At 41.1% G+C, this 144,179-nt stretch overlaps 5 protein-coding genes across 8 annotated transcripts; 3 read left to right on the top strand and 2 right to left on the bottom strand.

Moving 5' to 3' along the window:
• Nucleotides 1–13,413: 13,413 nt before the first annotated feature.
• On the bottom strand, nt 13,414–16,229 carry CGA (glycoprotein hormones, alpha polypeptide; the record flags this gene model as incomplete). Its single annotated transcript, XM_082305693.1, has 3 exons — nt 13,414–13,491; nt 14,972–15,156; nt 16,130–16,229. 3 exons carry the CDS (start codon nt 16,227–16,229, stop codon nt 13,414–13,416), a joined length of 363 nt encoding a protein of 120 aa, XP_082161819.1.
• A 24,934-nt stretch (nt 16,230–41,163) lies between these two features.
• ZNF292 (zinc finger protein 292) lies at nt 41,164–98,959 on the top strand. 3 transcript variants are annotated; one of them, XM_082306817.1, is made up of 8 exons: nt 41,164–41,349; nt 71,727–71,881; nt 72,418–72,496; nt 73,864–73,999; nt 82,961–83,163; nt 86,021–86,157; nt 87,410–87,551; nt 89,280–98,959. In XM_082306817.1, the coding sequence occupies exons 1-8, from the start codon at nt 41,188–41,190 to the stop codon at nt 96,465–96,467; spliced, it is 8,202 nt and encodes a 2,733-aa protein (XP_082162943.1). In that variant the 5' UTR covers nt 41,164–41,187; the 3' UTR covers nt 96,468–98,959. The 3 variants fall into 3 exon arrangements, with proteins under 3 accessions (XP_082162943.1, XP_082162944.1, XP_082162945.1); XM_082306818.1 differs by lacking the exons at nt 41,164–41,349; nt 71,727–71,881; nt 72,418–72,496; nt 73,864–73,999 and adding an exon at nt 79,326–79,406; XM_082306819.1 differs by lacking the exons at nt 41,164–41,349; nt 71,727–71,881; nt 72,418–72,496; ... (1 more) ...; nt 82,961–83,163; nt 87,410–87,551 and having other exon boundaries at nt 86,027–86,157.
• Nucleotides 98,960–103,213: 4,254 nt separating this feature from the next.
• GJB7 (gap junction protein beta 7) lies at nt 103,214–142,475 on the bottom strand (the record flags this gene model as incomplete). The annotated part of the gene is made up of 2 exons (XM_082305241.1): nt 103,214–104,027; nt 142,267–142,475. 2 exons carry the CDS (start codon nt 142,473–142,475, stop codon nt 103,214–103,216), a joined length of 1,023 nt encoding a protein of 340 aa, XP_082161367.1.
• Nucleotides 118,521–120,988, top strand: SMIM8 (small integral membrane protein 8). Of its 2 annotated transcripts, none has more exons than XM_082305250.1 (3): nt 118,521–118,554; nt 119,625–119,766; nt 120,718–120,988. In XM_082305250.1, exons 2-3 carry the CDS (start codon nt 119,647–119,649, stop codon nt 120,874–120,876), a joined length of 279 nt encoding a protein of 92 aa, XP_082161376.1. In that variant the 5' UTR covers nt 118,521–118,554; nt 119,625–119,646; the 3' UTR covers nt 120,877–120,988. The 2 variants fall into 2 exon arrangements, with proteins under 2 accessions (XP_082161376.1, XP_082161375.1); XM_082305249.1 differs by lacking the exon at nt 118,521–118,554 and adding an exon at nt 118,624–119,082.
• LOC309587680 (uncharacterized protein C6orf163 homolog) lies at nt 124,232–131,774 on the top strand (the record flags this gene model as incomplete). Its single annotated transcript, XM_082306006.1, has 5 exons — nt 124,232–124,379; nt 126,497–126,591; nt 127,436–127,543; nt 129,781–129,983; nt 131,321–131,774. The coding sequence occupies 5 exons, from the start codon at nt 124,232–124,234 to the stop codon at nt 131,772–131,774; spliced, it is 1,008 nt and encodes a 335-aa protein (XP_082162132.1).
• Nucleotides 142,476–144,179: the final 1,704 nt, after the last annotated feature.

Here is a 144,179-nt window from a genome sequence, read left to right as displayed (position 1 = left end):
AGACAGTGGAAGGACCAGGCACCCTGGACCACAGGCAGCCCTGCCTGCCTCTGCCTGTCTCCCTCCATGTGGGTGCCTTCCTCCAAGATGTGGGGGTACAAGAAAGGCAGGGAAGCTTGAAAATATGGTACCGCTAAAGGCTGTAAAACTAGCAGGCAAAAAAACTTACAATCTATTGCTGCTAATATTTTCATTACTCTTACGCTGGGCTCTTAATTTTTGAGGCTTGATCTATGCTTATTTTTCAGCACTTGGAGAACTGGTACGAATCCCAGTTGAGAACTGCTATGACTCCTAGTTGAGAACTGCTATGAATCCTCGTTTCTAAGAGCACTTTGTTCCTTGAGAGATGCGGCAGATAAAAGAGAGATGTGATTTGCTTCATCAAGAGAAGCGTATGCAGGATCTTCATGAAAAAGGCATTGGGAATATGCCTGTCAAAGCAAAAGGTAAGGAAAAGTAACACCAACAGAACTGCGTGATACGTCTTTCCGGGGATTAGTGTTCAGAGACAGGCAGACTTGGAGTGTTAATCCCACAATGTATGCCACTGTTGTTGCAATAGCTTCCCTGAAAATTATACCTAGGGAAGTCAGTGGCATTGCTGATCCCATAGTCCCCATCCCATAGCAGTCCTCCCAAGCATGCAAATCATTTAAACACTCAGGATGAAATGAAAACAAGCGCAGGTACCATTTTGTGCCTCACCACAACAGCTAAGGACTGAGTAGCCATTAATGCCAATGCCAAACATAACGATAAACACTGTCTGGTATTCAGGATTTATTTGAGTACTATATTCTGCCTGGGACTTGTACACAAAAGGTACAGACACTCAGCCATCTAACAGTACAAGTCCTTGCTCCCCGCTCCTGAGGCCAGCTGGCATGGTCTGTCCTCCAAACTTGTCCTCCAAAACTGGGGCCATACTGGAATAATCCCGAATGCTCACTCTTGAACCAGGTCTGGGATTTGTGCTAGATGGCACGGAGCATGCTAACAGGTCACCAGTATGAACGGCCAGGTCTGATAGTAGCCAGGGAGAAGGGAACTCTTAGGTGAAGACAGCATGAATATCTGTTCATCTCTGCGCTACAAATCCTTGCAAGGTGAGGAAGGGTCTACGTAGGAGCCTGAAGCTTCAGGACAAGGGCTGACCCTCGTTATCAAATTGGTGGTCGAGCACTGGGCAGCGTAAGTGGTTGCAGCTCAGGGTGTAAGTGGGGAATCTTGCTGGAGGACAAGAAATCATAGTTTGACATGTATCTCACTGAAAAGCAGAGGTGACTGGGCAGAAAGTATTTTAAATAGGAAGATTTGCCCCAAATGACATGAGTTTTAAAAGACTGAAAATCAAAGGTTTGCAGAGATATAAAAAAGAAGATGTTCTTCTTTGTAAGAAGAAATAATAAAATAAGAAAATGTTCTTTTCTTTTTTTAATTATTTCTTTCTGTTTTCTGGCCATTTACCTCTTTGCTCATTCTATATTGCCATCATTAAGTGGCAGGGATGGGGAAAAGCAGAAACTGGGTGAGGAGAAAAAACAGTGAAAACCTGACTTTTTAAATTGTGGTTTAAGAATTGAGCAATGATAACTATTTGAAGAACTGTGCTTATTCTGTACATTTATTGTTTGGAGGTTTTTTATCAAAACCAAACATTTCAAAAAAAAAACCAGTATATATTTTTAACTTCCAAACAAACCTGCTGTTTATTGGGCAGGCTGAACTGATAGACTTTGTTGTTACCTGCAGTCTGTGGTTTTGTAATTGCACAGAATCAAATCCTTACTGAATCCACACCATAGGAAAGTCAGAAAGTACTTTTACTTAAGTAACAATGTATTCTCAACAAGGCATATTTTGCAATCTCTGTCTGTCAAGTTTCTGAAATACCCAGTTATTCCAAAGTCTTGCATGGAAATGGTTAATGAATCAGTCTCCCTCCAAGTGAGCTCACATTTTAGGTCTCCTGATCCAGCAAATCCCAAGAGAAAATTCTGCTTAAAAAAATAGCGAAGATGAAAAAGTCAGCCCTTGCAGTTGTCTAAAGCTTAAAGTTGTTTAAACCTTGAGCTTTAAAGCTAGACAAATTCAAATTATAAATAGGGTATATTTCTGTCTCACATTTTAAAGAACTGTGAAACACCAGATGGCTTTTCTGTTGCTGTGACCTACCATATAAAATACATTTTTATGATTTCTGATTTCACTACAAATAGGGCACAAGCATGATATGCTGTTAACGTAAAAATAATTTTACGTGTGAACTTGCCATGGCTGGAGGCAGTTTATCAGCAGGCTGGGAGATGCCTTGCCTTTCCACCACTGGATGGCATTCAAGGGCCATAAATACTCACACTGCGAACTGCAGCAAAAGAAAATGCCTTTGAGAAAATTAAAACACGAAGCGTCCAAAGCCTTTGGATTCTCGGTAATGCTTCTGTAATATATTCATGTTTTCGAAGTTCGAAGGAAATAAATCCAGAAAATGAAAAACAATTTCTGAGGAGAAAAGAGCTTTCCTCTGAGATGCAACTGAATATGCATGTAGGACACGGGACAGGAGATCTGAAAGCAGTATTTCAATTAGGAGAATTCAACAGTCATACCCAGTCATCTCAGTCTACGTCAGGACTAATACGGGTTGGCAGGGGACAATTGGATGGGACTTTTGTTTTTCCTTCCAGATATGGACCCAACAGGGAGAGAAAAGGTGAGATGTATTAACTTGACCTTGGGTCTACACAGACATGACACCCTGGTTGCGTGACACCTGCACACACAAAAAGCTCTTTAAAGCATTTCTGCCTTTGTCTTCCTTCTTTAAAGCTCAGACCTGTCCTACTGCCAGGCAGCATCATTAAAAGCCACCTGATCTCACAGCTGAGCTGGCTGTGAGCAGGAGGTCAGGCTGGAGACCTCCTGGGGTCCCTTCCTACCTGAACTGCCCTGTGTTTCCATGGCCTCATTAAGAATAAAGACAGATTGACTTTTTTATATAGCTAAGAAGAGCAACCCGCAGTGGTAACAGAATTTGTGGGGGTGTAGCCGTAAGGGTCTGGGAGTGCAAGTAGGGTCAGGTTTGCAGAGAGGCAACTGCTTTTACGCACCAGCTGATATACCTGGGAAAGGGGAGGTGAGCTCTGGAACAGAGAAGCATCTCCTCAAGTCTGAAAGAGCACAGCAAGCTTCAGCTGCAGGCTGGCAATATTTGCTGAGTTTTGCCAATTAGAGGACTTTAAAGAAAAGGATAGTTTGCACCTCTGTGGTACAAAGAAAGGTTTGGAAGAGGAGAGATGACAGAGCCACAGCCTCTACGGTGTAAAGATGGGGTAGAAGCAGCGAAAGACTCACCAGGAAAAGCTGCAGTATTCTAGGAAACCAGTGTCCTGCCATGTCTCTCATTTTTGCCATGAAGCCTAGCTATGAATTTTAGTTCCCTCTTTAATTTTTATAAGTCTGCCTTGGGAAACCACTGTTCCTGCCACTTGCTGAGAGTGTGACTGGTGGTGGTGGTCTGGTCTCACTCGCACAAAGGTGTTTGGTGAGCTGTGTTTCTCAGGCTGTACTGCCTGAGGTACTTCTCACAGTGTTTCTAGCAATGGGCTCAGGACTCAGTTTAGTTCCATTTGGGGTATGATGGCCACAGGATATGTTTGCTTCTGGAGAGGATTTTGCCATGGCTCAGGGGATAGATGCCTGCGGGTAAAAGGGGAGATCTGGGAACACCTAAGTTACAATGTGGTCTCCTTCAGTTACTATATAGGGCACTTTGCAACAAAGAGAAGTGCACAGTTGATGGGGCTTCATCTTCCTATTGTAGTAAATGTGTATGTGGTGTTCAGGTAGTTCATTATATGTATATATTCATGTCCCTGGAGATGTGTCCTTTGTTCAGAGTAGATCCTCAGCAGCGTGCAAGGTGGTCCTCTCACAACAGCCTGGTGATATCTTAAAACCCAGTTACACACAGCTTTTAGGGGTGGTTGGTTGCTGGTTTTCTGGACAGGATCATGTTGGTCTCTGCATCTTTGATATATGATAACTTCTAATTATCTCTCTGATATAGATTATGAGGCCTAGAAAGAAGATCACGGAGTTTAAACAGTCCTGCACGTACAACCTTGTTCTCCCAGCCTGTGCGCTATCCATGTCAGGGCTTCAGGGCGGGGAGAGGCTCTCAGGGAGCAATCTTCTGGTCTTCTTTTACACCAGCTGCTCAGAGGACTCCTTATCAGATACAGACCTTGTCCAAACCCTCTTCCCTGTAAGGCCCATTTTACGTTAGCTGAAGAGGTGGAAGTCGGTGCTATGGTTTCCAGTCTTAAACTACTATCTACGCACAAGATTTTCTGCCCAGCCCATTGAAATGAGGTTTTAAAATAACAAAAGGAGAAAAACACTTTTTTTTTTTTTCCCTGGAAGAAAACAGTAACAATTTTACTTCACACTTTATACTACAGTGTAATATAATATAAAACAGAAGAAATAGGAAACATCAAGGGCAGAGTTTTAACTGTAAGTATCAAAACAGTGACTGCAAACTGGGTTTTAGAAACTACAAAGCACAGTTCAAATATATGATCGTTTCTCAACAAAGATTATGTCTACAACAAAGGCATTATGTTTTAACACATTCCTCATTTCCGATTCCCAGCATTATCTTGGCTCCTTAGCCACTCTCTAATCAAATGCTCGAAAGGAAAATAAACTTTGTCATTACCTGCACTACGTTCATGGCCACATAGACACCCAGAATCCCATCAGCTAATAAGAAATGTTGTTCCACAGTCATCAGCTTCTGCCTGTAGAGCCCTAACATCCAGTTCAACAGTTGAGAACTACAGCTCCTTCCTGAGCTGGTCCACAGTGCAACCACCAGACTGATCCAGAGCATAACCACCGGACTGATCTGTCACATCACCACCCTTTCTCTTCTCAAGCATTTCACAGAAATCTATTGCATCCATGGCACCAACAAAAAGCCAGCGGGCTGCTGCTGCCCAAGGAGGGGGAAACTGCAGAGTGGAGAAATGGTAGTTGTTATAGTAAAGAGCTTTACACGGTCTCCATGGGCTGCTTTGTTATCGTGAGCACTCTGCTGTTTTTGAGTCTCCCCACTGCCTGACAACACATCCAGAGCAAGATCATGTTTTCTCTTCTGCTTGGGACAGAAAATATTCAGTAATACTAAGAAACTAAGAAGGATCCTTATTAGGAATGCTGTCTCACTAGGAAACCCTGTATCATCCACCCCAGCAATGGTTAATGCCTCACACCCAAGGAAAAGTAAAAAAAAAAAAAAAGAAAACCTATCAAACAAGTATTTGATCTGACCAAAACACAATGAAGAAAAACATTGTTCCTAATCCCTACAGGGCCAATTTACTTCTTGAAGTGCTGTATTTGTTTATGCTTGCCATTATCTTTGCATTCATAGCTGCAAATGTTACTAACGGCCATGCAATTATGCATCTCTTTTAACATTAAATTAGAGCTGTTTCAGACTCTTACCTCCAGCCCTGCACTTGGAGGCCCCATCAGCTGGAGCTCCTTCCCCGGGGCTCCCAGGCAACTGCACATCCCTTATGTCTTTTCAAGAATACACGGCTCAATGTTTTGCACTTTAATTTATTTGGTGACTTTTCAGAATTGCTTTGTTGTTGTATCCTCCTCTGGGAGTATATTTGCATGAAAGGAACATTATGAACCGCTTAGTATAAAGGCATAAAACAAGTGAAATGACAAACACATGTAAAAACATAGCTATTCCAAATCAAACTAACTCAAAATCTTGCAGGGGAAAAAAGATAATTTTCCCTTCATGCCCTCATCTGCCCTTACCTTACTTGGCAAATTAATGAGTGTAGACTCATGTTAAGGAGTGAGAACAAGGAAGAACATCCTCTATCCCTGTCTACTGAAGATGAGAGCTGATGGGTCTCTGCACTCACTTGAGTATCACTATGGAGAAGATGGGCAGAGAAGGATGAAGACGAAGAAAATGGAAAGAAAAAAAAAAAAGAGATAAAAAGAGCACGTTGGCTCTTTCTCTTTAAACAGTGGTTAGCTTAGCTGTGACCGTGTGGTGGAAGTTATTGTGTTGATATAGGCTAGCAGTAACTTACTGTAATCATGTCTGGAAAGAGGAGAAACAGGGATAGGAACTGTGGCTGGAGTGGTGGTTTTATTTTTGGACTGATTCTTCTCAGGGCTGTCTCTATGCGGAGGTGTAGGAAGTGGCGACGCAGCCAGGAAACTCAAGCCTTGCTTTCTCTGAGCCTAACTATAGCTAGGCTTGCTCCAAAAGAAAATATCCTTGCAAAATTTTCAAGAAAGGAAAAGCGACTCAGCTGTGAGGAGACCTGACTCCAAACCCAGCGGCAGGGTAAAGGCAGTCTTAGCAGCCACCAGGCTGTTGTTCAATCTCTATCAAGCAGCAGCTCGAGACAGCTTGAGCTGGATACTAAGATTTGGGGTGTTTGACTATTATAACACCGCAGAAAATGGAGACATGCCAAAATAATGCTGAGAGAGTGTTTTTAAAGGAACTTAAGTGGCCACAGGGCTGGAGGAAAGATTCCTCTTATGAAGTAAAAGCTGGCTGAAAGTTAGGGAACAAAGAGTAAGGCTTAATGGGGCTTTTTACTTTCAAGGAAAAATGCTGGAATCAGTTTTATTCAACATATTCATCAGAGATCTAGTGAAGGAAATCCACAGTGAAATTTCCAAATTCACAGATTGTACTAAACTCTTTCAGACAGCCAAATCTTATGCTGATGGTGAAGGACCCCAGAAAGACCACACAAAACTAAACAGGCAAATGGGTGTCAGATAAGCTTCGGAGTAGATAAATCTAAGTTAATGCATCTAGCAAAAAATAAGCCAAACCACACCTACATGATGCTGAATACAGAACTGACAGTGACATGACAGAAAAAAAGATCTTAAAAGTCACCATTGACAATTCTCTGGTTATCAATAAAAGCCAAAACAATATCATGAAAAAGGGTACCGAGAACAAGACAGATGGTGTCATTTTGCTGCTACATGTAACTTCAGTGTAACCACACCTGAGTACAGTTCACGGTCTGCTCTCTGCATCTCAGGAAGGATGCAGTAGAGTTAAAGCAGGTACAGAGAAAAACAATCAAAATGATCAAGCAGCTGCCTAACAAGGGAGAACCTAAAAATGCTGGGCTCTTTGTGATGGAGAGCAAAAGACTAAGAGGAACAGTTGAGCATTACAAAATAATGAAGGCAATATCTAGGAGATTAGTTTAAAACAGATTAAATAAGTAGTTTTTATACTTCTCTAACTTATTGTGACAGGAGGTTATGGAGGCAGGTTATATCAGCAGGTTCAAACTAGATTGGATAAATTCATAGAAAAGAAGTGCATGGGTAGATAGAAAAAGGACAAGGCAGAGAAGTACACTCTAATACCCCCCAATAAGCAAATGTGGATACTGGGGGTGGTACAAGGGGAACTGACTGCAGGATGTGGCCAGACTCACGTGCTCCCCTAAACAGCATCTGATATTGCCAGTGTCAGAAACAGAGTACTTGGGCTAGAAGGATGATTGCTTTGACCAAAAAGGCATCTCTTATGCTTTTAAAACAACCAAATCATGGAGAGAGACAGATGCTTTTAAAAACAAATGGTCAAATAAATAAAAAACAAATTCCCAAGAAATTACGCTGAGCTGAAATCCTCTCCCAAAGCAAATTTACTGGCTTTTTTGTTTCCCTCAACCAAAAGAATACTGGTTTATCTCACACCACAAAACCTAGAATCATTTGGCAGGACAGTAACTGTTAGATTTACTGCTTACAGGTGTGCATATAATGAGATGGCATCTTACTGCAAGCTGACCGCGAGTCAAGTGCTGGGTTAACATATGCCAGAGACATGGGAAACTGCAGAGAAACAGGGAAACCCCTTAAATGGGGAAATCCTCCAGACAGTAATGAAGTGATTAACTGTTAGTTTTATTCCATCACCAAATGTGTTTACATCTTTCCTGATGTCATCTTCAAATCTCTTTTTTCATTGACACAGCCAAATGGTCTTCCCTCCACTGCAAGAGGCTCCTGCTATATATGAATATACTTAGGTGACTTCCACGTTAGTAAGGAGCTTTCACCCAGCTGTAAAGGGGAGACATATAGCTCGCACTTAGCCTGCACAAGTCCTGGGATAACCTCCTCTTTCCCCCTCACCACTATTTAAAATCATTGGTTAGGCAGGGTGACAGGGAGAGAAAAGAAAGGCTACTGCTCACTTGGAGCTTCTCAGGCTTGCTAAGGGTAAGAAGTCTGGTCTGAAATTTCAGTTCATTAAAATCCCTACAGCTCGAGAGCTTTATCTTTCTGCCGAGAAGACATCCGTCCTGCACTCACCAGCTGTGGACTGGAAATCGCAATACCTCTGAATCATCGGAAGGATTTTTAGCCTGGCATCTTGCAGCAGTGAGGCACTCACACTGTTTGTCTCTCCACACATCTGTCTGACACCTGCTTCTCAGCAACCGTTTAACCCTTTGGTTGGTTTTGAGCATTTTTGGGTGATGGGTAATGACCTCAGACCTTGGAAGGTCTTGCCAGTTTGGGGAAAATCAACACCTGCTAATTGCAAAATATAAAAATTGGGGTCTGATTGAAAAGAGGCCAGTAGTAGCCTATTCCCAGCTCTAAGAAAACACACTGGATGGCCAAACGGCGGCATGGCCCTGGCGCTGGTTGACAGCTCTGCACCAGCTCAGCAGAGCACCCGATGGGGCTGCCCCAGGAGGAGGGAGAGGGGTTTGCTGAGGACAAGGTAAAATGGGGCTTTGGTGAGGCAGGGCACAGAGCGTCAGGAAATCAAGCTTCATTAGTCCCTCTGCTCACAGAATGAATTTGTTATTAGGACTATGGTGATGTAGGTTTATATAGGTCACTGTGACAGTAAAAACGTATCATTTTTATCTTCAGCTTGCTTGATCTGCAGCATTTTTAATCCGCAGTATCAGCCTGACTGATTTATTACTACTTATAAACCACACTGACAAGGACTTCGTTTTATCTCTATGCACAAATACCCTGTTCCTAAAATACAGAAGATGCGTGTTGGCTGTCACTGTAAACAAGAGATTAGTCTCTCTTCTGATTTTGTGACATTGTCTCTCCATGCCCTCTCGAATATGTATTACTGATCTAGCCTCTTTCTCAGCCATTTTCTAATGTAAGGAAACTATATTGTACTTTTCTGTTTTCCATTTCTGCTGGAAATTTGGTATTTAATCCCTAAAGATATAAACCTAGATTGTCTTCCAGCATATATTCCCATTCATATCCCATTTATTCTCTATTATGGTCAACTGTATTAGCTTCCTAACAACATGTAGCATTGTTTTTCCCAGCCCTGACTGTGTATGGGCTCACTGACCTATCACCGCCACTCTTCTGACTACGATCTTGGTTTTTACACTCATCTTCAAACATATACAATTAAATTCTGACCTGATTCTAACAGCTACAATGTCAAAAAATGTATTTGGATAATATATGTTAAGGATGTAAAGGTTGGCTGCTGAATCCCACTGACTCCAGGACCCAGGGATCCCTCCTTGCTGACTGCTGCAGCCCAGCCAGGGGCACGCAGGGACTCAGGACGTCTCTCCATCCCTGTCTGATGGACACGGCTCCTGTCCCTGTGTGCACATTTGGCCAGCGGCGAAGCTGAGCATCTGTCCCAGACAAGCACACACACACACACACACATACACACAGAGGGCACCAAGGCAGCCCGACACACAGACTACCTGACAGACCACTGCCTTTAGCCACAGTCACATAAAACCCAACAACCCTCACTTAAATGTAAGCAAGCCCAGTCCTGTTCCTCCTCTCTGGCTGATCAGGATTGAAGTCCTTTATGAAAACGTATGTGCCCTCACTTTCTAGATTCACAAGCACACTCACATTCACAGATCCTTGAATATCAGCCCAGCCTGTAAAGCCCTCTAATACCCATGCCTGGGCTCCCTTACCCCTTCTTCTACTTGCCAGCCAGTCCAACTTGAAGTTTGCTAGTAAGCAAAGGCATGTACGACATGCTCATCTCACAAGCACCCCCACAACCACATATCACTTGAATACTAACACAGCTTCTCAGTCTACCTGTGCCCAGACACTGGCTCCCCTTACCCAGCACAGGCTCTGACCTCGAGTCCTTCCAGATGCAGGCTTCCTCCTGCTCACCAACTAGTCCAGCTTGAAGTTTGCTAGCAAATTATACATACACGTGCACACAGGATTAAATTCACTGCGGGAAAAATAAACACGCTTTGGTATTTACAGGTGCTGCTATTTAGACCTCTCCCACATAAACATACACCCTGGTCCCTCCAGTTGCTGACATCTAGACCTCTCTGGCCCACGGTCCCTCCAGTTGCTACCACCCACACCTCTCTGGCATATCGGTCTCTCTAGTTGCTGGCACCAAGACCTATGGGGCCCTTCTCCAGTTGTTAGCACTTAGACCTTGCAGCACTTACACATAGGATAGAAAGTGAGATTACACAGTAAAAAAAAAAAAAGAAAAACAGTTAAGTAAAGGATTTAATAAGAAGACGGGACAGACTGCAGCAATCAAGCAGAGGGCTCAGTCAGACAAGCACATTGACTGGCAGCTTGCGCACAAGACTGGCCCCCTTAGTACCCCTCTCCTCTGTCTTCCCACACTTGCTCCTCCCCAATCCACCACCACCTTTCTCCACCTCCGGCCCTTCCTCTAAACATCCCATAACGAGCTGTGCACAGCCCCCCCCCCCGTGCCCCCCAAACACCCCAGCGCACCGAGGGCAGCCTCGCTCCCCCTTCCCACCGCTTGGCGAGCGCAGCCTGCCCGAAGGCCACTGATTGATGGGCCATTAGCCCTGAGGGCTGAGGAGGTCTGGTCTTTCTTATTGTCTCCCTTATCGCCTGCCGTTAGGTTTGTGTATCTGCGTGTTTATTTTATCACTTTCCTTGTTAGTTCTTCTAAACTGAAGACTTTGAGCCAGATAACTTAATGAGGTGGACGCTCCCCCATTCCACATACCCGCACAATACACACCTTGAGAGCTCCGAGGTCGCCTCAGGGAGGAGAGGGATCCATGAGTTGAGAAGTTCATGACTAAATGGCTTTGTACAAGCAAGAGGGAAAATCCGCTGAGAAGGAAAAAGAGACCAGGCATCCTAGAATGACACAGGGCTACAGCATCCCACGTCTTCTTTAAAGCATGGGTTTCACTCTAATTGGACCTGGCTCTCCTGCAAAACTACCCGCATCAATCACGTTTAATAAAATTGTACAAGAGCTTGGAATTGTGAGTCACCTATAGCGGCTGCCTGATGTGTATTCCCGTAACGTCTTGAGTGATGCTCCAGAATGAGAAATTAGACTTCTCATTGTGAAAACCTGTGCTGCTGATGTTATTAAACTCATCCTAAAGACCACTCTGCTGGACTACCTCCCCTTTGACCAGAAGTAATGTCGAAGCAAATGAGACGTAGAAAAAACATTAGGGAAAAACTTTCCAGAAGACTGAAATTTTCCAGCACAGTAAGAATAGTGAAGTGACAAGATCAGTCTCCTTGGAACATTCTGGAACAACCGCTGGAGGTTTTTTTCAAGAGCAAGTCAAGCAAAAGATCTCCCAGGAGTGGCACAATGCAGCTGACTCTGCACTAGTACATGGGACTGGACAAGACCAGTGGTTCCCAGGGGGGAGAGACTGAATCAGGGGGTTAAGGCATGGAGATCAGGCTAATAAGGTTTACTGGACATATGCTGAATAATACTTCTCTAAGAACCTCATCTTCCCTATCTATGAGAAGTCTTTTCTTCTCCACAAAGCCCCATGACTGTATTCTTAGAAAATAGCACTGAATTTGCACTCCAATAGACAGAAGGGTGGATGGATAGTGGATTTAAAGCATCATTAGATCCTGCTGGTCTCGGGCTGCTCAAGTGCCCCATCACAGCTTAGCCCTGGAGGCCTGTCTAAACTGCTCGTCATTTGAGACTGGTGCAGACATCAGCCATGGTCATGCCCCAGGACAGACCAGACACCCTCACAGCCTGACCTGGGGGCAACCTTCCCTGTCCCCATTAGACGCTCTTACTGCTACCTTCACAGCACCTGCTGCAGGGAAATCCCCCACAAATATACATGAGGCTTTTTGAGACAGCACATTTAAACCCTTGCAGCCAGCGACCATAGCAAGGCTGATGTTCTCACCCCAGATATTAGGGTGAAGAGCAGGGGAATTCCTTCACTTCGGTTCCCATGAGCGGGTTCCAGACCTGCAAGCAGTTCCTCCAGAGACCCCGATCCGACCCACTACAATTGAACAAGTGCTATCTCTAAAATCCCAGTTTATGATATTAAGGTCATGTATTCTGAATACATACTCTGTGGTCCACTTCTCATCTAACATAGAATCACAGAATCATTTAGGTTGGAAAAGACCCTTAAGATCATCCAGCCCAACCATTAACCTAGCACTGCCAAGTCCACCACTAAACCATGTCCCTAAGCACCATATCTACAAGTCTTTTAAATACCTCCAGGGATGGGGACTCAACCACTTCCCTGGGCAGCCTGGTCCCCAGGAACATATTCCTTACCTTTCCCATTTGTATATTTGGGAATTACTAAAGCCCTATACCATGCTGCTCAACCACACCTTAAATAGCTAATATTGTTGTAGCACTCCTCTATTCTACCATTGCTACACCAAACTGCACAATTTTTCATAAGGTCTGATTCTGCATCCATTTATGTATCTATATGAGAGGAGATTAAGTTCAAAGAAAAATAAAAGATGGCACAGAAGGACAGAGCACTGTGCATAGATGATACAGTTAAACTTTCTGCCTACAAGGTAAAGAAAAAACGGAAGAGAAACAGGAGAAACAAAATGTTGAGTCTTCAAAAAAATCTAATCACTAAATGAATAAGGGGAAATGATTGCTTCTTTTTCTATCCACTTTCCCATCCCTCCCTTCCTCCTTCCCTCCCTCTCCCACAAAAAAAAGAAATCTAGAAATTAACTGCAGCAGAATCTTTTTCTGTTTTAAGCTATTAAATAATCATTTTTCCTCAAGAAACATTGATGATTTAACTGACAGTTTATTTTAAAAATAGATCAAGCCTTCGGTTGTCATGCAAGTGCTGTATTTTATCCCTAATGGAAATAATTAAACTTACTTAAATGCATGAAGAAGCAAAGAGGAAATAAAACAGCCATCCATCTTATTCAAAGGTCTACCCAGTGTCTTGACCAGAAAACATAAGATTTTACACAGCAATGCTATAAAAGCTGAAAAACAAATATTCCATTCACCGTTGTCCTTGATCATTAACAAAGGGATAGGCTTTAGGATTTATGATAGTAGCAGGTACTGCAGTGACAATCTGTATGGTTCTCTATCTTCACATTGTCCTTAAGGGTAATCTTAAAGAAAGAAAACACACACACATAAGAAATAATTAGGATTAGCTAGACAGTAAAAACAGCATTCTCGAGTAAAAGATGTCTGAAGCCTTTTTCTTAACCATAAGGTACACAGGCTCTGTGGGGTACGTGTACCAGAAAAGCCTCTGAACGCCAACCTGTGAGGCTGCATCATCAGTGGCTTTCAGAGCCATAAAGAGAAAGTTTTCAATAGTGACATTCTGGTGTCCTTAATTTGGCACTTCTTAAAGTGTCTAATATTCAAAAAGTGTCAAGTAACCAATCTGTGAAAAATCAGGAAGTGTCCTTAGAGTTTTTCACACGGTGATTATAAAAACAGAGACCACAAACACGATGAGTCATTTTTATTTTTAATCTCAACCAAATTCTAGTTGCTGCCTCAGGGCAAGTATAATGTCAGTGGTCTAGAAAAAGAATCTATGCTCTACTCAGATGAAGAGCCAGGATTCAGCCAGGTTCAGCTGTAGGTGTCTATAGGTAAGTCAGGTACCTGGGCTCTCATCACAGCCAGTGGAGACCCAGCACTTTGTTCAGCTGCGCACACAGAGCTGTCAACTGCCATTTGAGATATCAGAGGGGATCCCACCAAGCCTCCAGCTACCACTCCAGAAGGTCTTTTATGGGTCCTGTGTTTGCCAGCCAAACACAGATGTCTTGAGTACCCCAGGGTATTTCATATAGCACCAAATCTGTGAGTGGGTAACTGACCTGAGCCTCTAGTCAACACATTTAATGAGCCTGATTCTGATCACCACAGAATAGACACCTAAGCTTGTTTCAACTAGCTCACTGTCTAGTCAATGAAATTTAAGGTTTGTTCACCTGGAGCTGAATCACTCCCAAAATAGTCAGCTTTAGCAGAATCTCTCTTTAAGAGAACCTTCCAGATGAGAGCGTTAAATGCTCAAATAGTTGCACACATTTACAGTTCCCTCTTGGTTATACTATTAAAAGTAAACACAACCTCAATTAATCTAATGAGCACAGATGGTTTTGGTCCCTCATTCCCATATATGTAATTGATAGTATTGACCAGCCACCTTCCCCGAGAACTTCTGCCTATGCAGGAAAGACACAAGGAAAATGACTAATTAAAATCAAATTCACACTGCATAGCATTTAAAGGGAGGGTGCACATCCAGTAGAGCTAAAAACAAGGGGACAGCAAGTCCATCACCAGAACTTCAGGTGTCATGAGTCAAAGTAGTTTCACTGAAGTCAGTGACAGTGCATCAATTTCCACATCCCAACTGAATATCAGACTCAGTACTGGTTGACATTTTAATTTCCTCTTTAGAAAAAAGAAAGAACCCAAGAGCAAAGGATATAAATGCCAAGGATGTTTCCCTCAAATAGTTCTCCAATGTCCTCCAGCAAAAACATATTCTTTTCTGTTCACTAGTTCAGCTAAACATTGCATCCTAAAACAAGCTTAAACGGGTCTCATTCACAGCCTCACCTTGGTAAAAGCCTTTGCTACGCAGCACGTTGCTTCTGATGTAATGTTCTTTGGAACGAGCATGGTCTTCTTGGACCTCATCGGAGTGGGATAGGCCCGGGAGAAACAGCACCCAGTGCACTGGTAAATGGGCGCTCCTGGCTTGGAAAAGAATCTGTTCTCCCCTAGCTTGCACTCTGGACAACCTGTCATAAAAATATAAGGAAGAGCCTTTTACTTGGTCTTCAGCTGTATTTTCATTTTCATAAAGAAAGGGAAAGTGCGGGCAGTAAGAGGAAGCACTGGCCGCATTTTGCTGCTTGATGCCTGCAGAACAGAAAAGCACAGACAGCAAAGCTCTCCTCTTCGGGGTCCTTCAACTCTGCAACATGCACTATCTGTAAAACTAGAGGGTGGGTTTCTAGGTAAGGCACGAGCATCATTGTATCTTTTCTGGTTTTCTAACTTAATTTTGTTGACAGTTGTGGAGGCTTTTTTTGTATGTCTACTACACTAGCTGTCCCTAGAAAACTTCCTACTAGCTACAGATGGTTAAATAGCACCAGCAGGATTTGTAGTGTTTCTTAAACATTGTCTGTATTCAGGCAAGACTCTGTTATCAATTTTTAAAAATGCCCAGTGATCCCGAGATTTTTGTAGCTCACATTTTTCTACATTCAGTTCGAGGCTGAATTAAAAAAAAAACAAAACAAACCACAAGCTCCAAAACACCCCTAAAATCTTCCTAATAAGCTTCTTTTGTAGAATGCTACACCACCAACATCCCATATTCTGGGATCTACAGAGGAAAAATATTCTGCATATTATGAGGAGAAGCTATGGTTCTGCTGGTCCTGATGTTATGTTGCCATTGAGATCTCAGGAGTACAAGAAACCAAAATGTTTCTATTTGATAATGTTTCAAGGATTAAGGTTACCCATGTCAGCGTGAGGACACAGTCATCTGTGAGGCTCTCGACCTGGAGAAATCAAGTTTAGAGAAGAAATAGGAAGTATATTTATAGCAAAATTACCTTGATTTATTATACCTTCATATCTCAGTGTCAATAAATGCAACTGAATGATAAGATTTATGACCGCATTTATAAAACATGTGAAAGTTTAATTAATACTCTTTACGAACAATTGCCCTATTTCTGAATGCTGAAAGCAGCTTACCCTGCATGAGAAACTCTCCATCTGGGAAAGCATGAAGAAGATGCAGAAATACAGACAAAATGGTCAAAGTGACAGCTGCATACTTCCCGTAGCAACCCATGATCTTTCTGGAAATACAAATAAATACATTTTTAAGGGACTGTTTTGCATTGGGTACAGTACTAGCATCCAGGCTACACACTGATAGAGCATTCAGCACAAGTAACAGAGACAATTTAGAACCAGGATTGGAAAATGAAAATGTAGTGTACTGATGTGCATTTTATAGGCTCAGAAAATTGACTTCAGCACCATAAAAAAATTGTGCCTTTCTTTCTGGCCTTAACAGTTTTTTCTGAATATTAACATAAACCACAGCACATAAACTTCAAACGTCGTAACTGCCTGATATTTATGGTAGACTGGATAAAGCCAGCAAATGCTTATGGGAGGATGAAAGAATCTGCAGAATCTGAGCCATGAAAAGACTAATTTAAGGGGAAATAATTTCACATCAGGACATAATTTCCTGAACCAAGAGTCAGATTATTTGTTCACACACTGACGTCTTTAGTGTCAAAGTCCCCATAAACAGATTTTCACAGTCCTGTCCCTCAGTGGGAGAAAGCGCCTCTGACCCTTGTAATTAGACAGGCACTATATGCTGTTCTCCAGAGCACCCGAGGGGACACGGTGCTGAGAGAGAGCTCAGGAGGGCTTGAAACAGCCCTGGGGCCACCTGCATCGCATGGAGGCCTCATCAGGGCAGCTCAGGGTCAGGGTGGTCCCGGGGAGTTCAGCATCTCTGCAGCCTTCTGGACCAAGATTTCTTTCAGGCTTCATTTTCCTGATGCAGCAAATTGACTTTTGGGTTCTGGTATAAACACACCCCCAGTCAGTTCAAACTTTTACAAATTTTTTCAGTAGATTAATTTTGTGAAAGAAGACTACATGCAGCACTGCACATCCATCCTTCTACTGCTAGCTCACAAGATGAAGTGGCCATAAATAGCATATTGGATGTTCTCTGGGTAATTCAACAGAAATGCAGTTGTGTGGCTATATTTGATCCAGATCAAAGGGTAATGTGTATCTCTGATATGAATAACTGGGGGAACCACAACATTAAAGATGCAGAATACGTAAGTTGCAACTGTACGAATATCGTCGCAAATTCTTTGCCTGATTTTTTTAAAAAATGAATTCACTTTTTTTCATTATTATTCACAATAAGATTGGACACACACACACAAATCCTCAGTTGTCTCCATATCCAAATATCAGATGTACTAAGTAAGGGATACATGCAGATCAGCAGGATGCTTTTTGATAATTACCACAGGACCTTTAAAATTATTCTGAAGCATTCTGTACCAGCCTGGTCAGAGACAAAAAATGATCATAAATTGGTCATAAACTGGTGTTTCTTTTGAGCTAGAGAACTCCTATGTGCCTGTGGCATGGCCTTGGAGGACTTCCCTTACTGAAGTCAGGCAGGATCTGAGGCTAAAGATGCCACACGCGTTTCTGCAACTTTATATTATAAACATCTGGCCAAGTAATGCTTCTTTTAAAAATCTTGGATTCATCTGAGCTATGGACACATAAAACAAAATACTGAACCTCACTTCTGCTCTCATCAGTATTAAAATGTAGTATTTTAGGCATGAAGTTTGTAACCTTCCTTCTCAAGCACTAAGCCTCCGCATTGTATTGACAATTTCATTGTGCTTAGTCAAAGACTGTTTTGGCCCAGTCTCTCACTCAGAAAACAGAATTTCCCCCTTAAAAAATTATTTTATTCCAAAGCATAGACCTGAGCCCTTACTTCAGAACTGAACAGGAATTACTTATATCCCACGGTAAAGTAATTGGGTCCATGGAGAAAAGAGCCCTATAAAGGATGATGAAGTATTAAATTCCCAAACAGGGGCAGCCTGTGCAGGTGACAGAGAGAGCAGCACTCCTTCACCCAACCTGGCTGGCCAGGGACAGTCTTGCCTCAGGGGACTGAGTTTCAGGGTCTTTTTATTGCTGAGACACAGAGCACATTTCAACAGGGGGACTTTCCCTGCCCTTGCAGATTACCCTGTGAGGGATTCTGGGCTGAGCACTGCTCACCTTCACCTTGAAGAGATGGTCCTTGGCTGTGGCTGTGCAGCAGTGCCTGGTTCACCAGCCCCAGTTTTTCCTGACTGGCTTCAGACAAGCATCCCAGGCAGCATCCCAAGCCCGCAGCTCCTCATCACCATACTCTTTACCTGCCTTCTCAGGAACGTTATCTGATCGTGCAGATCTCTCCACCTCTGCAGTTACCCCCCCAGGCCGTGCCAGCAGCTAACAGAGGGCTTGTCTGGGCTGTGTTTGAACTGCAGTGCTGACGGCATCTCCAGACTCTTGCAACTGGATCTTTTGAACAGTTTCTTCTATGCCTACATAGACCACCTGATCCCTTGACTTTAAAAGACTGAAACTGTCACACAAGAGCATGATGTGCTAATGACTGATGTGCAGGATAAGGCCCCGAGCTGACAACACTGAAATACACATTTTAGATACTGAAAGCTACTGTGCTTTGCAAGCAAAAAAAAAAAAAAAAAAAGACAAACAACCCCAAACATTCAATCCTTAACTACTTAAGAGCTTCTCTTCTTCCAAATACACCAGTCAATGCTGCTACTCCATGATAAATATTCTCTAGGGACAGAACAAATTGTGGCACCAAATATTTCTAAAAATGAGGTGGCAATGAGAGGGACAATAATGCCAGCAACAAAGAAATTGATCTTGAGATTTGGTGTACAGGTTATTTAAGCACGCTACAGTGATTAGGGAAGGCACTGACAACCCTAGCCGGGAAAGATGGTAGAAAATTGAGAGGGGAAAGTATAATTAAACAAAGATAGTTTTCGCATAATGGAAACATCTTTCTTTTCAGATTTTGCACCTACACAGCAGAATCCCTGCAACAACTGCCACAACGATGCAAATTTTCAAATAATGCCTACTTATATCTGCAGGGACAGGCAAACTTGAGGTGGTCCAAGGAATGAAACTACTTGCCTGGTATGATTATCTGAGAGTGAACATGGAGTACTGGGATGTGTGCAAAGAGAGTATTGATTAGCAGAGGGACACTCCCTCACTGCACAAATTCCCAGAGATATATGGGGACATGAGGCTGCTACGCACCGGTCAGCAGGTCTTGGTTCATTGATCAAACAGACGTACAACGCAGTCATCAAAGGTAGCAGTTCAGATTGCAGCAGAGCACAGGCCCTACAAGGTAGCTTTGAAACCAGGACAATGATGGAAACAAAATCAAAGAGAGCTCCATCTTTGTAGCAATCAGAAAAAGATCATGTCCAGGCAGATGAGGCTGAGACCAAAGGCAGGATGACAAGAACACGGCCCTTGCCTGACTGGGGTTAGCAAAGTGGAAAGAAACAAAGTTTATGAGCAAGACTGATGCACAATGCTCTCCACTGCAATGAATGAAGGCACAAAAGTGGAAACAAGCCTCCTTCTAATTAAGACAGCAAAAACTAGAGGTGAGAGACTGATTTGAAGCCCAGCTAAACTGAATGGCTAAGAGGCCAATGAGGTTGCAATTAATGGGTGGCAAGGGTTGGGTGCTGGGTACAAGTAACTTTGCCTCTACCCTCCCACCTGTCCAGTGAGTCAGTCCATGCTGGCAGAAAACAGAGGATAAAGGAGTTAAAAGCAGACGATAATGAACAGGAAGAAAAATCATTGGCAGCAATTGTGGAAGCACTGGAAAGAAGCATTTGGAAGAGGTATCAAAAAGCCAGTTCAATGTATGTATGTATGCATGCAGGCTGAGTGCAACCTGTAGTTACTCATCTCTGCTTGGGCTTTTACCAAAAACTCACCTGAGTACAAGAAATAGTATTCTGATATTAGTCAAGAGGTGGCAAAGGAAATGGGGGATGCTGTTAACACGGTAGTCCCATGGAAGCGTTGAACGTGGCTCTCAGGTTTCTGAGAAGTGGCTGCCAGCTCTCTGTACCCTGTTCCCTTGACAAGAGTAACCTGTGTCCGCAGGAGAAAGGGGGTCCTTCACACCGTTTAGATCCACAGTCTCCTATGGTCCTGCCAAACGTTTTGGGAACTGAACTGAGCTCAGCCACATCTATGGAGTCACACTGAATAAATTGGCTGGATCCCTCCCTCCAGCAAATAAGGCTTTTTTTAAGGTTATTTTCTGTATATGCTCTTTCCAGCCCCATAGAGGCAGTGTGACTGCTGGCAGACTGTGGGACACAATCCCACAGTTTTATGTCAAGCCCTGCTTCATCCAAGGAGACATTGCCCAGAGTGCGAGGAGCCGGCTGGAGGGGCTCATGCACCAGCAGAAGACAGTCAGCCATTTCTAAACAACCTGTTTCCACATCATCCTGAGCAATTTGATAGCCTGGATGCTCCAATGGCTCCGATAAGATGCCAGCCACAGGAATAACACAACCCATGTCTGATTATCCTGTGATTTCATGCTCTTTGCTGAAGGCACAGTGGCATTCTCCATCCTAATTTTTCTAAGAACACATAATGCTATGATTCGGTACATTATAAGGGTTTGAGGCAATCCCAGAGGGAAGTTGTTTAAATTACATTAACCAAAAGGGGAATTGAAATTGCAGTTTTGCACTTCCTCTATTGAGTCAGACTGCCAGGCTCATACCAAAAACACCAAAGATACCTGTCAATAAAACCCAGATGTGATCTTCTCTACTTTTCCAATGTGACAGGCATTTTGCCTGATGGTCTTACTTGGTTTTCTGACTGTGCCCACACCGCTAACCCAGTTAGTGTCTGCACCACTGATTTCATCTCACCATCAAATCAAAGGAAACTTTTACTTTGCTCTATTAAATATTATCTTTCTTAAGCTATTGGAGCATTATATAATGCATAAATTTCATCAGCTCTTTGGAAAGATGGTAATTTTAAGTCTTCTCCAGCAGTTAAAGTCTCACCTCATTTACAATATCTTGCCTTTTTCTATAAATAAGTTATCATATTATCAGTTACCATCATAAAGACAGGCAATCATAAATACAAATCATCTATATTTGCAAACAGGTCTTCTGTTGAGGTACAAGTGGGACTCTGTGGATGCCTTTACATTCATGTTAAGCTCCACTGGATCAGAATCCTTCGTCTAACTCTGCGGTCCATGTCCTGGCACAGACATGTTAGCGAGCTCTGTTCAATGGGCATCCTTTGTACTGATTGTACAAAATAACCTAACGTTTTCAGCATAAACTTGGGACGTCTCTCTATACTTTTCCATGGGGTGACAGTGGTGCTGTCATACCCAACAGCAGTTAACCACTTTGCACATTGTGTTCGTATCTTTCTGGGATGCTTGGCCATGAGGTATGGCTGTGTCACAGCAATGACAAGCTACAAGTGCCAGCGCTTCACTTGCAGCCCAGTGTCATGTACACAGTAACCTGTCAGCAAACCCAGTGCCGTGTACACAGTAACCTGTTAGCAAAGTGCTGAAGAAACAAATCTTCACTAACTTTTTTTTTCCTTCCCTTAAGATATTTAATCATGACTGGCAATTTAAAGACTTTAAAAGATGTGTTAGTACCACAGGTTGTGTAACCTTTGACATTTGACAGCAACACCATTGACCAGGAGAAAAACACAAAGTTACTGATGAAGAATTACCAGACCTGATCAGAAATCACAAAATATCAACATTTACCTGCAATACAATTCTAGAACCTCATTTTCTCTTACTTAGAAAGCTAGTTTAACCCCAAGCACTGATGGTTTAATCTCAAAGCAACCTTTAAGTTAATTTTCAAAATAAAAACTTTGACAGAATGGAAGGAGAAGAAAACTTTTGGAGAGAAGGCAAAGAGAATGTAAAAAAATATGTAATTGTTCCTCTTTAACAGTAACAAAAATTTAAAAATATATTACCTCCCTTGTTCAACAAGAATAAATCAGACAGCTGAGAAACTGCAGGATGGTGTTTGAAGGTGAGCTGTCCTTGACGCTTGGATGTATGTTCCCAAAACTGATGTTTGAAAAAGTTGCATCTTTCTTTTATACCAGTAAAGCTAGATCATATTCCTTGCCCACATCTAAGCCATAGGATCAACTGTACATTTTATCTAATGACTGAACATTACTTTATGTAATTACCAGCCCACCATGCTGATCTTATCTTCAACTCGACTTTCACAAAGATTATTTTTTTTCTTATGTAATGAAAGAAAGGTCAGCTTGCAAGCACAAACTCAGTGCTGTATGAGTTTCCTGGGGAACTCAAATATCGAGCATCCAGTCATTTGCTGCAGTTTTCAGTGAACAGAATCTCATTTTACAAAAGGAAGAGTTACTAAGGTTTCCTAACACTTCTTATTAAACTGGAGAATAATATTTTTAAAAAAAAAACAAACATAAAACACTTCTACAGCAATGGCATTGTTTTAGCAAAGAATAACAAAATAAAGAGCAGCAGAGATCTATACAAACGTTTAAAAGAATAATCTCCATTTGAATTTAATGCCCAGAGAACGAACACATGGATAAATATAGGATTACCTTTATAAAGATATTTCTGGCAAGATTTCATCTTGTTTTTAGAGTAAAGCTAATGCAATGGAGGGATTTCTGAAAACTGCACCAGGGTGCAGATTTTTAAGGCTTAGGAACTTGTAAGTCCTCAATTTCAAATGACAGTCTGTGCCAATGCTGGCTAAATAAGACAGGTCCCACTCTGCCTTCTGGCACGGAGGCCGAGTGGCACAGCAGGGTTTGCATCCACTCAACTCTTCCCTTCCCCTTCCCAAAGGGGAGGTGCACATCCAAACACCTACTGGGAACAGCCCCTGGCAATGCAGACAGTCCTGGGTCGGTGCTCAAGGCCATTCCTGCAACCCTGTTGTGTTTTCAAGTCCTGGAGACTTGAGGGAGATTCACTTCAGATGTCAGAAGTTCACTTCAGAAGTTAACTGCCTAAACCTCAGTTACTCGCTCTAGACTGCCTTTATAGTCACTGAAGAGAAATAGCCCTAAACATCTATTTCGACACAAGATTAAGTCACTTTTCCAGTGCACCTATTTTCACTCTTGAGAGCCCAGGGTAACTAGCCTGGACTGCTCACTGTTCTACCCTTAGAGCGTAACAAATATTTTATAGCTTTAAGAAACTCCTAAACATCCAAAGGGTTAAAATGACTTTTTACGCACTTACTTTTTGTCACTCACTGTTGGAGGTGTGATATTGAAAGAGACCCCTATAGCTTCTTGTGTTCCTATGAAAATGAGACTTTGATTCGCGATTCAATCAGTCTCTTGTAAAATGTTTATTGTGTAGTTGGATTTAGTGAATTGCACCTGTCCAGATTTCTGTCGTTCAGTTTTCTTATTCCTTGCCTCGACTCTCTTTTTAATAACAGCAGCACCCCCGGACTCTGTTAGCTATTTCAGATACATTTATCGCAACCTTATCACCTCTGCCTTCACTAACACCCTCATCTGCTTCAAGGTGTCAGACACCTCTTTTTCTCTTCTATTTGTTCAACTGATCACTATAACAAAGTTAAACTCAAAACAATTGTCCCCAGCCTACACTTGGCTTGAAATTGGCTTCTGTTTCAAAATTGAAGATGGATTTCTGCACCTGGAAGCTTCTCTGGTTTTTATCCAACAATATGAGCTGATCTAATAAAAGATAAATAAAAAAAAAGTCTCTCTCCCTATGATCTTGCTTCATTTAATAACAAAAGCATAAGGTTGAAATTTGAAAGCTATTGGTAAACATAGTTCACTGAGAAATATTCCCCTGGAAGACAGAAGCTTAATATTTTTTGTCATTCAAAGCAAAATTGATGAAAATTGCTGAAGTTTATAGAGTGCCTCTGACTTGTCTGTCCTGCCCATTTCATACTCACCCCAGCTTGCAGTCCTATGGGAAACCCAGGATGACTTGTGATGCTCCACAAAAAAACGGAAAACTATCCATCATCTCCATCATCAAGAAAACAAGCAATGATTACATTGTATATTCATACGTGATACTTATTTACCTACGTATTGTAGCATGCCATCAACTAGTAAAAAGCAAATGCTATACAAAATAGTTCTTTCATTAGAAGGACCCAAGTACAGTGACAATGCCAGCCCCACGGCATAAAAGAAAAATAAGTGTCCACAACCTGGTACTCTTTTCCTATCAGAATGTGTTAGGAATAAATCTTGTGAAGTCAATGGAATTACACTGGTATAAAAGATAGTTTAAAAAAAGCTCCTATTTTTATTAAGAGGATTTCTTAGTTTAGCCGCTCCAAATCTCCAACTAAAAATACTTGGTCAAATCTGTCTTAATGTGTGACTGGATGAGAAACGAGAGAACGTGGCTGACTGCTTTAGAGGGGAAAAAAAACCTCTAGTTTATTAAACAGGGTATTCATAAATCACTTAGCAATACTCTTACAGTTTTTTGCTACACTGTGATACTATGATTTTATGGTCTATATAAGTATATGGATGAAAAGATAAGTAAATGTATATGCCAAACTGGACCATCAAATATGCTTTGCCAAGATCAGTATTTTGTTTTCTATTTGTAGGAGCAGAAAAAGTCATTCTCAGGTGGAAAAAAGCAATAAACTGCTAAAACTTTCAATTTTCTTTGAGGCCACTGTGTTCCTAAATTGGACTGGGACTCTTATTAAGGACCATAAGTGAAACTAAATATTGCATTTGCTAAGACTGAAATCAGTCTGAACTCAGCAGCACCTAAGCATTATCGAGTTTCAGAACTTTTGGCTCTCTTCTAGGAGCTGGGTCCTTACAGCTCCTTCTCTGGCTTTCTCTGGAAAGGAGGGTTCATGTCTCTTCCCTTGCTCTGCCAGATGCTGTCTCAGGGTATCTGTCCTACTTCCCTACTTAGTGATATCTGCTTATCTACAGGCTGCTTCCTGATGCTGCCTCTTCTCGCTAGAGGAAAGCTTTTCTATTTTGCCACTCAGCGGAGTTGCAGGGCATCCCCCAGCACTGTCAGTAAAAGAATTGGAAAGGGCTCCCTTGCTTCAGACAACAAACTCTTTTATTCAAAAATAACAACTCCACTTTATCAATAAACAGACACACCCCCCAAATGTGGTCACAGATTAGCACTATTAAACACAATTTACCTACTTTGAATAAGGGTAATACAAGGTTTGCTATACTATAGACTAGCAGAAAGGACAATACAGAGCATACCTACATTTTTTTTATTATTATTCATTTTTTGTATTCTTCAGAACTATTCCTGCCTTCTTTCTTGATTTTCCTATTCTTTGTAGATAAGCAAATGAGAAGAAAGAACCCTTAAAATGAAGTTCAGATAGCATGATTGGCTTGGATGGACAAGCAGGTTGAGTTCTGGAGGATTTTTTTTTTAATAATAACTAAATCACATTTCAGAACTTCCTGCAAATGCAGCCAAAATCCACCCTTCATCATTTGTGCAAACTCAGAAAACAGCCCCCCCCCCCCCCCCCCTTCTGAGAATGGAAGCTATCACGTACACTCACTGAATGCCAGAAACTCCTCTTTCCTTTGCCCCTGCGATCTTTGAATATCTCCTTGGCTTTTTTCTCCAGCCCTGCCCTACAAGCTGACACAGTACCCACAAGTCCAAGCCTGCACCAGAAGGCATCCCGAAGCATTGGTACTATCATCTCTTGCATTTTGGGTGTCACTTCCTTAATTTCTTGTGTTATCTTCCAAGCGTCCCAGGAGGAGAGGCTCCCACATACCACAAGCTGCTCTGCACTGACGCAGGCAAATTATCAGAGTTGCTGAAGAGAGATAACAATGAAAGGTCCCACCAGAATGACTGAGAGTAAGATTTGCTGGGGATTCAAGGAAAAAAAGAAGCAACTTGAGTGTTAAACAAAAAGATAGCAGGTATTTCAATATTTTACTGAGTCTCCCAACTCCTTCCCAGTTTGCTTGTAACTTTTCCAGTTGCCATGTGTCTATATTCTCAGAGACAGTAACACCAGCTCAGTAGATATACACTTAAACAGGGCTCCCCAGGACAACGGCAAATACAGATAAACACCATTCTGAAATAAAGAGCTCCTGTCTGTCAAAATACTTCATACCATATTATGCATAGAGTGAAAGTCAAGTTTTCTGTTCTTTTACAGATGTTTTCAACTGATTATCTAAAATTACCTCTCAAAGCAATACTTTTTGGCCTCATCCTCCTCCGCTTAAAATCAATAGGAGTTCTGCCATTATTTCAAATGACACTGGATCAGGACTTTTAAGATTAGCTATTAGTGTTCTCAAGCTTCAGCCAAACATTGATTATTCTGAGATAATAAGGCTTTCAGTACTTACTGCACATAAATAATTGACTGCAAAGCCTCTCCTATTCTAAAACCATAGTGTAAAGAGGCTTCACTAATACATACCTTTTTTTTTGTTTTTAAAGGAATTAATATTACAGATGGTGGCACTTCAGAAATATGTGCAATAATCATTATTTCACTAAAGCTAAGTAAAATTTGTGCCTCTCAAGAAAAATAGTAAGATTATAAGGAATACATATACTTTTTTCCCCTTTTTTACTGTAACTTGTCAAGGTCAAAATGTTTTATCATGCCATGTTATTAGGCAACTTATGGTACTGACAGAATGACGGCTTCTGTTTAGCTCTGTTTTCATGCTTCTTTTTGGAATAAGTTTTTTTGAAATCCAATTCCTTTGAGCAAAATTAGAATATATAATATTACAAGTGTCACAGCATTGTGGAACAGCAAACAAAATGTCATTAACACGTAGGTTTGACCTCAAGGGCTTTAGAGATTGTATTTCAATATTCTTTTTCTCTACTTTTAATTAATAAAAGTAACTACACCTCATATAACGACTAAACCAGCTCACAAGGTCAGGAAGGACTATTCCTGTTGCGTATAATGTTGCTCAGTTGAAGTAACCAGGTTTGTTAGACTCCTGAAACATTAAGTGCTTATTCTCAGACAGAGGTAAAACACTAGACTAGATAGACTACTGATCAAACTGATTATGTCAGTGAATATGTTCCTGCAGGATAAGGGCAGACCATGAGAGACAGATAATGCAGCCTTACTTTAAACATATTTCAGTATTTAGCTTTTTTCGTTAAAAAAAAAAAAAAAAATTACCATATGAATGGATCGTTGCATGTCAGGTTTAGATCTGATAAATAGCCATGTAAAAGTGAAATGTATACTTTGAGTGCAGCTAAAACAAAGAAGCCTGATCAATAATGCAGGATGTCTCATTTATACAACTAGGAATTTCAGCAACTCTCATTATCTAATACAGAAATAATTGTTCAGACAATTAGCTATTATCTTTCTCTAGCCTCAAATATGAACACTTTCATATGCTCACTGTATCACCTCTTCTGTTAGTAGAGATTTCTATTAACAATTGCTTTCACATTTCATAGAACTTTATTGCTTGCTTTTTACAAATGAAAGTAGAAAAAATGCTTAAGTTCATCAAATTCTGATCAAATCATGGCAAGGAAGAAGTAGCCTAGAGTGCTGATAATAAAAAAATGCACTGACATAGAAACGTACCTGGAAAAGGCATTCTGCAAACAACAACTTAATTCTATCACATTACCGAGAGGTTGGTTACCAGGTTGCTGTTACCCTCTCTACTGTCACTGCAGAGAGAAATCTGGCTGTCCAGTCATATAAATTCATATAAATTCACCGTACTTATGTTCTGTATTGTGGCAGCACCTAAGAAACCCACAACAAGACCAAGCAGGGATGGTCCCCTGCCCTGGACAACTCACTATCTTGTACCAGATTTGGAGAAGTCATTCCCCCAAACTCCTCCTGTTCCACCCACCTGGGCATTTTTCTGAAGACCTCAGATCTCAAACCAATGTTCTGGGCTTCATCAAAATTTCCAGATGAGGTTCTAGGTCTACATAGTGCAGCAGGTCAGTTCCCACACTCACAGCAGTCTCTTCTGATCACGCATCTAAGCAATCCCTTCACACAGTCACCTGCCCCTCTGAAGGAACTGTGTGTAGCATACGTTTCATATTTGTGAGAGACTTTCAGAGCAATGAATGAAGGGAATTATACATTGTATTTGGTTATCAGTGTGACTCAGTGCATGGAGAATGGGCTAGTGTGGTATAATTAGTGCCACACAGAAAAGTAAAGCGTGCCAATATTGCCCACCTCCATACAGTTATCTTTCAGAAATAAAAAGGGCTTACATTTACATAATAACACTTCAACATAGATCTTATGGTACTTTGAAGGCTGGATATTGAGAGTTGATTTCCCACGTCGTTGAAATGTGGCCACTCTCAAGAGGCAGAACCGTAGCCATTTGCTGCCAGCAACATTACACAGCTGTCCTCAGAGGGCCAGCAATGAATCATAGTAATGTCTCAAATTTAAGCTAAATGTCTATCTAAGTAGACTGTAAAGGCCTAAGCTGTAAATCTGGGGAGAGGGAGAGGGCAGGGAAGGCGGTCCAAAATCCAGTAAAAATTTAGAAGATGCTATTTTATATAATTTTGTGGTCCAGGCTATTTCTTAAACTAAGCTTAGACTGTAAAAGGAAAAAGCTGAGAACGGGCTAAATAAAATCTCTTAGTTCAAATGGCCTAGATGGTGCATATGTCCTCTTTCCAGATAAGAGAAACACAGTGGGAAATGCACAAGTGCACAGAAGGAGAAAAGACACCACAGTGGGAATCAATTCCCCCCAACTTTAGACATCTGCAGCACAGATGGCCAATGTCCAAGCTGGTTGCTCTGGCTACCTCTACAGTCAATGGGAAGACACAGGAATTTTCAGGGTGCAGTTCCTCTAATCTATCTTAGCACTCTCCTTAGAATAAAATGGGAGATGTCCTACAATTGCTTGTTTCTCTCCACTGGTTATAGACAGGCCAAGAAAACTGGCTTAGATAGTCATATCCATTTTTTAAGATATTCGCACTTGACCAGATGAATCCAGCCCAAAGTATCTTTCATGTTATGGCTAATATGCCAGGAATAGATACAATCATGCTCTTTTTTTTTACATTTAGACAATCTGAGGTCCATGCTGTTTCCCAAGTTCTCTGTAACTTCCTACAGCTCATCCAGGAGGTTAGGAAGGGGAGGAAGGTGAGAATTGATCTTATGTGTTAAATGCTTCCTAGATTCTTTCCCTTTGTCTGTGCTCATTTGTCATCTCTTGTCTTACTTGGTATTTAGCTTGAAAATTCTCTGAAGCCAAGGCTATCCTTTTATTCAAACTATTTTTATCCATGATGAGGGCTCCTAGACAGTATAACTTACAGACCAACACTCTGCTTGCTTGATACTAAGAAGGGAATGCACCGCATCCTTTTAAAGTATGGTGCTGCAAGCGCGGCTGCTGTGATGACAGTGAGGGGACCTGCAGAAACATAATAACCTTCCCAGAGCTATTCCCAGGTAGGGATAACTTCACAGAGACCTAGAGCCAGATAGGCATAGGGAAGTCCACAGACTAACAGCAATGCATTTAACAGTACTTGTTTTGATTTCACAGAAATACCTATTGAGGTCCTTCAGCTTTTCGAGTCTTTGATACAGGCAGATAGTCACAGACCAGTGAAAAACTATGCTGGTAAGTGCCACACAAGATCCTGCACGCAAACCCTCAGCTCCAACTTCGGGATGTTGATATCTTTTTCAGGAGTGCACTACACACTACTCCAAGAAGGCAGCCTGAGCTTTTGGCTAGCAAGCTAATAAAAACATTTCAATGCCACCATTCATTAACTGACTGTATTTTTTCCTGGGAATATCCTTTAGAGTTGTTCTGGTATTTTTTAAACATTTAAAATGCCATATCTAAATGTTAGATGGGAAATTCAGATAGCACAACTTTGCTACTTCTATCAGCTAGTACCAAATACTACCAAGTGAAGTATGACTAGGTAACAAATGTCAATGTTTGATATGCCTTATCAAGCTGAAACATGCATTTTTTATTTTAAACAGAGCTTCACTGCAGTACTGAAGCAGGCGGAGCACACTGGCCAGTGAAACCAGATTTGCTGCTGTTTGATATGCTGCAGAACGTGGCAATACAACTGATTCATTACAGCAAATAAGGTCACGAGTTTGCCATTGATTTATTGGTTTAAAGGGTCGCGTGTGTGAAATCAGCTCAGTCTGACAGGGAAAAGTAAAGCTCAGTGCCAATGTCCTTGTGTTTTAACAGTTTACTGGCTGTCTGCTTTAGCTCTTTCATCAATGTTGCTTTAATATGCAGGAAGCAATGACCTTGGGAACTTTTTCAGCCCTGATACCCATAGTAGTGTGCTTTAAAAAGCTATATTAAGCAAATAATGAATTAGGACTCATAGACATATGATCAGTAGTCCTCAGAGCACAACTTACAGAATTGCTCCATGCAAACAGGCAGGACAGGGAATGTAGTGAGCAATGGGTTCAGTTTCCTGGGGTGTACAAAAGAGTCCTCTGAGCCTACCTTCAATTTACATTAGGGTTACTCATCCTGCTGTCTGTGAACCACTGCTGGGTCACGAGACATCTTGGTGGTGGTCTAGCAAATGTTTGCAAGAAGTTTAAATCCCATGCACATCCTTCCCCTCCCACTCAACCAAATCCTACATAGAAAACTGCAATCAGTACCATCTACAAATGAGGAATGAGCAAGCACTAACCACAGAGAAAGTGATTCATCAGTCTAGCAAATTAAAGTCTAACAAAATAAAATTGAATGCAGATGAAAGAGTGGGGAAGAGAAATGAGAAAAAAAGCAGGCATGGATATGAACTGATACTTTCATTATTTACCATATTTGGTGTGTATCCATCTTTGAGGGTATGGCTACACATATTCTGCAAAATTTACTTGAATAAGCCTGAGATTTGTCTGATCGAACACAGGCAACTGCAATGCCATATAGACACCTGAGCTGGCTGTCTAGATTCCCTCAGAATCAAAAGAGAAAAAAGGCATTTTTAGACCTATTTTTGCCAACTATCTCAGGACAAGACAAACTGACCACTCTCCTTGGTTATAAGGGGAACCTAGGCAACTAGCTCAGATGTAGGCATCTACAGCTGCACTTCAGATTCTTACATTTGGCCAGAAAAAGCTCACAGCAAGCCCCAAAAGACCAAAACCTCACTTTTTAGCAGCCTGCCTAAATTTACTCTATCTATTCCCTATTTCAACCACTACACTTTCTCTCAGAGCATCACTACAGATACTGAGGTTCTGAAAGTAGGTTAAAAAAGGCCAAGGAGGGTACCAACGTAGGATCTAGAAGTGTTCTGCAGGCACTGAATGGTGCCAGGATATCCACCGGTGTGGTATGGCCCCGTACAAACACACGAGCTCAGTCCCGAAAGAAGCAGAGACACAACAGCGTGCTGCCACATCTGAATTCCTACGTTCAGCTGAGAAGCAAGGCTTGTCACCAGAGTCACAGAGATATCCCGGTGTGACTGTATTGCTCCTGTACAACACAGCTTAGGTGTCTCTGCATGTGCTTCCCTGCTCGGCGCGGAACTCACCCGATCAATCTGCCTGAGGCCAAAGACACGACTCGCTGCTTAGAATCATAGAATTGTCTGGGTTGGAAAAGACCTTTAAGATCATCGAGTCCAACCGTTAACCTATCACTGCCAAGTCCACCACTAAACCATGTCTCTAAGTGCCACATCTACCCGTCTTTTAAATACTTTCAGGGATGGGGACTCAACCACCTCCCTGGGCAGCTAGGCTGGCACACACCCTAGTTTAACACCTCAGCACGCAACGTGTTCACACCCAACAGCGACTACACTCTCCTCTGCTCTTCTTCCCCACCAACACGCTCTCTCCTTCTATTCCAGTATGCAGAGAGAGAGATAATTTCCAACAGCAAGTAGACATTCAAATACAATTTAGGGCAGGGGATCACACCAGGTCCCCGACTGAGCAGTCTGGCATTGTTTGCAGAGCAGCCACTGGTGTGAAGTCTCATTAACTTTGGTAAGGTAGCAAGTCTCAGTGATTTCAGAAGCATTTAATCATGTACTTATACATTGGCTGAGCAGGGGTTGTCAAGCAGTGGAATAGGCTGCCAATGGAAGTGGTGGAGTCTCCATCCCTGGAGGTATTTAAAAGAAGGGTAGACGTGGTGCTCGAGGACATGGTTTAGTGGTGGACTTGGCAGTGCTAGGTTAACGGTGGGACTCGATGGTCTTAAAGGTCTTTTCCAACATAAATGATTCGATGATTCTATGACCCTATAAGTACACGTGCTTTCCTGATTACAACAATTTTTTGACACTAAGCACACACTCTGCAGAATGGTATCAGGATTGTCAAGGACAAGCTTAGTGAGCCCAGCCCTTGATCCCATGATACTTAGGGAAAAAAAAAAAAAGAAAGTTAGAGGTGTTTAAGTTAGTGGGCTGTGACAAAATTCACGAGGAATGTTCAGAGAACTACATGAAGTAATGTTTGAATCATTGGTGATCATTTTCAAGAGATAACAGCAAGCAAGGAATGTTCAAACCCTAGAAAAGTATAAATGTAATACTTATTTTTAAAAGAGAGGATAGAGGACTTAGAGCATTTTATACCTGTCAACCTAACTTTTATCCCTTGAAACGGAACAAATTATTAAATAAAGAATTTGTAAATACCTGGAAGATGATGATAATTACTAAAAAACAGTCAAAATGGGTTTGTCATGAAAAGAATCATATCAATTGATGTTAATCTCCTTCTCTGACAGGATAATTGCTCCAGCAAATAAGTGCAAATAGCAGATATGATGCATCTTGACAATGACAAGCTTTTGACACTGTCCCACACAGCATAAGTAAGTCAAGACAGTGCATTCCAGAGGTAATTAGCAACCCAGGAGGTGCACAACATTTGAAAAATTGTTCTCAAAGTGCAGTAATTCATGGTTTGCTGTCAATCTGGGAAGAGTTCTCCAGAGGAGAGCCACAGGACTTTGCCCTGGGGCCAGTTTTATTCCCCACATCCATTAACAGCCCAGGCAACGGTACATGGGTGCGCTGCCACAGTTTGGTGGTGACACCAAATTAGAGAAAGTGGCAAAGTGCTTTGAAGGATGGAAATGGCACTAAAAACAGGCCTCAAAAATTGAAGAAGCAGCCTAAAATCAACCAGACAAAATACAAACCAGACAATGCTTTGGAAAGAGAAATCTAATGAGGGCAGAAAGTTAAATATAGAATAGGAAATGACTGTGTAGGCAGAAAACAACGTGGGAGATCACAAACTAAAGAGTCAACAATGTAACAGATGACACAAAGAGTAATTATTCCACTTAACTGAGCTCTGGCAAAGTCCCAGCAAGTGTAGTACTGGGTTCGGCATTGGTCACCGTGCTCCAAGAAAGATAATGGCAATCCACCGGGCGGGTAGTACGACAGCAAGGAAAGTTTAGGAAATACCAGCTGCGAGGAAAGCTAGAGGAACGGGGTTTACGTGGCTTAGAAATAGAGCAGCAAATTGAGAAATGAAGAGATCAAGGTGGAACACTATAGCAGCACTCCAAAATGTAGGAAGCTGCCATAAAAGATTTGGTGGCCATTGTTCCACTGTGACAACTAGAGGAAGGACAAAGATCAGACGAATTTGCAGCAGAGATTTAAGTCAGGTATTATGAATCCTTTCAAACAGTTAGGATTGCGAAGCATTGAAACAGGCTATTTCAGAGGCTGTGAAATCTTCCCTCCAGAAGTCCTGATCCTACTTCTTTTGAAACAGCAAATAGCAACTTTGTTTGTATGATTAATAAAAATACTAAAGGTGTACGTGGTCATCAGTGAGGTTGAAAGGTCTGTTTGGTCTCTGTAAGCCAAAAGTTACTCAACTCCTAATAACTCTGCGTCATTGCAACTTCACATCGCAATGATTCAATGTTTCTGTAAGCATGGGCTTGAATGGCAAGAGGATCAGACCCACATTTTTCCTTACACAATGGTGCCTAAGTAATGGAATGCGTCTCAGATCTTTTAATGTAACATAATTTAATGCAGTTTTTGTATTTGAATAGCATGCATAAATCACTGCAAAAGAACTGCTATCTCACTGTAAGAAGAGAGCTACTAAACTGTGTGTCCTAGACAAAGGAAATATTTTTCAAGTGGTTTGCCTGCGGGGGGATTTAACAGAGGAAGTTAATGCATTCCAGCAAGAATCTCCATCACTATAATACCAGTGGATTAATTGTAAGTAAAGCTAAAGCTGTGAGTGAGGAAAATTTGCAGCATAAAGAATGTGGATGAAAAGTGTGGGATGGCTGTTGAAGATAAATACATAATTTGAAATGAATTTTATTTAAAAATGGTTATATTTTTTCAGCATTTTGTTATTCCCATGACTAACTCTCAGCTATAAGAATGAGTTTTTCATTTTATTCCAAGAAATCATTTTTGAATCAAGAATTCATTACATTTCCATCTTTTCATTTTCACTGCAGTGGTTTCTTTCTCTGTGCAATGATTTTATCATCTGATTGCAATCAATATTGCTGTAACGGGCAGTACATGTAGTTCATCATCAGTCAGAGAATGGTAAGGGATTACCGAGCATTTTTACTACCCATGCTTAAAATCCAACCCTCTGCCACCTCTTCCTGCCCTTTGCAGGCTGTACCTTTTTTTCCTTCTGTTGACACTGGGATCTGTATTACATCAGAGGTTTTCAGTATTAATTTGCTGAAAAATTAAATGAAATATTTGTTTTTAAAATAAATATGTTGCTGTAAAACATACTCTCGAGAAGCATTTTTATGCTTTATCATAGCAAAGAGCTGTGTGCCACTACTAAGCAATAAACTGATTATAAAATAGCTAAATCACAAAGAGTCAGGAATGCAGAATGCAAATCAACAGGAAAAACAAAATCTTCTTTTAACTGACCTCACACCTACCAGGAAATTCTTCCTTTACCTCTTAGCAGTATAGTCACAGTTGTTATTTTAAATAAACTCTCTCCCCACCCTCCCCGAGTTGTTCACAAGAACTGCCCTATCCTGATGCCCAATCCCTTTTTTCTGTGCTCATGAAAAAGATCCAGTTCTTAGACACAAAATTAAAAACAAAAGAAGAAGTCTTTCTGTGGAATCCTCCTAATTTAAATGCCTATCTTGTCAAATGGGAAAGGAATGAAGAAAAGAGTGCAATGATGGGAAAACATATCTATCTCCAGAACACCCTTTCTTTCTTTTAATAATTTTTTAAAGTACAGCTAGAACTCTGTTAGCTTCTCTCAATGAGAATAAAACTATTGAGGATTCAGGCAGTGTGCACTGGGAAGTGAACAAAGGAAAATGATAAACAGAAAAGATTATTGGAAAGGTAGAAGGTAGAAAGGCACCATTAATTACAGGCAATAGTATTGTGGTTTGTATTAAATTATGTAAAATGAGAACATAACCACTCCCTTGCTTTTCAGATAGCTCTGAAACTATTTTGTAAGATTCGCTTTTGAGCAAACAGCTCAATCCATGACCTAGGCTGTATTTTCAAATGTGCTGTCCTCCCTCATCATTAATTTGCTCCCTCTGGAATAGAAAGATTCTCCATGCAATCTGAAAATGGATGTTGCAAAAACTTTCTCCTTTCCTCCTCCCAGCTCATGCAGAAGACAACCTACAGACCACACTCTGCACAGTTGGTTTTTTTCTTGCTGACAGACATTTAGACCATTTTCATTACTGAGTAATATACAGACATACATCAGTGATTTTGAATACAGGTGAAAATGGCCCCAGCCTTGACAGAAGCCAGCAGTATCATTAAGAAAGATGTGACTACATGAGATTAATCTTCTTCCCCCTTTTGGAGTTTGTGTTTCATTTGCAATCAATTTTCATGATCAGATCCCCTTGCACAAATCTACCGTTTTACTGTTTTCATGAAGTTTCTTTTGTAATGTTGTGGAGGAACACATAAGTCATTTGGAAATAGCACTATTTATTGTCTAACGTGATAGCTATGTCTGTTTCGACATTCAGCAATCAGTTAACACCAGTTTTTCTTCACACAATACCATCCTTTAGCTTGAAAAGCTTTTGTCCTAACTGATGCTTACTTTTAGTGTTTCTAGAGTGAAATTATACTTCTTTTCACCTTTTGTTTCACTAAGCTAAATGAACCATTTTGTATTCTCCTCTCATAAAACAGATTCTCCATTTTACTGATCATCCTTTGAGTCCTTCTCTGTACCTCCTGCTGTGCGATCTCATCTTTTCTGAATAATAGTGACCAGAATCGCACAAATTGTTTCAGAGGAGATGAGACCAATGTTTTTATCTGCAGTATCTAATGGAAATAGCTGACCTGGCATGTCGTGTGATTTTTAGTAACTTTTTTTTGCGGCTGGATCATATCTATGACTTGGTCATCGTCAACTAATACAATGAGCACTTTGTACCCACTGTCACTTCCAACTAATGAGGTTCCCCTCCTAGCAGAAAGTACTGCTATCGGTCTCCTTGCATGTTGTGTTATTAAAATGAATCCATTCTGTTATTTAGGTTTTCAAGGTCATCTAGTCTTGATCCTTCTCATATTGAAAGTGTCTCACTATTTTGTGTCATCAGCACATTTCATTAGTACAGCTCATATTTTTGTACCTACACCATTAATGGAAATTTCTGGCTGAATAAAGATCTTCTGATGTTTCAGATGGTATGTGATAGGTTTTTTGCTTTCATCTCAAATGTGGAAACATTCATTTTCATATCTTCTTTCTCATTAGCCCCTACTTTAATTTCCCTTGTAAGGAAACTCAGCTGGGTTTCTGACAATTCTCACTTTATTCCTACCCTTCTTAATATTTTTTAAGCAATCCTTTTGTTCCATTCCTTTCAAGCTTTTGATTGTTCCCAATAACCCTTTTGAAGTGGCTATTTATCCAGCTGAGACTGACTGTCCCTCTTGTTTGAGATATGAATTCCAGACACTTTTTTGCAGAGAGACTTAACAGATGCCAAGCCTTCTCCACATGCAAGTCCTCGACCACCTAGACGCAGCTGTCATCACCAATTCATTCCCTTAATTTCTCAAAGTTTGACCTTTGAAATTAAGAACCTTAGTTATCAACTTACTTTTGCTCTAAGTAGTATTTTTCCTAATAATCTTACAAAAACTATTTCTCTCCAGACTTGAACCCAAACATCTCTAACATGTCTTCAGGCTAACAGAAGCTCCTTGCCACATTTCCCCAACACTGAATCAAAGAAGTTCTACTTTATCTTTCCTGTCACTGTTTATTTCTTTAATATCTACCACACTGCAAATTCTAATCCTGCATCAATCCCCTTTGCCTCCCAAACACCATGAGCATTTTAATACTTGTGTGTTCCTGTCCTGGTTTCTATTCTGTCATATCTTCTCTTATCCCGAAAAGATCTAGTTTTGTTGCCAGGGCTCCAATGATACACAAACATCACCATTGTTTCTTGCTAACACGACATTCTCCCTGGAAGAGTTCATAGTCCTCCTCCCAACTATCAGCTACATACAGTCTAAGCAACACTCTCATCACTATTCCAACCCTTTCTCCTTGTTGTCCATTGTCCTAACCTCTGGTACGCTTGCTATTCACTCGATTTTCCTCTTCCAGCATCTTAAAACCAGTAGTGGGACATCACACAAATTGTTTCTTTTTTTTAAAGCTATTTCAAACAACTGATAGGTAAATAACCCACATACAGGTGACCTTAGACCATGAAGACTCCTTTTTCTTTCATGCCTTTCTAGCCAGGCCCAGCATCCCAAAACATACAACCAGAGTATCTGAAGAGCCATAGCATACGCCTGCTCTTAATGACAGGTTTACTTGAGACATGAGAATCAAAGCGTGGAGCTAAGAAAAGACCACACTGTGGAAATACTGAATCAGTCAAGGAAGTGGCAAGAGAGCAAGGAAGAGTGTATCTCAATCCCAAAGGAATTTTTGATGATGAGGAATCTTTACTGCCACAAACCTTTATCTTAAATCTTTATTTCTAGCACACCCTAGTAATATGCCTATCAATTCCTCTTAACAAGAAATTCCACCTTTGTACTGGTGTAAAACTCAGGTCCTTCCCCTTATAGTCTTCCATCCTTTTTCTGTTATTTCTCACAATCTCCATTCTCTTTTTATTCCTTGGACTGTTCTGGTTGGTTTTGGGTTTTTTGACCCCCCTCATGGGATTCGTTGTCCTTCCCCATACACAAATCTTCCCCAGCTGCTTCTTTCCTCTCTGTATTTTCCAGTACAGCAAATGCCTTCCTTGACGGTATTTCCCCTGCAATAGTAAGCCTTCTCTCTCCTATATTCACATTATTTCACTGTTGCATATTCTGCCCCACAAGTCCTTGGAGAAAACAGGTATCTGAAAAGACTGTCTTCTCTGCTCAATCTCTTTCTCTCCTGTCACTGCCAGGCACCAGCTCTTCTCTTCCATGAGCTCTATGTACCACAGTGTAGTTTCTGTCAGGATTCAAAGACAGGACAGACACCACAGCTTTGTATCTGGTTGTGCCCAGCATTTTTTTCCTCTTCCTCTGGCCACTGCCACGCTTGCCTCAGTAGCTGTCATCATATTCTCATTGTTGCTGAACAAGAGAAAAAAGAACTCCTCCCTTTTTCACTGCTGTTTGTGGTCATTCCTTCTACTATTAATTCCTTCCTTGGTCTCTTAGGTGTAAGCTTAGCAATTAACTGCCTGTGAACCACGATAAAAGACAAGAATCCTACCTTGCACAAGGCCTCTGGAGGCCTAAGTGCAAGTCCTCTTCTGGGTAGGACAGCTTGACCCTGATGAGAACAAAACAACCAACCCTTACTCTACCATCTCCAAGTGCTAACCCTTTGCATGAGCAAGAAACTCATGCTCCACCTTTCTCCTTCCTTCTTGGCCTGTGCTCAGTTCAGAAAACCCTCTGGGCGAGGAGGAAACAAGACAGCAAGCTAAAACAAGGACAGACTATGAATATGAATTTGGCTATTGTGGTTTACCCTTAAGTGAAAATAATTACAAATAGCGCAATATAGGACTGAAAGAGTTATCCAGAGAAGTTAATTTAGCTCCTGCAGATAAATTAAGTGATTGAAAAGAATAAATAGGTCTTTGTGCAGTTGTTTCTAGTATTTGCATCACTCATTAGTACTGGTGTCATAGGCAGTTTGGTGGTGAGGAATACATGCAAACGAGTCAGATTTTTCTGGTACTACATTCAGCCTTAAATGGGAAACCTGAAAGTTTTCTCTTCTTCTGCTTGGAACAGAATGCGTTTCACGTACAGTAAAAAACAGAAACATAAAAGGTTTCAGGCTTACAATGGCAAATAAGATATTTACTTGATTACTTGTATGGGAAACCAGAAACATACCACTTTGGGCTTACTGCTATGACCCGAAATGCGGTCATTTTTGGAGCAGACCCGCAGACCTGTCTCCAAAATTTTGCACATTTAATACTATCACTGTGAACGTCTACACTTGCAAACTAATGTTTCTGCAATCTCAGAAGAACCTCTTTTCTTTCCAGCTCCAATTTAGCGTTCATTCCATCATACACCTCAGCTTTCAACTGTATGCAAGAAGTAGGTAGCACCACTTTTCCTATGTGACAAAAAAAAAGAGGACATAATCATCAAATCAATCCAATGGTCATACAAGATAAGTTAGTGGGTGTAGGACATTGTATTAAGCCTGGGTCCGAGTTAGCCTGACTGACATACTGAGCAGCCTGCAGCTGCAGTCTCTTCCAGCCAAAAAAGCGTTACACTTGATTTAAGTTAGTGCAAAATACCAGGGTGTTCCTCATTTTCCAGATGATGTGAAACGCCCATCTTAACACAGCGCACCTTCTCTCACTGCTGGCTGACTAAGAGAAATGATCCAGTCCCGACAGACAGTGCTCTCGCTGCAGTAACACATTTCCTCCTCACTTCCTCGATGAAGACTGGCAACGCAAAGAGTGTGAAGCCGTCAACCTATACAGCCTAGAAGACTGCAAAAGATGTATCCATGCCAATTCAGTGCCCATCAGGTCCATGTTTTCTTCCTCATCAGACTCAACACCTCAGGCCAATCTCAAGTATTTCCAATACTTGTGACAGGTTAAAGAGTCTCCTCAGCTTCTCAGGCAGATGCAGGGGAGGCCAATGCCCATCACTGGAGCTTTTCACTGTTCTGAGGGCATCACCAGTGTGTGAGAGGGAGCTCAGCTCAGCGCCAGGACTGTGTGGGCAACAAAGCCCTCCACAACCTCCAGATCTTACTTGCTTCATTTGAAGAGCAAAGCCATACTTCTCACATCCAATTATAATAAAAGCAGGACGATCCAGGCATGAAGAAGACAACTCAGTGGCATCCTGCAGGCTAACGCACCCCATTACTTCCTGCAGGGGAAGAAAGAGGAGGGAACAAGGTGCAACAAAACTCCAGCGGTGTTGACCATGGCTGACCCAGCAGCACTTGGTGCCACACAGTGCTCTCAAGGAGGAGCGGGGAGGAAATAACCCATTCAGGCCCCTGGGGAGAGCCACAGCCTCATTCCATGCAACGACAGCTGGCGAGGGGGATGCAGCTCTGGTACAACCAGGCCGCACGTAAACTGTCGCTGCCGCCAGAGCTCGAGGGACAGCGGCGAGGGCCGCCCCGGGAGGCAGGGCCGCCCCTGCAAGCCCCGGCCGCCGCCATTTGCTGCCGTTTGCCGCCAAAACCCGTCGGCGGGAGGGCGGGGAGGGCCGTCACGTGGCCGCGCGGCCGCCGGGCGCGTGGCGTCGCGTCACGTGATGCGTAAGGCCACGCCCCCTTCCCGCTCTCGCCCCTCCCCGGCCCAGTCCTGCGCCGCGGGGGACGGAGAGAGCGCGCGCGCGCGCGCGCGCGCTCCCCCCGTCTTCTCCGGCACGTGACCCCTCCCCGGAACGTGGCATTGTGTAATCACGTGACCTGGAAACGGAGCGGGGGGGGCCGGGAGGCCGAGGCAGGCAGGGAGGGGGGGGGGCTGCGTACGCGACGGAGCGGGGTGCGAAGATGGCGGACGAGGAGGCCGAGCAGGAGAGCGGTAGCCTAGGTGGCGACCTCCTGGAGCTGCGGCGCCTGCGGGAGCGGCTGGTGGAGCTAGAGACGGGGCTGCGGGAGAGCCCCGAGCCGGCGGTGCAAGCGGCTACCGAGTACTGCAAGCAGCTCTGCCAGGTCAGGCCGCCTCTTCCCTTCCCTTCCTTCCCTTCCCTGCCCCCGCCCGCGCTCTCCCCTCCCCCGCGGGGTGTGTGTGCGCCTCTGCCCGGCCGAGAGGGAGCGCGGGGGGCGGGCGGGAGCAGCGCCGCCCCCGCCGGGACGGCGGGGGGGAGCCGCAGCCAACGGCCCGGTGCGGCGGTTGGCCCGGGCGGGGGGAGGGGACGCCGGGACTTAGCGCGCCGGGCCGGGCCGGGCCGGGCCGGGCCGGGCCGGGCGCCGCGGGGCGATTGACGCCGCCGCTGCTGCCGCTCATTGTGGGCTGAGATGAGGCGGCCCGCCCCCCTGCGCCCGGAGCCGCTCCGGCCGGGCCTGTAATCCCCTTCCCCCGCCTCTCCTCCCCCCCCTCCCCGGCGGCCGCCCCGGTTCTCGCGGTCTCTAGGCCCCTTTGTTGTGCTCTGCGGCTCGGCTTATTGAAGGGCCCTTTGTTCCTGGCGGTGGCGGACCGAGGGCCCCCCCCTCCCCTCTCCCCGTCCCCTCCGGCACCCCTCCTCCCCAGGAGGTGAAGCGGCGGGCCGAAGGGAGGGAGGTGGCGGGCCGGGAGACGGGGGCTCCGCTTCCCCGCCGGGGGGCCGGGGAGGAGCTGAAAGTCCGTCCCGGGTCCCCTCGGCACGGGGCTCCTGCTCTGTGCCCCAGTCACCCCCTCCTCCCCCCGCCCCTTCTCCTCTCCCTTCCCTATCTCCTGCCCTAGAGGGATAGCGGAGTTTTTGCTATCCTGGGAAAGAGAAGGCGGTGAAGTGGTGGCGGACTAAACTAAGTCGCCGGTGATGGTGGCAGGTCTGTAGGTCTGCGATGCTGCTCCAGCGTTTCCTCGCCCTGTCAAGGGAGCGCAATCCCACCTCGGGAGAGGGCTCCCGAGCTGACACTGTTGGAAGCACCATTGTGTGTAATTATTCTGGCTGTGACTGCCGTCGGGAAAAGGCCTGCTTCCCGAGGGCTTGGGCTGGTCCTGAAGCAGGGATGTTTGCAGGTGTTTCTTCTGAACCGGTGACCCTGCTGGGTATCCTTTCTGAACAAACTTTGTGGTGCTAGCTCTACAGTTAAAACAAACTGCTCCATTTTAGACACGTATGTGTCTATACGTTGCCCTGATTTCTCTTAGATGCCCTTTCTCAGCTAGCATTAGGTATGACACAATATATAAAACAATTTCTTAAATATTTTAGGCCACAGAAATTCACAGGAACTGCTACTTCCGTAGCTTTACTATGGGTTTAATAGTCTAGCTGATAAAAGTAATAATGTTTGTTTACACGTTACTGTCACCCATTCATGGAACGTAGGCACATTGTTAAAAGGTGGAACGGATAAGAGTGAATTCATGTGGTCGGTTTGAACTGTGATTTATTTGTGATTTTGTATCTGTTTTCTTAAAGGCTCGGTTCTTGATGGTAGCCATTGTAGCATGCAAATTTACATGTCTGTCACTTCTGGATTAAATTGGGCTCTACTTTTTACTAACCAGGGAGATTTGCTACTAAATATTTTAAATATATTCCTTTCTTGTATTTTATTTCATATATACAGGAGTCATCTTTCAGGTTCTTTTTCTCCAGTCAAAATTTATCATATTGTATTTGAGTAGAATGTCTGTGTAGACGCACAGAAACAAGATTGGTTTATGCTGGTGCAGATCGCTGCGTTCTCAGTCTATTTAATCTTTGTGCCTACTTTCTGAAATTCATATGCTGAGAGGTGGAAATCTGGCTTTCCTGGGTCCGGCTTGACTTCTAACTTGTGAATGAGCTGTTCATTGAACTGAAGTAGTTGGGTAGGTGGGAATGAAGACACCATCCTTGACATGTACAGAGTGGATTACTGGTGTCTAAAGCAGATTTATCACTGAAATTATGGTTGCATGTGCTTAGTGAGTGGCTTCAGTAGTTGATTGATTGATTTTAAAGTTTAACAAAAATTAATACTCTTATTATTTTAATGGCTGTTGCAAAAGTTCATTGTAAGGCCTAAGTTTACCAATTTTCTTAAACATACACCTTTTAAAAACAAGTCTCACTGAGGAAAACAATTGTGTAGAAACTGACTTAGATAAAAATCCATGCTGTTTTGAAACGAGTTACTGTCCCTTCTATAGCAAGATATATAGGAAGGCTGTATCTGGTTTTGCAGGCTGAAGACTGATGTGTAACACTGAGAGCTGAGACATGCCATTCAATATTGAAAGATCCTGCTTTTCAAATTTTAAACCAAGGTCTAAACAGATGCTTAATGTATTAAATAGTGTTGTTGTGCGGATATTTTTTATACTCGTTCCACAGAGATTTTTTTAAAATCTGTTCACCTGTGCTGGTGGTGCCAAAATACTTATTCAACCTCTTCTACAGTATTAATTCTTTATTGGGGCTAACACAAAATAGTATTCATGATTCAGATAGTGGGCTTAGCTACTTAGCTTGCACTGCATGACAGGTTATAGAAAATTCATGTAATAGTAAAAGCAATCTCAGAAATCTCTTTCAAGTAACAGTTTAAAGGCATCTGCCATGATTTCTAGAATACAGTCTTTGAATATATATACATGAAAGAATAATTTGACTGGCCATATATACAAAACTTAGAGTCTTATTTATATCTTAGGTTTGGAAGTGCGGTGCTGAAATTTTTTAGCATTTATCTCAGTATTATTTCACCTGCTTTTTTTTTTTTATTCATGCTTAGTTTCTAGGCATGAAATAACTACACAGAACTTGGGAAGTCTTGTGTCCTTATTTTATTTTGCTCGGTAGTGACTCTAGAGCCCAGCAGGCACATAGCTTGTTGCCATAAATCAACTTTTTAATTTTTTTTTTTAAATTAAGTGGGTAGCGTAATGTTTGAGAAATAAGCGTATTTTCATACTGAAAGAAGGTAAAGAATGTGCAGTACTGCATTGAAAGATCCTTAGGTTCAAAGGTGAATAAGGGATTTAAGTATTCTACTCTCATTAAATGAAGTGGGAGTTGTACGGCCAAATCCCTTACCTGGTTTTGAAAAAAATCTCAATTTGAACTATTTCAACCCAACAGTGTAGTGCAACTGTTACAAACACAGAAAAACAAGACCCCTTGTACCTTGATGGAAAATAATATTACAGAACTGTTTTCTTCTCTTACAAGAATAAAGTTTACTTTGATGTTTTTTATATGCAGCATTTCATTAGCTATAAATATTGTGCTTTGCTGCTGATTGCACTGTGAAATGATGCAATTATTCTTAAATTTTAAGGGGATTATAGACTGGACCTTAATTCTGTGCCATATCTGTGTGAATGTAGTCGTGTTCACCATTGTCAGCATGCCATACAGAGCATTATTTTTAATTGTTATGAAGTGAAATTCACATCCGTAAGGATATATGTAAAATGACTTTTTAATTGTGATTCATGCTCTTCTGTTGCGATTTGGTAATTAGCAAATCGGTGACAAACGGTTATGTTGTCACAAACAATATGTGTGCAGACTGGGGCAGACAAAACAAGTATCTTCAGCTGTGGTGACTAAAAATTGAAAGTGTGAATTTTGCAAGAATTCAGAATGGTCCAAAGAAAGATTGCCATTCTTGTCACCATGTGGTGGCTGATTAGATTCTTTTCAAACTTTGCTCTTAAAGGTGATCTGAGAGCTAGGTGAGCATGATGCTGATGGATATATCAGAGCTCTTCACTGTGGACTATGTTCCCTTCCAGTTGGTCATTACCCACTGTAACCTTTTTTTTCTTAAATACGGAATTGCAGGCTGGTAACAAATTTTCTTTTGTAGCTAGTCAGTTGTGAAATCTTTGTGGTACCTCTGCTTATCCTGACTGTTTTTCTGCAGTTGACATGTTTCATCTTTGAGCTTATTAGTCTTCCCTCCATTGTTATTTTTGACTTTTCATCTCTTTTCTGAATCTGCTTCTGAGATTTTTTTTCTTCTTTTTTCTCTTGCTGTACTTTGTGATACAAATTCTCCAAAACTGTAAGGCGGTTAGGTTTGTTGCACTAATGTACAAGTTGTCAACATATAGTAAGCTCCAAACAAGTTGTCAACATATAGTGAGTCCAAAATATTTGGACTGTTGTACCACCCTTCCTCAACAACTTTGCCTGTACTTTTTGTCTCATCTGTTGGTTATCTTGTCATGTCTGCCTTTTATGAAAAAAATCTTGTGTTAAAATATGTTAACAAGTGTTCTTAACACCAGCAGCAAAAGTGTAATGCTGATGGAAAAAAGGGAGGCGAAGGTTTTTAGCTACTTAAAAAAACCAACCAAAACTTCTTTTAAAAAAGCTTGTTTTTAACTGATGTGACTGCATAGAGGTTATTCCTACTGTTTTAAACTGATATTTATTGTGTGTTGAGGTACTAGTGAAGTGTTACTTGGGGAACACGTGCGTAGCGGTCCTACCTTAATACCTTAAGGTCCTACCCTATGTTTTTTTCTTGTGTGCTGACACACTAAGAATAGATCTTGGTAATGTTGGGGAATATATACTGTACTAATCCGAATATAAGATGTCCCTCCTAAAAGCAAACAAACGTAGCTCTACATTAAAAGTTTTTTTTTTTTATTACATACCTGTAATCAATATGCAATAAAGTTATAAAGTTTTCAGTAATGATTTGTTTCTCTTGGCAGTTAGTCTTATTTTCTTCTCCTATACCTTACTACAGTCGGCTTTCAGATTTTACACCTCATAGACTTCACAACTTTCTGGTACTGTCACCCTCTTCACTGTTGTCATCTTCTTCCCTTTTAGTCTGTATTCTCAGCTTCCTCTTCAGACTCAAGATGACAGAAGTAATCTTCAATTCTGTCCATAGAATTTCAAATAAAGCCTTTCTTAAATGTTTTAGCTACAACTTCTGGATTTATTCAAACCCAGTCTGTCCCAATCCAATGACAAAGAAGTGTTTCAGTAGGCTTCTTCATTTTTTCCTGTAGAAGTTAGAGTATGATCCCTTGCAAGAGTCTTTCCGTGTACAAAGACCTCAACAGTCTTTGAGGGGCTTAGTTGCTATTTTATCAAGCACCTGCAGTTGTGATGTCCTTCCTCCTGATGTGACTGTAAGATTGGTATTCACTGACAGTGAAAAATACCATCAGCAAAATGTCAGGTGCCCTTTTAACACAAGTAGAAGACATTTCCTCTTTTTCTTAATATCATACCTGGTCTCTTACTCCAGACAACATTCATCGAACTCTTCATTGAGTGGGTAGGTAGCCTTGATTTTGTTTGACTCAACAGCTAATAGTGATCTTTATGTAATATAGTCACAAACTGCTGGAATGTGAATGTTGGTAAGGTTGCTATTTTTTGAGCTTTCAGATTAATGATTTCCTGTGTAACCAGGTCTCTGTCTCTTCTTTTGAGTATGCAAAAATTCTACAACTTCTACTTCTTTAAGTAAAAAGCATTTTCTTTTGAGTCCAGTGAGTGATTTCTGCACTGAGCTAACCCTTAAAAGCTTCTGTTTTGATGTTTCCATCTTTGCACATTTGCCTCCACCACACTGTGTTTCTTCCTAGTCTCACAGTTGCTAGTTTTTTCTATATACATTACCATGAGTGTAAGATTTCCATCATATCTTCTTAATACTTTTCCATTTTGCTTTTGTACCTGTGACTTCCAGATGATCTGCTATTCGGGAGAGATGTACAGCTGCCAGAAATTGCAAGGAGTCCGCTAAACTATAGTACACCACACAGATTCCCAAGTGCATGAAGAAAAACAACCGTCATCACTACGTCATCTCATGCAAACTTTGAGCTGTCGCAGGCCTTTTTGTGCTCCTTCATTGCTATAAGACCTGCCAGGTCAAACAGTCATATTGCCTTATTGACAGGGGGAGGGGGGTGGGTGGAAATGACCCCCCCGATTTTTTAAGTTAAACTACAGGGAGTCAGGGAAATTGTTTTGCTTTCAATTAAATGTGTTGTGTGTGCGTATCTGGATATAATGTGTATCTGTTTACAAAAAAACCCACCCTCACTGTTTAGGGTAAGTCTAACCAATGAACATAATTGTTATAGTCCTTGTCCTCAGTAATGGCATCAAGCCTTGGTATCATGCCAGATTGGAGCTGGTCTTCATTAGAACTTCTGAGCTCTGTGCTATAAGTTTTTATTAATACAAATTTGCCTGTGTCAAAGTAAGTGGATGTGACTGAGATAGTTAATTCTTTCTATTTGTGTATCTCTCTGAAAATCAGAATCTCATTGATTTGCTTTTGTAATCGTGCTAATGTCTAAGCTTTCTGCCATGCTGTCAGTCCTTCTTTTTGGTCATGATAATTTTAGTCAAATATGTTTGAGCATGAAAAGTACCAAGATGTGATACACATGGATTTTTTTTTTTTTTGAGAGAGAGATAGCTAGCATGTCCAGGCAGCAAGTTTAGTTCAGTCTGTGCTTAGCTCGTGTCTTACCAAGTGTAATGATCTCGTAAAATGTAGCTTTTTGTAGTTTATTTGAATTGTTTCCCAGTTACATATTAGGTTACTTGGACAAGCAGAACTGGTGCAGTTAGTGTTAGGTGTGCGTTTTCTTTACAATCTGCTTATGAAAAAAGCCAAATCTTTAGTAACAGCCTTTTAATGGTATTGTTAGACAGATGGGGGGAATCTTAAACTCATTTTGGTGGCAGTTTTGAGTTAAAGATCTGCTGTAATACAAATCAAGTATTTTCATTTTTGTAAATTGCCATCAATGTAAAAGGAATCATTTGTATTCTTGATTTTTGAAAAAATTGTTTCTTCTGTATTAAAAACTCCTTAAATATGGGTAGATGGTTAGGAAAGAACAGTCATAACAACATTGTGTTTTAGTTTTGAAAACTTCCCTTTTGAGCTAGCTGGGTTTGGCAGTATTTTCCCCATATGGAATAAGTATCTGGAAGAGATCTCACTCAGCTAGACCATGATTCCAAAGCAGGATTAATTATTGGTAAGCCATAGCTACAAATGCTTGTTTAACCTGTTCTCAAAAATTTCCAGTAAGGAACATTCCAAGAAAATTCCCTGGATAGTATATTTTAGTTAGTTATCTTTGCCTTCAAACCTTCCCCCCCCCCCCCCCCCCCCCCCTTATAGTCTAACTTGATCTCTAATGTCTTGTTGCAATTTAAGGCTACTGTGATTTATCCTATCCCATGTAGACATGGAAAGTAGCATACTCCTTTTCTGTTGGAAGCACCTCTTAGATTTTCAAGGCTGTTCTCAGTCTTTCTCCAGTTTTCAGTTTTGTGAACAGAGTTTTTGCAGTCCTTGATTTTAATTTTTTCCTTTTTTTTTCCCTTTCCTTTTTGCTTTGTTACTGTATCCTTGGAATCTGTGTGGTTTTGAAGTATTTTCCTGCAGGGAAGGTAACAATCTAATAAGAATACGGTAAGAAGGTGACAACCCATGTAAGAGTTGGGATTTAAGTACTTTTCCTGTAAAACATACTATTTATCCTTCCAAATACAAATAGTCCAGAGAAGAGCAATAGTTCTCAAAAGCATAACAAATTAAGGTAGTTAAGAAGATGACAAAAGGGATTAAAATTAATAAAACTTCAGAATCTTTACAGAAGCTCACCTTTCTATGTAAGGTGCTGGGTATGATACTAAAATCAAGCATTACACTTAGTTACTGTGTGAAAGAAAAAAGCTTTCAGTTTGGCAAATAGATACTTAGTTTCATAGTTACCCTGATGCACAACTTCTGCTGGGTTAAAGTTACTTGATGCTTTTACTAAAGTTACTAAGAAAACACCTATTATCAGCAAACTACCATTTCTCTAAGAAATACTTTTAGCCAAAAAAGCCAAATCCTTGATTCTTATTGCCCATTCAAAGACTGTGAGGCATTCTGCTTTACACAGTCCTTCAGCCATTTAAAAAAAGTCTGAAGACCTTACTGTAGACTTCAGTTCACCCATAGTAGCTGGCTGTAAACAGTAGCTGCGCATCTGTGCTAGCATAACTAAAGGTGTTAGGTACTTCCTGTACTGGCACATAGATTCTTGCATTTACGCAAATCCAAACTTTTTCCCCGCTTTTGAATACCGTATATCATAGTGTCTAGATTGCTTTCTAAAACTATGGTTATTGAAGATTCACTGTTTAAAAAACATGAAATACTGACTATAGAAAACATCTTCCTTATTGTGCAGGACTATACAAGGAATATATATATATTTGTTAATGTTTGGTAAGGCATCTCATTTTATTGAAATATCCACATTATGTCTCTCAGTTTTTTGATAAGGAAGTTATATGTCTGTTTGAATGTTCAGTCCATTTTCTATCTCTCTCAATATTTTTTAATTATTATTTTGTTAGAGAATGAATACCTCGTAAACCATAGATCTTGAGGGAAGGCAGTGAAAAAAAAAAAGTGCACTTCTAGGGAATCATTGCTTCCATTGTGACTAAGAATCAGGGAATTTCATCTGGCCTTTTTCATTTACTCTGCCATTTAAATAACATAATATTTTTTTACTCTAGGCTTTATGCAGACATACTATGTATTGTAGGTGGTTTCTGCCTAAGACTTCCCTAAATTAGGGGTCAAGCTGGAACCGTGAAGACATCAACATATTGTTTCTTCAGTGTGATGGACTACCTAAACTGACACAGAAGCCAAAGAAACTATTTCAAATTCATGTATGTATGGAGCATATCTTCAAGAAATAGTGCTCCAGGCATTGATTTATATCTATCAAAAATTTTTGTTAGCATTGTTTTTAAAGGCCTCCATATAAATCCTCGAGCAGTTACAGTACAGTGTGTATAATTTTTAGTTTTCATGAGGGAAACTAGCATGACATTCTGATGCCATCAGCTTCTCAAAAATGATGATGTACAACAACTTGCAAATTTAAGTTTAAATAACAAGTAAACAATATGACTTGAAACTATCTTTTGAAATAGTATTCCCCATTTTATTATGTCTGTGCTTTTGCATATGTTAAGAACTTAATGTCCCATGTTTTAAGAAGTGTGCGGGGGTTTTTTTGAGGTGTGGAATATTTTTTTTTTTTATTTGTCTTTCCAAATATGCATTAAAGAGAGCTCCATGGTATTATTTCTGGGATCTTTCATCTCTAAGGATGAACTGCACTGCTTTCATTTGGGAAGAGTTAATCTAATAACACCTAGTATGTGGCAGAACAAAGCCTTTCAGAAAGAAGGTATATGTAACATCAAAAAGGCAATGGAGCTTTATGAAATTATTCTCTGAAAATAGGCCTCATCCAGTAGGAAATTGGACTAAACTTGCAAAAGTGTGTGCCTATAGTTTTTGGAAAGAATAGTTTGATCAGATTTCTTCTCCATCCTTTCTTCTGTAACTGTTGTACAGTCTTTTGGTATGTAATGTTTCTGGCTTCGTGATTCCCTGTATGAAGCTAAAGTAAATTAATCTTTCATCGGGGAATCAGGAAAATCCTGTGCTAACTAATGTAGTTGTCACTTGATTATTTTGTTAATTATTCTGAGCCAGTCACACAATTCTTTGTCCTTATAGGGACTCATGTAACATGGACAACTTCTGCCAAAGCTCCATCCAGCTTCAGATACTGACTCCTAGTGTTCATTCTGTCCTAACTGCTGGACTGATGCATTTGTTGCTTTGAGAAACTTAACTCCCTGGAGTAAAATTCTTTAGCCTGGAGTAAAATTCTTTAGGATTTCTTTAGGGTAAAGACCAGTCTTTATTTTGTAACTCTCTGTTGTCTTTTGGGTTGAATATAGCAGTTATCTTAAGAGTTTTCATTTGAGCTTATAGCAAATATGGTGTTGCTTTCTCAGTCTCCTGTATATCATAAAGAACAGAATTTGGTAGGACTCCTTTTGTCTTCTGTTATTCAAAATGATGGAGATAATTGATTCTGGTGAATGGATAAATCCTGTTTGATATTTATGTATCTAATACACTGAATACTGTTTTGATGAGTTCAGTGATAACGCATTAAATCAAATTATGAGTAAGGAGTTCCTCAGTCTTGTGATTCCTACTTGTCTCGGAAGCTTGTGATAATACACTATTTTATAACAGAATGAGCACAAGGACAAGGACAAGAAGAGATTAAATGTTCGGAATCACAAAAGACATAATCTGAACTAAATTTTTTACTTTAATTATTGCAGGGTGACTCTTATGAAGAGAATAGCTGGGATAAAAAGTAACTTCTGATTACAAATCCGTAATAGTGAAGATGGTAAAACTTAAATATCCCAATCCTACAGACCTGGAACTTGCATAATGTTCTAGTTGAAACTGGCATGGCAATTGAACCCTGCTTTTGGATACCCAGCCAGACTTCATGAACCACATCAGTGTGATGGCAGGAGGTCCGAGTTCTGTTCAGGGTCGCTAACATAGTCAGGAGAAAGCATAATCTTGGCTCCTCTCCTTCCTCACACATGGATGCAGTGGCAGTACCTTGACACTGGTATAAGGACACAGTTGGTTATGAGGCTCTGTGTGGATCAGGTAGACGTTGCCTTGTTCTTTCACAGGAAATGTGGATCAGATGGAAGCATCCTTTGGGATGCCAATTTGACTGTGCTCAATAGACAAGCTTAAAATGGCAATTAAGTAACCTTTCTACTGAGGAAGAAGATTATCAATTAAGTTCTCATCAGAATTGAAAAGGTTTGAAGTAGCAGTGGGAGAAGTTGCATTCAGCTGATAAAGACACCTAATAAAAAAATGTAACGCGGATGAACTACAGAAATATTTGTAATGTCTCATTTCACTTGACGGAGAGAGCAGGTTCAAGTCACCTATATTGCAGGAAATGCACGTATTTTCAGATTAGACAGAGTTATTTCTGGCTGTCTTCCTATTTTTAATCTGCCCATATGCCAGTCTGATAATTAAAAGAATAGGTAATTTAGATTTCCTGGCAGTGGATAAAAGTTTACTGTAATGAACATCCCACCACATTCCTGAAATGCCTGTTTAATAGCCAACTGCTGAATATTGTTTTTAACTAAACAGACTAAAATATGAAGGTTGGGGTGACAAGTTCACTTCTTATGTAAGGATGCAAGAGAGAAATCGGATACTACTGACAAGAACAGAAAGAGCATATCGAATGCAAAATGTTGAAAGATTAAAGGCAAGCCTGAAGAAGGATAATTTCTACTACTGTATATGACAAACCATGAGGCTTAATGTTAAGTTACTTCCTGGTATTTTAAATAATTTACTTGTTTTAAAACAGTTCATGTACGTAAGCAGAGACTGTCCATTCATTTCCGAGGTTTTTCTAGTTCTTTTTCTAAAACTAGCTGGGTTTTGAATCTTAAGCAAAATAGTGACTAAAGAATAATGGGAGGAATAGCACAAAGGTAATTTGTCTTTTGTTTTGCCTCTTTCAATTTAATAATTAGCCATATGAGCTCATAAAGTATGTTCAGCATGCCCTGATGAAAAACATACAAATCGCTTGCACCTTTTGACTTGCATTTGGGGAGAGAAATGTCTCTCTATCAGTTAACAGAATGGTCTATGTTTGGTAATTAACTTTCCAGAGTCAGTTGTCTCTTTTCCTTGCTGTGTTTTTTGTGATATTTACTTGGTGACGGTAGATGACACAGTTACTACTCTGAGAGTTGTAGCAGAGCCCCACAAGCTTTTCTTCTGTTTCTCCTTCCATATCTGCTGAGGTGATTTTTTTCAAACCTTCCTCCAATGTAGACTCTGCTTTAGAAATGGAAAGGTATTTTTCGACAGCATATTTACATCTGTCTTGGTTTTGTAGCTGTAAATTGGGGTAGTGGTACTTCCCTGCTATTCAATGTTACATACATTGGAAGACAAACTTGGATTTTTTTGTTGTTGTTGTTACTTTATCTGCCTAGAGAAGTAGAAGTAGTTGGATAAGAGGCATGGTTAACTTTTTGTGTGCTGAAGACTCGGGGCACAAATTGAATTGTAACAATAACTTTTTGAAGATTTTTATTTTTTTTTTTAACTAATCTTAAGGGTGATTTTATTTATGTTGTCAGTCATCATTACATGGATTCTTCCTGCAATTAGTCTTAACTCTTTACCAGAGATGTGTGACCATAAGAGTGTGAGTTACAGTTAAGTAGTTGTAAAGAACCATCAAGGTCATTAACACCTTAGGTGGTGTAAATAAATGTAGGGGGAAGTTCAAGTAATCAATGCATGCTTGCATTTTCAGAAGCATTGAAATCTGTTTAGTTATTACATATTCATGGTAACTAGAGCTGTGGTGAGATTTATTAAAAAAAAAAAAAATTCCATGAAGGAGACCTAAGTAGATGTGGTTATTTGGGGAGAATCTTTTTAGGCAAGAGTCAAAAAGTAGTTAATGGTAATTCTTACTAACTTTCTATCTTTTCTCAACTTCTGTGTTTTGTAATTTTTGTGGAATGATACTCAAGAAACTTATTTTGCATAATAATCTACTACATATAGTGTATATATACACTATTATAAACTACTGTGTAGATGTGTGAATGTGTAGTGATTGAACAAACTGAGAATATGAATCATTCATTGCAGGGTAGTTGGTTACTTTTACTGGATCTTAAATGTATTCTAATTCTTTCTATTAAATCAAAATTAATTAGAAGTTAGTATCAGTTCTTTAACAATTACCTTTTCCATCTGTGTGTATTTCTCTGAACTTATTTACTATTGTCTCTAAAAATCTCCAGGAGGATAGCTTTCCTTCAATATGAATATGCACATGAGTTACTGCAAGATAAATGTGTAAGACTTGTTTTCTTGGTGTTTCTGTGCGTCTCTCTTTCCCTTTCTGGTGAGACTTGAGCATAAAACTTAGATCTATATCTTTATATTGTTGCAGTTTGCCGCAAGAAAATTGTGCAGTTACAATTCAGTTTATTCTTTGTGTTCTGGTTTGATAGACAGCACTTTGGATTTACATGGTTGTTCTGAAAACTCAGATTAAATAAAAAAATGAAGAGGATGGTGAGAGGAGAATGTTTATTTAAAAAAAAAAAGAGGCTTGTAGATGGGTAGAATTTTGCAACACTTTTTTTCAGATTACCTTTAGAACTTCAGGAAACTAGTACTTGAAAGTATTTGAGGTACCCTTTTTCTGTTTAGATAACACCTAAACACATTAGTTCTTAATAATCGATGGTTATCTGTACTAGAGAGTGCATACCTATGTATCTGGGTACTGAAGATACCGATAATAAAAATTAGTGCCATCGTGTAGGTGGTACTTCACTCTGAGTACAGAACAGAGCGTGGGGTTTTTTTTTCCATGGAAGGAGAAACACTGTAATAGAGACTAGAGTATAAAAACATACATGCTCATATACTATAACAAAACTACTTTTATTGTTCTGAATATCTCTCTTCAATAGATGAATGAGAAAGTGAGTGGTTGAAAGAACAGTTTTCAGATAATTTAACATCCCTATAGAAGATATATATGAACCAAAATAGTGGGTGCCTATATAGTAACACTCTGGGTCAGACAAGAAGTTCACTTTGAAAGTGATCTTCCGATCATCTCTGCTTACGACACTTTGCTTTACATTGTGGAGTGCCTTTGCAGTGTGGAAATTGAATGTATTTTGGGTAAAACTAAACCACAAGCTGTGCTTCAGAAGCGATTGCAGGCAGTCTGCTTCAGCCACTAATAGGTATCCAGGTGATGGAACCAGCTGAAAGCTAGTCCAAAATAAGATCTCCTGCGGTGGATACGCTGGGGACTTGGCTTCTCGGCACCAGTTTTTCTGCTGTATGGACCCGCTCTCCTTATGCAGTGCATTGCACTGAAATGCTACAGTCATTGTGAGCTTTTTGCAGACCATCACTTAATTGCAAACTCAAATTTTCGTTTTGAACTTCATCTCTGAATGAGTTTCTCTTGACTTTGTGAGTATTTCCTGGACTCAATAATTCAGTACTCGCTAATCTTGACTTTCCTTTGCTTTCAACTGCAGGATAGAGAAACCGATGGTGTTAGGATGGGGGTGTGAAGTGTAAAAGCAGCTGGAGTTTTCTGTTCGAAGGAAAAGGAAAAAACAGTTAAGAAGATTGGAACTGCAGCCTATCAGTGGAGAAGAGGAGTAGTAATGGGAAAAAAAAATTGGATAGCTCTGCACCATGCGTGCAGAAATTGAGAATGAAAACAATTGCTTAAATACAATCTTGTAGTAAGTGATGGAATTAAGAGTCTGGCTTCAGTCCTCTCTTCTGGGCACAAGTCAATATCTCCATTAGAATGAAAGCGACATCAGCTGACTCTTCAGCCAAAGGCATCTTGGCTTTCTAGAGCTACACTTTGCTTAACAACTTCATTGTGAAACAATTCAGAAGGCACATTCAAAGTAAAAATAGCACATCAACAACTTAAAATCTTGAAGGGTTTTAAAAACTAAAATTGAGTAAAAATTGGGATTGATGTTCTTTGGTCATAACTTTAATTTAAACAGTACTTGTACACTAGAAAAGATGATCATATTTGATTATGTCATCCTTAGTTTTGTAAATGCAATCTCATGTTCTGCACCTGCTGAAGTTTTGCTCTTCGGTTCTGGATTGTGTTGTATTATAATAACAAACATGTAAGAGCTCATACTCGCGCAGCACTTGTCTAGCTACAATATCAAGGTAACAGGGCTAAGTCTCGGTAAACAAATACTGAACCGGTTAACTAGTACCAGTTTTAATTTGCCTAATTAAACTGCTTTGGAAATGAATTAGAAGTACTGTGCTGTGTTGACTTGTTGTAAAATGACCTCTCCCTGCACAGATCTAAATAAATAGAAACTGATTTTGTTGACTATTTTGATATGACCTGGTTCTTTATTTTGGCATATCTGTGAGGGCAGCAGCATTTCAGATGGTGCTGTTCTGTCTGATGCTTGTAGTGGACAGATTTGAAATATCTGTGATTTTCTATGTAAGTTTTGTTCTAGTCTAAAAATCAGTTTGCCTGTAGAGCATCCCAACTAAACCAAAATGGAAAAAGGTTCTTTGTGTTTAAGGTTCTATGTTGGAGGCAAAGGTGAAAGGGAAATAAAGATGGGTTATGATTATGGTGATAGGGAGAAATGCCTTGATCAGAAGGTTGTCATACCACAAAGGAATCTTCTTACTCATCTCCCCTCCCCCCCGCCCCCGTGCTTTTTAAAAAGGGCAGGAGGTATGATGGGGTTCATACTGTACGTAAACATTTAGTTTACTCTTTTAAATGCTTTAAAAATCGTCTGTCATAGTATTTGTTTCTAATGCCTTAAATAGTGAAGTCTCGTGGGAAATCTGAGCTAGACTTGGTTTAAATTAGACATTGTATTAGTAAGGTTTTTTTAACATGCAGAACTAGTTCAAGAACTATTCAAGTTTTTACTTGAATATTCTATTCAATTGACATCTTAGTTGAGTAGTCTGTCCCGTACTATGTGGACATAAATGCTGGTTGCATCCCAGCTGCTCCTTAGCTGCCTCTAGCCTCCTCCAATTAAAGTGCCTTTCATGGGAACCTTAACCTAACAACTTTCTTAAAAAGTTGCAGCAGTTATCAAAAGACTCCTGCTTTTTATGTGATGAAAGGCTTGTTCTCCATCTTCTGATAAAATGCTGAACAAAGAGGAGAGAAAGCAGATTGAAAAAAAAAAAAAAGTGATCTTCAGCTCTGGGAGCTGTAGATCATTGAGGCTAAGAATAATGATATTTCAACACCTGTAAAGATTGTTTTGGTGTCCCTTTAGGATGTAACTTTGCTGTGGGACTTCACAAAGAGATCATCTGGTACTGATGCATTGGTACCAAAGCCTCTTGACTCCAGAGATGTCTAAACTGGGATATCTAATATATTTGTAGTATCCCAACTCCTTCATTAAAAAGAAAACATGCTATAAGGCTATTCTCAACCAGTCAGTCCATTTTCCTCATGGTACAGAAGAGAGGCATCACAGCCAATGTTGCTGCATTCACTTAATCAAGTTCTGATGGTCTGGAAATGCTTCTTGAACCAACTGCTTTTTAGATGCTGTGGGGCTTTGAGGACATGACTGCCCAGTGCATCTTCTTTTGCTCATCAGCTGTGCCTGCTATCATCCTAGTCATCTTCTAATTTACAGTGGGCTCTTGGGGCAGGGATGATTTCAGCATTGCAAACCAGGACTAACGCTCCACTTTGAAAGGAGAAATCTGTTTACTTACAGGTTTGGTTTTATTTTACCAGTTCAGTTCCGTGCCTGACTTTTCATTTGATTCTGTAATGATACTGGCACAGGGCTGGAGTTGCACAGAAGAGTTGAGGCCAGAAGTCCAGCTTAGTTTGCAAATTATCATAAATTGCACCTTAAAAGTAGACTGTTATCAGCTTTCCAGGAATTTGAACAATGCTATTTTCATTACGTGCTCAGTTCTTTAATGGTTGTAGCAGCCAGTGAGATTATGCTTCAGGCTCACAGAGTTTTGCTCTCAAACACAGCCCTCAAAAATGAACTTCATTTGGATGAGATGGATGTCGAGCTCCAGCCCAAGAATCAGCATACTAGCTGTGTTTCCCAGAAAAAAAACCAACCTTTTTTCCCCCCTATTGTTAAGTCAGAAGACATCATCATGACAGTATACCTAGCTGCTTGATTGAGAATACAGGTCAAGTCGTCATGTTCCTTGTGTTTCATCTCTTAGGATTCAGGGGCTTTGCCATGAACTAAGCTGTCTTGCAATTTGTATCGCTTGATTACTCTCCGGGACCCATGCTCTGTTGCTGTTTAGGGGCTTGTCATCTCTTCATGCAAGCTGAGAAATTCCTTCTTGCCTATCCTAAAAAGAAAGAGAGCATTTCATCATGTTATCTTTATTCCTGGAAAGCAGTGTCTTATACAGTGGACATTCAACGTTTTATGACTCCTTTGATGAAGGTGTTTTATTTCTCACCATATTGTTCTGTCCCTGATCTGAGGAGTGGGTTTATGTATAATAGCTTTATTTTCATACCGCATTTTGAAATAGTCTAACCCACTGATCTGTGAAATACTTTTTGTTTATGTGTATCTCCTGTAGATATTTCACTAGTGAATCTATCAGTATTAAAAAGCACCAATGTATTAATTTTTTTAAAGAAATGTGTTCATCTCTGATATCTCAAAGCAACTGTATAAAGCTGTATACTCATGAGATGGTTTTTGAAACTTCTATATCTGATGGCCTAGCTGCCAAAATTATACTGAGAGCTCAAAATATTCTGGTGTCCCTAGTATCAGGATGTGTGCACACCCTTAGTGTGAATGTGTCTGGAACTGTGCTTGTGCACGGTGGCCTTGCATGCTTCCGTGTTGGAGTGCTGCACATCTGAGATGCCTCAATATTTGTCCTTTAAGATACTGGTCCCAAATGCAAGAGCTTTCAATGAGCATATTTACTGTGTAGGTGTAACTGGTGGAGACTTTTCAAGTTTGAGCATAGAGTTGTGTCTGTATGGGGGTTCCAGTACTGATGAACAGTACCTCTTGCAGAACCATGGATACTGCAAGAACTTTACTGGTTTAACAAATATTTCATGGTGCTCTTAACTCCCCTAGGAAAGGAAAGTTAACAGCAATTTCAAGTGTTGTTCTGTTTTCTTTTGAGTAATAGTTAAATGTAAGCGATTAGTTGCAACTCATGACTACCATACCCGAAAGGTCAACAAAGTGAAGCATATGCATGGAAAATACTGTTTCAGGGAGAAGCAGACAGGTTTTAGTTTTGGAAGTGAAAACTGACTTAAGATTACAGACCCTTGGAGTTAGTATTGGAGGGGGTCTTTAATCTTACTAATTGGGCTATTTTTGTAACTGAATAGTAGACAGCTCCTTTGTTGGAGGAGGAATCATACAGCAGAGAGAAACGATCTAGGCCTACTAGTCAGACTTTTAAATCCTTATGTTCATTTAGTGATTATCTGCAAGGTATAAAGATAAATGAAAAAGGGAACAAAATGAAATACAGATTCATGAAGGGGGAAAAGTATTTTTTACAAGAGGTATAGTAACTCTTACTTGTCTGAGCTTCAGTAAAATTACTTTTGAAGTGTCAAAAGCAGAAAGATGGCAGTTCAAGAATGAGAAAATGCCGTAGGGTACTGGATAGCAGGATACAGTGGCTGACATTTCCATTTTAATTTCAGTTGAAGTTTTGGTAGGAGTCTTAGAGCTTACTTTCAGGACTACATTTCAATTTTGTGATATAAAACAGAGGACTGTGCTGGCAGTACAAAGTTGGGAGGCGTCATCTGTTCTTTTCTGTTTTCTTCACAGGTCAGTATGGCTGCGTTGTCAGTGTTCCTCACATTCAACACCAGTCGGTTAGCATAGGAAGACTCTCTCAATAGGCATGATAAGCATTTTCGTATCCTTACAGCTGCTGTGTCTGGCTTTGCCAGGTTCACTTGGCTCATCATTGCATGCTTTAGTAACTTGGACATTAACAAGGGGGAAGTATCTTAGCTTATTATTGTGCATTACATTCTTAAAATACAGTTGTTTATATTTGAAAGGTAGTTCTTGCTCATCTGGAGTAGTACACAAGAAATTTGAGGAAGTGAGAGCTGAAATAATTGTAAGCAGATAGTAACACGGAGCTTTTAAAGATCAGAGTACTAAAGTTATCACTCTTTTTGCACCATTCATTAGCTGACCACAGGCAATATATTTCATGACCTGAAGGAAATAAATATATACAGCCTTGTGTTTCCTCAGTTTGCATAGAAAAAGAAAACTACACAGGTGATTAGTAGCACTTGAGCGGTACTTGTGTGGAGCAAACTGTTCATGGTACTACAAATTCTACTCCCTTTCACTTTTGGTGTATGTTTTTAAAAGGCAATGTCTGGCAATGGATCTGAGTTTATAACAAGATAATAATGGAAGACAGCTGTTTCCAAAAAGCACCTATTTAAATCATATCAATTTGTATGTCTGACTCTCCTTATTTTATTGTCAGATAATAGTATCACCACAGTAAGGTGATTTCTTCCTTCAAATAAAAAAAAAAAATAATAAAAAAAAAACCTCTTTCAGGGTACTGACTGACCTTTTACTTATTTCTGTGCGATGTGTGTATCTCTGGCATTCCAAGCTAAATTAAGAGAATTGTCCGTTTTTCCCAGTGTCTGAAAAGTTACATAGGATTTTGACAAGAAACATCTTTTCATGTACTTTTTAGAAGAGGGAAAATAAAGATTTTGGCAGTTAATGTTTTTGAACTAACCCTTTGGCAAGAATAATTATTTGAGATTTTTCTCACAGCAGTCTAGTAGACTTGGTCTTAAACAGACGAACTTTAGACATTTAAATACAGAAAGAAATCATGGCTATATCTCTTCCTATGCTTCTTGATTTCTTTTCCCTAGGTTATAATCTTCTAGGGAGGAAAAAATTACCACGGATCAATTTTAGGTATTGTCTCACTAAATGGAGAATAATGAAAATTTATCAGAACCATTTGAATGTAACGGTATTTGTACAAGATTGATTTGAAAATTGAGAAATAAAGCAGGTACAGACTGTACAAAACCAGAGAAGGCGCCTGCCTAGTGCAAGGAGAGAATTCTTTGGGGCTTGTATCTAGTCTTGTTGCTTTGCACATGATGCCTGAGTGAGTTGCTCCGGATAGGATGCAGTTTCTGCAGTAGAACAAGCAACTGTCAGTTGTCTTCTAGCTGAGCTGGTTACTGACATACTGAGGTTGCAGAAGAATACTGAAGTGAATTAGAAAATTAACTCGGAAAACTCTTAAGAAAGCAAAGGGGAGAATTTTAGCGCTATGACTGGTGAAATTCTTGGTAGTTTAATTACTAGGCATATTCAGTTCATAAATTATGAAACATCTGTGGACAGTTCCTAATTTTCATATTGTTTTAGAGGAAATTCCAGTTGCTCATTTCAAAAAGTGCATTAAACAAAGTGGATCCGAGTTGCATGTTTTACAAGTATTATCATATAGAAGATAAAATTAGGGAACATAGAAGCAGTGCACGTGTTCTGCAAGGCAATTATTGTGAAAGTTACTGCTTGTTAGTTACTATTAGTGTTGTTCAAAGAAGAAATTGGATAAATCTGCTCATGTTGTCCTACTGATTTCATGCAGTAGTTTAAGAGTCTTAAGACAACATTTTCCTGAAAAGAAATAATTCTGCTTTCTTTGCTTTGTGCTGGCACAAGCACTGGAGTCTACACACTGAACATGTTTTGGGAGCTGATAGGAATTAAAACTTGTTTCTTGCTGATTAAGGATTAGCTCTGGTCATGGATTTTCTCAAGGTCCTAATAGCACTTACTCCATAAATGTTAGTTAAAAGGTGATAAAGAACAAACACTAGGGAAATGGCTGTGCAGAGTTCAAATGAAGCTACTAGTAAGCACAGAATCACAACTTCTTTAAACTGTCAGTAGTGTCAGTAATGCTGAAGAAAGAAAAGAAAATACTACGCTCTTTATGGGAGTTTGATTTAGACTTTTTTATCAACAAAGGTGTAATTCAGTATCTTGGACTACTGCGGCCTATAGGAGTGGTAAGAGCCATTTTCCTTACTGGAAACACTGGTTAAAATTCTTTTCACTTTACTTTCAGTCCTTGTTCTTTAAAGCACATTAAAAACTTGCACTGCAGAGAAAAATTGAAAAAGCTGTTCCTGCTTGGTTTGTGTAAATCTGTGCAAAGGCTGTTCTTTCCACCATGGAGTTGCATGTGGAACAACAAAAGAATGAAGATGTTGCCATACCCTTAAATTGGAGGAGATAGAAAGACAGGGCAGTGCATTGGGGTCATCTCTACTCTGTGTATTTTGCTCTGTTGTAGGAGCTGGCAATGGTCTTGTTTTTTTTCCCCAGAGTGTTGGAAAGTGTAAGCCATAAAGACTGGGATGTTTCCCTATGCAAGAAACTAGAATTACTGATTTAAATGATCTATATACTGTGCTGCTTCTTCCAGCTACTTTGCAGGTTTTCTGTTTTGAAATCATGGTGACACCTCATAACAAGAGAGGGGCAATGAAGTCATTGAATTCACAGTACTGCCTCAAGGATCTTGATCAGAACTGGTGTTTTGTGGGGAAGGGCAGGTTGTATGCCATTTGAAGGGGTGAATATCTATCATTATATCAGTTAACATCAGAAAAAAAAAATCCAAGAGCTAGAAATAGTTTTCTTTTAAATGAAAGCCAAGACTTCTGTGGGCTGTAGGCCCACGGATCAGGCTCCAGGGTCAATTTTCTGGCCTGGATCGTGTATTGGGACCTGGTTTTGCATATGTTTTTGTACACATGCATGTACAGGAGGATGTTGATGTTGTCTTCAGCACAAAATTAGCTCTGTTTTACTAGCTGATACCAGTGTCTTGATAAATAACTCTTTCTGAGGTATTCTGTGTTTTACATAATCATAAGCCTCTATATCATGTCTAGATCTTCAAGAAAATACAAGCAGTGACAAAACAAATATTTTCACAAGCTGCTAATTCTTAAATCAAAGCATGTTCTATAATAAAATATAAGTGCTGTGATAATAGATTTTACATGAAGTTGGAAATTTGTCAGGATACCAAAAGTCTGGATGGCTCTTGATTTAGACAATCAACCAATATTTTTTGTTCAAGTGCGAAGTGTTATGACATAACAAATTAAATACTAAATAGTCACATTTTAAACTAATGTCTACCTTACGTTCTTGCAGTTGTCGGCAGTGTGATGTAAATAATCAAAACTCCTTTAACTTCTGTGATGCTAGTACTTATTAAACTTGGAAGAGCTATTCCTGTACTGAACTACTTGTTTGTTACATTGACAGGTGGAAAAATGTCAGTGTTTTTTGTTTAAAAATTACAGATGACTTGTGATTCCAGGCAGTTTGAAGTGAAAGGCTGTGAGCTTGGCTTAGGTGCCTCACTGATACACTCAGTATTTAACTGTGTTTGGACAGCAATAAAGACAATGTCAAAACTTAAAAAAAAAGTGTCATTGACCACCCTAGGTTGTCACATGCTCCTTGATAACTATTTTTATAATTATGTAATATTATTTAGCTTAGCTGTTTAGAAAATATGTGGATTTGATGGGTTTGTGTTGTTCAAGAGTATAGGTGTTAACCATCATATTCTGTGGTTGGTGTCTATGGGTTTACACACATAATAAATGTGAAGTCTTGCCTCTTTTTTTTTTGTTGGGTTTTAAATTACCTTACTTTCTGCTGCACTGAGGGGAAACACAACGGTTCTATCTGAGAAAGGAGGAGCATTGGCATACCTACTCTAATATGAGGCATGATGTTTTGTTTGCATTCACGTAACAGTTTGGCAATAATTCCCATGCATACTGAGTAGCATGACTGCAGAATATACCAAATTTGATAGGAGTTCATGAGAGAAGTTATAACTTGTAAATTCCCTCATGCTGTTGTAAATGCTTTATTCTTATTATCCCCACCATCAACAAATATCTCGAATCACCTCCTCCGTCCACCAAAAAAGTATACACTTTTTCAAATTATATAAATTGTTCCCTGTTTGGTTTGGCTTATTCCAGTACTGCTGAACTTAAACTTCTTATACACCATAGAGTATACATTTTGCTATATAAAATTTTTGGATGCCACGTAACTGAGTTTTGAACTTCACTCACATGGTACGCTAGCCAAGAATGTTCACCATGTATGTTAGCCAGTGTGGTTGTCTTTGGATTTTCAGAGTAACTGATAATGTGGAATTTAGAAAAGGAGTAGTTTTCTTATAGAGGAAGCACAAGACTCAAGTTTAAGTCTTTTTTAGTAGTTACAGAAATACTTTACAGATAACACACCTTAAGGCTGTCATCTCTGAAACTATATTAATTTCTTAAATTTACTTATGCCCCGTTTGGTTTTGTAGCTTATTTGTCCAATTTGTTTTTTCAGATAACAAAAAAAATTGTTTGGTTTGAGAACAACAAAATTGTCCCAGTCCCAAAGCAAGAAAAATGTACCTGAAGGGAGGTTTGTCTTAATATGATAGCCTGTGTATGTATTTGCACATATGTGAATTACATATATATTTATTTAAGACAGAGAAACTTCTTTATTCTTGGAAGTGTTGCTAGAGGCTATGCCCCTGCCCCATCCAGTTCAGTATTTGGGTATGTGAAGGAGACTTCACCTAGTCTTGCTTTTTCTAGGAGATTTGTCAAGATGAAGTGTTCCAGAGTCATTGCTGCAACACCTTAGTTCCTTTGCTCAGACTGCTACATCCTCCATCGTCACTACTGGCAATCTTTGTTGTCATTCAGTTCTTGTCATTTTCCCCTAACAAGCCTCATGTAGATGGGCTTTCTACCCAGGGGTGGAATCTAATGGACCTTGACCACACATGGTTGCAGGATGCTGCCTGGTGACATTGTGCATAAGCTGTTCTTGAGTACCTGTTCGATGTGGGTGCTCTTTGTGTATGAGTCTCGTGGCTGACTGCCTTCAGTTTGCAGGTAGTCTCCTGTTCAAAATGTTTCTTGTTCTGAGTGATCCCTCACTGTCTCCATACAGACCCATTATGGCTACGCATTGTTCCTGACATAGCATATTAATCCACATTGCTGCGATAGATCTAATCTACCATGCTGCAGTCTGTACTGTGGGGTCGTTGACATTCCAAGGCATTTAGCAGAGTTTAGTAACCAACGTCAGCTTCTTTTCTCCTGATCTTGTCTTTAGGATGTCTTTGTTCTGGATCAAGTTATGGTATATGTCTTCTTCCCTTCAGTCCCGTCAATCCTAAGCATCCAACTCTAAACCAGTCCAGAGAAGTCGGTGGAACCTGATTTGACTGAAGTAGTTGCGGTGTCAGGCTCATCAGGGTGTACAGCATCTCTCTGCATCTTCCTCTATATGATGATAGCAAACTCAGGATCCCCAGTTCATTTTCATTTGTTCATGATCCATCTAATGATACAAGCTGTGAATGGCTCCGGTCATTAGAGCAACCCTGCCACCTTCACAAGGGAGAATCTTAAGCCAAGAAGTTGTTTCTTAAATCATGTGCATGGTTGATATGGGAGACCTGCTTCACTGCTGTTCTTATGTTATCCTCTTTCTTGACTGTAGCCTTCACTTTCTTTTGAAATTTCTGTTGGTGCTAACAGAATTGTAGCCATCCTTCACCACCCTTGAATAAAGCCTGCCCTGTTTTCTTGAATCAGACCCTTTGGTCGTTCCTGTGAAAACAGCTGCTCTGCTGGGTCAGTTGGTTATTGAGAGGTACTGGAGGAGCAGGTAGCGGGGTTGTGCCAACCCAGGGGGAGCCCTGCCTTTGTGGGAATGTGCTCCACGTGAACATGAAGTGGCAGAGTGATCTCACTGAGAAGTGCTGTCGCTCCTGAACCTGGATATTCGCGTGGAGCTCAGTCATCACTTAGCTACCTCTGTGCCGCTGGGGAAGCTGACTTCATGGAGGGCATTCTTGCAGCCACTCTTTGTGTGCAGCTCCTAAAGGCTCATCTCCAGATAACTTGATTGTTTCGTGCTTGTTGCTTGGACTCTTCTCCTGTGTGGATATGCTTGAGGAAAGTCACCAAAATAAAGGTTTTGCTAGTTACTGGAGTGGTTTGAGAGGTGCAGCTTACCTGTGTGACCACGGTCAGTCACTTCCCCTGCCTCTTAGTCCCGTGGGCTTAGCAGGGAATGGAAATGGCAGTCCCAGGCACGTTCTAATGTATTCAAGTAAGCTTGCCCTTATCAGGATAAGGGCAGGGGTGAGAATCTGATCTTAAGAGCTGAAGAAACATGTAGGTGTGGACTGTACGTGTGAAACTCTGGTTAATAGTAAATAATGCCTTCTTTTAGTATGAAACATATTTTTAACACAGCTTTGGTATTGCAGGGCTAGTTGTAGCAAAGAAGGTTGCTCAGTATAATTTTTGAAAGTAGAAAAGCATCCTCCGGTGGGTGCATTGCTACTGCAACATTCACGTAAGCATTTTGATAAAGATTGAAAAAGATAAAATGTATTGTTTGAATATTACCCATGGCTAAATATTTTCCACAGTTTAAATCACAGGTATAATACTTATTGATTTTTATTGTACAAATTGAAATGATTCCACTTTTTTTGAGCATTCTTGACTGTGTAAGCTGCTGCTGAAATAAAATGCCCGTTTCGGTCTCACAGAGGAACAAAACTTTGCTGCTGTGCTCTGAATACAGTACTTGGCTTGATTAACAAGCATGTCCTGACTAGGGAGATAAATAACTTAATGAGGCCCAGGGCTGGGGGTAAAATTCTTTCTTTTTATGGTTGTAAGCAGAGCACAACAATGATTCATTAAGCAAAGCAGAATGAATTTGATTTTCTTTGTACAGTGGCAGTGCTGTATAGTCTGGGGACATCCAGACAAGGAAATCTGTCATACTGATGAATACTTTTGAAGGGCGTGGTGGGCGTAAGTGCTTAATATAGTTCATGTAAAGGCTTGGAAGTGACTGATCTATATATACGAGATAAAAATAGCACTATTTAATGCTGAATTTAGTGCCACTATGTTATAGTGCAAACTTCTCTGCTTGCTTTATGCAGTGTGTTTGCATCTGTACGCGCCACTTTCAAAGGACAATATTGGTAGTAACAGCTCACCAAAGTACCAAATGTTTTTTGTTAGGTGGTGGATTTGGGGAATTTTCCCATGTGTTGATTATATATACTTTTATTTTGCTTTTGGTTAACTACTACTAAACTTCATATTTTCAAAATTAAATTTTATTTGCTTCAATTTATCCTTATTAATCTGGACGTGGATTGGAGTAGTGTTGGTTGGGCCTTCATAGGTTCTGCAAGTGCTTTTGTAGTTCTTCCCCAATCCAATTTTCTGATGTTAATGACTCCATGATATTTCTCTAAAATTCCTAATTATCTGGGAGATTTCCAGCTGGGCTGTGTCACGATGGGCCTGTGATCTTCAGTATCCTCCCTTGTGCAGATCAGGTGGTGATACTGCCTAGCTGGAGGCTTTTTAGGATGCTGACTACCTGTAAGGTCTCTCTTTCCTGCCCCGTGAAACTTGTGATCTTCTGATCTGCTTGTTACAGGTCTCCATGGTCACTTGTCATGGCTTGCTTTATGGATTGGTCTCTCTCTATGGGGGCAGTTGGTTTCTTCTTTAGGTTCTAGGTGTTGCTGTCAGTCTTTGCAATGCCTGGTGCGTATCCTCTGGATAATTTTTCAGTCACACTTCTCAGATGACCAATTGCTTAGTTACATCCCCCTGCTTCCTTCTCCTGCTCAACTCAACACTTTGAGACTTTCAGGGTACGTTGTCCTGGCTTGGTAGCCAACTTTAAAATGTCCTTCACTTGCCTAAGCTTGCATTAATCCTGTTGCAGACTTCTGAAGAGGACACTAGTAAAGGTAGATGGGCCACACGTTCAAAATGAGATTTGCATCAAGTCTTTAACAGGTTAACCTAGTGTTTCTGATATTAAACAGGATTAATGACTTCATATATCAACTTCCTAAATATAAATTTATCTTACTGGCAGAAGCTGTTTGGCAAATTTATGATGGCCAGGCCAGCTCTAGCAAGTTTGGACAATCAGCTGGATAAAACCAAATGGCAGTTTGTGCAACCTGTTACTGCCTTGGTCTGATACGTTAACTACCACTTGTTTGGTTTGTGGGGTTTTTTTTTAAATATTTAATCTAAAAGAAGAAATATGTTGTTTCAAATTAGTCAGGAAAGAAAAGTAATTCATGGTGACAACATTAGCTTTAACTCCGATTACGAAGCTGACTCCCTGTTTGAGCTAGGTAGCATTCCAAGCTCACACAAAGAATTTTCCCAGCATACTTAAGAATCCATATGAGCAGTAAGCTATGCTGAATGTTTTATTACCATGCTTGTCCGTCTTTTATTCATAATGTTACCAGCAACTTGTTTTTACATTTCCCCTTTGCAGGGAGAGTTGTTTCTTCTAAGCAAGTGAAAATTGGTTATGCTGTAATATTCATTTAACAAAAAGCAGTTGTGTGTTGTTTTCTCCAGTGCAAAAATAAAAGTTGTACCAAATCACTTAAAAGAAGGAGAAGTCTATTCCTTAAGGAAAAAGGATTATAGAAGTATGCTTTTTATTTTAAATTTTCTATAGTACTGTACTGTGCAAGGTGCTGCATTGATTGCTCAGCTGTATTCTTAACAAGAAACAACATCAAGTTAAGTGGAGAGGGGTTTCTTCCGCAAGTCTACAGCATTCATGTAAACCTGAAGCTTGTCCTATTTGTTCTTTTAATGTGGATACTTCTGTCAGGTGGATGAGGGGAAGAAACCACTCACTGCCTGTTCCACCCAAAATATTGCTTCAAGACCCAAAGAGTGAAGGATGTAAAGTATACTTTCATAGGCTGTTTTTTCTTCAGCTTTGCCATTTTACCGCTAGCGTCCTTAAACATGTCATCTATGACAAATCAATAACTGAAATCATAGTACATCTGATTATGTGAGTATTTGGGCAGAGGGAGACTTTTTACTCGAGTTTCTTTCAAGATTCTTTGAAGCAGACTCCTTTGTTCTGATCTAATTATTCTACTGCATTGATCAAAATTGCCAAATGGTACCGAAATAGATGTTTGCTAACGTTGTTAGCTTGTTTATCCATTCTTCCTTTGTTGCTTCTTTCATGCTTCTGCTGCATTTTACTCTTCCTTGATTTCTCTGCCATAATCTGTGGTGCTTTTTTGCTGCTGTTAGGAGAGCATCATATTGGGTGTTACAGTAAAACAGACAATATTCCAGTCAGGTTCAAGGTTCCAGTAGGGAGCACTAGATGCTGCAGAAGCATCTTCTACTGCAGCAGAAAGGTTGAGTATGTAACTTCTTTTAAGGTGACTGTGTATTAAGACCTCCTTTAAAACTAAAATAGGTTTTAATGCAACAGTTTGCCAAAACCTGTGTATTTCTTACCTGTTATGTCCTTGACTGGGATACCTTTGGTCCGTGTTTTGCCTGTGCTATAACCTGGCAGCAGTATTGTGATGGTGAATAACCACATTAAACAGTTCTCTGATTCAGTTAATATAGTTGACATTTTTTATCAAGAGGTTTTATTTTGGACACTGCCAAATATGAGGATTTTAAGTATGTTCTTAATAGTACCACTAACTAACTCAGTACAGATGTCTAACACAGACAGGGCAATGCTGAATTTAACTTACGCTAAACTTAGTAGAGTTGAAGACAGGAATAAACCTAGTTTTGTTTTGTCTTGTGTTTAATGTGACTGACTTGCCTTTCCTGAAGAATTAAATGTTTGGCTTTCTTACTTTCTAATACATAAAGCCAGAGTCATCTTGCTCAAAATCCACATTTATTGTTTGAGCTGCATTATATCCCAGACATAGCAAGTTCGTTAAGATTTCTACATTTGCATATTAAAAATTAAAAAGAATTTTAGTATTTGTGTGTTAAAATGAGTTGAGAACTACTTTGTTTTGTTTTTTGTTCAGATACGTGGGGGATTCTGTAGCAGAAGAGCTTTATTGTCCGGAGGGCTCTGAACCAATATTGTCAAAATAGTTTTAATTACAGCTGATGTTAATAAAAAGGGGAACTGTGACTTTTGCTAAATGGCCTTATTGAGCTATGTATAATATATGAGCTATGTTCAATGCTTTCACACTGACAAACCTGATTTCCTTCTGTGATGAAGCTGGTTCTGCAGATGAGGGGATAGCGGCAGATGGTTTTCTGCCTGACATCAGCAAGGCCTTGGACTTCGTCGCCCATAGCATCCTTATAAACAATCTATGAAATAGTCCACTTACCCAGGCAATATAACAAGGTGGCTGAACCATGGGTCTCAAAGACTTGTGCTTAGTAGTACAAAGTGCAGACGGCAGCTGGCCACTTGTGGCATCCTATCAAGGCTTGACACTGGAGCAAATACTCTCTAACTTCTTTATTAGCGAACTGGATGAGGGGACGGAGTACCTTCTCAGCACATTTGCAGATGATACTGAATTGATGGGAACAGTCAGGAGGTCAGGGGGACTATTGAGAGGGACCTCAACAGCCTGGGAGAATGGGCTGACATGTAGTTCAGCTCAGGCGAGCACAAAGCCCTGCGTGTGGGAGGGAGTAGCCCCACGCACCAGTAGAGGCTGGGGAGCAGCTCTGCGGACATCAACCCAGCGCTCCTCCTGAACAGCCAGCAGCGTGCCCTTGCGACAGAGCGCCGGCTACACCCTCAGATGTGCCATCGAGAGCGTGGCCAGCAGGTTGAGGGAGATTAATCCCTTTATTCAGTACCCATGGGACTGCATCTAGGTACTGGGAGGGGGCGCAGGAATCACAATAAATGGTCGTCAGACACAGAAGGAGGTTGCCTACAGAGGCTGTGGAGTCTCTGTCCTTCAGGTTACTCGCAGCTCCATTGAACATTACTCCAAACAACTTATTCTAATGGCCCTGCTTTGAGCAGGGTGTCAGACAACCTAAATTGCTATCTGTTACTTTGAGCTTTCTGCCTGTTATAACCCCAAGAACCAAACAGCAAAATTGATCATCTTAATACAACAGGCTGAAACCTTCAGCCGTTAAGCTGCCTCAGGCTTGAGAGCAGAGATCTAAGGGGACATGGTTTGGATGCTGGTATGAGAACCTTACTAGCTACTCCACCTTAATGTGTGTCTGAGTCCCCTGGCCCTAAATAAAATGAATGGAAGCCTTTTCTGCTTTGGGTGGTGGTGGTTATTCCATCACTCTCCTGAGTTTTATTTCGAAATCACTGTTTGTAGGTATTCATGTGGCAAATAGGAAGACAGCTTTTTGACTAATGAGTTTTTGCTGTCTTTAAAATGCATAGTTCATATTCCTTTCAGGACCATGTAAAAACCTATATCCTCAGGATACCTGTATTGGCAAGGTGGCAAGAGAGAGGAAATGTAAAACTGTTCCTGAAAGTAGAGGAGTTAAAATAAAGGCTAATACTTTCAAATTTACTTGCTGTAGAAGCTGAACTGTAGAGGTAAATGTTTAAAAAATGAGTTTTCATTCCCTTAACTGTGAATTTCTGGGGGGGGGGGGGGGGGGGGGGGGGAAAGCATCTGTGTTCCCAGATACGCTCTCCAGACTTGTGTATTTGGAAAATATGAATGTAAAATGAATTGTATGGTGATACAATAGGGAGAAAGTGTCACTCATAACATTTTTATATGATCAGAGCATGATCGTGTGTGGAATTTAAGTTCCAGTTGTTAATGAAACAATAAATTTTAAGGAAAAAAGGCATGCTTTGAGAACGTGTAGTTCCTATTAAGGAGACGTCATCATTAAGGATAGTCTACTAGTGAGGAGTATAAAACTAAAAATTTATATTTGTTCCTGAATTTTGGGGTTATTTTTTCCTTTTCCTAAACAGACTTTGCTGGAGTATGCAGAAAAGTGGAAAACATCGGAAGACCCTCTGCCCCTGTTAGAGGTGTATACAGTGGCTATCCGAAGTTATGTTAAAGCACGACCTTATCTTACCTCTGAGTGTGAAAATGTAGCCTTTGTGCTTGAACGTTTAGCACTGTGAGTATGTTTTTCATTTACTAAAACCAACCTGTATGGTATTAACTTTTCACTGCCTAAATGCTTTCCCAATCCAGATCACAATCTATAGAAATTCTAAACAGGTTGTGAAGCACCTTCCTTCCTCATGGTGAATGCTGTATGCAAGAGAGAATATCTTTGGTTGTTGGAAACGGGGCAGTCTTGAGAAGGACTCCTGATCTAGGACAAGCCAACATCCCTGGCCTGAAACACTTCACTACTATTGATCTGCATGCAATCTGAAAGTGCATCAATTTACACAGGCTGTTACAGGGTTGGACTTCAATGATAAATCCAATTTTTTTTAAAGTCGGTGTCTTTTAGAGAGTTTGCTCTTACAGTTTCTGCAAGAGTAGCCATGACCACATTTTCTTTGTATATTCAAAGAAAGCAAACTGTTTTGTGACTTTGGCATTTCAAACAAATAACTATTTGGATACTAGAATAAAGAATTGTTGATTATTCAAGGCAACTTTTGGCTTTTAAAATGTATAATATTCCCATTTGACTTCCAGAAGCTGTATTGAACTTCTACTGTGTCTGCCTCTTGATTTACCTGAAAATAAATGGGAAGAATTTCAGGCTTTTGTACAGGTGAGTTTGATTCATGAAATGAAGACTTAATAGCTTTTAAGAATGGTTTGGAAACCTAAGGATATTAAGTATGTAGCATGTCTGAAGACTTGTTTCCTGGTGGCTGATAAAGATCGAGGCCTTCAGCTGGAAATCCTATGTACTCTGCAGTAATTGCTGTCAGTCATATCATTTGTCTGTCATAGTTCATGTAGCAGCTGCAGAGAAAAAAAAAGTGTTTTCAGATACTTGAAAGAACGCTCATGTTTTAAAAGATATTTGTCTATTAACACTGTTAGAAATGAAATAATATACAAGTCATTCTTTACTATTTATGGTTGTACATTTGAGACTACTTATGAATGAAAGATCTGTCAATACTGCAGGATTGTTAGATCTCCCACAGGGCACCAGCTGGTTAAGGATTAGAGCTCTGCTTTAAAGGAGGGTGTTGAAACAAGTTCAGCTCCTCAGTATTTATGTAGTGGGAGGTCCTTCCTACAGTTAAAAAAAAAAAAAAAAGTGGGGGTTAGGGAGGAGGAAGGAATAATAGTGAAAAAGACCAGATACAGTTACCTCAGGATTCTCAGCCTAAATGGCATAGGAAGATGCAAGGCTGATTTTTAGAGTGAATTTTGACTAGCAACTGCCTGATGTAAATCAATTCTGAAGAGGTGCGTTTGGTGCCAGGAGGTTTCACAGCCATCAGAGCAGGTAGAAAAGTAACAGAAAAATGGAGATGAGCCCTTTTATTTTTTTTAGGGACCAGTGTTAGTTGTGCATTGCTAAAGCCACAGATTTTTGCAGGTCTTTAGTTTGCTCCCAAGCATACATCTGCTTCCAGAATTTATCCTAGTATCTAAATGCAGTAGAAACTATTTTAATTGATTTTAAGACTCCAGCCTGCCTTCATCGTATTTGCATAGAACCATGCAGTGAGGTCTTACAGCTTAAATCGTTCGCCTTTACAAAAATATTTTTTTCAGTGTCTCCACCGTGTAAAGATTTTGCTGCTGAAGAGTTGAAAAGAATAAGAGTTTAGGCAGCTGATGCCAGACCAATAGGTGGACCAAAGAATTTGCTCATCCATTTTTAAAAGGGAAGTCTATTTCAAAATTTAGTTTCAGAAATTTAAGAAGTAGCCCTGTTAATAGATCTCAAGGTGAGTTTGGGGCACTCAATTGTTTTGGTTCCTCAGCCAAAATCGTAGGCAACGGAGGCAGAAGTAAAACTTATATAGGCTGAATATTAAGATTGTTTTGTTATGCATTTAACTCTTTATCTGATAAGGTTTTTTTTTTTTTGACATAAGGTATAAAGGAGTATAAAAGACATATTCTTAATATCTTTTTTTAACAATACTTTGTTTTGTAAAATATATTCTTCAGGTGGCTCATAAAAACCTGATGGAAAATGGCAGCCGGGAACTGCACATTTTAACTACACTTACACAAGAGAAGGGAGTGTGGAAGAACCCAGTGTTGTGTGGAATTCTTTCCCAGGAACAGTTGGATCCAGATAAAGGTAAAATTTAAAACGATGGTTGGGATAAAATATGCCTTATTTTTATAATACATTGAAATATTATGATATATGGAAGCCTTTTGTTGAATATAGTTTATGTGATAATTTATAAGCTATATAAATAAATATACTTGTAGCATTGTTTGAATTATTAAGACAGTGTGTTCCTAGGAGTATACAAAGAATTTAATGTTGGTATTTTGCATAAAACATAATCATACCTGGAGATCTCTTGCCATTTTCTTCATAAGCCATGTGAAGGGAGATTACATACAGGCTGTTTTATGATGGGGTAAGTTCAGTACTGGTATATAAAAATTATTTGGCATAAAACAAAAAATAAAAATTACTTTTTTTTTTTTTAATGAGAATGGCATTTACTCCGTTATGAAATGCGAAGAGGGCCATTACCGAAGACTCATTTAGACCAGAGTTCTGAGAATGGCTAACAGCAGTTGCATAGGAAAGAGTATATGATCAGCAGACGCTTACAATGATATTTTCCTGATGTATTGTTTCCATTGTTAATGATTTGCAATTCAGAAGTGGTATCCTTGTGTTAATAAGTCTTTTTTGATTCTTGTGTTAATAAGTTTTTTTGATTCTTTGTCTAATTGGTTTTAAAATCTGTATGAACTGTCACACCTAAGTGTCTGTGGCAGAGTTACACAGTTCTCATGTCAAGTAAAGTAGTCCCTCTTACTGTCTGTCTCCTTTTAGCCTGATGCCTGCTTATTTCATGTGATATTCTCTATTTATTAAAAAGTAAACTATTCTCACATCTTGTAATGAATGCATCGTAAGACATGATTCGTTAGGCCGCTGTCATATCCCATCTTGTCTCTTCTGTAGTGTCTATTCCATACCATCTTTTAGCTTTACTGTCCCATTCCTTATATGGGCGACCAAAGGTTTATTCAGCAGTCAACATGTAGATGTACTGGTTTTCTGCTTCATTCTGCATTCCTTTCGTAATATTTCCTAACGTTAGACTTGCTTCTTGACTGAGCATTGAACTAACATTTTCTTAAAACTGTCTGGTTTAGTCCTGATTTTTTTCTTGAGGAGTAGTACCTATTTCAGTGTTAGGATTTTCCCCTAACACACAGCCTATTTTTCTGTAGGTGCAGTTAGGATTGCATTTCCTAGTGAAAGTCAGTTTGGGATTTTTATCAACATTTTAGTTTTGTCTGCTATGCCACGTTATGGAGCGCAGTCCTCTTCAGTCTTTTACTGTTGGCATGTTTTTGCTACCCTGCTTTTATCAGCATGTTTTGTCACCTTGTTCTCTACCCCCCTTTTCCAAATATTTTCCAGCAGAGGTCCTGGTACAGATCCTCAGGGAACCCACTGAGAGTTTGTTTGTTTGTTTGTTTGTTTTATTTTTTCTTTTAATTGATAATTTATCCATATAAGGATCATCATTTTACTACCAAAATAGGTTGGTATCTTTAGGGGTTTTGAAGGACTTCTTTTAATGCTTTTAGAAAATTAATTGGATCTCCTTTATTCACATTATCACAGCTCCCTCAGATAAGTCCAGTAAATGTATAGTGTGATTTGTTATTTTTTTTACAAAAGTTGTGCTTACTCTTCCCCAAGATTTGCATTTTGCCGCTTCTTGTAATAATTTATTATGCTTCTAATACAGATTTTGGATTGGTATGCAGTTCTCAGAGTCCCCAGAGTACTCTTTTACTAGCTTCATATCAACCACCTTTTATTCCTCTTAACAGTAAGGTACTTCTAAGAGAGAGGTTTGATTAATATTTTACTTGCCTTATATTTGAGGGTTTTTTTTAAGAATTCCCTCATGAATCTGGTTTTGATGACTATTGATTTTATCAGTGTTTTACTGCGAAGTTTTTTACGGACATTTCAGGATTCCTTTTACTCCTGAATGTTGTTTACTCAAGGATGCTTCTGCCTTGGACTTGACTGACTGACTGCTCTTACAGTTACTTGTATCGGTGGCAAGATTGTTATGCTACATATCCATATTTTTGTTACTCAGTTGAGAAGGTGTTCTCTAGCTATTGGCATCCTCTGTAATACTGCATTGTTTTGTGTCATCTTCTTGCTAATTTGAAGGATATTTTAGTAATACCAAAACTCCATTGCTCAGAGAGCTGGCTTTCTTGTCTGTAATCCAGCACTCCCACTGGCTACCACTTACCCTCTTTCAATGGACAGCTGTCTCTCAGCAGCCTTCAACCTTAACTCCAGTATAACAGTCTTTGGAATATTTGTAAACTTCGCTTACAGGATCTTGGTTTTGATCTTAATGTTGCTTTCGCCATTTACTATTTCAGAAGTTCGCAAGTATTTAAGTAGTCACCTTGTTAATCTGCTGAGTTTTAGGTCAGTGATTACCTCTTCTTGAAGGCCTCTGTTGTTGACTCGTAAAGGTCAGTTTGCCTCTTTGCACCTCCTGTAGGAAGCACAACTAGGTGTTTTTTTCTTCTCAGAGTCAGATCCTTTTGAATTCCTCTATTTTTAAATTGTACACACTCAGGACATAGTGTGAGAGACAAGTTTATTTTCTCTGACCACACAGCACAGCTGGTTTGTTCTGACGACAGTCAAGCAAATGCAGGCTTGTCTGAACTGGACCATTCTCTTGCACTCCTAGTTTTGGGAATGGACTGTTGCAGGGGTTCCACCTAAATGTGAGCAGGAAGTACTCACCTCCTAAGATGTTAGGGAGACTGTTCTCGGAGTGTCATGTCATTAAGTAATTGCTTTACTCCTGACTGCCTTGGGCACAGCTCAGTTTTCTGATGAATGTGTGTCTGTAAGGATTCATGCACCAAGGAGCTCAAAAAAAGTAGAGGATGGATACCCAGTTGTTTGAAGCAGTGACAAGAACAGCATGCCTGTCACTGATTTCTTTGATGCTGATGGGTATTACTGCATTACTACAAGATGTTCATACAGTACTATGATATAAAATAGTAAAATCTGTCTTGAACTGTACTGCAGGAACTACATACGTACAGTACATACAGATTTGTGTGTGTGTGTGTGTGCACATGAAGTCTTTTCACACTGGCAATATTTTCCAGCCACTTGATTTGTCACCTTCTTAGGTGACAAACATTGGCATTGCCTTGGATTTTTAGCCCATCTCTGACCGCAAATGCTGGGAAACCTGGCTTACGTTACCAGATTCTGTGCAATAGATGTCACCAAATAAAAGAGAATCTCCTCTTGGGAACTATCGTAATGCTGATACCCTACTTGAGTTGTTTCTGAAGAAAGTTTATCTCTCTCCCCCTGCGAGTGGAACATCAGTATTGTCTTTTGGGGCTGTGCTTGTTCCCATAATGCTAGTCTGTTTTGTATGGAGGACTAGCCTGGAAATGGGAATTTGGATTCCTAACGAGCTGAGGAATATATTTTTTTCTTGTTCTTGACTGGTGACTCCAAAGAGAATTTATTTGCAGAAGCTGAATTGTCAGCAGGGTCTTTGGATGTTGTTTGTGGGCCCCCTAAGTGGACATCTGGAGTTGATAACAATACTCATAGTTGCCATCTGAGAGATTTCCTGAGAGAAACTCCTTTTGAGTTTCCTGAATCTGTTTGGTATTGTGTCATGAATCAATCTACATTCATTTGAAGAATGCCCAGGCAATCTTCCACTCCCTCAGAGTAGTTCAGTGCCGAAAAGAGAGATCCTTCCCCCAGTTCTGCATATCTTATTGTTTCTTGCTTCTGTCCCTTGCCTCTGTCCTTATCCAACAGGACCCACAACAATTATGCGACTAGGCCTGCAAGTTCTTGATTCGAATCCTGGGTCCTCAATAGTAGTATCTCTTAAAAGTATGCTCAGGAGCTGTAAACTACTTGCTTGTTCATGTGAATTTTCTTCTTTTTCCACCTAAACCTGTGTCCTGTGTCTTTAAAGAATGTCTACCAAATTTTGAGTTTTGTCTGTGTAGCATTGTGGACATTTTAGACTTAAGATATCATCCAAAGTTATATGATCCCATCAGGTCACGAGGATAGCAAAGTACCAATCTTATCGAATAATATTTCAGAGATCCCTTATGAGCACATTGGTAACATTCTTTGCTGTGGAGTTCTGCTCAACCAGTTTCCATTGACCTCAAATAGTGGGAACAACTAGTCTCAGTACCAAAGCAGAAAGAAATTTGGAAAGATACCCTAGACATGAAAATAAAATATCTTATCCACATCATTAAATTCAAGATGGCAGTATTAGCTGTGATCACTGACTAGTCTGAAAGTAAATGGTTCACTTGCTTTAGCACTTGGCATCTGTTTTCATATTGGTATCAGACATTGTATTTGCATGTTGACTGGACCTACTACTACTTCAGGTTTCAGCTGCATGGCTACTTTTTTCTTGAGATTGCATGTGATGAACAAGAACCGCTTGTATTTGGAGAGAGGAATTTTCCATGTTTCTCTGCTTCATTGATTGGTTAGGGAAGAAAACCTTAGTAAGATAGTCTTAATTCTTCACATGATAGTGGGTCTTTTGTCTTATTGTCCTCCTCCTGAGCTACCAGATAGCTTAATTTGAGATCAGGACTGATTTAATCTTGAATTGAAGCTGATCTGAATTCATGACAACCAGAATTTATGTATCTTGAAGTTGTGTGGCTAATCTGGTCAGCCTTATTGCTTAGCATACCGAAGACTGAAAGTTGAAGTATACTAAGTGGTTTGGGTTATGTGATAGCCTATGCAATGGTAAAACACACTACTACTGCACTTCCACCTTCAGTTTCTGTCAGTGTGGCTTGTGCTCTTCAGCATGAACCTGTTTTTCCATCCTCAAGGTTGTCATTTTCTTGTAGTGATGGTGAAATCCTTCAAAGCTGTCATTGGTATCCCCTCAGCTGGCACTGAGGGTGAGTGGAGGAACTGTCTAGAGGAAAAGGATCTGAAATAGCCCTACAAAAAGCCAGGCTGCTGCTGCTTTTTTAATCTGATTGTGATTATTCTTAGAGACTTAAACCTGGATGTCAAGAACTAAGTTCTTGAATTTTTCATAAGTTTAAATGTAGTAGGCAGACTTCTGAAGTATGTCCCACTGAAAAGAGATTCAAGGATACAAACATCACTATTCAGAGATTATCAAGGTGGATAACAGGCAGGTTAGAATTTCAACAGCCAGCATGGAACTATTTTCAGTAATCAGAGCATCCGCTGCCAGAAGTCAAATGATACCAGCAGCCTCACTTTTTTTTTAAAAAAAAAAAAAAAAAAAAAAAAAAAAGTGTTTGCATCCTAGGTGTATTCAAAGCAGCCACCTGGAACTTCTTTTACCCTTTCACCAGACAATATGCCATCGTAGAAGCATCCAGGATTGGTGCTGCATTCAGCAGAATTGTGCTGAGATGTTGTTTGCATGAAGGATTCTGAGACCCTGCTCCAGGTAAATATGAAAGTATCGAGTACAGTTCAGAGTCACCCACAGTGTGAATGCACATGTGGACTAACACTTGAAGATGACTAAAGAGGTTACTGACTAGTAACTGAAGTTCTTTGAGATGGATAGTCCACATGTACATTCACCTCCTGCCTTCATCCTCCTTGGCCAGAGCGAGGTTGAGAAGAAAAAAAGGTCTGTGGTAGGTTAATCTAAACCTACCCAAGAATTGGCAAAGGGTAGAGTTAGTAGGATTGAGTGCTATCAGTAAGGCAAAAATTCTTTGCTTTGTGCTCTACAAGTCCTCCAGTCAGCCAAAACGTGACATACATGTGGACTGTCCACCATAGAGAACTTAGTACTACAGAACTGTGCTCATGGCTTATTCATGCTCTTGTGTGCTACTAATCTCTGGATTATCTTCTCTCTTTTTTAATTCGTGTATGGTATAAGCATTATCTGTAATAAAAGTTCATAGTAGTTCTTGTGGACTTGACATGGAATCACTTGGTAGTATGACCTGAGACTCCAGCTATGGGATTCGAGGGAATAACGGGGAAACTGCGTCTAAAAAGTTAGATTCCAGTATCTCCAAGTTTATTTGCCAGAGTTAGTACCATCTGTCAGGTGTCATCTGCTTGTCTTTTTTTTCTCTCATGTTAGTTCTGTAATTTTATATGAATTCTGCACATGCCTTGCACAAAGATAAGTTTGTAAATTTTAATGAATGGTGGAACATTGCACAAAAATGTCATTTAATAATTCTTCCAAGCATCATGCTATTGATAAACCATATCATTCTCATTAAATACTTCAAGGTTTTGTGCTCATAGGGGTTAACTAACTTGTGCTGAAAAAGCACTTGTGCCTCAAAGCATTTTTTATGAAGTTATATTTGTTATAGTAAACTAACACTTTGTCTAGAACAACTTTTGAAATAGACATGGCACTATAAAATATGTTTATAAAATGTTTAAAAAAAAAAAAAAGTCTTAACCTTAAGACTTTTCCCCGCCATAGACTTTCTTCTGCAACTTCGGCACTGTTTTTTGTCTCAAAATGTCATACTTAGTTCAGTTACGAAACAAATATAATTAAAACTTCTGTTTTGAATGAGCTTTCAAGTGTTAACTGCAATGGATTAGAATAAAGGCTTACTAATATGTAGCTTTAGCCCCGAGGTCTCCCTATATCTTGTTGAGAAGATAACAGAAAATGTTCTGATGCTTATGCAAGGTAGGCTGGCTGAAGCAGTAAACACTAAAGGAAGGGGATTACTGAGGACTAGCAGATAGAGCACAGTCTCTAAAATATTAAATGCAGTAATTATAATAATAAATCACGGTGAAATGTCTTGGGTTACCAATATAGCTTAAAGTCTAAGGTCTTCCTGTATCTTGTTACAGAAATAAGGTAAAATGTTCCAATGTTATTCCAGGCAGACTAGCTGGGAGTAAGCACTGTAGGTGAAAGGATTACTGGTAGCTGGTAGGAGGAAGAGCAAGGCTAAAACTATTGAATGTAATTAATCACTGGGTCATTTGTGGGTTGACAAGAGTTATGAATGTTTTTTATAAGGCATTGGTAATGACATTAAAGGAACACTTATTCTGCTGCTGAAAAGGCAAGTGTCCTCTAATAAACATAGAAATGGTTACCATCTACCAATTGTTTGTTAGCATGCTCTAGTTTTCCTTTGTTCCTACATGAATAAAAATCCGGTCATATCTTCATTGACATGGAGAGAGGAAGAAAGAACTCGTATTTGACTGAATATTCTTAGACATCAGTGAGCCGTTGCTGATCATTTGCAATAGCGTACAAGGATCCTGAACAAATACCTAATAAGTTGATTGAAATGATAATTCAACCATAAATCTGAAAATGCATGAACGATAACAATGGGGTCTAACAGGCCTGATTTCTGCAAAAGGCAGTATTTTCTGCCTTAACATGCTGTGCACTAAAACAATAAAAAAGAAAACGGTTGACCTAATTTCGATTGCAAGATGGGCTCTTAGTAATATCCTGTATAAGAAGCTAGAAGAAGGAGAAATCATGAGATAAAATGAAAGACAGTCATAAATCAAAAACTAACTAGGATGGGAGGAAGCAAATAATAAAGTGAGATGATCTTTTTTTCTTTCAGTAAACCTCATATTGGGTATACTAGCACTCCAAATACTAGAGAGGTAATTAATTTTGCAGATGTTGAAATTATTTCATCAAGACCAAACAGGACTTTGAAAGTCAAGAAAATATAAATTAGGTGAATGGGAAGCATGATTCAAATAAAATTCAAGGCGAGTAAATTAAGAGGAATGTAATGAATGTTTCTACTAATATGTGTCAGAGAGTGAGTGCTGCAAATGCCCAGAATGTTTCAGGAAGGGGTGATGAAAATACTCAAAAGCTGGAAAAAATCTCATCCAGAAAAGATCAAGATTTTACCCTAACATTGAAAGAATATCATGCATCTGCTGTTTTTCAGGAAAGAATGGAAACAAAAAACGTAGAAAATTCTGTTGTTTTTAAAAGATGAGGGAGTATGTCATGAAATTAAGATGTGGGTAATTGAAAGCCAAAAAGACTTTTCATGCAGTCTGTAACTAGCTTGTGGAAACAGTTGTCTCAGGGAGGGGTTGGTGTCAAAAGGATTAACCAAAATTGATTATCTCTGTGTCTATCTAGTTTTAATAACTAACTGTAAATATTTTCGAGGTAGTACTAAACCTCATGCTTCAAAGCTGAAGTAATTTTGATCTTGAAGATCTGGATGAGACCTGAGATGTATACCTAAGAGTAGAAACATTACCCTGTGCTCCCCTTTTTTGTAGGATTCTTACACCTTCCACTGAAGTACTTAGAGTTGAGTTGTTAGTGTAGACAGTAGAGTTTCAACTCTGGTAGCAGCATATCTACAGAATATAGTTGAATAAAATACAATCATTCCTGTGTCTTTGAGTTTTAAACTATATGCAGTCAAGTGTATACAAGACAAGCCTCTTTTTTGTAGGAAACCTATTTGACTGAAAAGCTCTTAAAGGAATTTGACTGCATTGTATGGATGTGTAATACAAAATATTCAACGCTGATACAAAGAACTTCAGATGCTTCTACAGTTGTCACACTTATCCTTCTGTAGCAAGGTCTTTACAAGGCAACTATTAGCAAAGGCATAGCACAAACACATAAAGAAGGATGTGAGAAGTGGTTTTGTGTCATTTGTCTGACTGTAGAACTATAATTTAATGATATCTAAATATTTTTATATTTATATGCTTTCTAAATCTGTTTTGTGTGCAGCTGTTTTGCCAAGAAATTAGAATGAATTAAAACCTGCAGGTAGATAAAAAGATCTCCTGTAGCAGGGAATCCTTATAATGAACAAGTACAGTTCTCAAAAGACGCTTTTTCTTGTCTATGCTTCGTACCTTTTGTACCTTTTTTTGATTTGTATAAATTTTAGGGTTTAACCATGAATGAGTAAATGCCATCTGTTAACTCTGTAACCTGCTGTGAAACGTGTATGTAATATTTTGGCTTGTTTTTCTTTGAAGTGAATGAATTTTTAGTGTTTGAAGGCCCCGTCCTGCTGGATATGCGTATTAAGCACCTAATGAAAACAAAGCAATTAACACAAGCTACTGCCCTGGCAAAACTGTGCTCTGACCATCCAGAAATCAGTGCAAAAGGCAATTTCAAGCAAACCTACCTGGTCTGTCTTTGTTCAGGATCACCAAATGAAAAGCTAATGGAAGAAGTAAGTAAAAAATGAAGAACTCTTTTTAGACTTATTTCTTTAATGATAATGAAGTCATTAATCATAGGCTGTTTTTCTGTAGAAGAGGTTTTTCTTTTAAAATATGATCTAAGATATTTTTGGTATTTTGTTTTTTCTTTTCATTTAAGTCACTTTTAAACTGACTAGTAATGACACAGTTAAAACACTTGTGGAAGTGTAATATTAGGTCGCTAGTAGGCATTTTCTGGCTCTGCCACAACTTTGTTTGATTTTGCATGAAGTATTTTAAAACTCTGCCTCGGATCTTGTTTGTAAGGTGAAGATAATGGTTTTCCCACTCTTACTATTTTAACTATAGCTTTTTGTGTAGTACCTAGTACATAGAATGGGGTCCTTTAGATGCTATTTCAGTTCAGAAAATGAATGTAACCTTTTTTGACCCAAATGTCCAGGTGAAATTGAAGGTGAAATCAGATATTTGATCTGGTTTGAAATATAAAATCATTCTTATTTAAATGCAAAAGTTAAAGAAGACATGACAGGTTTGGTCTTCTGCATTCTTTCAGGTGACATCTTCATTTCTCACCCCACCCCAAAGTTTTATCTGAGCTTTTTTCCTTCTTAAAGGAAAACTAACTGCAGTTGTCAGTTTTCTTGACTGTCTGCATCTTTCTGCTGTCTTTTTGTCTCTGTCATCTTTTTATGTTAATAATAAGTGCTAAGCATATTGAAATTGATCTTAAAGGGATGCAACCACACAGTGATTAGAGTTGGAAAAGTTTCCTACCCTAGATATAGACTGAATTCTAAGATGACAGCTTCTCACTGGGCATGTTCTTCCAATGCTCAGTAGGATCAGATCGGTCTTACCCTCCCAGCTCTGGCTGCTGTAGGCCCTGCCAGAAGAGGCTCAGGAGGAGCTGTGGCAGGGCTGTGCAATCTCATCCTTGTTTCCTGAAGACTCTCAATGGAACTTGGAATTTATGACCCTGCAAACGTGCTTCCTTCGTTACTCAGCCCCACTGCGTTCCCAAAGCAGAATGGGCTCAGTCAGGGAATGAACCATGAATCCCGTGGACAAAAGGAATGGGGTAGCCTTGTTTCTTAGGATGCCATAACATACAGATAAGTTTAAACTGGGTTGTCACAGAAAACCTAATTCAGATATTTCCAAACCTTGGATTGCTTGGGTTGCTTAGGTTTGCAGCTTCAGCTGCAGCACGATTTGCAGTAGTACTAACCATTCTGGAAAGTTCATGTTTTACCAATAGAAGGCAGATATGCTATTAACATGTCAAGGTGGAGTTCTGAACTGAGAAGGATAGTTATTTTGTAGTGTGGGAACAGTAAGAAAATGGAAAAAAAAGGTAAACTGTAAAGAAGTACAGCTCACTCTTTAGTGGTATGGAAATTTTGATATCCATTCAGAATAGGCAGAAAAGTAGCATTTGAGCTCATTTTCAGCTTGGATTAGTCTAATAGTTTGCTTCAATAATGTGAAGAATTCATATCTGGAGTATGTGAAATGCTAGACTGACAGACTCAATGGCTGGACCTGTACAGACCTTTGCTGCAAGCTGGGTCCCTTAGGAACTCTGAGAGGCTGGAAAAACATTTCAGAAAAAAATTTCCTTTATTGTAAGTTCAGTTTCCCATATTCTTCACTAAGCTTTTACCTGATGGCCCCTGTCTGAGATGGGGCGCTGAGCAAAACAGAGCTTCAGTCTAAATTGGTATTACAGTTACGTTAATCCATCCTCTCTGAGGTCTTGAGAAATGCAGTTTTCTTTATAAGATGACTTTGAGGTTATTAAACCTCAAATGATGTTCAATGAAGGGTTATTAGTATATTTACAAAGTGTGAATTTAGAGGAAAAAATGAGTTGCTGTGCTCTTCAAAATTATAGTTTGATTGCTGGACCAAGAGCTGGATACCGTTGTGGCCAGCCAAGCTGTGCTGCCACCTTACCCAAAGTACCAAACTCGCTGGGTGTTTGGGTGGGCATTTCTGTTTCTTGCTTTGGGTGGTCTTGTGGGTTCTCAAGAGAGACTTCTAACAATGCTGTTGCAATGGTCAAGTTATTCTTCAACTGCCAGCGTCAAAGAATAAATACCAGCATGTCCTGCCAGATGCGCTAATTGATGTAATCAAACTAGTCTGCTGAGAATCAAATGAGACAGTAGTTGTTATAACAAGTGCGCTGATTCAATACCGATACAACCATCTAGTACTACCAGGTGACTGTGGGTTTTGCTTTGTTTTGCTACAAAACTAAGTGCTTCCATCGTTGCTTGAACAAATACATTATGTTGCAGAGGCTGTAATATTCTTCTAGAAAAGCATTCAGTTGACGTGCTTCTTACTGCACAGCTTCCCTTTTCTTTTTATGTCTGATTTTTTAAAAATACTGGAACACTCATGTTAAACTTTGGATTCCTTAATCACCAGCTATTGTATTAAAGCAGTAGTAACATCAGTGACTAGTAAATTGGGTTAGAATTTCAGGTAATAATCTTTTTGTGTTAGGCTGCAATTTAAAGTTACAAATCTGCTTATTACGATTTTCATCTGTATGTAATATATATGAATAATGTTGTACATTAAAATTTTTAAGTGACTGGGACAGTAGATACGAATAAGTCATGCCTGAGAAACAAATTCATATTCACTTTAATAAAACAGGTTTTCTGGTGGCATAATAAGTTTTGTCACTCTGTCTAGAAGCCAGTGATTTGCTTTCAGGCTTATCTCTATCGGATAGAGTTAAATATTCACTAAGTTCTAAATTACTGTCTTTTTGCAAAGGGTCGGATGACTGTGTGTCTGAAAATGAAACCACTTAGTCTTGGTCTTGTTTTCTTTCCTCCCTTCTAGATTGCAGAAGTAGATTGTAAAGATGCTCTAGAAATGATCTGTAACCTAGAATCTGATGGAGATGAAAAAACTGCTCTAATTTTATGTGCAGCATTTTTATCTCGCCAGCTGCAGCAAGGAGAGATGTACTGTGCCTGGTGAGTTTGAATATTGTTTTCTGTCTAGTGGAACAAAAATTAGTTTTGGGAAGATAGAGCTGATACCTAAGCCATAAGTTAACTTTCTTCAGCTGATAAAATCTGTGAGCCAAACAGGAGGGAGATAAGGCTCTTGGAAAGCTAAAAAAATAAAGTTAAAAAGTATTTGACAAGATTCGCTTCCATTATGGGAACTGGAAGGCTGCATGTATGATGAGGCATTTACAGATACCAGTAGCTGGTTAATAACTTCTCTTGACAATAATCTTACGCTGTAGCAATAAGGAATTTAGTATCTGCAGGCAGCTAGTCAGCATTATGTCAACATTTAACGCACAAGTACTGTTCCCATCTGTCCTTATTTCATAACACAGTATTTCTTTCTCTAACAAACTTCTAGAAAAGGAGGAGCTTTTTACTACTGTAAACAAAATAAGCTACATGAAGATACTTATTGTTTAGGGCTTGTTTTCATTAATGTGAGAACAAATAACTGGTCTTTGTTGGCAGATATTTGAGCCGTTAGGGTCTGAATTTCCAACTGCTAACAGTTTGGTTGTACTTCCAAACCTGTACAATTCCTGAAGAATTCGCTTTGTTTGCTGCACATAAAAAGGAGGTGCACAGCAAAAGAACATCTGCTAATGCAGGATTTTGCTTTAACAGATTCTGCTAAAGTTTGGGGGTTACACCATTCCACAAGGTACTCAATACTCTTGGCTATTCCCACCTAAGGAGGAATGAACTAGTGAGTTAAATGTAGTTACAGTAATACTCTTTGGCTTTGGGGGCTAATTTCTCCCTAAATCACAGTTAGATTCAGCTCTTAAAGCAGAGCAGCTCAAAAAAAATTTATCTACCACAGAGAAAAGCCATCCTCCTATAGCTGTTAGTAATTACTACGAATTCAGAAGTGTAGAATTCCAATCTGTGGAATGAAGAGTAAACTACTTTGCAAGACTTTTTTCAAGGTCACATCATGAGTCTGTAAATTATGTAGCATAAAGTGTGGTGATACTGGTTTTATTCTGATCTGTCCTTCTGGAATTGAGTCATTGTAACAATTTTTAAAATTAGATGCTAATAGTGTGGGTATATTAATAAAAGCCTTTCTCTTAAGATAAGGTGTGAATAAATTCAGATTTTTTTTCCTTTCCCAAAGACAATGTAGAAACTGTTCTCAACCTTGCATTTCTTGTGATCAGATTAGTGGTTGCGTTGCTGGCCCTGAAATATTGTTCTCTTGTTCTAGGGAACTGACTCTTTTCTGGAGTAAACTGCAGCAAAGGGTAGAGCCTTCTATTCAAGTGTATCTAGAGAGATGTCGTCAACTTTCTGTGTTAACTAAGACTGTTTATCACATTTTCTTCCTGATTAAAGTAATTAATTCAGAGGTAAGGATACTCCTGAAAGAATATTTTTGGCACTTTTTATGGAACTGTAATCAGGAAAATTTATGAAAGCTGCTTAGACATCCTGTCTCTTTCTGTAGCATCAGCTCTGGGAAAATCCGAATTGGTTTTAGGAAAGGCTGTAGCAACTTTCTTCTGCAGGTAAACTATAAGTTGATTCATTTTGAATCATTAAAACTTCTTTGTTCCTTTGGAAAAAAAAAAATGGGGGATAAACAGAAGAGCTGGATGCCACAACTGTGATGAGGGAAAAACTAAAGGTGAGGTTATAGCCTCTACTATTGTCCGTGTCTTCTAAATGAGGTGTTTTCTGTTAGCAGGTCCTAACTTTCTTCTTCGTTATTTTCCATATTTCAAATATTACAGAAAATGGAGAGGAAAAGCTTATGAGGAGAGGAAATGAAGGCTGTATATTAATATATAAGAAAATTACAGAAAGTTTAAAAAACAAAAACAAACACAAAAAAACCCTTTTGAATTGCCCCTTAAGAATGCAGATTGTTTTGATAAATGAAATACTTGCCTTTTGTGGACTTAGATCCAATGTTTTATTAAAAACTCTGTTCATCTATCTCAGCTAACCTTGTCATCTAATTTTCCTAGTTTCTTCTCATTAGTAGCTGCATTATTTAATGTTTATAGCTAAATGGAGCTGTTCCGAAAGCTTTTAGTTGGGAGAGTTCTGTAATTCGGTATATTAATTCTAAGAATAAGAATTCCTTTTTTCCTTTTGCAGTGTTCTGATATGGCTAATCATGGGCTTCTAATCTTGAAGATTGGTTTTTTCCAAAGATCTGAACTAAACTGGTGTTAGAGGGGGGAGGGAAAATAACTTTCACAGAGGCTTGTGGTATTAAGAGCTCTGTCTGCTCCATGCCATACTGATTTTTCTCTAGTGAGCTGTGGGTCATTTCATTGATGGCAGAAATTGGAGACCATGCGGGCAGTAGACTTGTGCATTCATAAATAAGCTGGACTTTATTCTCATGTATACCACAGCCTCTCTGTGCATCCATGGCAGCATAAAGGGACTGTAAAGTGGACATAAATGTAATTTACATTGCCTGAGGGTATAAATGAGAAAAGACCGCATGACCTTTGGAACACTTAAATGATGGAACATTTAACTATACTTATTACTTCCAGTTGGAATGAAGCCATGCGTTCAGTTGAGGTCAGTTGACTTTGAAGTGGCATGATGTTTAAAAATAAAAATAAACCCTTATACCTTAAGTGATTTCCAAATTATAGATCTTTTTGAACAGCACATCTTTCTCTTACTGTAGCACTTTTTACCATTTGAATTCTACCCAGTGTTAACTTAATGCTGCATAGAAGCTCATCTCAAATAACTGTGACACAACTGGCAGGCTTTATTTCATGGAAAAGGCTCAATATCACTCTAATGTAAACTGAACACCCCTGACATACAGCCCTAAAGTCCTCAAACTAAACAGAAAATACAATTAATTTGTGTTTTAGTTGTATGTAAACTTTCACATTTTTTTAGTAGCATGAAGACAAATTATGCAACTTAAGGAATAGCATCTAAAGACAAAACACTATGTTTCTTAAGGTAAAAAGTATTATTATAAACTCCAGGTGCATTTTTTTTTCTGACTCTTAGTGTTGAATAGTGATACCTTTTATTTACAAATCTAGAAAGGGTTGTGATAAGCTGACGTACTAAACTTAAGTCTTGCTTTACAGATCGATGGTGCTGGACTTGCAACCTGCATTGAACTGTGTGTGAAAGCGTTGCGCTTGGAATCCAGTGAAAATACGGACGTCAAGATATCTATTTGCAAGACTATCTCCTGCTTGCTTCCAGATGATTTGGAGGTTAAACGTGCTTGTCAGCTGAGTGAATTTCTTCTTGAACCCACTGTGGATGCATATTATGCTGTTGAAATGCTATATAATCAGCCTGACCAGAAGTATGATGAAGAGAATCTTCCAATACCAAATTCTTTGCGCTGTGAGCTCTTACTTGTACTGAAAACTCAGTGGCCTTTTGATCCAGAATTCTGGGACTGGAAAACTCTCAAGCGTCAGTGTCTGGCGCTGATGGGAGAGGAGGCATCCATCGTGTCATCAATAGACGAACTAAATGATAGTGAAGTTTATGAGAAGGTTGAGGATTGCCAAGAAGAGACTAAAGAAACTTCTGTGAATGGGCTTGCTGGCACTTTTGATGAAGCTACAAGCCTTCTTAAGGGTATCAGAGATGAAAAGCAGAAAAAGAGAGAAATTAAAAAACTCAGAGAGAGGGGGTTCATATCAGCTAGATTTAGGAACTGGCAAGCTTATATGCAGTATTGTGTTTTATGCGACAAAGAATTCCTAGGTCATAGAATAGTTAGGCATGCACAAAAACATTATAAAGATGGAATTTACAGTTGCCCTATTTGTGCCCAAAATTTTAATTCTAAAGAAAACTTTGTTCCCCATGTAACTTTGCATGTTAAAAAATCCAGCAAAGAGAGACTGGCTGCTATGAAACCACTGAGAAGACTGGGAAGACCTCCTAAAATAGCAACTACCAACGAGAATCAGAAAACTGATTCTGTATCCAAACAGGAGCAGCGACCCATTAAGAAGAACAGTCTCTATTCAACAGACTTCATTGTGTTTAATGATAACGATGGCTCAGATGATGAAAATGATGACAAAGATAAACCTTACATACCAGAGATAGTGCCAGTTCAAAAGCCACTACCTGTTAATGAATTCACCTGCCCTGTAACATTTTGTAAAAAAGGCTTTAAATATTTCAAAAATCTAATAGCACATGCAAAGGGGCATAAAGATAATGAAGAAGCTAAACGTTTTCTTGAAATGCAAAGCAAAAAAGTGATTTGCCAGTACTGTAGACGACATTTTGTAAGTGTTACTCACCTAAATGATCATTTACAAATGCACTGTGGCAGCAAGCCTTATATCTGCATACAGATGAAATGCAAGGCTGGTTTTAACAGTTACGCTGAGCTGCTGACACATAGGAAAGAGCATCAAGTCTTCAGAGCAAAATGTATGTTTCCTAAGTGCGGCAGAGTGTTTTCCGAAGCCTATTTACTCTATGATCACGAAGCACAACACTATAATACCTATACCTGCAAAGTCACAGGCTGCGGAAAGGTATACCGTTCTCAGAACGAACTGGAAAAGCATGTTGAGGATCACAACAAGCAGCCTGAAAAAGCGCAACAGCCTGAAGGCCAGCCTAATCAGCCTGATCTTAGTCAACCTTCTAAAGCTAATGAAAATACCGATGGAGTTGCTGTTAAAGAGGAATTGACATCACCTCCGGCTGACAACCAAAGTAGTTTTGCCGAAGGAGAAAACATCGTCTGGAATCAAATCAAAGCAGAACCAGTAGGGAATGAAAGTGTAAACGCATCAGCGAGTATACTGCAGCAAGGCGATTCCTTGCCTAATGCTGGTTTGGAGCAGTCTCCTACGGGTTCGGTGAAGACAGAAGCGACAGTTCCAGCAAGCAGTGTTAAGGTGCCTGCTGTTAACCAGAAGATCCGAGATAACTTTGTAAAAAGAGGTAAATTGGCTGCTACTGCAAGTAAAGTAGATACCACTAAACCTGGAGCCCAGCAGCTGTGCTCATCGGTTGACTCTTGTCTTCCAGTTTTCCAAGAGAGAAAGGAAGAAGACTGTCTCAGTCAGACTCAGAATATTCAAAATATTTCTGTGACCTCAGACACACTAAAACCAGAAGCCCTTGAATCAAAAAGCTTAGAAAGACAAGTGAGCATTGTAAATCCATTCAGTGTGCAGAATCAGGCAGGATATCGAAACAGTGTACCCGTTTCCAAACTTGAAATTGAAGACAGTATTAAGGCTGCAGCTAATCTATATAACCTGCCTTTAAAAACTTTAGAAAGTATTACGTTTATTCCTTCGCAGCCTAACATAAATAGCTCTTTAGTTCCAGCTGTGTCGCCAGCAGCCCCAATTCAGAAATTTAATTGTCAGGTTGAGGGGTGTACTCGAACATACAACTCGTCACAGAGTATTGGCAAACATATGAAGGCAGCACACCCTGACCAATATGCTGCTTTTAAAATGCAGCGTAAAAATAAGAAACCACGAAAATCCAGCAATCTGCAGAATGTGCCGAACGATGGGAAAATTGTGTATCTTATGCCATCGCAAGTGGGCAATCCCGCTGGTGCTGCTTTTACTGCACAGAACAAACCTAATTTGAATCCCACCTGTTCCAGTCAAGTGCAACATGTCTCAAGTACACTTTTCCCAACCCACCTAGAAAATTTGGCCAGTCCTATGTTGCCTATAGTAGAAAGTGTCATAAATCCAAGTTTGTCTACTCGTATTAAAAGTGAGCCTGAGAGTGTTTTATGTTCGCATATGGAAAATCTGTCTGGTGCAACCTTACCTTCCCAGTTGGACGATCTGGCAAAAACAGTTATGCCTCTGAATATTGACGGCAGTTCAGATCCTTTTCTTCCTTTGCCTGCAGAAAACGGTCCGATGTCTCTCTTTCCTTCGTCAGCAGAGAATCCTCCAAATTCAGTCTTTTCACAACTGGAAAATAACACAAATAACTTTTCACCGCAGCTAGAAGGAAACACTAGTTCTGCTTTCCCAAAGGAGGAAACTGTTGATCAAATATTTCCCTCACGACTCAGTAATGAAAATAACTTCAATGAAACTAGTTCTCAACATCCAGCTTCAGAAAAGGTGAAAAAAGATCGTGGCCGGGGCCCAAATGGGAAAGAAAGGAAGCCAAAACATAACAAGCGGGCGAAGTGGCCAGCAATAATTAGGGATGGCAAATTTATCTGTAGCAGGTGTTTCAGAGTTTTCACTAATCCTAGATCACTTGGTGGTCACTTATCTAAGAGGTCTTACTGTAAACCTCTTGAAGGATCAGAAATCTCTCCAGAAGCTCTGCAGGCTAATGGACAGTCGTTGCTTGCCAGTATGATTATTTCTTCAAATTCATTAAACTTGCAGCAACCCCAGGAGTCTGCCTTCAATCCAGAGACGTGTTTTAAAGATCCGTCATTCCTCCAGTTACTTGCAGCTGAAAATCGTTCCACAGCCTTACTGCAGACTATGTTTCCACGAGCCAACGTGACTAACTTTAATACCAGTGGGAATGAGGAAGGAAATCAAATTATAAAACAAGCCTTGGAAACTGCAGGCATCCCGAGTACCTTTGATAACCCAGAAGTACTTCCACACGTAGTTACGACAAGTTGTGTCACTGGTACGACTCAGATAAATGCAGCTGTTCTGCCCAACTCAACCGCGTCCCCTCTGCTGCAGACAGTCTGTAACCCCAGTACCCTGCTAACAGACCAAAACAGGACCCTCAATGCCAAAATTCCTCCAGTAAGTGAATGCAAGAGTTTGCCTGTTTTTGCAACAGAAGACTTAATGTTAAAGACTATTGAAAATGGCTTATGTCCCAGCTCGTTTTCTAATACTGTTGCAGCAGCGCAAAACTTTGCAGGGAACAGTTCACGAGTTTCAGTTATAAGTAGTCCCAAGAATTCAGGATCAAGCAACTTGAATAAGAAGGGAACCAGTGCTTCAAAGAGGAAGAGAAAAGCAACTACGCCCTTGCTTGCACCCAATACATCACAGAAAGTAGCAGTAAATAATACAACAACGATGGGACTTCTAACCAAAAGCACTGAAGGAAACATGCAAATACAGGGAGAAGGTTTTCAGTCCAACTTGCTGGCAAATTGTGGCTCTCAAGCAGTGGTGGAAAATCTCACACAGAAACTCAATAATGTTGACAATCAGTTATTCATGGCCAGTATCAAAGAGAACTTCAAAACAAATCTCGAGGCTCATACAACGTTACCTGCTTTAACAGTAAAAACTGAAAATGGGGATTCCCAAATGATGGCTGTAAATTCTTGTGTGCAAGCAAATTCAGAGGAACAGGTTTCAGAAGACAATGTTATGCAGAACTTTGAAAAAACCCTGGAAATAATTAAAACTGCTATGAATTCACAGATACTTGAGGTGAAAACTGAAATTCAGGATACCGTCGCTGCTTCAGGACAGAACTCGCAAGTAAATAATGCCCAGGCTTCTTTGGGAAATTCTGCACAGAGTGTAAAACTACCCACTCCCACACAGTTTGCCGTGCACGCGGGGAACGTCACTGCTGCAAAGAGTGGCTCGGCTCAGCCTGAGACATCTCAAAAAGATGATACTCAAATATTGGAAATTTTGGAGGGCTTGCAAAAACTGAAACTAGAAAACGATTCACCCATTCAGGTCTCCGAGACTCTTTCCCAGTGCCCTCCAGCAGATACGCTAGCACCAGCAGTTCCTGTTGTATCAACTGAAAACAAACCCCTCGTCCAGATATCGTCAGAGGCAAGTAACATTCAGTTTAGTGATAAAGTTAATAAGCCTTTTGTATGTCAGGATCCAGGCTGCAATTATAGTGCTATGACAAAAGACGCATTATTTAAACACTATGGCAAGGTTCATCAGTACACTGCAGAAATGATACTAGAAATAAAGAAACATCAATTGAAGTATGCCCCCTTCAAATGTGTTGTAGCTACCTGTCCAAAAACATTCACAAGAAACTCTAATCTCCGAGCGCACTGTCAGCTTGTGCATCATTTTACGACAGAGGAGATGGTAAAATTAAAAATTAAAAGGCCTTATGGCAGAAGATCCCAAAATGAAACTGTAAGCACAGCCCCGCGACCTGTTGAAATAAAGACTTCACAGACACTAATAATAGAAAACAAAACTGCAGTTCCATTGGTCAAAGAAGCTCAGATAAAGGAAGCTGTAGAGCCTGTTAAAGTCTTGGAAAAACTTCTACCGGAAAATAATATTCCTGAAAGACTGGAAAAACCTCCCCAAGTGGTTTCTGTTCCACCGGAGCAGCATAATGCAGCCTCTTTTGGTAGTACACCGGCGCAACCCAAAGTACGCAAGGTTAGGAGGTACAGGAAGGAAAAAGAGGAGAGAAAACGTAGGAAGCCCGTAACAAAATCTCTGGAGTTTCCCACTAGATACAGCCCTTACAGACCATACCGATGTGTCCATCAGGGCTGCTTCGCAGCTTTTACGATACAACAAAACCTAATCCTTCATTACCAAGCCGTGCACAAATCTGACCTCCCTGCCTTCTCTGCCGAAGTGGAGGAGGAGAATGAGCCGAGTAAGGAGGAACGCGATGAGGCGGAAACCAAGCCCTCTGTCAGAGAGTTCAGGTGTGAGGTGAGTGACTGCTCTCGCATCTTCCAGGAAGTTACCAGCTTGATACAACATTATATGAAGCTTCATGACATGACCCCAGAGCAAATTGGAAACATGAAACTGGCTCCAGAGGCAGGAAGGTTTTCTTGTGATCAGTCTCAGTGTAAGTCTTCGTTTACAGCGTATCTTAACTACATTGTACATCTTGAGGCAGATCACGGTATTAAGATAAGGCCAAACAAAGTAGAAGATGACAGCGTATTCAAGTGTGACTGTGAAGGCTGTGACCGTATTTATGCTACTAGGTCTAACCTCTTGAGGCATATTTTTAACAAACATAATGACAAGCATAAAGATCATCTAATAAGACCCAGGAGACTGACACCAGGTCAGGAAAATATTTCAAGCAAAGCAAATCAGGAGAAACCATTGAAGTCCAAACAGAGAGGACTAAAAAACAGATCGGGAAAAGAAGGTAACAGGCTGTCAGCGAAAACAAAACGAAAGAAAAACGTGAACTTGGAAAACAAAAACTCAAAAGGAATGCAAGTTCAAGAAAATAAGGCTTATTCACTGAAACGCGGCAAGCACGTGTATTCAATAAAGGCTAGAAACGATGCCTTATCGGAATGTACAAGCAGGTTCATAACTCAGTATCCGTGTATGATAAAGGGATGTTCGTCTGTCGTTACAAGCGAAAGCAACATAATAAGGCATTATAAATGTCACAAACTGTCCAAAGCATTTACTTCCCAACACAGAAATCTTCTTATTGTATCTAAAAAGCACTCTGTCTCAGAAGTAAAGGAAGCCTCTTGTGACCAAGAGGAGACTGATAAAAAAAGTGATGTGAAAGAGCCTGAACCGAGTTTGATAGTGAGCAATAATGATTCAAGCACACCTACATTACCGCAAAAGGAAACTGAAAAAGGTGAGAAGGATGAAGTGGACGAACTGACAGAACTATTCATTACTAAACTGATTAATGAGGATTGTTCAAGTACTGAAAACCAAGCAAAAATCTCTCCCAGTGTAAATAGTGACTTGCAAGAGACCAGCTCCTGCCCCTCAGAAAAGCAAAAATCAAACAACTTGAAAAGAGCAAACAAAGAAAAAAATGTATCTCAGAATAAGAGGAGGAGAGCCGAAAAAACTGAGGAGGTGCTGCCCGTTGACGTGAGTAGCATGCATAAGGAGGAAGAGACTGCTGTCGCCATTCAAACGGCCGAAGAGCAACCTGCAGCTTTCGACTGGAGCTCGTTTAAGCCGATGGGTTTTGAAGTCTCATTCCTCAAGTTCCTTGAAGAGTCTGCTGTGAAGCAAAAGAAAAACACCGAAAGAGACTACCATAGCAGCGGAACCAAAAAAGGATCCCATTCGAACTCGCGAAAATCCAACGAGAAGACCTCCGTAGCAAGTAATAATGTCACTTGGTCATGTTCTGAAACTGAAACCCTTGTACCGTTTGCCAACCCATCACAGCTTCCATGTGGTGATAACGTAAAGATAGTTTTAGACAAGACTTTTAAAGACTGCACTGAGCGTGTGTTGAAGCAACTTCAGGAAATGAAACCTATCGTCAGTTTGAGAAAGCTCGAAGGACGCTGGGAGGATAATCCAGAGGTTACAGCTGCAAAAGTAATTGTTATGGGTACCGAGGAAGGGGAGTCAAAATACTGAAAACCTAATGTGTTTATCCATGAGCTGTAATAAAATTTATTTTGAATAGGAAGCCATCAAGCATGCTAGTAACTGTGGAGCTCTTTTATTTTGAAGTGATTTAATCTAGCAAAAAACATGACATGAGTCATGTAAACTTCTTATTTGTTTTTATCCCTATGGGACTTGAAGAACAGAGTAATTGCTTCAGTTTTGTAAATACTTGATCAAAACCTCAACTTTCTATCAGATTGTCCTTTCCATGAACTAAATCTTTGTGAGTTGTCTGTGATTGGTATCTTTCACCAGGTCACTGCTCATGTATAACAGTACTCTTTATTTGTAGATACATATTTTTTTTTTTGTATATATTTATTATTGTAAATCATTTGCTGCCACCAGCAGTCTGTAAGTCTAAACTATTAAATGACACATTTATATTCGGAATTTTAATTTGTAACTAAGTGAGCAAGTTTTTAAAACTGTCCTTTAATCATTTTAAATTAAGAACTTTTGAACTAAAACTAGCTAAGTCTGCCATATCCAGTTTATTTTGCATAAAGCATTTATTTACAGGAGAGGAGCTGGATAAGATCACATTTCATAGGTTAAACGTACTGACACACTCTCATTTTTGTAAATTTCAACATCCAGTATCTATGGATGATATTCATATGTAGTTAACTCATAAATATAATAGTTTTCTTATAGCTACATTTTTCATTGCTTTTAATTGGATACAAAGCATTTATGATTCCATAATAAAAATGGAAATGTGAATAAAAATAGTTTGCTACATTGGAGATTTAAAACAATATTTGGTATTAAAGAATCCATTGTGAATGTGATAGAAAATTAGTAGTGTGGAGCAGTGTATATATTTGAGGTGGTGATTTGTGAAGTAGCCCAGTATTGCCTTAAATAAAATCACATTTCATTTCTTGTTTTATACATGTGATCTTATAAAGGTTATTTTTGTTTCTGTAACTTAGATTGGTGTATAGTTTAATTTTTGTTAAAAAAACAAAACAAAACAAAAAATCTTCAGAAACCGTTTTTGTAAATAGTGGGTTTATAAAACAGATGGTTTATTTTGATAATACCAATTTGGTATCTATCTATAAAATACGTGAGTCCTTATGCCATACCGTTAAAAACTGAATAAACAAGGCACTTTCTGAAAGGGAAGTGAGATTGTGATCTTACAGATAAACTCAGTGGTCGTGCTCTATTGATGGCATAGGCTCCCTCCGCGCTCTTCTGCCTCTTGCTGACTGTACCTGGCCGCACTCTCGCCACCTCTCTCTTTTCCACACTGGAACGAGCCTCAGAAGCGGTGCCGCTGGTAGTGCCCAGGATTGGAGCGATTTCTCTCTATGCTGCTAACCGAAACGACAGGTATCCAGTTTGTTCAGTAACCAAAAGCGTGAATGCGTTGGCGGGAGCTGTCAGTACCCAGGAATCTACGACGTTGGTTTTCGTGCGTGATGATGCGTCACTCGGATGGGACAAGCCAGCTGGATTGTGTGGTACCAAAAATTTTTCTTGGATTATTCTCATTACTGGATGTGACCTACCTTCAGTAATATAAAATAGTCTTTATCTTGGGAGAGATTGGCTGGATTTTTTTTTCTATAAACTTGTCTTGCCGTGTAAAGCTTTGCATTAAATGCTACACTTGATTGCTCTTAAGCTATTCACCTGGAATCCTTGACAGTTTACTTGAATAACAATGCAGAGGGCACATTCCTACAACCAAATGAAGTGACTTGTCATGAGAGTGAAGATTATGTATGAAAAAGCGGAAAGGCAACTGCATTTCAGCTTGGGCATAGCCCTTGGTTTGATATCTGGTGCTAAATTGCGTACCTTCTCAGAAAGCCCGTGCTTCCATTTGAACAGAGCCTGTTTGCTCCTCTTGCTTTTGATCCCTCCCGAGTGACTAAACTGGTAATTCTGCCTAGTTAGTAAATCAAAGGTGCGGTCCGAGAATGATAAAACTGAAACAAATCCTTGCATTTTAACTCTAGGAGAGATCTTTATAATCGTTACAAGCGCGTGGTGCCACGTTCTACCTACCGGAGGCTGCGCGGTCTCCCGGGATGGAGTTGCCGTTGGATGCGATCCATGGTGATTGTAGAGGGGAATCTTCTGCAGGGGAGAAGAGGGCAGAGGACGTCCTCTGGAGAGGATCCGCAAAGCTCACCTGAAATCTTTTGGTTTCAGATGTACCTAACCACTGCAGTCGCTGTCAACAGACCTCACAACTGTTAATTTTTAGAAGATATCTTTTTGTTTTGTGTAAGTTAAATAGTTTCAGCATTGACATTCCCGATGATAGATAGTGCATCGTTTGCAGTTTTTAGGCTTAGAATAGCTACAACTATTTAGCTACACAGTGCTATACTAGAATGCTATTTTTAAAAAAAAGGAAAAATAATTCCAATGTCCTAAATATCCAGGAAATAATTTCTGGTTTGGATCTGAATGTAGGGTCTGAATTTCTGAGAATGAAATTTTTAATATTGTCTCATTCTTATCCCAATTAATCCAATTAAAGTGGGCGCGCTGTACCAAGATAGTCAGTGCCCTTCACGGCACGCTCCCTTTCAGGTGGGTACTGACAGCCTGTCCAGCAGGTAAGCTAGTATGGTATTTATTTTCATTTTTTAAAAAAAGTATTTTAAACTTAAAGTGGGGACCGAAGGCGGGGTCTGATTTAAGATGTCATGGACTGCAGAGGGCACTACAAAAGTTCCTGAGGAAGTAAATTTGGTATTTGCATTTAGATATTTTATCTTGAGTGATGTGTAATACCTGCTGCTACAGCTGTGGCAGCATGCCTGAGCCGACTGCTCCTCCGGAGCCTGGAGCCGTCCCCCTGCCCTTGGGGCTGCCGGGCAGGATGGGGCTGCCGGGTGGCCGAGCCCAGCTCTGCCAGCACCGTCCCAGCCCGCGGGGTGCCCCGGCACCCGTGGCTGCGGCCGGCCCCGGCCCCGCTGCCCCGGCCCTCTCTGTCTTCTCCCCTCTCTCTTTCTCCTTCCTCCTCTGTGTCTCTGTCTTCCAGACATGTCACCCATGAACTGTAGCGCATTTGAGCTAAGACGCTTTCTTTTAAACCCCCTGTCATCATGAGGAGTGTGCTGACTGAAGCAGCAGTTGTTGCTGATGGGGAAGCAACCAAATCAAGGAGCCTGGGTACAGAGTGCAGACTGTTTTGTGATTGAAAGACATCTTCAAACCAGCAGTCAGCCTGTCTCTCTTGTGGTTAACTATGTTTATAAAGAAATCTTAATATTGTCTGAGCCCTAATTCAGTGTAAATAAGAGTAGTGGGTTTGTCCTCATGTGTTTTTGGGGCGGTCGTTCTCAGGGGGATGGGGGGACTGTTGGTCCTGGAGCGTTCTGGCGTGTCCTATGGCTGTTGGATAGCGACGGAGGGACGCTTTTAAAATCAACACTGAAAACAGTCACTGGCTCAGGTGAGGAAAAGTAGTTGGCTATATTCTTGCAATTAGTTTCTGTGCCAAAGAATTAGTATGGTTGGGTCTCCCACCCGCACGGGCACGCTGCCTTGAGGTTTAGGCCACCAGGGCTAGCGGAGCTCGCTGAAGCAGGAGTTGGGGCAGCAGCTCCTGCTCCTGCCCTGCTTCTTTCTGTCACTTTTTCTTTTAAACCTCATCTGTCAAAAGGCAAGAACATTGCTTGGGTTTTAAAGAAAACGAGGATCTAGGTTAAGACTTGGATCTTTTAATGTCTGCAGAGATGTTTTGAAATATGAATGAGGTAAATGTTTTTGTATGAACGCGCATGGAGCGATCGTGTTATTTTTCCATTACGGTATGGGCTCAGGTCAGCTTCCTGCAAATTGCTATGCGATTGAGGAGACTGTACTTCTACACTTTAAAAAGAAAAAAAACGTAGCACTTGAATTGTTTTAAATTTTGTCTGTTTGTGTGAACTGGAAGTTGAATACACAAAAAAGCCCTTAAACCTTTAGTTTTAGGGACCGAGTCTACAAACTCATTTGAACCAAAAATGTAAGAGCAAATGACTTCAGGGATGGATGGATGAGTGAAACTTAAACTGGAGCACAAATGAGTGTAAAGGCGGGGAAGGGGCTGTGGAAGGAAAGGAGCCAGGAAAAGACCAAATGCTGGCCAAGAGCAGGGTTCAGAAAGCAGCTGAGTTTGTTTCTGTTCTCTTAGGTTAAGTAAAATCTGACCGAGCTGCCTTGCGTGATGCTTGTTTCCTTTTCATCAGGGGCTTTGTCAAACACCCCTCTAATTTTGCAGCACGTGGTGTAGAAGCCCCCTGGCTGTTTGCTACGAGTGAGTCGGGGGTTACGCAGAGTTGGGCCATAATAGTTTTTCAGAATATTTCTCACGTAAGGTACTGGCTTTGTCCAAACTGAAGTATCCTCCGAGACTTGAAACCTGTTGATTTTGGAATTTATTTATCATTTCATGGCTGTTGAAGATAGGAATTAGAAATAAAACCTTGAATATACAGTCCAAAGAATTAAATTTCTTGTTTCACGGGAAGATTTTTGGTCTAAGTGGGAAGCTCTGACCAGCCACAGAGCTTTAGGGGAACTCTTCAAGCCCTGACTTAACACAATTTTTCTATTGGAGAGCAGTGAATGCACCAATTTAATCAGAAACCTGTGTTGGCTAAACTGTGTTTGCTTCTCTTCATTTCTCTCAAATAAACCTTGTTTTAAAAAAAAATGAATAAATACTTTTTCATTAATGTGCTGTCTTAAAAAAATCTGTCCTCAATAATTAAAATACAGTCATTTTGGAAGCATTTTTTATTTTGGTAGTGTTGCCATTGTCTTAAAAATCGATGCATTAAGGTACGAAAGGGCCAAGATAATTTTGGGGTTTGTTCTCAGTGAAACTGTGGCAGCCACAGTTACAGAGGGCTGGTGGGCAATGGTTTTTCTTGACGCGCCGCTTGGGGGGTGTTGTCCAGTAGCTGCAAAAGAGTTTCTAACGGCCTTTCTGTCATGAGCCGCGGTCTGTGTATGTCGAGATTTAACAGAAAAGGTTCTGAATTGTGTAAAGCGCGTTGTCTCGACATACACGCCGATTCAGCGTCACTCGAGATGTAAAACTTTAACTGGCCACAAGCTGGCAAGCTAGCGTCTGAGAGACTGCTCTCGCTGTTAAGTTCAATGGCAGCAAATGTATTTTCACCTTTGATAAAAGCAGGTTTATTTTAGCAAAAAAGTTTGAAAATCGCAGCACGTAGTTTATTGATTATTTCTTAATTCTGTAGCTGCTACCCCAGTACTCATAAAAGTAATAGTTTGTAACCAAAGCTGGGGATTTTTGGAGTGAGAAAGTAGTTAACGTGCTTTTGCTACCGTTTCCTCCTCTTTATCCTGGCGCGAACAATGAAACCAGTTCAACATTCAGGCAGCTCCACCGATTGCAGTGGTGTTTTTCTCTCAAGGGTGTGTTTTGATCAGGCTCAGTACTGATGTATGTCCGAAGGTCTTTCATCCCAGCAATGGAAAGAGAACGCTGCTACCCTGAAATAAGTCTTTTTAGATACTTAATTTCTGTTGTCTCAGAAGTCTGGGTTCAACAGAAGGCACGTCTTAGCTAATCTGTGTCCCTTTCCTCTTAGCCCAAGTGACGCACGTAACGAAGAGCAGAGATGCGTGGTATTTAAGAGATATTCTGAAATCTGGGGGGAGGGGATAGGTGGTTCTTTTTTACTTTGTTTCTACTGGAGGCTTTTCGTATTTTTAGATTCCACGTGTTGTTCTATGGCAGAGAACTATACTGAAGGAGTGGCAGTATTTTCAGCCTTGCTAAAGGGACCAGATTCCGGGCTACTGAATGCCAGGGCTGCTGGCTACTGTTTTGCCATGTTGTGCGGTCTACATTTCTCTACTCGGATCCTAAGGAATTAGGAATGATCATTTCCCTTAAATGCCACAGGCACAGAGCAGAAAAAAAAGTCTGATGACTCGGGAGCTGCTCAGTGCGGGTGAGCCGGAGTTAACTCTGTACTCTGGTACGCGCTGCCTGCACCAGTTTGAGCAAGTACCTTTTCTTATGGGATGCGTTCTCATGATAAATACCCTAAAAAACGTAAAGGGCTCAAATACCTCCAGAAGGAGGTGCTCTACAAATAGCTAAATAACCAGTTCTGTCTTTATCACCATGGGCTAAACTAGATGTGTCTACCTCTTTTTATTTTTTTGTTCTTTTTTGGAGATGTTTTAAGGTAGTCCAGTGGAAGGGGCTTGTGACCATCCAGCTCCCCTCAAGACAGCAGCAGCCACTGTATGCCAGCACTTGCCGATGGCTATTTCAACAGCTATCGGATCCACTCAGCTGACAAATGCTGTGCGTCCCCTTCCTGTTCAGCATCTTAATCCCAGGTTTTTCCAACTCTGCGTATAAAAAGCCTCTTTTTGCTTGTACCAAAGCAATTCTGTGTAATATTCAAAACACAACTGTTGGAGCAATTGTTTCAGCATGATTTATCATGAGCATCTGTGTTTATATTAAAACTGCATGGAATTTTCAGACTTCTACACCTCGTTTCAACACGAACAGATCTAGACGATTCTATGTATAACATACATAATGCAACTGGATTTATCCACTCAAGAAAGGGGGAACTAACAGAGAAAAAATATTTCCTACATAACTATCCTTTCAGTTCTGTAAGGCACTGATTGGAAAAGCAATCTGTCAAATACAGCTTGTGTAACGGGAAGGTGGTCTCTGACCACCTTCTTTCAAGTCAACGGGGAGCTTTTTTTCCACATTTGTCTTGTATATTCAGAGGCAAGGACGAGGAGCTGATGTGGAACCGTCCTGCAGCTGCTGGTCTGTTGTGACCAATGATTTCTGATTTGCGGCAATCACTTTCTGAGCCTTGATGTTTCTTGACGTACCTCTTCAGGTAACATTTTATGGAGTATTTGAAAATGAGATAACTCAATTCACTTAGATTTAATACAATGCACAAGCATGAAGTTGCCACCAGAAAATAGAGGAAAATCATCTTCTCTGTGGGTTTGGAAATATAGCAGTCTACGGTATTGGGACATGGTCTTATGTCACATTTCACAAGACGCGGTACTTTGAACCCATTGTACAATTTATAAAACAGAAAAAGAAAAACTATTTCAAATCCTGTTTTTAAAATAAGGCTGATAAGGTAAGTGCACAGCAATCCACCATCTCTCTCTCCCACACTTTTATAAAGTTTCTGGTTGTGGTGTTTCTCTCTGTTCTCTCGGTAAGCAACATGAAAAACAACCAAGAGTGAAGGGGTAGAGACCATGATTAACTGCAAAGCCCAAAGACTGATGTGGGAGACAGGGAAAAAATGGTCAAAGCAGACATTTTCACAACCAGGCTGCTTGATATTGCATTCAAATTCATCGTGTTCGTATTTCCAGATGTTTTCTGCGGCCACAATGTAAATCAGTAATCGGAATATGAACACAACTGCTACCCAAATTCTTCCAATTCCTGTTGAATACTTATTCACTCCACTCAGCAGATCACGTAGGAATCCCCAGCTCATTTTTCTCCTCAAGAAGGAAATGCTGTATCAAAGAAACACGAGATCAGAGAGATGCTTCCTCTTGGGTGAAGAAAAAGGAAACGTTCATTCAAGGTGAAATATAACAAGTAGCTGAAGCAATTTAAAATTATTAATCATTTAAAAAGGAAAACAACAGCAACAAACTGCTCTTAGTTCTGATAATTTGTACCTTCTGAGGCTATTACACAAAATTTATTTGCTCTTAAAATAGATTTTGTCAATTAGGCTGAAGCCTAATTGTTCTGTTAAACTGTCCTCTGCAAGTAAATGTGCCTGTTCTTCCCAAGGGTCTCCTGAGCGTCAGGCAGAGCTTTCTCTGGCAAGTTCAGGCTCGCACCCTGCCACTGAGGTACACTCAACTTAGCCCTGTCAGTTAGGCAAATACTGAGCACAGTCAAATCAGATTTCACTTTCAAATTTATGTATAGCCGCCATGTGTCCCATAATAAGTTGACTGCCAAAATGCAAACTTTTTTCTTTGTCTGTGGTCTAACTTCTCAGTAAACTTGTGCATTATTTTGAATCCTGTCCTGCTTCATTGGATTTTCTTTGTTGTATTTCTTATCATTTAAGAAATGCACTTAACTTTACTCCAAACATGTTTCTATTTTCTAGTTTCTTTTCTGCACAAGTCTTCCCCTGTCCTAACTCTGGAATACTTCTTTTGGAAGAGCTGCCTAAGGAGCCATTGGCAGCCAGACTCTCCTCGAAGTCAAAAGAAGACCTGAGATAACCACCAAGAGCACACAGTCATCTTCCCACCCGGCCCCACCTCCGAGGTCTGCGTGGACATTCGAGGATACCAAGCTCCTTTGTTTTGTCAGAGCAGAAAGTAGATGTATTCCCAGGACACTGAATGGCTGGGAGACATGACGAGGGAAAGCTAGGAAGTTTCCAGAACTGTGTATTCTATCTTTTAATGTCCTCATCCCATCTACTGCTCCTGCAAGCTCTGCCTAGCAGGAGAGAAAATGTACCCCCCTGTGGCACATGCAAATCCCACTGCCGCTGCCATAGCTGCAGTCAGTACTGGTGTGTGAGCAAGTTCACCAACTGGCGAGTTTGAGTACGAGCAGTAATAAGGCCACAGCGTCACAAAGCTCAATGCAGGCAGAAAGCTCAGTACTTCTGCTGCTGTCCCTTGATTCTGCAGCCCACCATGAGCTCTGCCTATGGCCAGACTTCTGCTGGAAAACAAGGATATTTTCCTATTTGGGTATTCCTACATTGCTACCGTTAGAGCTGGTGAGCTGGTGACTTGCTTGAGGAGCTGAGGGACAGCTGCAGAAGTGAATATATTGCTGATTTATACTGGGAAGGATGTTGAAAAAAGGTGTTCTCACGAAGAATGATTACCAAGCTGCTCCTTGATGCTGCAGGTAAAAAAGAATAACGGGAATATCAGTTGGCTTATATCCTATCGGGCATATGCTTAAATGCTTTTAAATATGTTTGGCAGGGTGGTGACTTTGTCATTGAAGAGCTATTTCTGTCCTCCATGTCTGCAATTAGAGCTCCAGCAGAAGTTTAAATCAGGCTCTTCAAGACATCAGCACCAGGGCTTAAATGCTTTCTAGATAAGTAATACACAGTCAAGGCATCGGTCTCAAAGGAGCTGAATAGCAAAGCATGAAGATACTACTACGTAATAAAGCACAGGCGAGGAAACAAAACTGTCACGTGAGCGAGCGTGAATATTAACATGTACGAACACATCTTGTGGATGAGGTGTCCCCTGGAGTAGATTTGAAGGAAAACCTCAAAAGGCCTTTCCTAGGATTTTAAGATGTGCACAAGCACTACAGAAGGGCAGACTGAATTCCATGGAAAGTGAGTATGGCTGTGAGTGGGTTTTTGCTAATGGTCCTAAGAACTGCGCCATCCCTTTCTAATGTAAAAAGCCTAATACCACCTATCAGTCCATGACTGAAGTTACACCAGTTCTGAGCCTCCAGCTGAACAAGTCAGGATGGAAATGAAAGATATGCTGGGTCACCAGCAAGGCACAAGAATTAGTGGGAACCAACACTGGTGGAAATCCGGCCATGGAGATACCTAAATACAGATTGAGAAATTTACCTTGAGGTCTCTTTTCCCAAAGCTGAGCTGCTGCTTCCTTACCTGAGCAGCAAGAGGGATTAGTAAAGAACAACTTTAGACCCGCTTTTGCCGATCTCACATTGAGGAGAAGGATGTGAAGGGGAAAAGAAAATCCTGCCCAAAGAAAATGGGAATCAAGGATTTGACTAAAATCTCCAGCGGATCCTGAGCAATGGGCAAATTCTAGCCAGCCAGAAGATTGGATGGATGAAATTCCTGCAAAGCTGTTTTGAAAGACAGGAACACATTCTGGTACCTAGAAGTCTGGCGGTGAGGCAGCAGGCATTTCACAGGACTAAAGGTGGCTCCTGGCCTATGTGCTCTGTTGGTGAGAAACTGAAATCTATTCAAGGACTGCAGGGCAGCTCTTGTGGCCAGCGGTGCTGTGGCAGCCAGAAGCCTGCAGAGCTTTGGTTATATTTTTCCACTTGCAGCCTCCACTTGATGTTGAGAAATGGTTGTATAGGACAACCTTTGACCACAAGCCTAAAGGGCCACAGAGCCTGTTTCATGGAATTGTGTGGTGGGTTGACCCTGGCTGGACGCCAGGTGCCCACCAAAGCCACTCTGTCACTCCCCCTCCTCAGCAGGACAGGGGAGAGAAAACATAACGAAAGGCTCGTGGGCTGCGATAAGGACAGGGAGAGATCATTCACCAGTTACCCCCACAGGGGTAAGTCCAAAACAGACTTGACTTGGGGAAAAATAATTTTATTACCAATCAAATGAGAGAAGGGTAATGAGAAATAAAAACTAAATCTTAAAACACCTTCCCCCCCACCCCTTCCTTCTTCCTGGGCTTAACTTTACTCCCGGATTTTCTCTACCTCCTCCCCCTGAGTGATGCAGGGGGATGGGGAATGGGGGTTGCAGTCAGTTCATCACACGTTGTCCCTGCTGCTCCTTCCTCCTCAGGGGGAGGACTCCTCACACTCTTCCCCTGCTCCAATGTGGGGTCCCTTCCACGGGAGACAGTCCTTCATGAACTTCTCCAGCGTGGGTCCTTCCCATGGGCTGCAGTTCTTCACAAACTGCTCCAGCGTGGGTCCCTTCCATGGGGCGCAGTCCTTCAGGAACAGACTGTCCCAGCGTGGGTCCCCCGCAGGGTCACAAGTCCTGCCAGCAAACCTGCTTCAGTGTGGGCTCCTCTCTCCATGGGTCCACAGGTCCTGCCAGGAGCCTGCTCCAGCGTGGGCTTCCCATGGGGTCACAGCCTCCTTTGGGCATCCACCTGCTCTGGTGTGGGGTCCCCCACAGGCTGCAGGTGGGTATCTGCTCCACCGTTAACCTCCATGGGCTGCAGGGGGACAGCCTGCCTCACCATGGTCTTCACCAGGGGCTGCAGGGGAATCTCTGCTCTGGTGCCTGGAGCACCTCCTCCCCCTTCTTCACTGACCTTGGGGTCTGCAGGGCTGTTCCTCTCACATACTCTCACTCCTCTCCCCTGGCTGCTGTTGCGCAGCAGTTTTTCCCCTTCTTAAATATGTTATCGCAGAGGCGCTACCACCATCGCTGATGGGCTCGGCCTTGGCCAGGGGCAGGTCCCCCTTGGAGCCGGCTGGCATTGGCCCTATCGGACACAGGGGAAGCTTCTAGCAGCTTCTCACAGAAGCCAGCCCTGTAGCCCCCCGCTACCAAAACCTTGCCACGCAAACCCAATACATATTGTTCGGGCTGTAACCAGCACAGCTCCTCTGTTCAAAGGAGCTGCAAATGTGCCTTTAAAAGGTTATGTTTGCTTTTTGCACCACTGTTGCTATAGAAGATTGTGGATATTAACTGATGCTTTTGTATAATTCGAAAACACAATTAGTTCACTAAGTCATTGCAAAGAACATATGGAACGGAAAAATTAAAATGGACTTCAAAGATAAGGCATTACTCAACAGGTGAACAGGAGATAATTGACTTCATGGAACAGCACAGGTACACAGTGATAGGTTAAGTTAGCTGAGGCTAGAGAAGACAAAGACGTTATATGGGCTGTATGAAATTCAGAGAAAGGTGAGGATTCAGACAGCAAAAAAAAAAGATAAATCTTCAAGTAAGCACACAAGTGAGCAGTAAGAAAAAGATGACAGTGGTTTGAGGTTTTGTAACACTTCTAGAAGTGGCAGTACCTGTGGAAGCAGATGACAAGAGTAGTGTCAGGGCATGATGCTTTAGCAAAATTATATTCTGACTAACATAAGGACAAGAGAGACAAAAATGTGATCTAAATCCTTGTAGCCAAAGAGAGATTTCAACCTTAGCATTCAGAGGAGGTTCATTTTGTGCAGAATGAATCAAAGGGAGTCAAGAAGGGAACTGGCTAAAGAAATTGAGTAGATTGTGGAAAATGTAGATGACATCAGTTTGCATCAAGGTAATGTCCAGCATTGAGGCTAACAATGAAATGACTCAAAGGCTTAAAAAAACAACAAAAGGGTCAAAGGGGCACCTATTTGGCACTGTGGAAATAAAGACCACAAAAAGACTTAGTCTCTATTGGAAATTACAAAGGAGGCACTAGAGAGTCTTAAACAGCAAAAGAAAGATTATTTGCTCCAAGTGCTCAAGAAAAGGTTGAATGGAGCAAGAAGTGAAGAGCAGGAATTTGAGGTTAGATTTCCTTTAACCCCCTGCTCCATACACACACACACACACACACCAGCTTGGACAAAAGCTGAAGATTAGAGATACATTGATTTGTTGTACTGATTTCTAGCTGAAGTACCAGGGATGAGCTTGAAAACAAGTGCCTGGGCTTCTACTACCAGCCAGGAAATGGCGCAGGTAATCTCCCTTCCTCCTCACATACATCATTTATTTCCTAGATGTGACGTAAACACCTCCCACCACCACCACACACCCCCCTTGTCCTGTTCACTAGAGGCACAAGTGACCAGAAGACCCTCCACACCCCCTGCTTCCCTCAGCCGTACCAGTGGCTTGGATCCCCCCTTAAGGCTGCACACAAGCTCTACTGAGCAAACAGAGCAACCTGAATGCATCATTAACTTCTGAGTGTGCTGAATGTAATTTATTGAGTAAAGTGTTTGAATAATGCTATTGTTGTTGAATATATTCATCAAATAATCATTTCTGTCGTTCAGGGAGGTCTACAGAAGGTTGGCTAATGTGCATTGAGTAATGCATCCACTGAAAAGCATAGTTGCTCAGAGAATTAGTTCACCCAGATTTCAATCAATCAGCTCTGTTAATTTAATTACTTTAAAAGCAGAAAAGGTATCTTTGTGCAGAGGAAAAGGGGGGGGGGGGGAGGCAGGGGGGAGTAAGAAAATGCAAGAACAAACTGTCTAAGTAGCAAGGAAGTGGGGAAAGCATCCAAAGTGTCAGGGGCACAAAGAGGGCAGGCAGCTCGGAGCTTGGAGAGCAGGCAAATTACAGGAAGAAGGTGCAGCATTACGGGAAACGGAGAAGGAGTGGTGAGAAGCAACAGAAAGAACACGAGCCTGGGAATGGTGGATCTATGAATTCTGTACAAGCAAGCTGAATTATCATCACAGGCTGAGAGATGGAAAAACACTCTCTTTTTCTGATATAAACATTGCTAATGGCAGTATTTTTCTGCACCTGCAAGTTAGTTACCTTTTTTTTTTTTTTTGACAGGAAGAAATAGAACCGTAAATAGTGGCAAAGATAATAAAGCAGAGAGCAGAAGTAGAGAATCACAGAGGAGGATATAGGAGTTGGTAACAATCTTGAGTCCCTCCTCTCCGTTTTTTTTACAATTTAATCAAAACATCATGGCAGCGCTTTTTTTTTTTAAACACCAAGGATCATGTCAGTGTTATGAGGAAAAGAAAAAAAAAAGCATTGGCACAATGGTTTCCATAAATGACCAAACAAATAATGAAGCTTAACTTCAGACGTTCATTTAGCAACTGTATTTTCCCCTTATTTTTTTTGTTTGCTGATATAAGGAAGTATGCATCCATTTTACGGTTGCTGAGTCTTTGTGCTTGTTTCATGGACTACCCACTGCTTCCTTACTGACTACCAGAGGTGTAAGGTCCACAGGCTGAGAAACACTGATTTGCTTCATTCTCTGGCCCTAAGAAGGCTTTGTTGTGCGTATACTCTTCCTGACAGATGTTCGTGCAGTCTGCTCTTAAATTGGTAGAAGCTCCACTAGCCCCCCCACCCCAGCGTGGCGCATCTATTCCAGTGCTCCGCTACAGAAGAAGAGGGAGCAGGAAACCTCCTGGGAACACCAAGGTACCGTATGACTCCACTCAAAGCCCCTCTACCAAGCTGCGCGTGCGCCAGCTATTCAAACTGTTGCACATCTGTGATAGGAGCTGAAAAAACTATTGCTACAAGTCACTAACCTTGCAATGCTTTTGTTTCTTGTTCAGCGGTGAGAGTGCCAATGTAAGGTGATTTCCAGGTCCTTATGAAAAAGCCAAGAGAAAACAGACAGGTCATAAAAATTAACATTTCCTTGTTCAGACAACCCATCTCTTACCATCAAATAAGTAAAGCTGTAACATTAACATCGTACTCATTACTTTTTAAGGCTCTTCAGAAACGAGCCAGGTAAGGTTTGACAACCCGTGAGCAAACACAGCTTGCCAGGTCTGTGTGCTGGCCAAGTTGTTCGCTGCTGCCACAGCCGCTGCTAGTGGTAGTGCAGCAGAGTCCATGGTTCTCAGACTGACATGAGCCAAAGGTTTCCCCACCTGTTTCATCCTTCAGATGCTTCCAGTAGAAGTGGAGGCCCCTGAATGGCAGATGTAAACGTACTGGCAATAGCTTGTTCTGTTCTCACAGATTGTCAAAAAGTAATCTATAGACGCTTTAGATTCAACTTCATTGGTATAAACTCTTCATTAACGCATAAAAAGGAATAGAGTCCTCTCCTCAAAACACCAACAATCACGACAGAGAAAACACGTGCAGTGGAGGAGGAGATGTCCACCAGAGAGGTGATGTGGTTTACCCAGCATCACCCAGCACATCAGAGGCAGCGCTAAGACAAGAGCCATGGTTTCTCATAGCCCCATCCCTTGCTTTCATCTTCCTTAGCTTACTGGTTCTAACCTCTCACTAGTTCATGCCTGTTACTAACTTCTAACTCCTTAGAGCAAGAAATATGCCCTTTTGTACATTGGGAGATAAACCTCTGGATACTGTGATAAGTGATATGAAAAGCAGAATTCCACAAACAATTAGTAGTGCTTAAAATATACAAATGGTGTGTAAAAACATCAGCCTAGATATTCATTTGCCACCGGCTACAGGAAGGAAAAGATTAAATGGAAGAGGGCTCATCTGGTCATTTAGCACTAGACCAGAGCTGGTTGGTTCGCCTTTTACACCTGACTTTGATATTGGCTTCCCGAGTGGCTTGGGACAAATCTTCCTCGCTGGGCTTCAGGACCTTACCTGCCCAGCATTCACTTCTCTGCAAATATCACTTACAAACTACAACTTCAGTAGGCTTCATAACCTTAAGCGTGCTTGGCATTCTTGTTTATAGTCAGTGGTGGCAAAATCCCGTCTCATTTTGTATTTAGGGAAACCGCAAACACCACTTAATAACCCAGCAGCTGCTGAGTGTGATGCTTTGCCAGCTGCTAATTGCTGTGGTCTCTCCTCCACAGCGATGAATGGGTTTTGAGAGAGGGCAGACACAGTTCACTGTTTTCTTTGTTACTTTGGTAAACTGTGTAATTAAAAAAAATTAAACTCAGAAGTAGCCAAAATGACTTAATTTTTTTTGAAGTTGTGATGTCTGTATTTTGCCCACACAACTACTACTGTGTTTCTCATCACCTTCGTGCCGAACAGACCACCCATCTCTCCCATGCCTTCCTGCTGTAAACAAAAATTCCCTCTGCAGCGAATGATCTTCAACATTAAAACGTATTATGGCTTCATTCATGCCACTGTTGTAATGCTACTGTTGTAACGCTTTAGCCAACTCGTAAAAAAAATGAATTGACAAAGTCAAAAGATTTCCATTTGAACAAGCGATGGTCAATGGCCACACTACAGTTTTTAACTCATTAGTAGCTATAAAGTACTGCAACACTGCAATGAAAAGAGGATTATATCTGTGTTTTATGCTTTCATGAGGCTATTATAAAGCCTGTTTGATTTGGTAAAAATATATTTTATGACTATATTTTATAACAAGAAACTAACTTACCTGCGTCTCAGTGAATGATTACAGCTGGACCCCAGCTTTCTAGTGGCATTAACAATCAACGATTCATTTCCGAGAAAGAGAGTTACTGCTTTAAGCCTTGAAAATGGAAACTGCTCATCTCCTAGGTAATATAAACTAAACGAGTGAAACCTGATCACCTCTCCTGGCACACGGTTCAAACGAGAACCATAATGTGTCTCCTATACATCAGAAAGATATGAGGAAACTACAGCATTTGTTTAGAGTCGCAGACTTGTTCTGCATCTTTTGAGCGCTCATCGGCATCAGCTCTCACGCTGCACACTTTGCGTTTTCACATTAGCGACGGCACAACCTGAAGACACGCACGCTGGGGCGTCCAAAGCAGCGGGCAATGATCAGTGGCAGCCTGTGAGACACGTATAGCCTGTGCACTTGCAAGCCACGACGTCACTTGGGCACGTCAATCTTGCATGAACACGCGCGGAAGACTCTCTGCGAAGAGCCTGCCTTTCATATGCCGTTCCTACAGGAATGACCTGGAGGATCCAGCTAGCTCCCCATTTCAGATGCTGCTTCATTACTGACTTTCATCTCATCCAACTTATGCTCTCTCTGCAATATTAACTTTACTGCAATATTAAAATAGCAAGAAAGGCCTTCGTGAAATACTTGACTCTTAGCACCCCTTTGTAATATGGCTTATGAATTTTTTTTCAGAAGAACTTTGTCCATGGGAAAAACTTTAAACCATTGTATAGAATTACAGTAACCTTCTGAAATCATATAACTGACCTAAGAGCCTTAACTCCCACCCTGTGTGCTCTTTGACATTTTACATCAGATTTGACATTTTACATCAGATTTTGGGTTCTCTTGGGCAAGTGAATTGTCCGCTAAAGACAAATATTGTTTTAGGCACACATTACTCTGAACAATACACAAATGTTCACACAGGTGTTTCTATGAAAATTTTAAATTACAGTGGTTTTCCCAAGTAACTGAAGTCTGTTTTTTGTTATTAAAATGTATTTTGGTTACTGTACATGCTAATCAATTCCCACGTTGGACTAGGCAGCTGAGCCACTCCCCATGAGAAAGCCTATAACTTTATTTTTAACTAGGCAATGGAATAAGTGTTTATGTCCTGTCTAATCCATCATACCAAGCATCGATGCTTTGATGGTCCTTTTTACCTGGGTTGTGGCTATACTGCTGAGTGACATTACAAAAAAAGCAGAAAGCCTGAACTCCTTGCCTGTTAAATGAATTCTTCACAGTATAATTTATTTAGCTTAAACTTACTGCGGCTTTTATCTGGGAATTATATGTGAATGTTCAGTAGTTTTACAGAGAGGAGGGTATCACATAGCCTACCACATGCGCCTGAATCAGGACCTTGGTACTGTCCCCAGAGAAGCTGATGCCTCCAGCGGGTGACTGAAGGTGCGAGAGCTTGGAGCTGGGCTGCAGGTAACGCAGAGCCTCCCAGCTGCCTGCTGGAGCGAGCTGCCTGCCAGGCGAGCGCCTTCCTCCCGGTACCGCTGCTGAATGCCCAACAAAAGCCACGGCCAGCCTCGTAAGGTTCAGTTGACATCAGTAATTCAAAGGCCAAAGTCACTGTAGGAATATTGTAATTACCTGTAGCATTGAGAAAGCTAAAATTTACCTTTAAATCTAAACGTTATTATGGCATTAAAGGCAGCTGAGCAATTGTAACTGGCCTACAGTTACAGAAAAGAAAACTGGAAAAAGCCCCAACAGTCCATTTTTTAATAATTGGAACTGCGTGGTTACAATCCCATCACTTAAATGTCAAAGCTGTTCAAGCATCTTTATGACACCCACAGTTATATCCCCATCATATCTAGTATATAAATGTTATGCACTGCCACTCTACTGTATTTTGCTATGTGGTGGTATTCATATATTAAAAGACAACTGTAAAGTGCAGAAATTGGAAGAGCTCCGGATTACAGAGTGTCAGAGTCCCTTACTACAGAGCTTAATCTGCTAAACCTGTGAAATTTCTTACCCTCCGGAATCTTCCTAGGAGCTGTGTTCCTTGCCTGAGATCTGAAGGGTGCCTAGATCAGAGAGGGCACTAGCTGAAGGATATTTACATATCACAGCTTAAGCTGATTGGGAGCCCCGGTGTTGCAGGCAGAGGTTAGTCCTGGTCTGTGCCGCCACTTCCAGCTGCCTCCCCAACTGCATTGCCCTGCTGACATCAGACTGTCTCACCCATCCAACGGAAAAACAAACTTCGTTCTTCTTTTTGCTTTTCTGGCGATGTTAGTTTTCAGCTGGACCAGAGAGCAAAATCGGCGTACTCCGAGGCTGAGCAATCCCGAGTCCTCACGCAAGGAAGGCCACAGCAACCGCAAGGGAGAACAGGTCTCCCCTTGTCCCCTCCGTTTTGGAGGTGCAGTCTTAGGTTAGCTCAAGTTTGTCTTTAAACCCCACTCTAAGGTATCTGTCTGTGTATTGCTGTAGTGAGCAAATTCAGTGCTGTAACTGTTTCTCTGCTGTTCCTTTTCAGTAGAAACTAGCTTTTTCTTTCCAGAGGGGATGCTTTAGGTTTTCATATTATTCTGTTCCCAGTTGGAAACAATTTACCCGCTCATTAATGGAAGTAGAACCAAACAAAGCGCCTTTTCCCTTCCATATTGCATTCAGTTAAAAAGATTTATAAGCTTGATCAGTATTTGAAGAATAACAATTGCTTTAATCTTTGCTGGAAAGCACGGCTGGGTGATTTGTTTGTCTCTCAGAGACACAGCTGGCTAACAAGTGTTATAGAAGACATACACATAACGTTATGAAACACAGAAGATTCACTCTAACAGGTTTTTGTTTTTAAAATGCACGTTGCCCTAAAACTGTTTTGGGTTGTCAGTGGCAGGGTCCCAACCACTGCATGCTGTTGTCTGAAAACTCTGCTTTCTTTCAATGGGAACAATACAAACGTGCAATAGCAGCTGAAAAGCAGCATAAGGGCTCTTGAGACTGACATGAGCTGAGCAACAACCACACAGAAAGCTCTCAATGCCCCCTCTGTCCAGCTGGAGAGCTGTTTGTTTCTTCTTCTGCATTTACGTCCTTAATACAGCAATACTGTTTCTCATGCCGCAGTGCAATAACTGTTTCCCTCACCATTAGCTGCGAGTAAGGTGGAAGAAGTACTTGTAATTCCTAATTTTTGCTTTCCCTTCTCCTCCAGACTTGTTCAGGACAAAAAAAGCCCCGACTGTCAACTCTAATTAAAATAACACGAAACTCAGAGTGTATAAAACATTGTAAAAATCAGGCAAAACAGGAATGCAAATACACACTAGACACTCATGTATGAAAACCCTTACGAACACATGATAGAAGATGCCCCTCTCATTACAAGTCACACCAGTGCTGAAGTCCCAACATTGATGCAAAAAGAATTTTTTTGTGTCCCCAATAGCTCTGTAACTACGTGTCTCTAAAGCAGGGCTGTTTATTGGTAGCTCGAGGCATCCTATCTTTATTTTGAAGACAACATGAAGCTCTATTCCTGTGCGGCACTTGAAATAATAAGCAGGAGCTGTGAGGTGAATCAGCAAAGACGCGGAGGCACGCTGCTGCTGCCCGGACTGCATTAGGCTGCCTATCGCATCCTAACGACGTCTGCGGGACACAGCATCAGATTTGCTCTGTTCCCTGCAGAGGCTCTTCTGCAGCTCAAACGATAAGGGAATGCAGAGTCTCAAGAAAAGCAGAAACTCCTATTAAGTTCTGAATGGCCACGGCATACAGCACAACACCGAATGCGGAATCCCAAAGGAATTTATTTAAAGGGAAAATAAGTCTCAGTAACAGCCTTTAGTTTGGAAAAGGGTGGGGGGTTTGTGTGGTAACTTTTCAGCAGAGATACTCGGATATTAAGATGATGGGTGACTCAGAAATACCACAGATGTTTACAGTTCTACCTTTTATAGAGTCTCTTCTATAAAAAGATGCCAGACAACTTTATAAGCCTTGATGGATTGAGCATTTCAACATCCTGTTGGGTCAGATAATAGCAACAAAATATTCACATTAAAGACAAAATAAGACACTCTCCCACAGTCATAAAGCAAAACTAGGAGCAGTAAGCAGTCCAAGCTTTTCTTCGCTGCAGAGTTAATCTGGTTCGTCAGCACCTGCTCAATGTACGCCGAGTACCAGCACTCGCATCAAAATCCAATCTCGTTTCTAAGCCCCTCTCTGCTTCTTCTCTTTCTACACACAAAGCCTTATCCCACGACTCTTCATATAGTGAATATTTTCTCTCTAGCTGATGGTGCTCTTTGTACTGTGTATGATTTCTTCCCCCATCAGTGATGTCTGGGACTTACCTGTCCTTTATAAGAAATATGGGAAGTACTGGAGAACTAGCAGCAGCCTAGCAATCCTCGCCACCGTTATCAGGCAAATTTGTTTTGGCATAAACCCATCCTACCATGACCTGGAAAATATTGTTATGACCCTGGCTGACTTTGGGTCAGAAGTTTTATCTGTGCGGATGGGGTCAGTTAATGACAGTAACTGCTGGGAAGTGGTGCATGTGCTAATAAGCAAGTCTACTCAGTCTGGTGATGTAAATGTTTTGCATTCCCATATACAATGTGTCAATTACTTGGGAGCTGTATGCAGAACATCTCCTGCAGTACTGTAAAAACTCCCCATTCCCTCAAGAAAACCAAGCTGCCTTCCCAAAAACCAAGGTTTATGCAAAAACCTTGTATTGGCTTCTTTCAATTACAGAAACATCAAAACAAGAGCAGGAACTTTTGCTCAAAAGTGACTTTCTTTCTACTCAATGGCTTCCAAACAAAATCAGCTGTGTGGCATATGCTGCCAAAACAATAGCTACCAGATTAGCAGATGGTATGTTGTGAATTAAATGTTGACACAAACCCCAGACATACCACTCAATCCTCTCTTGACACCAAAGCTTATTTCCCTACTCTTTTTCTCACCTCATGATATTTACACACAGCAAAGAAATTCTTTAGATAATCCATCTGGATTTAGAAGGGACAAGTTAACCTGCAATATCCTAGTACTCTGCCGTCTTTCAATAAAAATAATGCAGTTTGATTACTGCAAACGAAAACATGGAACAAGTGGTTCTGAGAGCCTGGATACCTCTGCATTTATGTTTGTCCCCCTCTGCCTCCATGGCTGCAATAACCAGACGCTCCACCAAAGTCCTCTCACGCACTCTCCAGTAGCAGAAAAGCGTGAGCTGGGGTTGGCGAGTCCAGAACTACGTATGTACTAATCCACCAGCCGGCTGCAGCTAAATCCCTGTAATATTATCCATCGCATCTCAGTTCTGCCCGCCTGTTACCTAAGGGAGCACTGATCTGTGTCTCTCCCTACCCCCCAGGTATTGGTTTTACCGCAGTTTGAAGTTTCTACCCTTCTTTCTAACGTCTGACGGCATCGAAGTCAGTAGAGACAGAAAGGGAGGCAGGAGCAGGCAGATGCGGTCGCATGGGCTTCATTTCCTCTGGACTCCAGGTGATTTTATGAACTTTACTGTTTACAAATAATAGGAAAACAAAACACTGCCGCAAAGCGGCATTTGTGTAACCAGGAGTTTCCAGACACCTGAAATCTTGAGTTCAGATCTAAATACCAGAAATTGGATGCTTAAATTGCAGTGTATTTTTCTGCTCAAACAACCGCACTTCCAGAGACGCATCCCCGCATGAAAGACTCCTTGCCCATCCCGGCCCTTGGGATCAACAGACAGGGGAATCTCAGCGCTTCTCTTCTCCCATTTCCCACATTTAAAATAAAATTGCCGCTGGCCTGAGTACCGAGATTCGCACCAAGAGGACGAATCTTGTACAGTTCTCGGGGAGTTCACGGGGGGTTACCAGGGGCTGGCCGTTACCGGGGGCCAACAGCCAACGCCCGCCAGCCAACGCCTGCTCGCGGGCCGGCGGGGCGCGGGGGATGGCGCTCAGCAGTGAACTGCGCCTCTTCCGACCCAGCCAGCTTCTTCCCCCACCTCCCGTTTAGTATCTGGCGCCGTGCTCGGGAAGGCAGCCCCACAGCCCCCGCCGAGGAGGAGACAACGTCCCGCCCCGGGCCCCGCCGGCCGCCTGAGGGGACGGGCGCGGCGGGGCGGGGCGGGGCCCGGCCGCTCTCCCGCCTCTCCCGCTCCCCCGCCCGCGCCGGCGGCCTCCGCCCAGCAGGGGGCGCAAGCGCGCAGGCGCGGGCCGGCCCCGCCCCTCGGCGGGGGAGGCGCCGTTGGCGGCGCGGGGTGAGTAGCGGCGGGGGAGGGGGGGGGGGAGGCGCGCGGGCCGTCAGCTGTCGTCCGATGCCCCCTCAGGCGCCATGGGTGCGGAGCGGCTGCGACTTGGCCTTGTTCGTTATGTCCCGGGCGTCCCCGCTGGGGAGCTGCCCCCTTCCTCCCCGGCCTAAAGCCGGTAGTGGCGCCAGGAGGCCCCTCACCGCCCCGGGGGGGAGGTTTCTGTCCTTCCCCTCGCCGCCCTCAGGGTTTGTGCTGCTCGGGGGCCGGGACGGGGGAGTCAGGCTGAGCTGCTGGGCGGTCGGGCCCCACGTACGGACTGGCGGTGTGCCCGGCAGTGGCCTGTGCCCGTGTGGTCGCCTTTAGCCGACCTTCACGTTGCCCTGACCTCCCTGCTGTGTCTGCGGGCCTTGCGGGAGGAGGCCAGGGGCGATTGCTGGGGTGGGATTGTGAATCCTGACCCGGAGCCCCCAGCTGTGCTCCACTCGTGTAAACTACGGGGCAGGGGTGTCTTCAGCACCGTGTCTCTTCTGCCCCCCGGTAAGCGGGGTTAACCAAGGGCGTGTTTTGTTCACCTTTGCTCAGGTGGCATCTTGCAGGTGACCTGCCCCTCATATATGAAAATGAGACTCGAGACAGGGCTGCTGGGGTGGGTGGACAGAGTGACCACAGGTCACAGGGTGCCGGCTGTCCTGTCATGCGTAAGGTTATTTAAAAAAAAAAAAAGACTGTGCCCTGATACTGGCTTTTTAGCCTGAAGACTGCTGCTTAGTCCACAGGTAGCTAAAGCATTAGCCAAAGGCAAGTAAAAAAACCCAAGCCCGTTATCAGGAGACTTACATTTGCTGTATAAAGGTGTGCATCTCCAAAAGTTAGTTTTAGGATGCAGAAAATTGACAAGATTGAAAATCAAGTGTGCTTAAGCTGGGAATGTTAAGTAACACCAAAGGCAATCGTTTAATATATACACAAACAAAAATTCATGCTGTAAGAAGACAAGCCGAGTGTGAACTCATATGCAGTGAATGTACTTCTTTCCGTGTTTTTATAAAAATGACATCTATTTTTCATTCTGTTTTTAGGAAGTATTCAACATTCATTAAAATGTCTTCTACCAAACCTCCAAATGAAAATGAAACACCCAAGGAGAGAAAACCAGGACTAAGGAGTGTTCAGACAACTATGCTCTTCCGAGCTGTGAACCCAGAGCTTTTCATTAAACCTGTAAGAGGCTCATTCTGAGAGAAGCTAAATATGCTTGGAGAGACACGGTTGCTTTAAAACAATTATCGCAATCCTGTGTGCATTATATAACTATCTCTTGTTATGCAGACCACTCAGTAATGTAACTAAAAACGTTTTTACTTTTTTTCCACTCTGATTGTTAAGAGCCCAGAACATTGCATTGTTTATTCCAGCTTTTATTTCACCGTTATATTGTCTGATTCTTTTGTACCTAGCCAAGTTGCTTTCAGCAAGACTGTTTACAGGCATATTACCTGCGTGATCTGACAGGTTAAGCAATAGGAGTCCTCTTTAGTATTTAAAAGGGAACAAATGATAAAATGTAAGCTTTTTGATATGAAAGGAGAGAATTTTTGGTAGCTTTTCAATATTTTGGATTTTTCTTTCTCTTGCTTTTATAATTAAGTTGATGATACTCGAGTTTTATTTACACTAGCAGAACCCAGCAAGACTGGATGAAATTTTATGCATATAATAAAAGTAGATGTTGTGATGACAATACATGATCTGTTTTATAGGAATATAATCAAGGGTGCTTGGCAGGAGCAGGGTACATTGTCCCAGTAGTATATCCAGATGAATTCTGTTAGAAGTTTGTAATAGTTACCTTTAGTACTTGGTTTTGGCCTGTTCATTCATGCTTGAGCAACATTTGTGACCAGCAAAAGACTGGGCAATGCGATGAGAGTCTTCTTTTTCATAGGGAATTCCTTTTGCTATCAGAACATCGGGTCTCCTTTCTTGCTGCGTATTAAAGTTATTTGGATCAGTCTAGAAGAAGGCAATGATGATTTTTGCAGATGTCACAATAGTTTACTGTTCACTTTCTAAGCTAAGATGGAAGAATGTGATGTTTGTGATGAATGAAAAATGTTCTGACTAAAAATGTACTAATTTTTCTAATTTTTTTTTTTTTTTTATTTTGGTCAGAACAAACCTGTGATGGCATTTGGACTCATAGCAGTTACCCTCTGCGTGGCCTACCTTGGCTATTTGCATGCAACAGTAGAGAATAAAAAGGACCTTTATGAAGCAATTGACAGTGAGGGGTCCAGGTATATGAGGAGGAAAACTTCCAAGTGGGACTGACGGCGTAAGGAAGGAAATCAGCAAATCAGTCACAGAACTTTTCAAGGCAACTGCTATTTTTTTCTCTGTCCATTGAAATAATGAATAAATGTCTCTCTTGCTATTTAATCCAGTTTAAGTTCCTTTATAAAATGCCGTGCCTGTACAAATACATTGCAATTAAGATGCATGCGATTTTAAGAATTGTTGTCTGCAGTCTCCTCAGTATGTCAGAAGACATGCAGTTAACTCGGATGTGCAGTCAAGACTGGTAAATGCCTTCGAAATTTACATGATAGTTCTGCTCACTTCTCTCTTTGTTTTGATTAAGCGAAAACAGGGGTTTGTCTTTTATTTTTTAAACGGAAGGCATAATGTATTGTGTGTGAAAAGAGAGATGATCTCTTGATCTGTTGAAAGTTGATAATGAACAGTGGTGCCAGTAAAATAATTTTAATGGAAGAAAGATCTGATAAAGCAGTTACGGAAGGGTTTTATTTAATAAAGGAATTTGTAAAATAGTGGCCAAAATAATCCTTGGATGCTAATACACTCTTCCTTACAAATGAAAAACAAGCCAGTAGCTAGACAGAGGAGAAAAAGGGAAACGAGTGCTTCTGCCAAGAGAAAGGCAGGAAGAACTCGGCCATTACCTCTCCTGTTGGGCACCAGACAGCAGGTCAGTGAACATACGTGTATCAGCTTGCCAATCAGTATGTATAACTCCAGGTTAGCCAGAGCTTGTGGGCTGTTCTTCACTCGTCAGCAGGACTAGTTTATTTAAGCTGCGTTCAAAGATTAAATTTCTCTATATTGTAAAGTACATTATATAACAATTTATAATAGGTTAGTGAACTCAAAATAAGGAATGGGAAGTCTAAAATCAACAGGTTCTTACAGATACGGATGAAAGAACCTATCAGCCTGAACCAGCGCGGTCTTGCCGAGCAGGCCCGCGTGTGGGTCGGAGGTGACCCTCGGCTGTACGCCGGCGGGTGCCGCCGTGAGCGTGGCTGGAGGGCGGGCGGGCGTTGCGGCGTTCCCTTAGCGCCTGAGGTGGTCCCCTGTGAGCCTTCACCTTGAGCAAGCTGTGCAGGTGGGGACTTCCCTGTTCCAGCACTGAGGCCTTCTCCTGCGAGCTCCTCCAGCTACTTCTGTGTGCCCGACATTTCCTGGGCGGTATCCCGTTAACCAAACTCCAGAACACAGGATGGGAGGGCGCATACCGGGCTGTGCCCTTTTTCCACCGTGGACCCTTATTAATGTTCTGGTTGCATTTTTCCATGCAGCTCCTCGGGCTCCCAAGAAGCTGAGAGACCTCTTTGTTAACCCTCTTCTGGCCGAGGTGGCTTCTGGCAGGCCAAAGAAGAACGAACACGCAGGGACGTCTGTTTTGCCACTCTGGGAATTGCTTTGGGTTTTGTTATTGAAAGATTTTGTTATTGAAGATAAAAAAGGTAACCCATTTCCTTGAGGGACAGCAGTTCCTCTATGGGATTTCTCTGTATCTCCCTCTAAATCCTTCACTTTGAAGCTGTGGTTTTCCTCTTATCCATGTTTTCTAGTTACCTGCATCCTAAATTCAGCTGGACCTTGGTTTAGCTACCTCCTTCCTGAGAAGGGAAGTGACCTCTACCTTTGACGAAGCTATAAAACAAAAGCATTTTTACAGCCTTTAAAAGCATATTCCCCTCTGTGAGCCTAGCTGCCTCACAACAGCAAGGTCTTGGGCAAATCTGAAAGCTTGCCAGTGAGGAAACTAGTTGCCTTTTGATTGGTGAAGGCATTTCCAGGTGAATTGATCAAATATTCAGAATTATCGCATGCCGTGCATATCCTGTAGAATATGTTTTGTTCGATAGGATGTGATGGATCTTTAGAATTAATCTGCTCTTTTAAAAAGGGTCACACAGGATTTTAGCTCTCTTCAGTTCATTAAAATGCACGAGTCTTGTATGTTTGCATGAATTTAACTACATTATTCCAAAACCAGTGCTGCAGTAAGCATTTTAACATGTTTTTCTGCAGGCTTTTGAAATACACACTTTGATCCTTATACCTGCAGGTGATTCAAAGTGAGAAAGCCTAGTCTCTCATTTTCACATGTTTGGGTGTAATGCAGGATTTGGGTTCTCAAAATTTTGAATTCTGTTTTGTGAAGTGAACATGGATCTGGAAGTTGCTGAAGGAAAAGGAGGAGGGGGGGTGAAAGAGAAAGGCGTGGGACTGACCTGGGCAGGGTCTGGGGGATGTGCGTGCCAGTGGCGCTTCACAGAGAAGCTGTCTGAGGTGGGGCCTCTCCTCTGTCGGGTGCAGTAAAGTCCTGTTAACCAGGCTGATTTAGAGCTGCCCGGGCTGAAGGAAGAGTTAGTATTTAGACTCATCCTTACTATTAAGGAGCTTCTCCGTACTTATTTGTGGCAGCTGCTGTACAGGTAACTCTCTGAATGCTACAAAAATTATATATAAAAAGGAGATAAAGCAGTGCAAATACAGAGAGGAATGTAGTAAATTAATGGGTATTATAGTATCAATACTGGCATTTGCTGTTTTAAGTACCTGATTTATATCATAAAAACTATGTGTGTATAGGGATTAAAGGGGAAAAAAAGCCACCCAAACAAAACCACATTGGTAACAAAATTTGTTTGCTCAACTCTGAAAGCACTGCTCCCCTTACGCATCCAGAGAATAAGCAAATGGCAGCAGTACAATTTCTTTTGTTCCGCTTTTCTCAATTTCATTTTCAATATAATAATTATTATCTACAATGGATGATAGCTGGCTTGACAGGAACTGTGAGTCAAAATGATTTCCTGGGCAGAGGCTCTTTCACATTTATGCCAATTCCTTATTGTCTGTGCTGGCTTTCACATCTTTACCAAGAACAGCAGCAAAATGCTACGATTCAAGTATCTGAAACAGCAGCTATTGTACTGCTCCTAAAATCTCCTTAGACTACGTGGTTTGAATAGGAATTGTTGACATTCAACAACAAAAAAACGCATTAAAAAGCCAAAGCCTGGTGTGACGCTGCTTAACTATTACCGGGGCAAGCGAGTTCTTTGTGAGCAAAGCCAGCCCTGCCTAGTGACGGTTGCTACCTAGGGAGCTGTGTTAAGGCTGGAAGGGGTCACTTCATCCAGCCTGCCCTCATCATCTGCCTACGGCATGTTGCTGAGTTGTCAGCATGTGTGAATCCTTATCTGAAGGCAAACTCGGTGAAAAGTAATGATCAATGATTTTTCTCTCTTCCATCGGCTTGCATGTTTTCCGTAGCAACAATAAGCGTTTATGCCTGCAAGCAAGAGATCTATGAGGCGTAGGGTTCTGCCATTTTAGTAACTGTATTACGGAGAAATACTGGAACACCACAATGATCAGGAGTCCCGATCTGGACTCCTTTGTTTGTTGTGCTGTATGTTCAAAAATAATACCACCACCACCTTCCAACGCTACTTTTGACCGGATTCGGGAGTATAAGCCTTTCAGAACACGGTATTACACTCACCGTGATATACTGGGTAAGTTTGTTTCTGAAATCCTTTCCTCGCAATCCGAGATTTAGGAAAACTCCAAGAGCTGTTGTATCCATCTGTTCTTGACAGTCACTTACCTTCTGAATATTGATAAATCCTGCATATTCAGAGGGGGGGCAGGGTCAGCCGTCCTGTGGTGCATGAAGGCATTCAGATTTGGGCATAATGCAGTGCAAAATAGAATTAGCTGTAAGACCATTAGCAAATGTTTTCTAAGGCTCAAGTAGCTTGGAAGAACTATGCTTGACTTAATGTTTGCAAAGATCATCGCTTCATCCTTCAACGGGACACAGCTGGGATGTTTTATCCTGAATCCTACCTTCTTATACCTGATTCTGGCTGCTGACCTCAGATTGAGGCTCTGTAGAGCGTCCTGAGGTTTGATTTTTTGGGGGGCATACTGCATCGTAACCTCAACGATGAAGGAAAGCATATGGTAGCATTCATATGTTTGAGGATCTAGCAAGAATCTGAAGTATCTTCATATGCTACGCCTAATTGTCATAGAGGTTTCTGATCAGCAGTGTAAAGTTTTGTAGAAGTCATGTTGTGCATTTTAATTAATGCGCGTTGTGAAGAGGAGCGTGCTTGGTTTCTATTTCAAGCGATATCCAGAGATGATCAGTGCACTGAGAGCCCTGGCAGCAGGGTGGGTGCCGTGCATGTCTCAGAACACAAGGCTTCGGCCCTGCGTCCACACACACAGCGTAAAACACGTCCAGAAGGCCAGAGACAGTCTCTTTTTAAATTGTTTTCTCTTTACTGCTTAATATAACGGACTGGGGAAAAGCTATGCGGTCAGAGCACAGCATGCTTGTTGCTAAGATTCATGCACTGCTGGACTTCTATTTTGCTGATTTAAATCGGTTGACCCCTTTGTCCCATCCTGCTGCTGTTTTCCTTGTACTTCGCGTTAGCTCCATGAGAGGACTGCCCACCCATGCGGAGTGGGGAAGAAGACGGGAGGGAAAGAGGGAGACTTAATCTGCCCGTGGCTGTGTGAAGGCTGGATCTCCTGTGGCTCTATTCCTTTTTAATTTTCCTTTAGAATAACTCAGGAAAATGTGACTCTTTGGCCCTGTCAAGCACAGAGAATGGGATCCAAAGCAATGCCCAGGCTTGGCGCTGAGTAGGAAAGGCGGAGGGGGAGGATCTGAAATCCCACTGGTGAGGAGGGAGTTTTGGGTTCCAGAAAGGCATCTTTATCCACCTCCCTCGGCGGTGGCGTCTCTTCTCGGCAATCCTTGGGGCTGAAGACCGGCCTTTCAAATGAGTTAGCAGGGCTACCTGTTTGTTTTCACAGTATGTCCCCAGGAGGAGATGGCGATGCGAACATCTTACCTAGTCCCCATCCATGTTGCTAAAGGGAGCATCCATGGCCTCGGCCCGGTGAAGCAGTGTGGCTCACCTCCACGCTGCTTTGCTCCCCCTTTCTAGAATGGATTAGCTGTGCTCCTGCAGCACTGCGGCTGCTTGGGCCCTGGACAGACACAGCAGCCCTAGAGGCAGAGCGATTTTGCTTTGTATGTGCATGCTCTGTTCCAAACACCTGAAATATTCTGCCATATCCCCCTGAGAATATTTATTGTGTGCCCCAAGAGTGGCATGAAGGAATCAGAGGGCATCTCGGGGTGAGAGACCTGACTGAAAGCCTTGAGGACTCTGAGGGCACAGGGAGCCAAAGAGGGCACCATCTCACTCATAGCATCTAAGGGAGCAAAGCCATCCGCCGAGCTGCCGCGAGGTTCGGTCGCAGACAGAAACCGGTGAATCATTCCCAAGAAAGCTGAGGACTGACCACGTAGCTTGTGCCATGTGGATGGCCGCCAGGACAGGGAGCCAGGAGGGACACCCGCGATGCTCTCCTGTTGTGCAGCCTTGCCTAGAAGGTGAGAGTTGAGTTCAGCACCTTCCTATTACATTTATGGAACTGCACAAGCAATAATAATTGTGTTTTCCTATATGTGAAATGAGGGTGTGTGTCTTTTAGCCTTTTGATGTTTAATTCAGCTGCAGAGCCAAGCAAAGGGGTCGGGAGAGAGGCGCGGGTTCCTGCACTCTGGTTGTTTGCTGTGCATGATCTGCTTGTGTTGATTGCGCAGAGATTGGAGCAGGCATTCAACAAGAACAACATGAACAGAAGGAGGCAGTGACACAAGAGCACATTGAAAAAATGAAAGCAGAACTTTTGTCTCAGGTATAAATTATGCTCCTGTCACTTAAATGATGATTATTCTTTGGAATAATTGCTATAGTGTAAAGACAGTTAATAAAGAACTTGGAGGTCACTGCTATAGAGCAGTCATTAATTTCAGCTCCTCCTTTTTTCACAGATTTGTGTGTGCACATATTTCTCCAGTTTCTGATCACAACAAAGCATACTTTGAATTAATAACAAAATTTACATCTGGTCTGAAAATGGCCTCTAAAGCACACAGAAGTTACGGGTTGTTAAAGCTGTTCCCCATAGTGCTATGTAAGATTCTGAAACTGCCCTTTATGGTCATAGAATCATAGAATCGTTAAGGTTGGAAAAGACCCTTAAGATCATCGAGTCCAACTGTTAACCTAGCACTGCCAAGTCTACCACTAAACCATGTCCCTGAGCACCACGTCTACCTGTCTTTTAAATACCTCCAGGGATGGGGACTCAACCACTTCCCTGGGCAGCCTGGTCCAGTGCCTGACTACTCTTTCAGTGAAGAAGTTTTTCCTAATATCCAACCTAAACTTCCCCTGGCCCAGCTTAAGGCTGTATATGTGATATATAAGTATAGTATATAGTATATATGTTGTATATATGTATAGTGGTTACAACAGTGGCAGCTCAGTGCTATTGTGTGGCCACATTTTAACAGGAATCACCACAACAAAATCGCCGAATGGGCCAAAATGTATTTTGCCATCTGGTTTTAAATTTAACTTGCTCTGATTTCTGAAATAGAAAATACAGAACTATTGATTATGTAACCTCTGCTTTATCTTAATAGGATGTTAATAGAATGCAAGCAGCTATACTTAAATAATAACTTGTTTTAAAGGCTGAAGTGCACAAGGAAGATGCAGTGGATAAAGCTCTCAAAGAGGCAGCTGCTAACCACAGTGCATTTGTACAAGACCTTAAGCAAAAACTTGGAAAGGAATTAAGGGTATGAACGAGTTTGCTTTCATTACCATGGAAATAGCTAGCATGACAGAACTGTGTGTTTGACAACCAAGAATGTCATTCTATGTAAAAAAAAAAAAGGGTTTTTTTTTAATGCTTGCCATAACCAGGACCTTCATTCATCTGAGATTTGAACTCCAGTGCCAGGAGAAGTAGTTGTCCTGAAAGATGACTGATTTTTGTCTTTGTGCTAGATGAGATGTGAGCTTGAGCTAGCTGGATTTTTAATTCACTTTCAGCATGTTTCACATTTTTTTTAATTGAATGAACTTTGTGGACTTTGTTGAAAATTCCTTGTCAGGCCTTGATTCAGCCAGCCACTGAACCCGATTGAGGTGCATTTCTTAAGGGCAGTTAAATATGGGCCCTTTGAATCTGTCCTGAAGTTTCACGTCCATCAAAGCTAGAAAGGTGTTTAACTGATTTGCTGAACCTGGACCCTAAGTGGGCTGGAGGAGAAGGAAAACTGCCAGCATATGCATATTCCTAAATGAAGCACACCAACTGTAGCTTTGTATTTCTATATATGCTTAGCACAGGCTTTATATGGCTGTTTGGATATCTGAGAAAAGATTCAGAGATGTACAAGGAGAAAGGAAGGCAACCGCCTTCTGGATTGGAGCCTTCCTGCTTTCTGCACCGTTTCACAGGGCTTTTTACTGCTAGAGCATCCGAGCACTCCTCAGTCAGGCATTACGCAGTCCGTCTAACACCTGTCATCCTTAGTCTTGCAGCCTCCCACCAGCGGATGAGGGGCGCACAGAGAACTGCTGGAGTGTTTTGCTTTGGAATTTTATTTTATACAAGTTTTTAAATAGCTATCTGTTTATACTGCAGGCAGTCAAAGCAATGTGCTTGGCATCTCAAGAGGAAAAGCAGGGAGGTTTACAGTGGTCGTCAGCTTCTGGCAGAGTTCATTGCATTTTATGGAGCTGTTTTCCAAGGGAACTCTGTCTTTTGCAGTCATAGCATCTGCTGACAATACTTGGCAGAAGCTCAGCTCCTCGTGTTTAACCATTCAATTACTGGCTATAAGCCTATTATATATCTTTGTAGACCTGAGTGCTCAGGATGTGAACATGTACCTTTTGTCCTGATAACATTGGCTCCAGTGACTAAGGACTAGGGAGCAGATACAGAATTCTACAGCTGAAACAAAAGAGGCAGATATAGCTAAAGTAATTGCAAGATATTTTAGATTTAGTGGTTCGTGTTTCTTGCTGTTCATTTTAAGAGGTGTGTTAACAGTGAGCTAACTGCTTACTAGCAGCTGGCTTGGAGAGGTGGCGGCAGAAAATTTACTCAGCATCTATCTAAGCAAACAGATAGTGGCAGCGAACAAAACATATCACTGAATGAGTGATTGAAGTGGGTTTTTATGTGTAGGATAGGTCAAAGACAACTGCTTTCAGCTGATAGCCTCAGGAATGGGTATTTGCAGCAGTGCTGATACGGCTGTTCACCACTAACGGTCAAATGGTTTTAGTTAGGCTTCTTGCAGGCAGGTCCTATTATTTGGCAAATGGCCAGCAGTAGGCAAACAACCAGTATCCACAAAAATACACAGAATACAGAGGTTGTACGTGGGTGTGCAAGAGATTTATGGCAGACTTCATGTAACTCTGTTCATTCTCTATTAGAAAACCCACCAAGATCTAAGCAACCCGAGCTTTCCCAATAGCGTCTTGCCGCTTCCACAGAAGATGCACTTGTCAGGGCTCTTTGAAAGAACTGTGAATGGTGGCAAAGCAGCGTAGATGACTGGGCAGTGAGTTAAGTGGGTTGGATTGCTTTACTGGATGGTCAGGTGTGCCATGGCCTATAATGGCAATAGAGGTATATTGGTATATATTGAGGTGTCTGAGATTCCAGATGTATGTATGTCCATCCAGACAACGTAACATTAGTGTTTTCATACCTTTATCTACCGGCCCGAGCAATATCTTGCTGACAAGCATACCAAGGACCGGGCTTCTTCTCCACCTCACTCTAAAACCATGTCACTGGCCATGTGAGCTAGTGAAGAACATACATCAGGGAACTTCTTGTGCCTTATGTAGAAAACATGGATGATGTGGAATGATGCTACAATAAGTCACTATAATTGCCTTGTAATATTTTCCTGAAGTCTGTTCTGCTGGGCTTTGCTGGGGATTGTTTAAAGACAACTGAGCAATAAGGTGTTGTCACTACTTACCTCTACTTTTAACTTTTCTTAAGGAAGAGGTGAGGAAGGCAAAGGCAGAGATGCAGCAGTACATGGAGGATGAGCGGAAGAGAGAGGTTGAAGCTGCAGAGCAGCGCATGGCTCACAAACTTCAGCGTGCCCTCATGGAGTGTGCCCAGGAGAAGATGGAAGCGGTGGCCAAAGCCAGGAAACAGGAGAGGGAGGCAGCCCTGAAGGAAGCAGCCAGACAGCACAGGTGCTCTTAGTGTTTCCCCTGACTTGGCTGGCAAACATGCTGTGCTAAAGAAAATGACCGGAATTGCATCAGATGCGGGTCTTCTAGGAAAAGATCGATAGGCCCTTTAGAAAAAAACATATTTGGAAATGGCAAGTGACCAGCAAGAGCTGCAGGCTCACTCTCTCTCGCTGACGCCCCATGTATAAATAAAACTTATTTTGTTCCTAAAAGCAAATATCACAAAGCCAACCAAGGATCCAAAAGTTTTGTTTTTTGTGGCTGATTTAGAGGCACCAGAAATAAAGATCTCGGGGGCCTATTGTGCCATTCATGGCATCTATGCAAAACTGAAAAAGAGGTGTTCATATGGAGATCTGCAGGGTGCAGGAGATTCTACCCATATAGATTAAGCATTGTGAATTAAACAGCTTTGATGTCAAAATAATAACACACCGCTCTCCCTTAAGAGTGGAGTACATTTCATTTTTTGACAGCACAAACAACAAAATAACACTATACTCTCACATTGAAAAGATCAGTTCAGGTGTGTTCCTTTGTAAGATGCTTTTTTTTTTCTGAACAGAGTCACACTTAAGTTTTGATCCATCTCTGACAAAGATAAATCACATTCCACATAAACTTAGCTGGTCTCTCTAACTTCTCATGTTAGGAGACTGCTGTGAAAATATCTCCAGCAAAGTGGAGGGAGCAATAACAGAGGACAGAAATTGTTTTCTCTACACGGAAGTGTTTGCCTCAGTAACCTTCATGGATGCCTGATGCACCATTGTTTACGTGTCCCTGAGCCAACTCTGGTGAATAGCACCCGTAATGTTTTGACTACATAGTATAAATTACATGTTTTATTACTGATGTGCTAGCACAAAGATGTTCTCAGTACCACTCAAACAAAATTACAGATGAATCTGTATTCTAGAAATCAGTTCTTAGAATTCACTTCAAGACAGACAGTATTTTTACTTGAGGGCAGAATTTTTCAAAGTCTATTTGAAAATCAATGTGTACTTCAGTGCTAGCTCAAAGAGAGACCTGAATGAAGAGTGAAGTAGTAATCCTTTATATTTTTCATTTGGAAACAAGCATCATTAAATTATTGCTGGATGTGACACATGCAGAAATACAATCTTCTCCAGCTGCCTTTCTCTGCGTCATCAGTGGCCTTCTTTTACCCGATTTTGTTTCAGAGGTCCTACATCAAGTTCTGGTTTCATGTATATTTATAGTTGAATAAGAGAGGCTTTACAACAACCTGAATAGACTTAAATTGTTTTTTAAATAATCTTTAAAAACAGGTCTTCTCTACAAATCTTTTCTTCTTTTTCTTTTTTAAATAGAAAGCACTTAAAGCAACTCAAAGAAGAAAGTATGTTAGCTGAGGAACTATATCATAAGAGTATAGAGCAATTAAACAAAGAAAAATGTCATGAGATTAATATTGCCCTGAGTATTGCACGAAAAGAGAATCAGATTGAGACTGAAAAACAGCTCAAAGAAGCAGACACCCTACATGTTGATGAGCTGGAAAAAGTGATGGTTACACTGAAAGCAGCAGAAGAACAGGTAAAGACTCTCACACAAAAACTGGAAAAGATGACAAATTGGAAGGACAGCCTGGAAACCGAAATACAAGCAACAAGACAAGCTTTTCAAAAGTATATTGATGCCACGTTTCCTAACCTGTCCCCTGGACAAGCAGATTTTATTCTGCCATTCAGAAAAGCATTTGAGCAGAAGGACACCCCAGAAGAAGCAGAGGACAGTGACAAGGAAGCCACTACAAATAGGTGATCCTGAAAAATAAATTCATCTCTGTTCACTGAATTATATGAGTGTGGTTAGAACGATACAGAGAAAAATAATCACCACTATATTAAATAATGAAGTGATGAGCCATGCTTAGAAATTATGCATTAATTTTTGTTTTACAGATGCTAGGGCAGAGATTGGAACATGTAGCACTTGAGGAGCTTCCCACTGAGTCCTTCTTGAGAAGGAAAAAGTCTGATCAGAAAATCTGTCGCTTAGTTAAGCATCGGCTCTTGGACTGTGAGGACTGTTGGCTCTGCCCCTGAATACTCGGGTGTGGAGTAAGACACACAGGCTTTGAACACCTGCAACTTGGGTTCTGAGATTTACAGGGCGGTTATTCTATGTAACAGGGTGTATGTCTATGTAGAATACTTGCAAGTGAGTGGTTACATGATCTGAAAACTCACCTGGCTTGAGAGACAGCTTTTGAGCAAAAAGTGTGTGCCAGCAGGCATGCAAAATAACTTTCCTGTGGGAGGACTCAAGTTTATCTATTCACACGTGCTTGAAGCCTTTGTGGCTTCAGGCCAGCCTCAATAAATTGACTGGGTCTGAAATTCAGCTTGCCTAGACATCTGATTTGTCTTCAGTGTGTAATAAGACTTCTCGCAGCATTCGCTTAATGCTCACTAAAGCTTTGTGTCTGTCTCATTTGTTACTTGTTAATCTGAAAACACTGTATAGCATCTTGAGTGTGAGCTGAGGAATGTAAAGGAGCTGGTCTTTACTGTAGGTGATAGAAAGTACAATATGGTGAAGGAAACTCTCCGTAGGCATCTTAAGGGAATTTTTAAGGCAGCAATCTGTGCAACCTTCTTTTCCTCATGCTCAAAAACAACCCCAGAAAACAAAAAAGCAGAATAATCTCACAGATATCCATCACTCTACCAAACTAAGAAGTGAAGACAAGTGAAGTCACTGGTTTCTCATGGAACAGTTTAATTCATATAAAATACTTTGAACAGGTATTTGGCATGCTCTGGCACTATTTCTGACCTAAATGCCTGTAAAACCTTACCTCACTGAATTGTGGAAGCTCTTTCTGTGGAGAGCTGATGCTCCCTGTTCATTCTCCCTCTTATGCTCCCAATGAAAAGAATCCAAACTTCATGTTCACAGTTGTCTAATCAAATGCATAAACTGCACAGAGCCCAAGATAAAACTTGTGTTTATATCTTAAAAGTTCTTCAGCAGTCTGAAGTAGTCCATAAGCTCTATAAACCATTTTTTAAAGAAAACATTTACATATGCATTAAGCATAAAAGTCTTTTGAAACTACACAAGTAAAATATTAAAACTAAAGTACTAGCAGCTGCATCATGAAATACCTAAAGCTGATGAATGCTCTCCGTTGGGCTAGCTGATTAAAGGCTCACCTCAGCACACACCGTGGAGCCCAGAGGCACGGCGGCAGCTGGGGGAACCCCAACAACCCCGTCAGAGGAACGAGCCCCCAGTCCAGCCCCAGGAGGGCTGGGACTGAGACCCATCACCGTGAGTCAGCAGGAGAGGCCTTCTGGAGCACCTTGCAGACTGAGGGTGGATACAGCCTGGAGGTATGGGACTCCTTATGGGATGCAGGGAAGAGCATCTTGGGATTGTACAGGGATTGTACGAAGGCTTTTTATGGGACGTTTAGGGAAAGAACCAAAGGTGGGGAAAGGAGGATCAAGGTGGTTTGGGGAAGAGTGGGAAAAGAGAGGGATAAGGGGATAAAAGAGGCTGGTTACATGTAAACAGGGGCTGGTCATAGCTGACCATGCCCTGCGCCTGATCAGCGCGGTCTGTCCTGTCTTCTCATTGAACTCCACTTCCAACTTTTCCTGGGTGCAGGGCTCTATCTGTGTGCACGTGTATGCGTGGAGGTCCACCTGCCAGCAGCTGGAGTTGGACCACAGATGACAGGGGCTGTGGGCTTAGGGTGCCAGCAATTGGAGAGACTGGAGTGCATATTATGTGGGTACGTATGTCAGTGTGTAATCACTAGCAAATATCAAGACAGGCTAGCTGACAAATAGGGCAAGAGGCGTGGGAGCCAAGTGACGGGGTGGCCATAAATCTAAGGTACTGAAGAGACCAGAGCATCTGAGATTTGACTACTTGGGGGACCAGGTAGTCACAGACAGTGACTAGAGAGGCCATGAGGTTTGAGGGTTGGCTGCTGGTAAGGTTGTAAGTCTAGACCAGCTACCAGACATGCTGTTTGCATGCGTGTCTATGTAAGAGGCAACATGAGGGGCAATTCTGCATCTTGGATGTCAGAAAACCAAGATGATGATGAAGTGCTTCAACTCCCCTTGAACAAACAGTTCAAGTTCTCTTACAGTGATAGATAAGTAGATTTTTTTGTTCGTCTCTACTGGGAAGGATATAATATGATCATCATATACTTCTGCAATGCCTTACTGTTAGCATTTGTTTCAGAAAAAAAGAAGTCTTACAGGGTTAGCCCACTTTTTATCTGGGATACAGTGGCAGTGACTGATACAGACTGTGGCTGTCTACAGGGGTAAGTGTTCTCCATGGGGGACCTTAATCCTGGGTACCTCAGTCATCCAGACAAGACCAAGGGCCCCTGTGAATGCACATTCCAGGCCCCTCACTGCCCAATATTAATTATAGTTGACTGGCAAGCTGAAAAAAAAAAGGACGTTTTTCATATTCTATAAGTTTCTGCATGTCAGATACTTAACTAATGAAATCTGTGAGTACATGAGCTATTGGTAGGTAATAAAAATTGGGAGTTCAGACATACAAGCAAGCTTTTCCTTGCATGAAGCAGAGGCAGCATATGTTTGTTGGCTTGATTTTGTTCCTGTTTGAGAAGGCATGAAAAGTAACACTACCCACTTTACTTGCACTCTGAATCAGAGAGAGCGTGAATACATGCTTTTTGACTGCTCGTCTGAATGATGCAAATAGAGAAGCTTTCAGATAACCTCTGGATGCTAGGGTGCCAGTGATGGCACATACTGATGGCAGAGTGCATGAAACAAAACCTAGAATGGGGAGCTGTAATGCTGCAATGAATAATACAGAAAGCAGGATTTCTCTTAGCCATTCAGAAGATGTCTAAAATTGCCATAAAGTACCATAGTCTCAGGAACAGTGAAACTTTCTGTCTAAGGCAATGCTATAAAAGACTGAAAAGTGGGTTGTCTAATTACTGTAGCTGAGCAGCTGACTAGTAGGGAGCTGTGGAGTACGGCTGATAAGCAGCTAATTAATAAACTAGAGACATCTTGCTCGTTAGTCCCTCAAAGGTCTGCAGAAGCGATCTGTGATGTCTTAAAAGGAGGATATGCAGATTGTGAAATCTCTGAATGCCTGGCATGGAGAAATGAAGTGTGAAAGGAACTAATGATGCTGGTAGCATTTGGAGTGTAAGTGCACGCTGTCTGTGCGTGTGAGGCAATTAAGGAATGGCAGCGCCTCACGGGCAACAGACCGCAGAACGAATACACTCTGTTTATGCATGAATGTAGCGTACCCACACAGATATAAACCGAGTAATTGTGATTTAAGTTACTGATGTGATTTCCTTTGCTGGTCTTAATTAAGAACAGTTCAGCATTACGTTTGCTGCTAGTTAAAATACAGATTGAGTAAAGGAATATGAGTGACTAATCGCAAAATGCATCAAGTGACTGGTGGGAGATGCAGATGCTGGAACAACTGGCATTAATATTGGCTGGTAGGTACAGTACATGGGTGTTTTGGGGATCTCTAGGAGAGGATTGTGCCTGGGGATGTGTTGGCAGTGACCAGAGGGAAAGACAAATCCTAGAAGGAAGAATGGGCCAAAAACAATGATAGAAACGTCATGGGGAGTGAGGAAACATGTGCCGCCTCTGTTGCAGTTTATTGGGACTAGCAGTTAACACGTCACCTTAACTTTCTTTGGGCCAGTGAGTAAATCAAGAGTTAGATAAACAGCTTGACTAACAACAGCTAGTAAGCTAACTCCAAGTAGAAGGATAAATAAAACTGCTGTACCCTAGCTATGATGTGGCCTGCCTAAATCTTGGGTCTTCTTCTAGCTATCATCAACAGTTTGTCTTGTTCTTTATTAAAACAGTCTTTATCACTTTGTTTTGGCTTCTTCTAAGAGTATGGCTGTTCTCTTTCTTATTACTGGATCTTGCCTTTCTTTTGCATACTTGGACTTTTCCAATATACAGTTGCAGTCCTCTGTTATGCTTGTCCTAAAACTTGAGTGACTAGAGAAAAATCCTACCTATGAGCACCATATTTTTCCATTATTTTTCTCGTAAGATTACATTCTTCCTTCCTCTAATAAACTTTCCAAAAGGCACAGGCACTTTCAGTTTGCTTATATGAAAACTTCCGCCACACTATAAATGGAATATTGCTGGCCAAAGTTGAGCTCCACTTCATTCTGTCTTCTCTCACAGCTTCTTGGGAACTTATACTGCTGATGCCAGATTAATTGCAGGGCTTTGGCTACTACTGCTGCTAGCCACAAAAGGTACAGACCCTCCCCTGTGCTGCCTGTGGCATCACACAATGATTCCTGATTGTTGTGGGTTTTTTTTTCCTTACCTGCCAAGTACTGCAAGTATTAGGTTTTGGAAAAGAGTAGTTTAACTCTGAGGCTAGCATCTGAGCTACTTTGACTCTATACCTAAGGTGTTAACCATCTTTGATATGTTTCTGATAGTCCCTCTTTAGTATAAGGTTTATAATCCTGATTTATACCCAGTTCTGATTTTCAGTGTGGATTTAAAAGTCAGTGACCTGGGCCTTCAGCCTTAAACTTCACCTTGAAGAATCTTATAATTTCATTGTATCAGTAGGAATCTGACGCTGAGACACTTAGCTATTCTAGTGAGCACCTGAAGCCCTTCTGTGACATTCCCTTTAAAATACTAACTCTGTCTGTCTGCCTGCAAGAAATGCTTATTTCTGGGTCGACTGACTAGATGGTTCCATCTCATCCATAAAACCTGTTTTCTGCTCTCCTGCTTCTAGCTGAACAACCTCACCATTCACATTTGGTGACTTCTCAGGTGCTGCATCTCATTTCTCAGTTACGAAGGACATTTCTAATAGCAATAATAATCTCTGCTTGAATCTACCTTTTCCTATATTTTGAGGAAACTGGTTTTCTGTATACTGTTGTATTATAAACACTTCCTTTGTATATAGGAACGAAATTTGGAGACTTTTGAAATAAAGGTCATTGTAATAAAAGGAGATTAATTCTTAGAAAGGTTACCTGGACTAGAACATTTAATTGCCTTAAACTTTTAGAGCTGACTGTCATGAGAAAATGACTGGGGAGTTGACTCTCAAAATACTGTTCGGTGGGATACACATTCTCTTATGTTCCCAGCCTGATTTGATAAATGATCTACATAAGCTGTTGTTTACAGACGTAGCTTTAAATAGCCTTGGAAAGTGTCTCTTGAAGGTCCAAACCCTCTTCCTTTAAGGTCTAACATCTTACTTCTGACCGCCAAATCCTTGCTCTTTCTGGCTTGTGACTTTCACTGGCTGCAAGGATGGAGGAATCGAGATGCCAGCACTTGTTAACTAAAGTAAGCAAGCTAGAAGCTCTCCCTAACCATATTTTCTAGATTCAAAGCTTAATTCAAGGGTGTTCAACAGGTTTTCATAAAGCTTGAATTCAAACAGAAGTGTTCTTAGATGGTGCAAATAATGGGTGTGAGAGTAAACACATTACTGCTGTGCTCATGCCCCATTCCCTTTAACCTGACTTCTAACCCAGTGTTGTGGTTTAACCTCAGCCGACAACTCAGCACCACACAGCCGCTCCCTCACTCCCCCCTGGTGGGATGGAGGAGAGAATCAGAAGAGTAAAAGTGAGAAAACTCATGGGTTGAGATAATGACAGTTTAATAGGTAAAGCAGAAGCCACACGTGCAAGCAAAGCAAAGCAAGGAATTCGTTCACTACTTCCCATGGGCAGGCAGGTGTTCAGCCACCTCCAGGAAAGCAGGGCTCCATCACGCGTAACAGTTACTTGGGAAGACAAATGCCATCATTCTGAATGTCCCCCCTTCCTTCTTCCCCCAGCTTTATATGCTGAGCATGACATCATATGGTATGGGATATCCCTTTGGTCGGTTGGCGTCAGCTGTCCCAGCTGTGTCCCCTCCCAGCTTCTTGTGCACCCCCAGCCCATTCGCTGGTGGGGTGGGGTGAGAAGCAGAAAAGGCCTTGACTCTGTGTAAGCACTGCTCAGCAGTAACTAAAACACCCCTGTGTTATCAACACTGTTTTCAGCACAAATCCAAAACATAGCCCCTTACTAGCTACTGTGAAGAAGATTAACTCTATCTGAGCCAAAACCAGCACACCCAGGAGATATGGAGAGGACATGATAAGTATGTTCCTTTGTCCTCTGTGTCACTGCAGTGAATCCTGGACAGACCACCTGGATACAAGCATGTTCTTGCTTATGAGTTCATGGTTATGAGAATGTGAGTGAAATAATTTTTATTTTAAATCAAATTTGCCCATGAAATGTAATAAACAAGAAAACAGCCCTTTGTGTTTGAGGAAGAGGAAGGTACAACACTGAAAAGGTACTGCAAATGGAAATCATAATGCTTCTTCGAGTCTTTTCATTAATTTGTTGTTAAGTAGAACCAACACAGAAGGTTTTGAGTAACTCAAAGCCAATGTTCTCTCAATTCTTGTTTAGCTAGATAAAAAAAGAAGCACTTTTTCTTTTGGACATCAGCTCACGGTACTTAAGGCACTCTGTGGCTCAGGTTGCTTTACAATTTTTATAGTAACACACATGGGTGCAAGATAATGAGTTAGAAATGAATCATTTATACAGCTCACCTGGTACTTCAGCAGAAAAAGTGTGAAAAATCCATAGCAGAAACTTGTGGAGGCTCTTGCCAAGTTATAGTAGGAGCTGCCATGGTTGAACATGCATGCAAGTCATCTGAAGATGGGCTGTCCTACAAAAAGGAAAGTGTAGCTTATGGCACTTAGGAAGGGGACCTTTATGAAGAGTTGCTGGCAAACACTGCAGGAAAGTGTCAGAAAATATCTGAGGCCTGCAAACTCGCTAACCCAAAAGAGCCAAGGTGCGCGTGTATTCAGAAAGTATGTCAAAGCACTAAACTAGGCCTGAAATATTTCCAGCATTGACAAGGCTAATATCTCAATGCCAGCTGGGTCAGCACTGATGCTCACGTGTCAATGTTCCTCAAGGTACTGCAGGGCTACAAGGCAGCACTAAATATAGGGTAACTCTTAGTACGGACTCTCCCCATTTGTACAAAAGGGGGGTTTCCTCATTAAGACTGGAAAGTTACTCTGGACTTGGAGCTACATGTTGAAAACAGACTGCACCCCTTCACTTTCTTGAATCAGGTAATAAAAGTACCCTCTCCTTGCTAAACAGACATTAGCATTACCTTCAAGTAAGGCCACATTTTTCACAGAATGAAGTGTCCCATAGTAAAATTGGATTAAAGAGTTGTCCTCCCCACCCTCTTCTTTTATTCTGGCCCAACCATTTGCTCTGGTGCTGTGAACTGGATCAGGGACTTGAGTGCTCTTTAAAAGGGGAGAGTTGAGAGTCTAGGCAACACAGATATATGTAGATCTTTTGTTATAAAACAGGACCTTTGCTCTTGATTCAATAGAGAACAAGGTAAATGCTTGCTGGCATGTTTAATGCATTATCATCAGTCATGTGGGGAATGCAGAGGAGGAGCTGGCTGCTGCTGTAATGTTTGCATTAAGCTTTTCCTAAAGTCTTTCACCCCTGAGATAGATTGACTCTGTTTTGTTTTGTGGTGGGTTTTTTTTTTGCTTTTTTTTTTTTTTTTAAGAAAACCTGTTTCTCCACTGGAAACTAAAAGTCACATTAGTGATCACTTGTGAGTAATAGCTTGGATGAGTCTAGGTTTAAAGGTAACTACCTGAGGTGTGTTTCTTTACAGGGCAACCCTTGAATTCCACAACAAAATAAAACAAACTGTGAATGTGTTTGACTTCTGACTTTCATCTATAAATATATTTAACCCAAACATTGCATCCTTGTGCTAATGAAGAATAACCAGAAAGCAAAGACAACAGACGCCACCACTGTGCCGAGGAAGAGGAGGCAGTTCAAGGAAATAAAAAATAGCTGCATCTCCCATTTCTTAATGTGTTCAATCAATATCAGAAAACAGCTGTTAAACCATTATTCTTGTAACCAGCTTAGATTAGTTACCCATTCTATTTAGGGACTGATTGAATATAAATAGTAATTTGCCTATGGATAATTGAGAATGGAAACTGGGTAACATTCAAGACTATATATACGTTTAGTAATATCCATCTCTTGGTTATTAAGCAGATAGTGCTCTGTACAAGACTTGCTGACCTCTCCTGGATAAAGACTCCTAAATGGTTTGGAATACTCTATTTGTTAATGAGAGAAATCTGATCTCCGTCACAATCTGGACCGATCCGTTCTTTTGTTACAAATCATGTTAGGTGAAACTGATTGCTGTAGTCAAGAGCAGAAACTTCCCATGCCATCTCACAAACCATGTGAAAGAAACTGTGTTTCAAAGCATGACTCGAATAAGGCTGTAATACTCGCTTCAGTTGAGTAAGTGAAAGCTTGGAATTACTAACATTACTGCCAAGGAAAAGTTCATATGCTTTTAATTCTGCTGCCAAAAGGGGCTGTATTGGCCGGGTACTGGAGAGTTGCTGGCTGACTTTGCTGGAAACCTTGCAATGTTACAGAAACCACCAGCCACCCAGTCTGCTGCGTATGGGACATGAACTGTAATTCACTGACATGATTACTGGTCAATTAGAGATGCACCCATGTGACTGAGACCTTGATCTGTGCCTATGCTGCGCAAGCTGACACATGCTTTTCCAGGCTTGCCAGTTCTGAAGCGAGATCTGCAGGGACCATCCTCTGCAGGGCTTTCACCGAGGACAATGAGGAGTTGGATTCCTTTCATAGGATGACGCGGGACCACTATGATCTCACCAGAGGATTCTTGGGAAGCTGCCAAAAAGACAGCAAATTTTTCTTTTATTCCATTCAGAAGAAAAATAACCTGGGATTCTCTACGCACACCAGCAGAGCTCTTTCAGTACGTGCCCCCAGTCTTTGTAGCTTTAAATCCAAGGTGAAGATGTTGGGACATGCACTGTTCAAAGATCCTCCTGCACAAAAAGCTTCTAATACTGTAAAAGCCCGAAAGCCTTAGCTTCATTCGTTCCTGTGCTTGGTCCTATCTAAGCAGCAATATGTTGAGTGACTTGGAGTGGGTCTTGAAAGCCTGGCAGTGGAAGACGACATTCATGGTGTTGAAAGGCTGCTTGAAAGAACTGAGCTCATTTGGAATTGAATAATACAGGTTCAACTCTATAAGCCCTACAAGTTTCTAAACTCCCTGCTGCTTGCCTTTTTTTTTTTCTTTACTAAAATTATTTTTCCTTTGAGAATACTAAAAATGCATATCTTTCTTTTGCTCTAGTTAAAAAAGTGACTTTCGGATACTGTAATCCTGAGCATAAAATCAGTATACATCTTATTTTAATTGCCTTGCAGCCTTACTTAGGACAAAAAGATCTGTGCTTCTGCAATTTACTCATCTATTCTCACCCAAATGCTGGCATAGGAAGCAGACTGGAAAACCTGAGAGGTGCGTTATTGTCTAAAGCCCAGGGGAACAGCAAGAACCATTACGACTCCACAGGGAGAATGGCAGCTGGTGTTAGGTGGTGGCTTTTTCTTGGTTCTCCATATGTTCCTGTCAGGCCTCTTTCCTCCTGGACACAAAGTGTTTTAGTAAATCCAATTTATGGCATTAAGGAGTGTCTGAGTTCAAACATGCTGTGTGGATTTGTCACTGTGAGCAAGGCTCCCAGCGCTGCTGCAGATCTCCATCCACCGTTCCTGGCACTAATGCTCTTACACACCTTCTAGTGAATTATCTTTTAAAAGTTGGAACTGTTAAATTAATTGGTTTTCCTGTAAAAAGTCTTGCAGGCATGATACTGACCATAAGAAAAGTACTGGAAAAGCTGGATGTCGGCTGCTGTCAGTGTGACTTTCTACTGAGGCTGGCAAAACTCTTCACCTCTCCCCTTTCCTTGCAAGCTAACTTAATGAATCTGATGTGTGTGGATCAGAGAAGCAGTGAGTCTGCTGAGACTGTCAAAAGGATTGACAGCAGTCTAAGAACCATCTTCTTGAATGTATGCTTGAGGCAGGAACTGCTTAAAGAATATTTCGCAGCAGTTTCTTTCTCCCTCCCCCAGAAGTGACTGTCGTGCGGTGTCACTGTATGTGCACACACAGTATGTATGCAGAGGGGAGGCACCACAACATTTTTTTTAAAGTGTTTCAATGGTTTTGACTAATCTACTGGAGTTGGAGTCAAGGAAACCAGAACCAGCACAGAAATCTCTGAAAGCTGGCAAACTAGCATCTTTAAGGAACTACAATACGCATATACAGTCATCTCTTAGCTTTGTTTCCTCACGCGCACACCCCACGCTGTATGCATAGCCTATTTTTCTTACCTGTTGTATTTTCTTTTTCTCTTCTTGGCTCCAGATGGTGGAAATGTTCACTCTGCTACTGTCAGTACAGATAAGAGGGAAACATCTTTCCTTTAGCTGCAGGCCTCTAGTGAGCCCCAAGTCTTCCATGGGACATGGAAACAGCTTTTTCCTTCACATGCTGGTCAGAAGCCCCTTCTGCAGCTCATTGCAAGGCTGCTCTGAGGTACAAGGGTAGGGAATTTTTTACAAGCAAAGTAGTCCGATGACTGCTTCACCCCACAGATACCACAGATGTGGGTGCTAGGAATATCTGTCTTCATTAGAGGTAGGGGATGCAATGCAGGAACAAAGCAAGAGGCTATTTCATGCGCACCCTGAGCACAATAACATTCCAGTCTGGTGTTGTGTAAATGTTTGATCTGCTGCTCATATTTTAAGGTGTGGCTTGGGTAGGTTCTACTTGATTGGGACATAAACAGGTTTACTGCCAGATATGCCCGTTGACATGTAGATACTAAGTCAAGCTTTTAGGGAAGTTTTATATTCTGGGTGTTTTTCAGGCACTTCTAGAAGAAGTCTGATATAGAGAGGATATAGATCTTAGCAGGCTGTGAACTTATGTACTTTCTGTTGACATTCTGTATTTATTTACCCATTTAGATGTCCATTATCTAGAATGCTGTGAAGCCACCAGCGTAGAACAAGAGGTCAGAGAAATGACCAGCGGTCTTTCAGCAAAACATCCTTCCAGAGTTTCACAGCTACTTTTGAGAGCTGTTTGTGCGTTCAGGGTTGTCCACAAAGCTTAGAAATAAGCTTTAATGCCAGTGTGGGCTTCCTTCAAAAACTAAGAGGAAGAGGATAGTTTTCAGTGTGAAGTAAAAGGGGATATCCTTTTGCAGAGCAGTAGAGCTGGCTGGAGGAGTTGAAGGTCTTCTGAAGTCAAGAATTGTGTCAAGTGCAGCTACCAGGCTTGGAACTGGCATGAAAATCCTTGCTTTGCTCAAAGTGTCCATTTTTACAAATCTGTAAGTTACTGCTTTCATAGTGTAGGTCAGAGCTCGGTCCCGAGTTCTGTCTTTGTGAAATACACTCATGTCAATACTTAATGTGTGTTTTCTTTTAAACCTCAGCCTAGAGGCCACTTACATTTTAAATTAATTTTATCCCTAATTGAACTTCGAAAAGAGGTTGTGAAACCTGAAGTTTCACAGTTATGTTTAAGTCCTAAATTGTCTTTAGATTATAGCTTCCAGTGAAGCTGCAGGTAAAATCTCTGGAAGGTCTCAGCCTGGTGTGTGCAAGCTTAAAGACAGCTAATGTGATGTGTCTTTTTTTAACAGAAATTAGTCAGTCCTCCAAACACTATAAAACAAGATGTTTACAATCAATCAGATTAAGTTGATAATTGAGAGACTAAAGGAACTATACTCACTTCAGAATAGAGAAACTACATGAAATTGAGCTAGGAGCAGCATTTCAAGATCACCACTTCTTAAACACCAGCAATGTGGTGACACACAAGCGGAGAGAATTAAATGAAGTTCAAAAAGATGAACAAAGCCAGGCTAGAGATAAAGCCCATAGAAAACGAACTAAAGCCACAGAAGAAAAGCGAAACAAGAACTTCCTTGTCTGTCCTACAAAGCTGATCACACCCAGATGATCACCCAGATGACCCAGGTTATCTATTTGTAAGAACAATTATCCTTTGTCCATTACTGAGGGGCTTAAGATTGAAATAACATGAAGTTGCACATGTATTAAGCTAGAATTAAGCATGAAGAACAGTATAAAGAAACTTGGTTGGCCAGAAAGCATTATGCTTTATGGTTAGCTGGTTCAAAATTT

The sequence above is a fragment of the Platalea leucorodia genome (genome assembly GCF_965183815.1).
Source record: "Platalea leucorodia genome assembly, chromosome: 3".
In the NCBI taxonomy this organism is placed as follows: domain Eukaryota; kingdom Metazoa; phylum Chordata; class Aves; order Pelecaniformes; family Threskiornithidae; genus Platalea; species Platalea leucorodia.
The sequence above is the reverse complement of the archived record's forward strand: the minus strand, read 5'-3'. Positions and strand labels throughout refer to the sequence as shown.

What these genes read in the sequence shown, in the direction of transcription:
- SMIM8 (XM_082305250.1), top strand. Translation starts at nt 119,647, where the DNA reads ATGTCTTCTACCAAACCTCCAAATGAAAATGAAACACCCAAGGAGAGA. An exon ending in CAGAGCTTTTCATTAAACCT is followed by an intron (nt 119,767 to 120,717) that starts GTAAGAGGCTCA and finishes TATTTTGGTCAG; the next exon opens with AACAAACCTGTGATGGCATT.
- ZNF292 (XM_082306817.1), top strand. Translation starts at nt 41,188, where the DNA reads ATGGCGGACGAGGAGGCCGAGCAGGAGAGCGGTAGCCTAGGTGGCGAC. An exon ending in AATTTCAGGCTTTTGTACAG is followed by an intron (nt 72,497 to 73,863) that starts GTGAGTTTGATT and finishes TATATTCTTCAG; the next exon opens with GTGGCTCATAAAAACCTGAT. An exon ending in TTAAAGTAATTAATTCAGAG is followed by an intron (nt 87,552 to 89,279) that starts GTAAGGATACTC and finishes CTTGCTTTACAG; the next exon opens with ATCGATGGTGCTGGACTTGC.